The 144,179-nt window shown below is 36.5% G+C and overlaps 5 protein-coding genes across 10 annotated transcripts in view; 1 reads left to right on the top strand and 4 right to left on the bottom strand.

Annotated features, from left to right (window-relative positions):
* Positions 1 to 28,552, top strand: part of LOC126753162 (RYamide receptor) — a 361,468-nt gene extending 332,916 nt beyond the window's left edge. For 3 of the 5 annotated variants that reach the window (XM_050464402.1, XM_050464394.1, XM_050464409.1), the window contains 4 exons: positions 21,703 to 21,771; positions 21,925 to 22,229; positions 25,988 to 26,079; positions 27,511 to 28,552. In XM_050464402.1, coding sequence (XP_050320359.1) covers positions 21,703 to 21,771; positions 21,925 to 22,229; positions 25,988 to 26,079; positions 27,511 to 27,563 — 519 coding nt within the window. In that variant the 3' untranslated portion in view covers positions 27,564 to 28,552. The remainder of the gene's footprint in view (positions 1 to 21,702; positions 21,772 to 21,924; positions 22,230 to 25,987; positions 26,080 to 27,510) is intronic. The other 2 variants (XM_050464426.1, XM_050464418.1) reach the window with 2 other exon arrangements.
* A 12,839-nt stretch (positions 28,553 to 41,391) lies between these two features.
* LOC126753275 (odorant receptor 67d-like) lies at positions 41,392 to 42,909 on the bottom strand. Its single transcript, XM_050464607.1, has 4 exons — positions 42,113 to 42,909; positions 41,858 to 42,047; positions 41,639 to 41,794; positions 41,392 to 41,569 (listed from the first exon to the last, which is right to left on the bottom strand). Exons 1-4 carry the CDS (start codon positions 42,871 to 42,873, stop codon positions 41,516 to 41,518), a joined length of 1,161 nt encoding a protein of 386 aa, XP_050320564.1. The 5' UTR covers positions 42,874 to 42,909; the 3' UTR covers positions 41,392 to 41,515.
* Positions 42,910 to 47,729: 4,820 nt separating this feature from the next.
* Positions 47,730 to 76,826, bottom strand: LOC126753132 (neprilysin-4). 2 transcript variants are annotated; one of them, XM_050464337.1, is made up of 9 exons: positions 76,098 to 76,826; positions 57,596 to 57,725; positions 57,316 to 57,410; positions 56,681 to 57,251; positions 56,354 to 56,630; positions 53,163 to 53,991; positions 53,044 to 53,092; positions 48,319 to 48,517; positions 47,730 to 48,253 (listed from the first exon to the last, which is right to left on the bottom strand). In XM_050464337.1, exons 1-9 carry the CDS (start codon positions 76,174 to 76,176, stop codon positions 47,912 to 47,914), a joined length of 2,571 nt encoding a protein of 856 aa, XP_050320294.1. In that variant the 5' UTR covers positions 76,177 to 76,826; the 3' UTR covers positions 47,730 to 47,911. The 2 variants fall into 2 exon arrangements, with proteins under 2 accessions (XP_050320294.1, XP_050320302.1); XM_050464345.1 differs by lacking the exon at positions 57,596 to 57,725 and having other exon boundaries at positions 76,098 to 76,186.
* A 10,255-nt stretch (positions 76,827 to 87,081) lies between these two features.
* Positions 87,082 to 88,763, bottom strand: LOC126758770 (piggyBac transposable element-derived protein 3-like). Its single transcript, XM_050473153.1, has 2 exons — positions 88,333 to 88,763; positions 87,082 to 88,269 (listed from the first exon to the last, which is right to left on the bottom strand). Exon 2 carries the CDS (start codon positions 88,205 to 88,207, stop codon positions 87,146 to 87,148), a length of 1,062 nt encoding a protein of 353 aa, XP_050329110.1. The 5' UTR covers positions 88,208 to 88,269; positions 88,333 to 88,763; the 3' UTR covers positions 87,082 to 87,145.
* Positions 88,764 to 91,152: 2,389 nt separating this feature from the next.
* On the bottom strand, positions 91,153 to 122,705 carry LOC126759385 (uncharacterized). Its single transcript, XM_050474178.1, has 10 exons — positions 121,857 to 122,705; positions 101,218 to 101,295; positions 101,067 to 101,141; positions 100,672 to 100,867; positions 100,279 to 100,588; positions 100,054 to 100,217; positions 99,183 to 99,259; positions 92,839 to 92,932; positions 92,513 to 92,765; positions 91,153 to 91,593 (listed from the first exon to the last, which is right to left on the bottom strand). The coding sequence occupies exons 1-10, from the start codon at positions 121,923 to 121,925 to the stop codon at positions 91,413 to 91,415; spliced, it is 1,497 nt and encodes a 498-aa protein (XP_050330135.1). The 5' UTR covers positions 121,926 to 122,705; the 3' UTR covers positions 91,153 to 91,412.
* Positions 122,706 to 144,179: the final 21,474 nt, after the last annotated feature.

The following is a 144,179-nucleotide window of genomic DNA, read 5'->3' as shown; positions in this document are numbered from 1 at the left end:
GCACTTGTTCTGACTTAGACCATGATGACATTCAAACCAAGACCTGCAAATGTCATACACAGTGCATGTGGATTTTAGTCGCCTCTTACGACAGGCATGCCTTACCACGGGTATATTCGGTTTCCCCCCGAACCCAAAGTGGGGTCCGACCTGGGGGTCATCGACCGGAATCGATCTTCAGTAGTCGAAGTCGATTAAGAATCAATTTTTGACATTCGAAAAAATCGAGTTTACCATCCCTACTGGCAGCCATCGCGTGCACATATAATAACCTCCGCACAATAACCACCACTAAAAAAAAGATTTTTTTTCCATGTAATTTATATGGAAGACAGAAAATTTGAAATAGGCACCTCTTAATATTAATATTAAGAGCTCATCTTTTGAGTGACTTTCTTTTTCACATTTTCGAAAGTTTTTCGCCTGTTTTTCAGTTGAAAAAAAAGGTTGACTCAGAATCACACACCCTATTGTATATATTCAGACTAGTTTTCAGATATTGAGATATCGATCAGAAACTACTGCCATACAAATTATGCGATCCAAATGAAACGTTAGACAACGTGAGAATTTCTGATTAATTTGTTCAGATGTAAACATTATACCAGCAGTATATAAGTACATAGGTATTCAAAATTACCTATAAAAATCACACTTCATGCTGTGAAGGGTATTTTAGTTTTAGTTCTACACTATTAAAACTGGGTTTTTGGAATAGACTTAAGCTCATTCAGAGAAAAAATAAGGAAAAGTCACACGGAGCCATGTCTGATGAATTTGACGGTTGAAGCAACATTATAGCGTTGTTTTTAGCTGAGAATTTTTCTTTTAACAAACGAAAATCGCTAAGTTTAAAAACCCGATGTAATCTTAGCGGCTGCCACAGGAAAAGAAGGCAATAAACACAGCTGAAAAAGACAATCGGGCTCTCCAAATCAGTGAAATTTTAATTTCGAATTTTCGTTATTTTTCGAACTCATAATCTACTGAAACTTGCAAACTTGTGCACATCTAATTTCCGTAGCTTCTTCGAAGAGATTTTTGCAGTTCTATTCCATTGTAAGGGGACTCACATACATACAAGGTGCTTTCCAAACTAAACAGGAGTTTTTGAATATAGCGCCCCCTGTTGGCGCTATCTACATGTCTACTGGCGGGTTATCCTATCTTTAACGATTATCCAGTGAGAATTTCATGACATTTCATCTATTGGAAGAGAATTTATTTCGTTTTAAGTGTCAGTATGTTTGTGTTATCGGTGGGAAAATGAGTTTCGAACAAAGAGCCAAGATTGATTATACCCTGAACAGGGTATATTAAGTTTGTCACGAAGTTTGTAACACCCAGACGGAAGCGTCGGAGACCTTATAAAGTATATATACAAATGATCAGATCAGCTGAGTCGATTTAGACATGTCCGTCTGTCTGTCTGTTTGTATATATACGAACTAGACCCTCGGTTTTCAAGATATCGTTTTGAAATTTTGCAAACGTCATTTTTCTTCAAGAAGCTGCTCATTTATTGGAACTGCCGATATCGGACCACTATAACATATAGCTGCCATACAAACTGAATGATCGGAATCAAATGGCTTGTATGGAAACCTTTCGCATTTGACGTGGTATCTTCACGAAATTTGGCATGGATTACTGCTTAAGGTAATAATATAATCTCCGAAAAATTGTTCAGATCGGATTACCATAGCATATAGCTTCCATACAAACTGAACACATAGTTACTAAAAGAAATGCACCTGTGAAGGGTATATTAGCTTTGGTGCAGCCGAAATTAACAATTTAGCTTGTTTTGTCTTAAAATTGGTAAAACTTTTACCGAAACGTTTCAATTGATGAAACAAATTTATGGCAATGATTGCCTATCCCGTAGCAGAGTGCACGAGTGGTTTCAACGTTTTCAAAGTGGTCGTGAGGACATAAATGACGATCAACATGATCAAAATCCGTGATCACCGGAAATTCTATCAAAACTGTGCGCGAATTCATCAAAAATCAGCCGAAATCATTATTGAAATTCATGGAAATGGAATTGAAAATCTCCAAAACATCGATTTATCGCATTTTGACCAAACATTTGGGCTTACGAAAGGTGTGTGCACGGTTTGTTCCGCACAAATTGACTGACGACCAAAAATTGCTCGGAATCCAACATTCGAAGGACGATTATTTGACCAAAAATCACATTTTAACCATTTATTAAAGGAAAGCGTTATGCAGACGTAGAGGCTTGAAAAGGCTTCGCACCGGCATTCTGGCAGGAAATACCGGTCAACGAGCTAAAACACTCGTTCGACTTGCTTTTGGACCGTGCAAAAAGCTGTACTGAAGCAGAAGGAGACTATTTTGAATAAAATAAATTGATTTTGTCGAAAAAAACAATTTGTTCTGTTTTTTTAAGTCCTGTTTACTCTGGAACGCACCTTGTATCTTTACTCAATTAAATGGCTTGAGAGCGAGTTTGAAAAATGTGCCGCTGTTATTTTAAGATCTTCCTATAATTATTTGAAATGGTCACTTTTAATATTCTTAGTTCCCTTTCCATGGCTGATTACTTTGAAATGTTGTATACAGATAGAATTTTTTTATTCGCTGAATGTTAAAAGTTAGCTGGAGGGTTAACAGAAAGTTCGGTACTGAATTTTCCATGTTCAGTGTTCCGATATTGAAGGGAATTGTTGCTTGAAAAATTTAACTGATCTAAACTAATTTAGATGCTTACGGTATACATCTCACCCGATAAATTAGAATCGAAAAGCGATTGTAATAAGTTCTGACTCATTAAATCAGATTATATTTCTTAGAATATGGACTTCAACAGATACTGGCATATGAGATTTTATTTTAAAACAAAATGGAGGAAAGTGTCTGTGAACGAAAATATATGACGATGGGTTCGAATTTACACTCTTAACTAGTTGAATTCCCTTTCACAATTATTAAATAAGTTTCGTTCAATATTGGTTCAAAGAAAAATAACATATTATTTTGCGGTTAGTTATAATAAAGAACGATTGTAGGTAGAAATATCATTTCTTTTTCAAGTTTCGTGCAAAGAACTTTAAGAGGTTCTTACCGTATCATAACCGTATTTTAAATATGAGTGCTAATCTGAAGCGAAGCTGTAGAAATCATTACATACGTTAGTAAGCGAACGACTTGTAATGAGCGAAATTTAGCTTCAATGGCAACATCGATTCAGTACTCAACGGCTTTGCGATATTTAAGCGATGCGGTAACGTTGTAGCACTTACAACTTCACTTGCAATGATTACAATCACTTATTTTAATTGATGATGATTTGAACGGTCTGGTCACTGGATGTGGACAAATGACTTGATGAGCTGCGAACTCCCTGTAGGAAATTAACCTAACTGCTAATTCTCATTTCTCATACAATAATTTTTTGTTGCATTGTTATTTAATATATTTTTTGGTCAGGAAATGGATTTTGTTTGCGCAAGTTTTTGATGGAATAAGTGACTATATACCATATATTGATTTGACATTTGGTCAGGCAAGTGCTATCTACTACAAAGAAAAAAATTTTAGTTCTTTGAGACTGTATAAAAGAAAAATTTCTGTGGATTCTGAGGCTGAGTTAGGGATCGGTGTTTTTTTACTTAATTGCTAAGCATAGTTCTAATAATCATTTAATATGCTGACAGTTTTTATATAAGCGTTGTCTAGCAATTGAAAGCTTTGCTTGATGAAGCTATATACGTAGATAATAGAATCGAACAGACCCTAAAAAATATCAAAATGATTATCACTTTGAATTGCTGAAGCTGATAAGGTAATCCCAGAACTTGCTTTCGAAAAAATATGATTTTCTTGCTATAAACTCTGTCCTATATTTTTACCCCAAAAAAATGGAAAAATAATAAAATCAGCATGGCAACTTACTAACAAACCTTTAAAACTCCATAGCAACATATTTATATATTGTATATATATGTATATATTCAAATATTCAACTCCTTAAATGAAATCCCCACTGCTTCATTAGCTTTTAACTATCGGATAAACTTTTTTTTTCAAAACGAGCACTTGGTTCACCCTGTTTATTTACTGGATATTTTACCCATTAAATTAGGTTAGCTTTTAAACTGTTGAACTATTACGCATATTTGAGCGCTTGGATATCAAACGGTCACTTTGCTGTTTGCGTAAATCGGTGCTAAGCTATTTCAGTTAACATTTTCTTTTTCTTCCTGCATTTCTGCTGATGCCGTCACGTTGCATTACGTGGCAGAAATATCAACTTATCAATGAGCTGTGATATAAATTTCGCCTCTGAAGTACTAATAGAGTTTAATTATACACAAGTAGCAAATACGCTATACGCGCTCCTAATGTCCATGAGAATGAGTGAAAATTTACAACAGTTATAACAGCAGCAATCCAATGTATAAGCCACTGTAAAGTAAAATCTTTTTTTTTTTCTAGGTATTGGAAATTACTATTTTACTTGTCTCTAAGCCTCTAGAAAAAATTGAAATGGTTCAATATCCAGTCGAGTTTTATACGGTGCTAGGTTTACTCTTTTGTGACTGAGGAACAAATGAAATGGAAAGCACACACCTTTGGTTACATGTTGCGCACACACGCTACATGGCGTTTTCTGAGATTTCCACATCTTGTACCTTTTCTCCTGTAGGTTGGGCCAGCTGCCTTTGTGGCTGCCGGCATGAGATTTCCTGCAAATCAAAACTGCATTATTTGAGCTAAAAGGAAAGAGAAAAAAACCTGCAACCAAAGTAGCCACGGTTCAAGAGGTGAATCGCGCGCTGCAGCGGCATTCCACACGAGCGAAAACACAAATGACATTAGCTGCCTTTAGCCGCTGAAATTATGTTGCTGGCGGCAACACTCGCACCCGCCTGCATATTGGCTCGGCACAGGCTCGACTAAGCGCTGTTAGACACTCACTGCCTAGCTGCGGTGCCCGTCCGTTTGCCTGAATGCCTTCTTTCGTTTGTCGACTTCGGCGACCTCACGTTTAGCCTCACTTGACTTGAGACACAAGCCCGGAGCGAGGTGTGGGTTTGGTGTGATGCCACAAGTGTTTAGCCACCAACATTTATATAATCCATAAATATGGGTATTTGATTGCTGCAGGCAGTCGCTTCCTCCCGCTTTCGAATGCTAACCTCCATTGCTTGTCACTAAACAAATATTTTGTTGCAAAGAGCTCTCTTCCATTGCCGAGCGCATAGACAATGCATTTATATAAAGATATACCGTTATACTCGTCTGTTAGCATGGTGGCTCAATGCGCACGAGTCAACAGGCAACCACGTAGTCGGTCATATTATCGAATTAAGTTTGTTCGATTACCCAGCTCAGCTATCAACGGATGAGGCAACTAAATATTTCGTTTTGCAGCCGCAATCATTGGCAACCAACCAGTTAATCCTGCAATGAAGTTACTTTCACTTACCGAAAGTGATAATGCGCATCCATATATATCGTATAATATGTAATATTTATGTGATCAAAGAAATGCCGATTATAAAAATACTTTTCCTTAATTTGATATTGATATTTAATATTTCTCAAAAAGTCACAAATGGTATGTATAGTGTGTCCGTTAGGAGTATGTATAGGTATCATGAAATTTTATATGTGTATTCCTGACACCTTGAGGCATCGCTCTTGGGCAGAATGCAACAATTTGTGGCAATGGTCGCACATAAGATTCTCTTGTTCTTTACTGGAGTAGACACCGCTTACGTGATTATAGCCGATTTAACAACAATGCGCCATTCGTTCGTCCTTTTCACTGTTTGGTGCCAATTGGGCATTGCAAGCGTAGTAGCCAGGTCCTTTTTCACCTGGTCTTTCCAAAGGAGTGGAGGTCCTCCTCTACCCCTGCTTCCCTCGCCGAGTGCTGCTCTCAGAGCTGGAGTGTTTTCATTCATTCGGACGACATGACCTAGCCAGCGTAGTCGCTGTCTCTTAATTCGTTGAATCGTCAATGTCGTCGTATAACACGTACAGCTCATCGTTCCATTGCCGATATATGATATGATATTCGCCGTTGCCAATGCGCAAGGACCATAAATCTTCTGCAAAACTTTTCTCTAGAAAACTCGTAACGTCGACTCATTAGATGTTTTCATCGTCCAGGATAGTTTTAGTTAGTTTAGTTTCTTTTCTTTAGTTCTCAATTGTCTACTTAGTCCGAAGACTGTTGGCAAGAGTTATTCTGCGCTGGATTTCGAGGCTGACATTGTTGTTGGTATTAATACTGATTCCAAGTTAGACGAAATTATCTACAACTTCGAAGTTATGACTCTCAACAGTGACGTGGGAGCCAAGTCGCGAGTGTTACGACTATTTGTTTAATGGCAGAATTTCACTACAAGATCCATTTGCTGTGCTTCCTTATCAAATCTTGAATATTCTGAATAATAATAAATAGAGGAAATATCTTCACATATTCTTCGAGAGACTGTTTTAGGGTAGTAATCTGATAATTTTCGAATCTTGGCAACTCTATTGGACAATATAGTTTAATAAAAGGGTTGTAATAAAGATATATTATGAGTGATGATAATGAAGCCTTAGGGCATAAACCCAGTGTTCTACCGATTAAGAGATGATATATTTTCTAAGTTGATAGAAATTGGGAGCTGGAGGGGGAAAAATTGCGGTCACTTTGCAGTCATAATACCAGAATATGTCAAGGAGACTCACAACATTTTTCGAGAAAGACCAGAATGTTTTTATTCAGTAGAAATGCTTAATACTTTTAAAATCAACTATTTTTTGGTGGATCAAAAATAATCACCGTTCTAGCCAAAAGCGTATACTTAATTATACTTTAAAATGGGAGAAGCATTAAATTGTTTGAATGCAAAGAACTTTTTATGGGAACTTCAAACATTTATGTCTAGTCGTAAATGCACTGTGAATATTTTATGGTATAAAATATGAAAAAGGCAAATCACTTCTGACTCAAGTTTAATGCGTTTAGCGTGATTTTTACAAATTCAAGACTTCATTCGAAGCAAATAAAGAAAAAGACAATGGCTGAGCAGGAACCTTAAGAGAAGAAAATATTGACAGAGTGTGCCGCTGGTTGCATATACTTATCTAGACAAGAAGGTACATTAGGGTGAGCTAAAAACTAACCTATCACATACATGACTTAAAATGGGAAGAAGAAAATTGTTGCCAGAAAAATGTTTAGCTTATTTTTAAAAGGTATCAAATTCTATATATTTCACATACCATAAACTCATACTATAACGTGCATTCATTAAAAATGCCATAATATGTAGTTCGACCGTTCAGAATAAAAATGTTTATATTGCGGACTCTGGTAGAACATAAAGTTTCCCATAAATTTTCGCCAGACCTAAGCCTAGGACGACTACTAGCTGCTGGCAAATTTACGTATAGAACCTTCGGGTATAGTTCGGTGGGTAAAGGCAGTTTGGCAAGCACCGACTACTTGATCCCACGTTTCAATTGGGAAAGAAGGTTCAGAGTAAATATAGAAAAAGATCGTTGGCGAAAGGCATGTTAGCTGCGTGTATTTATGTATATATTTATTTATGTACACGAATGGCTCAAGAATGAAGGATGGAGTTGGTGCGGGGATAGCATACTTCAAGCATAGGTCTTTGCTATTGGGAAAGCCGTGAAGCTAGCCTCTCATACATCAGCAGGCAACTCCAGAGTTAAAAGCTACATAGACAGTCAAGCACCATTGGAGACAATAACTTCATTTCGCTTATCCGAAGTGACTTTGAAACCAGAGCCGCAGTTGAGAGTTTCGCCAGGAACAGGCTGCTTCACTTCTACCGAGTGCCAGGTCACAAAAGTATCAATGACAATGAGATAATGAATGAAATTGCCAAGAGTAATGTACAGCTGTCATCCGAAATAGTAATCGACATTGTTAAATACATGCACTGTCTTTACGACGATCTACACAGAGACAGAAAGGTCATAACGCATTAGAGTCACAAAGCAATAGATCAGAAATGCACAAAGCACCTACTCACGCTTAATAAAAGCGAATGTAGGAACATGATTGTTATATTCAGTGGTGACAATCTGAAGACGGCATACGCCTGCAAAATGGGCCTGACAGATCGAGATGACTGCAGAAAGTGTCAAGAACAAGTAATCTCTTGTGAACTTGTGCACTTGTCTTGCATGTCCTGGTATAAGACACTGGTAAAGTTATCGATAGTGAGGTCGCCGAACCATTGAAACGCGCGTTAAGCTCTCCATCTGTCATCTCTAAGGACCAAACCTGGTCTATCATACCAACCTAACCACTGTGGTTAGGAATTTTTCAATTAAAAATGTTCATATCTAACAGAAACTCATATTAAACTTCATTTTAGTCCACGAATTCTATAAGACACTATTTAAGGTTTATCCAAGGAAATAAAATTGATAGCCTTACCCTAATATACATACATATTTGAATATTTTATGCATTGATAGTTAAACGCATATAAACAAAATCACCAAAATAAAGGAGATCGAGTAAAAAATCTCCTAACCAATGTAAACGGAAAATGCTTAAAAATAAAGCATTTATTGGCAACAAAGTGAAGTTAAACATTACAGTTTGCACGCTCATGTTAATGACACCGTTAAGTGCACGTTAATGTGCAGCAGTTACCATTTTCGACAAGCTCATGATACTTTTACGTTTGATACGTACACAGGCATGTTAAAGAGCATATGTATGCATACAGCTTTAACCGAGAGTTAACGTTACTTTTGTTACTTTTATAACTGTTAAACAAATACAAAACACACAAAAGTTGCTAAATTGTGAGAAACGTGTGGAAAAGTACGGCCAAGTTAGCTGGCGTAGGGCGCTAAAAGTCAAAACAGAGTCAGCACGGAAATGACTGCTTTAAATCAGCAGTTGCTCTTGCAGACAACAACACAATGTAATATTTGCCTCATTTTTGTCTTTTCTGGAATTTCAGTTTTTCATTGACCATCGCGTTGTGCGGCCATTGGTGACTTTGACTTGGTTCAGTTACGAAATTTTACTGCAACTTTTGCAAATTTTAACGGTCCACATCCTCCAACACATCACGAAGCGCTTTGTTTTCCTTTTCCATGCCACTTCAACACATTTGCTTATCGCTTTGTTTGATTTTGCGGCGCTATTATTTGTATATGTTGCACGTATATATTCGCTTTCCGCATTTTATTGAAATTTTGCCACACATTTCGCCCATTAAATTCATTGCCTTTGGTCCAACACTTTGACCGTTGGCTTGACCCGCATCACTCACTTTGTTGGGCCAAAATGTGCGTGCCCATCGATAGCGTTGGGAATTTGTTCAAGCGCTCTTAACGAGTTCGAACAAAATGCTTTGACGTAGTCGAAATGCGCCTACAATCTGCGCAGAGATAAACATTCAACCATCACTCTGTTGCTATTGTGTTTATCGTCGCTTCTGGTGTTTCATTGAATGTGCACGTTACTGTTGGTGCACAAGGGCGGATCAGGATGGGTGTTCGAAAAGGGTGGCGTTGTTTTAAAATTTAATTTTCAGCATTTAAGTAATTTAATACATTTCTAGAGCGATAATAAAAATTGGAGGCGATTATCCGGTTTCCCTATAAGCAACCGGAATTGGTTTATATCCAGCTAAGCCATGTCGACTGGCGGCATTCTCAAAAGTATTTGGAGAAAGTTTTTAGGTACAGATAAATACTTGTAGTTTTATCGCATAAACTCATTACCAAGATCATGCATGTGGGTTGGTATTGTACTATAGTACACTGTTGGAATCGGAACTCTACTCTAGAAAAATATGAGACTTTTAAGAATCTTCGTATCCATTTAAATCATTTTCCATTAAATAACATTTTTCAAAGAGTATTGAGTATTTATAATAATTTGAAATAATACCGCTGAAATTACTAAGAGTTTTGGCTACAGTAAGTGAAATATCTTGCCGAAGCTAGACTTAGCATATTGTCAATCCATAACTTTGTCGCAACAAAGTTCCTTTGACTTTAAGATTTATTTCTCTCAGACTATAAGTGAAAGTGTTTCACAAGGCATAACATGTGGATACGATGAATCTAAAACTCCGCTTAATCAACTGAAAGTGTATTCTCGTAAAATAGTTTTATTCTCCTTACATCGATCAAAATTTTAATTAGGCATCAAGAGTACTTTGAACGTATGCTTGATTGGCATTTTGACCAATGTCTCAGCGAAGACTTCCTTACGGAGGGAATACTTGTATGTCACTAAGGTTACACCAACGTTAACTTTTTTACTATTAGTCTTTCCAATGGAGCTGTGAAAAAGAAAATCATTATCTATTATTATCATTTTTACAATGAATATGGTGTTAGAAAGCCAAGATTTCGTGCTAAAAAATTTCAAGACAGTGTTGTGAGTTCAGCGAGCTTGGTTGGAAGTTTCTAATGCATCCACTCTATATTATACTTTTACTGCCTAGATAAGTGCTTCAGAATAAGAGCATATTTGTGTCGGCGTATTATTATTTTTAAAATAACTGCAGTTACGACTGTTTTGTATCTGTTTTCAACTAGTTCGCAGCTGGTGTACTTCACCGAAGATTAACAATTACAAGTTGCTTGTACGGAAAAAATGCGTCGGCTGAGTAGTTGTGTATATGGTTCATCCTTTTTGCAAAGCTTTCGATAGCAATGAAGGGTAAATATTAATCTCGTCACACAAAACCATAAAGTGCATGCCAAGAGAGACATTCAAATATGTGAATGTATGTGTATGCTGTAGACTTGGTTCGTGCTTGTTGGTCTGGGACAGTAGCCATACATAAAGGGCAATCACGTTCGAGTGTAAAGGTTTTTTTGTAAATGAGGAAAACAAATGTTGCCAATAATTCATATCCATTCCTTTGGCAATTTCTGAAATTTTTATTGTGAATAGATAAAAGAAACACACTGCCATTGTATGTTTCATAAAATTTTATTATATTGAATATTTATGTTTTGGTAATTCAAATATATTAACTGTGGGAGATAAAATGTTATGCGTAATAAACTAATTTTACTTGCTTAGAGACATGTTTTTATCATTATTATCATCAGTATCAATAAATATCCCACTCTTACACATGCGTAATATTTATAGATTGCCATAAACGATATTTATGAATTTCAAAAAAATACTTTGCCTCAGCTTATTTTGCTGGAGAAATTAGATTTTGGTAATTAAAAGAATTTTGAGGCTTTGAACTGGTTTAGATTTGCAGTGGGACATATTTTTGCATTTCTCCTTTAAAATTTGTAGAAAACAAGAAAAAACAGCTGCACTGAAGCTGATATACTATACCCTTCATAGGTGCATTTCTTTTAGTAACTATGTGTTCACTTTATATGGAAGCTATAGTAATCCGATCTAAATAATTTTTTCGGAGATTATATTATTACCTTAAGCAGTAATCCATGTCAAATTTCGTGAAGATACCACGTCAAATGCAAAAGTTTTCCATACAAGAACTTTTTTCCGATCGTTCAGTTTGTATGGCAGCTATACGCTATAGTAAGCCGATCTGAACAATTTCTTCGGAGATTACATTGTTACCCTAAAAAATAACCTGTGCCAACTTTTGTGAAGTTACATTATCAAAAGTGAAAGTTTTCAATACAAGAACTTTTTTCCGATCGTTTGTATGGCAGCTATGTGTTAAAGTAGTCCGATATCGGCAGTTCCGACAAATGAGCAGCTTCTTGAAGAGAAAATGACGTTTACAAAATTTCAAAACGATATCTTAACAAGTAAGGAAGGGCTATGTTCGGGTGTCACCGAACATTTTATACTCTCGCATGATAATGTGATAATCGAGATTTCATTATCCGTCATTTACATATTTTTCAAATACCGTATTTGTGTAAAGTTTTAATCCGCTATCATCATTGGTTCGTAATGTATATGTATGTATATTATACAGAGAAGGCATCGGATGGAATTCAAAATAGCGTTATATTGGAAGAAGGCGTGGTTGTGAACCGATTTCACCCATATTTCTACATGTCATCAGGGTGTTAAGAAAATATTATATACCGAATTTCATTGAAATCGGTGGAGTACTTCCTGAGATATGGTTTTTGGTCCATAAGTGGGCGAGGCCACACCCATTTTCAATTTTTAAAAAAGCCTGGGTGTAGCTTCCTTCTGCAATTTCTTCCGTAAAATTTAGTGTTTCTGACGTTTTTTGTTAGTCCGTTAACGCACTTTTAGTGATTTTCAACATAACCTTTGTATGGGAGGTGGGCGTGGTTATTATCCGATTTCTTCCATTTTTGAACTGTATATGGAAATGCCTGAAGAAAACCACTGTGTAGAGTTTGGTTGACATTGTAGTAGTTTCCGAGATATGTACAAAAAAATTGCGTCAATTTCACTTTAATATCTTTATTTATGGCTTAGTTATGACACTTTATATGTTTTCGGTTTCCGCCATTTTGTGGGCAATCTTCGAACTAAATAAGCCAAGGAATACGTGTACCAAGTTTCATCATGATATCTCAATTTTACTCAAGTTAAAGAAATCTTTGATACGGACGGACGGACAGACGGACGGACGGGCAGACAATTTCGATCCCGATATCTGACTCTTTTAGTTTTAGGACTTACAAACAACCGTTATGTGAACACAACTATAATACTCTCCTTAGCAACATTGTTGCGAGAGTATAAAAACTGAGGGACTAGTTCGTATATATATACAGACGGACGGACAGACAGACAGACGGACATGGCTAAATCGACTCAGCTCAACATACTGATCATTTATATATACACTTTATAGGGTCTCCGACGCTTCCTTATGGGTGTTACAAACTTCTGACAAACTTAATATACCCTTATCAAAATGGCATATCAAGTGCTAATTGAGCCCGATAGGGCTGCACTCCTACCTAATATACCCTGTTCAGGGTATAAGAATTCAATTCTATAACATTAGTATTCAAGGTGTTCCCACAGCCTTGCACCCTTTCAATTGATTTGTGTATTTCTGATAACGATTAAAATCGAAAATCTACATTAAAACAGTGCGTATTTTGAAAAATTGCCTTTTAGCTTAAAAAAAAAACATGAAAATAAGCACTAGAATATATGGAACCAGGTATTTGTGCCTCTTGTATTGAGCCTATCTATAAAGTCCAGAACTCACGGTGAATATTATCCCGCTTAACAGACAGTTGAACTTCCATAACTCGAACTTCTGTAACTCGAAATTCTCCATAACTTAAGGGGGGAGCCTGCTTTAGAGGCTTTAAAAATTCGATTTTTTAGGAGTTTTTTAGGAGGGAAAGAAATAATTTAGGGTTTATTTTTTTTTTTGCTGCCTTTGGGAAGCAATTGCCCGATGCATCTCGCATGTGCATTTGTCGGAAGGCGGGCAGGATGCAGGTCGCAATTTCTGTCGGAAACAAAAAATTCAAAGAGATTCATATTTTTTGAAAATTTATCTTCTAGTTAAACTAAAAAAATTCCAAAAAAAATTGTAATTTAAAAAATGTGGTTTTTGACCAAAAAAGAAATTGATTTTAAGTTGTTGTTTTTTTTTTTTTTTGATTTTAAGTAAGAGATAATTTAATGCCAAAGATAATGAACTTTGCCCTAATTCCATACGACGTTTAGCTTTTTTTCTATCCTGCCCGCTAATTAAGAAAAATCGTATAAATGAAAAACCGAGAAATCGCACGTCAAAGTTTTCGCTTTCTGCCCAAGCGGTCATATACTTATCTGCTGGACGCTCGGTCACTATTTCCCTTCCAGCTTCGAAAATATTTCGAATTCCCATCTATAACTTTGGGGACATATTCTTTGATTATTTTTGAAGAGATTTTAGCAAAAAAAAATCGATTTTTTGAAACTTCTAAAGCAGGCTCCCCCCTTAAACTCTTGAATTGGCAATAGAAGTCAAATTTCATACAAATTTCCTTCCATCCTCGAAGTCTCTCTAACTCGAAGTTTTTTTGAAAATTATGTTGATTTGAGTTAGAGAAGTTCAACTGTATTTTGTACATTCGAAGGTTTCGACAATTCTTAATTAAATTTAATGTAAGCTGAATAGCAAGAAATAATTCTAATTCAAACTTCCAAGTTCATATAAACCTGAAATATGATACGTCTCATGTAAAACACAAAATCAAGCCAATATTAGATTTTATTGCGTATTTTACGTTTATTTTGAACAAATTATTTGCAACTATAATGAGTGCGATTTCCAATCTTTTTCTATGAGATATAACTACATATATATTTCAGTATGGTAAAAATTATCTACGCGATAGCATTTAAAGTGAAGGTCATTGCGAATATCGCAGCTAATCCAAAGCGCTGTACAAGCATAGACTTTTCTCAGTGCTTGAATATTCAGAAATTTACACCGAAATTTAATGTATGTAAGTATTGCCTTTTTGAAAAGTTATGGAAGTTGTAGACACCACGTTATTGTTCTACTTTTTATACCCAGCAAACAATAACTTAGTAAATGAAAAAAAAAAGATCGAAATTTACTATAACCGAGAAGTTGAGGAATTGGCGAGACACAAACTTAAAGAATTAACATAATTTTCAGTGTCATATTATAATATAGTATTACAAGCAACAAGGTCGATTCAATGTCTTTTTACTAACCGGATATACCAGTTATGCAAAACTTATCCGTGGTTCGAATTAATTTATATCATTATTATCAATATGATATAAGTATATAAACACACAAGCCACCTTTAAAATAACGAAACTGTAAATTACACGGTGCAACATATTGAGACAGCAAACACAAAAAGTTTGTTTAAGGGATGGGCACTCTGAGGAACTTGAAATTGCAGATGGGTGGAATCGCGTGTGTCGCGCCCACAAAATAAAAATTATCCTGCTTTACATATGTATAACGGAAATATCATTGAAATTGTCGAATGGAAACTTGGCATAGATAGTAAATTTAACTTGTTAACCCTTAGAAAGTGTTAACGTCTTATATATAATTGAATATGGGGATCTCTATACTTCCGACTGACTTTAATTAAAATATATCGATATGAGATATACTCCAATGACATTGAGTGAACGAGTTTCGAGACCACAATTCGGTAAAATGTTAAAATTGCGTTCATCGCAAATTAATAATGTTACTTGTATTTTTCTGACTAACATTTTTAATTGTATATCGGTCAAAGTCAATGCTATAGCTGTGTAATACGGAGAATCTGTTGCCTTAACACATTGGCTACTATTTCATGTTTTCGTACAACACATGAAAATTCGTGAGGAGCCACGTCGTAGGAAATTGTTCATTCAACGTTATCTGCTTTGCGACATGATATTGATAATGAATTTATTTGAATGTAATGAAATCAACTAAAAAGACTAACTTATTGTTGCGACCCACCACCTTTTGAGGTCTGAGAATGAGAAAGAGTCGCTGGGGGCCAGATCTGGAGAAACCGGTGTATGCGGAAGCAATTCAAAGCCAAGTTCATGAATTTTTGCCATCTTTTGCACTGACTTGTGGCACGGTGCATTGGCTTTGTGAAACAGCACTTTCTTTCTCTTTAAATGCGATTTCGTTCTTTAAATGGTCCAAAAATTATATGAAATAATCGCTGTTGATGGCCCTTCCTTAAAGGTAGGCAATAAAAATTGTTCCATGCACATTCCAAAATGCAGACGCCATGACCCTGCCAGCCGATTGTTGCGTTTGTCCTCGCTTTGGAGCGGGTTCATCGTGGGCAGTACACTCGAATGACTGTCGATTAGACTTCGGAACGAAATGATGAAACCACGTTTCATCTATTTTCATAAATCGACGCAAAAACTCCAACTTTACACATATACGCAAATATTCGTGGATGATATGATGTACACATTTGATTTGATTTCTTTAGAGTGTCTGCTATCTCGAAAAACTTCATTTTACGGTCACCCAGAATTATTTTGTCGACTTTTTTTTAATGTTTTCGTCGATAAAAAAAAACTGTTTTGAGCGTGCAAAGCATTCTCCGTCTTAGGTGCTCATTTCACCACGTCTGAACTGGAGCAGTGTCCGGAAACTCGTCATCAAACCAAGTTTTTGCTTGCACTGTTGTTTTCCCTTCAAAAAGCAATATTTTATAAACACGCGAAATTTCTTCTTATACATTTTTTCACAATAAAAGGTTGCTTCACAGAAAATTATATAATTCACAAACCAATGATTCGACAGCTGTCAAGTTTATACACGCGCCGTTTGAAGATTAGAAATCATATGAATTTAATTTAACATTTGGCGCATCTACATATGTGCCATCCCCTTAATAAGTAAACACGCAATCGAAGTTTAAATTACTCGATAGTTTTGTGCACATGCCTAGAGTACAGTTCAGAGAAAAATGTACTTTAATTAAACCAGAACATTCTAAGCTTGTCGCTAAATGTTTGCTGGGTAATATACATACACATATCGATAAATTTATTTGTATGTAACTTGTGCCTGCATAAAATTTACAGCTCTTCGTGCTAATCACAGCAACTTATTTATTTATTATTTGCATTCTTACTTTAATGAGATTTCGAGCATTAACGAAGTAGTAAAATTATTTATAGACTCGTTTCGTAATTTTTATGTGGCAAGTTGCGGTCAAATGAGTATATTAACTTGTGTTAAAAGCAGAGCTGCAATATCAAAGCCAATGTAGCGCAGCACACAATGAACAATAAATGCTTCTGTATACATATATGTACATACATACATATGTATGTATACGCAAACATCTGAAATGTAACAAAGTTTCGGCAATCACAATTCGCTCAGAATGGAATATATGTATGTATGTAATCCTATACATGATACCCTGGGTATATATGTATGTATGTACGTATGGGTACATCTGTACTCGTATGTCTCTACAATGATTGCAATATTTTTTGTAGCTCACAATGGCGCGTACAAAGTATAGTCATTAGTTTCGCAAATTTAATAAAGCGTACTCTCGACTTCAGAGGCTTCACATTATTTCTGAGTTTCACGATATATACGAAATATATGTATATACATATGAACACATATAGATTTAAGCATCGGCCGCGTATTAGTACATTTACGAATATTTTTCAGTTGTGCTTTTATTTCGAAATTATATTTTACTGCTCTCCCATCGCAGACAGTTTCGTGACCGCCTAACACTATAAAAGGTTGGCGAGAAATCGCGTAAACTCCTTTTTTACAGTTTTCCTAGTCATAAAAAAAGTAGTTGGTAAATTACTAGACATTAAGTGAGTTTTGTTTTAGCAATAGGGTTTACATAAAACCGAGTCGTAAACGCCAAATAATATGAATTGCCTTCCAAGTTGCAAATGGGTGTAATGTTTATAGTTTTTCTTTCCTTCGATCGACTTGTGCCTTGCTGAAATTTTACTTGTGCAAGAAAGCACATTGAAATATAGTATTATTATTTGAAAAGCGCAGTTTAGTTACAAGTATGCGGAAGTAGAATAGAGACCTATAACAAAATAATCAAATGCTTTGCGACAATTGACTGGAATTTTCCTTTTTGCTTTAAGTTCGCTGCTGTACAATCTATTAATTCGATGAAATTAAAAATAGAATTTTAGGGAGGGAAGTGTATATTTTTGTACTTGTTTTGAGAAATGTGTAACTGTATACTACTTGTATAATTTTATTTTTGATACATATTTCAACATTTATTTACAGCATAAAATAAATACGGTTTGGCTTATTTTACTAGATCTTTCGATTACTTCTTCTGGTTAACTATGACAGTTAATGTTGGTGAGTGCGCAGACGTTCAATCTTTTCTGGAGCATTGTTGTTCTGAGCCATAACTTGATTGGGTGCAAAGAGGAAAAGGATCGTTCAGCGTTAGCATTTTTGACTGGCGAAGTGCACAGTACGTGAAGAAGAGTATGAATTTTCGGATATACTATATATGCTTATCGCCAGTGCTGAGGGTTTTTAAGCAAAAAGCACGTGCGTTGTCGTAGTCACCTTCCATTGTTATGGCCAAAACGCTACTTCTGCTTTTAGCTTCGATTTTTGCAGTTATTTGTTTCCTGGCAAGATTTTCCCAAAACGTCTAATTATACATTCAATGAGTACAGTTAAATATATCTTTTTCTTCTAAGTTTAGGTCAAATCTTGGTAACAGCTGACTCAACTTTCTCTCGCAACAAATGGTGAAAAAAAATTTCAAACCCAATCGCATTATATGGTATGCTCCTCAGTCTAAGCATATTTGTTTAACTTATCTATAAAGAGAATTCTTTCATAAATAAATGATTTGCTTGCCACAGACGTTTCGTTACACGAGTGGAAGGTCCACCATGTAATTAATTTCAACAAAAACTAATTCGTGGTCTAATATGCAGTAGATGCGTTTTTCATAAAAAATTACATATATACATATGTATGTACTTTCCTTGTATTTTGTTTTGTTAAGCTTCTTATTTCCATTGCTGAAGGCTTATTATTCCTTCATAAACTTAACATCTGTTATAGTATGACATCACGTGGGAGAAATGGTTTGAAGTTTTGACAGCTATGACACAGTGTAAAATGTTCGTCATCCACATTTGTAAAGGTTTGGAAAATTTTAAATTTTTGCGTTAAGTTGAAATTTTATTATTGGAATAAAACATTGAGACAAGAAAGCACCCGGAAATTGTAATTAAATTCCCCGGATAAACGATATTTCAAAACAATTTATTTTGCTTTGTAGGACTGTCTTATATTCTTCTTCTTTACTGGCATAGATACCGCTTACGCGATTATAGCCGAGTTAACAACAGCGCGCCAGTCGTTTCTTGTTTTCGTAAGGTGGCGCCAATTGGAGATTCCAGCCAGGTCCTTCTCCACCTGGTCCTTCCAACGGAGTGGGAGTCTTTCTCTTCCTCTGCTTCTCCAGGCGGGTACAGCGTCGAATACTTTCAGAGCTGGAGTGTTTTCGTCCATTCGGACGACATAACCTAGCCCGCGTAGCCGCTGATTTTTAATTTGCTGAACTATGTCAATGACGTCTTATATCTCGTACAGCTCATAGTTCCATTGACTGCGGTATTCGCCGTGGCCAATGTGCAAAGTACCATAAATCTTCCGCAGAACCTTGCTCTCGAAAACTCGTAACTCCGACTCATCAGATGTTGTAATCTCGTTCATGCTTCTGTTTTGTTTGTTTCGCTACTTTGTCCAACCTGGAGAAAGCAGGACTAGGGGCGCGGTTGATATGATATCGATCTGATGGATCTTTTGGTATTGTCCAACGTCAGTTTACACAGCCGTATTAATTTTGCGGGGATACCAAATTCAGACATAGCGCCATAAAGGCAGCTTTAAAATCGACATGTAATATCCTTTAACTTAAATAATAATAATAACCAATTCGATATATTAATTTATTGGTTGTACTTTTTGAATTTTATTACCAAGTTTAGTATTGTTAGCAAAGGTATTATTTATCCGGTGCCACAGAGGCGTTACTGCACTTGAGCCCGCGATCATAAAAAGTTTCAGTTTACATTTTACTTGTTCACAATATTAATACTAAGATAAATCTAATAAACTAAAAAGAAATATATTTGAAATAAACTCAATCAAAGCTAAATTTAAACAAGTAAGGAAGGGCTAAGTTCGGGTGCAACCGCACATTTTATACTCTTGCAACTCGCAAGATTCAAAGACAGGGAAATACTTTAAGGTGCAAAACCAATCATATAGAGTAAAGTCAGAAGGATGTTCGAAAAACCTGATATTAATCAATTTTAGGCACAAAAATACACTTTTCGATTAAAAGTCAACTAAAGGTACCGAGGTCTAAATATTCGGTACCTAGGGGCTACAACAGCTTCCATTGGATTTAAATAATTTTTGGTCATAAGGTGGCACACGCCAAAGACATTATTCGCGCAAAGTTTTGTTTCGTCATTTAAAATGCTTCTTGATTTGTGTACTGGAAACTGAACGAATCAAGTGGAACTTAAAATTTTGTTATGTGAGAAGTAGGCATGATTGTTGTCCAATTTCGTCCGTTTTCACAAAATGACATAAGAATGTTAGAAGAATACCGCGTACTAAATTTTGTCGCAATCAGTAGGTCGGATCCTGAGATAAGGGATTTCTGTCAAAAGTGGGCGGGACCACACCCATTATCCAATTTTCATACCAGCTTCTATAAAGCTACTTTATACCATCTCGGTGGTAAAATTTAATGCCTCTGGCGTATTTAGTTATTGGTTTATCGTGATTTTAGTTGTCTTTGTATAGCAGTTGCTACAGAGTATTATAGTTTTGTTCACCTAACATTAGTACGTATCACCTAAAACTAAGCAAGTGAACGGGGTTATCCTCCGATTTCATCCATTGTCAGACTGTCGGAGACATGTCAAGCTGTCATGTTTTTTCGGTTCAGTATTGTTTTACATTTCATCGTGGGAAGACTTACGCCTGAACAACGTTTACGAATCGTTCAACTGTTTGTGGGTGTTTCGCGCGTTTCTCTCAACTTATGGTCAACATAATCGGCCTACTAAGCGTACTATTCGCGACACCATCACCCATCCTGAGACCCAGTATTCAGTATTGGATGGTATTCGACCGAATGGATCACTTCCTGCACGCAGTGAAGAAAATATAGCAACCGTACCTGAGAGTGAACACGAAAACCGTGCCGTCGGTTCTTATTTCTTCAAAAATGATGCCAGTTGAGAATGTAATCGTCATATTTATTGCCTGAAATTGAAGCTCGTGATCTCGCCGATATTTGTTTTCAGCAAGACGGCGCCATTTTACACACATCACATCACAATCAATGGATTTATTGAGAGAAAACTTCGATGAGCAAGTAATTTCACGTTTTGAGCCGGTTGATTGACCACCAAGATTGTGTGATATCACACCGTTTGTCTTTTTACTGTGGGGATATGTAAAATTTAAAAGTCTTTGCGGACAATCCCGTTTCGATTCAGGCCTTGGATCAAAACAGCACGCGTGTCTTTCGCCATCGAAAATTTGACTCAACGGATGGACCATCTGGGACGTAGCCGCGGCTAACATTTGATAGATTTAATTTTCAAAAAATAAGTGCCAAATAATGATCTTTCGAATGATAATAAACATTCCCCATTAAATTTGAAGTTTCTGTTTTTTCTTTGAAAAAGTAGGGAACCATTATTTAGTCTATTTAGTTTTGGTGATTCATAGAACCGATAGGCGAACAAACCTATTATACTCTGTAGCAACAAGTGGAGGACAAAAAGATGAATAAACATATATAAGGAAATATTAGATATTTTATTTTCTGCATAGCAATTTCTTTACTCTTGAACCTCCTTGTTTGCTCAATAACTCCTGAGGGAAATTGAGCGCCTTAATGGCAGCGTAAAAACGCAATCAAACCTGACATTTCATATGTAGGCAGTCATGCTGTCGTCAATTAATCATGAATTCTTTGTTGCCGCAATCGGGGGCTGCTGAATTGCGCTATTTCACCTGTTATTATATAAAATTTATTGTTACCGCAGCATGACGGCTTGGAAAATGATAAATAACATAAATTGTACATTACATTGACTTTTTGGAAATATATACATATATGCCTTTATGCAATTAATTCTAACTGCTAGCAACCACAGCTTATTACACGAGCGAATAATTAGCAAATATTCTGTTTTTTTTTTATTTGCAGATGATTAAGATGATGGTGATGGTTGTTATCGTCTTCACCATGTGTTGGCTGCCATTCAACGTGCTGGTGGTAAGTCTACAAGACGTGCGTAATTATCAAAATGTATATTTACATATATAGCATACTTCTCACAGCTTCTTAAATAGCGCTGAAATGTGCGCGATTCTAATAAGAAAAACGGCTACACTCTATACCGTTATTAAATATTGACTGTCTTTGCAGATTCTACTCAACGATGATGCCTTCAAAATCTGGGAGCCGTTGCCATACTTCTGGTTTGCATTCCACTGGCTGGCCATGTCGCATAGCTGCTACAATCCGATCATCTACTGCTATATGAATGCGCGTTTTCGCGGTGGTTTCCTGCAGATTATTTATCGTGTGCCAGGTTTGCGACGTTGTTGTTGCCTGCGTCGTTATTTGCAGAATCGTGGCGAACGAAATTACGATGCTACCGGTGAGATGACCTTCAAATTCAATGCTGGTAATGGTGGAGGTCTGTTGAGGAAACCTAAAATACGCATTAGGTGCCACCCGATTCTGGTCTTTTCTGTTCTTTACTGTCTTTCCTTAACTTTTCTTGCTGTACTCTTAACATTTTTTCTCATAATTGTTTGCCGTTTATTGTGGCTCTTTTTCGTTAGAAATTCATGGAAATTTAACATCACTTTTTGTCACCAGTGCCATGGCATGTTTTGTGTTTTTATCATCACTTTTTTCACATTGCTTTGGAATTTTATTTTTTCTATGTTTCCAGTGACGTTACTTGACGGCATGTTCAGAATTTTATAGCTGGTTATGTCGTTGCAGGCTTGGCATATTTGGTAAGCTTTTATAATTACTAATAGGTTTAGGGCTCGTGCGCGATAGATCGAAAAACACTCATGATAAACATTTTACTATGATTTACTTTGAAATGCCATAGATGTACATGGCAAAAAAAGTTGAATATTGGCCATTTTCGGAGTCTTCAATAATTTAGGTGATGCAGTTGACCAAATGTTTAGGGGTGCTATATTATTATTTAACTTAAGATTTTCGAACACGATGGAATCGACCGAAATTGGTTCAAAAAATATATACTATAATACTATGCAAAAGTAGAGCCAAATATTCATTAATCATATATTGTATTAGCTTTCTACATTAGCGACATGTTCATTCACCATATAATTTATCGCTTAAACTCATTCATGTTCTACTCACTATTCATTCATTTTTTTAAACCATTTTTATTTCTACAAAATAAAATACAAATACTCATGAGAATTCTTCCATACACATTTATTAAAATATTAATTTCTTTCTTTTACATTTTTTATTCACTGCATGCTTGACTCTGAGTCTGAAAAATTTATGCACATACACAAAAACACTTGCGCGTTTCAGAGAATAGTTCTATTGTTAGCAAATTTATTATTCGAGAATAATTTCTATTATCTGCTCAACATGTGGAAGAGAAATAATGGTTTTGATAAATTTGTAAATAACTTTTGCATTAGCTTTAATGGGTTTCATTGGCTACAGATAATTAAAAATGAAACCTTTTAACAAAATGAAGAGTGTTTAAATATGATTCAGCTTTTCTATTAAATTAAGCAATATCTTACTTATAAAAAGTGATCCATTTCGAGGTTTCCTATTTCTTTAAAGAAAAAGCACAGAAACTTCAAATTTTATGAGGAATTTTTATTATTATTCGAAAGAACATACTTTGGCATTTATTTTCTGAGGCTTGTCGCTTTCAAATGTTGGCCACGGCTACGTCTCAGATGGTCCATCCGTTGGATCCATTTTTCGATGACTTGTTCGATCATTTCGACTGGTAACTGGCGAATGTCATGCGTAATATTTTGCTCCAGGGCCTGAATCGAAGCGAGATTGTCCGCAGAGACTTTAGACTTTATATATCCTCACCGAAGTTTTCTCTCAATAAATCCATTGATTGATGTGATGTCTGGGATGTGGTGCCGTCTTGTTGAAACCAAATTTCGCAGAGATCACGAGATGCAGTAATAAATGCTGGATCTCAAGATGGGTGATGGTGTTGCGAAGAGCATGCACATTAGTCCGATTGTTGACCATAAGTGGAACGAAGCACAAAAAACACATTCTTTACAGAACGCGAATTTTACTAATAAAGTTGAACGAAGTTGTTCAGGCGTATGTCTTTCCATGATGAAATGCCAAACAATACCGAACAAAAATAACATGGCAGCTTGACACGACGATCTGTCAAAAAAAGATGATTGAAAAAAGCACCTCCTCTTGGACGAATCTTTAAGTTATAGAGAGTGATATATTAGGCACGAGATGTCCTAGAAGCAAATTTTCCCCTTATTTTTGCTCCATAAACTCCTTTTCAACTTATATTAGGTTGTCAAATATCTCCTTTCCGCTTTTTTTTCTTTTGAATTTCGCGGCTATGTAGCGCGCTCGTATCTGGCAATACTATCCATCTTTGAAAGGTCTAGACATAACCTACAAAACGACGCTATACAGATTAGTTTGGATATTGCGTTCAACAGTTATAGACGTGTAAACACGGAGTTAACTAACGTCGAATTTCGCGCTATTTTAAAGTTTTCCTTCGTTAAAGGCAAATCCTCTAGAAAACCTTCCGTGAGATTAATAGTGTTTTGGAGGATGGTACTCTATCACTTCGAACTGCGTAGGAATGGTTTCGACGATTCAGAGCGGGTGAAAATGACACCATAGATAAGCCAGCTGGCGGAAAACCTGTGACGACGAATACCGATCAAATCATGGAAAACATCGAGTTAGACCGGCATGTGGCATCTCGTGACATCACCCAGAATATGGGAGTTAGTCACCAAACCATTTTAAACCATCTGCATCAGGTTGGATACACAAAAAACTTGATGTTTGGGTGCCGCATGATTTGACGCAAAAAAAAACTTTCTGGACCGAATCAACACCTGCGATATGCTGCTGAAACGGAACGAACTTGACCCATTTTGGAAGCGGATGGTGACTGGCAAAGAAAAATGGATCACATACGACAGTATCAAGCGAAAACGGTGGTGGTCGAAGGCCGGTGAGTTGGGAATCATCCTCTATGAGCTGCTCCCATATGGACAGACACTTAGTTCTATCATCTACTGCGAACAACTGGACAGCTTGAATCAGGCGATCGACCAGAAGCGTCCAGAATTGGCCAACAGGAAGGGTGTAGTGTTCCACCAAGACAACGCCAGACCACACACTTCGTTGATGACTCGTCAGAAGCTACGGGAGCTCGGATGGGAGGTATTATCGCATCCAACTTATAGCCCGGACATAGCGCCAAGTGCTTACCACCTGTTCCTGTCCATGGCGAACGCCCTTATTGGTGTAAAGTTGAATTCAAAAGAGGCTTGTGAAAAGAGGCTGTCCAAGTTCTTCGCAAATAAGGAGGGGGCTTCTACTAGGGGCGTATTATGAAGTTGCCGTCTAGATGGAAGCAGATTATCGAACGAAACGGCGGATATTTCCGATATATCCGATCACTGTATCACTTTTTTAAAACATTGAATAAAGAGCAAAAAAGCGGAAGAACAATATAATATGTTCAGTTTTTGATGAGCCAAGAGGTTATAGACAAATCTGCCGACGTCTTTTAGGTACATACAACTTAGTCAAATTGGCGCTAGGATATAAAGAATGGAATTGCAAGGAATTTTCGATGCAGATCAAACGAAGAATATTTAGGCACATTATATTCAGTTGATTTTCTAAATTTATTTACAAACATTTTAATTTAAATTTGATTTGCTTTCGAAATCCTAACAGCCTTTTATACTCTTCAAACTTTATCAACTTTCAAAGCCTACTTAAAACTTAATTTCGACCTTGCGTTGGATATTTTTTTAAAACACAACCGAGAAGTATTTTTTTTTAGTTTTCCAGTTTTATGTATGTTTTTGGTTTATAATATCTTGATTCACAACAAATTTATTGCTCGATATTAAAAAATATTGGATTTTGCATGCTTGAGAAAGTTTTAAATCTTCTTAACAAATTTAAAAGATAATTAGCTTTTACAATGCTGCATGCTCCTCTTCCACTCCTTAACCTTTAATCTTCAAAATTATTATTAAATGGGAATTATAATATTAGTGATCTGTTACACCGCACACACGTTAGTTTGGGCATATATATGTGTGTGTATGGGTGTGAAATGCAAGTGGTTCAATTCGGTTGAGCAATTCGTTCCGCTCATCGTTTTAAATATTTATCGTAAATGATTTTCTAATATTTTTTTATTTTTTACCAACCAATATAGGCACGGACGACACATTCCACTTGCAGCGAGTAAACACATCAACTACCTACATAAGCACCCGGAAAAAACTACGAACGAATTCTATGCAAATGGTAAGTATCTAACCTCAGACTAAATCTAAACTAGGAACTTTACACCAAAATTGCACATCACACAAACAATTATCGTAGTAACCTTATCCAGCTACTCAGTGGATTTGGTGAAAAACCTAATTTTTTTCACCCCAATTGCTTTATATGTACTCCTCATTTGGATCCTATCTCATCTGGCAGAAGGTTGGTTATTCGCATATATTTCAGCGTCTCATCACCCTCCGTGCACCCTCTGCATTCCGCCGATTCCACTTCTCCCATTTTCTGAAGGTGAGATCTTAAGAGTTCCACCGTCAACACTACCTCAAAGTAACTTTGTGGTATGCCCTGTGTTACTAGCGTTCCGAAATATAAGGTATTCCTCTGCGATCCATTGCTTCAAACAACCTCTGCAGGTACTTAATGATCTAGGAAGGCTCAGGGGAATTGTGTTTCAAGCCACCTCTATGCGGGACAGCTCGACTGTCTTTTAATTTCCTTCAGTTCCTGTATATAATGTATGACTAGGTATTCAGCTGATATTGATGATAAACCTACTCAGAGACAAGTTATGGTCTTCTTGCATAACTTAACGCAGTGAAACTTAGCATTGGCGCTACAGATAAATTTAACGGCATCTTGTCTATCTTCTAGAAGGTTTATGGACATACTGGTTAGAGCATAAGGTCACTTCACTCCATCTGTTATGCCCACAATCTCGTCCTGAGCTACCTTCTGTGTATGGATTACCATAGTTCCGAAGCTACCTTTTCTTTGATCTGTCGGTGAGTATGTAGATTTCGCCGTTTGAACTGTCAACCACAGAACCATTAGTCCATTCTTCTCTATTAAAAAATGAAAGCGTTGTTTTTAATTCCTCATGGATCACATTTTCTCAGTCGCTATTAATCCCACTCCACTGAAGCGTTAAACGTTTAACGCAGCTTTTTCCGAAGTCGCCTAAGAAGTTTCACTTCAAAAATCTTATTTATTTCTGAGAAATTCCTCTTAAATTTGAATCTAAAAGCGAATATAGAAAAAGCATCTTGCAAACGTCTTCTTAAAATTATGCACAAAATATCGATTTTAAGTTATATATCGAAATATGGTCTCTGCCGGGTTTCCTACTGGGAATTATAAAATCACTCACGCTGCCTAAAAGTATGCAATAGCAAATTTGTTAGAAATAAAAGTAGCTGGGCGGCTCTAAAATAACTCGCAGGTAGTATAAGCAAAGTTTTTATTAGGAATTTCACAGCTGGCTTTGTATTTGACACATTTTACACACACGGCCACACACATTTACAATATGCAATATTTAACAACCACACACTTATCTAAACTAGTTGGTATCATAATAGTATTCTAAGTTTTCGCCAACGCATAACTTTTGACATGTTTTCGAAGTTTAAACGCACCACTTACATTTACCGTATTGTATTTTCATTGTAGAGTCAATTTTCATGTGCGGAGGCCACAGTGTTGCGGTAGTGCCAGCCCCATAGATGTAGCCAGTCGCATGTTGCCGCACCGCCCACGAGAGAGACGCTTCAGCCGCCCATTAATACAAGGCACTACGTGTGATGGAAATTTTGAATCAGAACACACACACACACACACACACACACACACATATATTCGTACATATACATATACGCACACGGAGTGGCTAAGCTCAGTCACAAATGCGTGGCAGGCAGTTTACCGGCATATGGAAAACTGTAAGCAGATTTACAATTTAATTTTGCAATTCAAAACACACACGTGCTTACAAATACATACAAACAAATGTGTGCTTTTGTAACATTAACATATTCAGCAAGCGTTTACATAGACAAACCTGACATCAGGAACAATTTTAGATAGTCCAAAAAAAAAAAACATTTCATGCGCAAAAACCGTTATCTAACATGAAAGCAAAGGCACAGCTTAGCTTTTAAGTTACTAGCGCTGCTATTACCGTTAAGCAGAAAATGAAATTTTACCAAAGGATATCCTAAAGGCGTTTGTGCTTTTCGTAAACCAAATCTAAACGCATTTACACACACTTAAGCATACTATATTTATGTAAGTTTGTTAAACGATATTAATATGAGTGTAAACGAGTATGTATTACGCTTTAAGGCTCTCTTCGATTTGCTTTTTTTCTGTTTGTTTCAAGGTTTACCAACAATTTTCAAACATATATTTTCTAGTCTTTTGAAAACCAAATTTAGATACATACATACATATGTTACCAACCCAAATAAGTGTGGTGTTGAAATGATAAGAAATAACTGTACTGTTGCTTACGTATATAAAACGAAATGTATGTAAATATATCCAATTATACTTACTTTTATAAGCAAATATGTATACGAACACTTATCGAAATCTAAATCTATGTAAATAATTAAGTGATGTATTAAATGTAAACGTAACCAAAGCATAAAATTATGAAGTAATGATTTAGTCAATTTTAAATATTACCTAATAAATGTAAAGTGAAACACAATTTATGAGTTTTATTTGAGGAAATATTCAGAGTAACCAGGCATGCAGATTTTTGGCATATTTTGTTTTTCTTATACAACATACATACATATTTACTAACAAAAGCGATGCAACGATTGTAGCTATGTTTCTACTTTCCGACAATTATTTTTTTGTATGGTCTCCTGCTTTAAAACTTGCCTTACCCTCCTCGTTTACCTATACTTAGTCGTTAAATTATTTCCTGCCAGGCTTTCTTTACGAGATCGGGCTGATGTGGAAACAATTCGATTTCTTTTGATCGATTTGTGACACAGTGAATTGTCTTGATGCAAGCTTCTTCAAAAAATACATATTTTTCGAGATTTTGACCTTCAACCATAACTATACTACAATGAGTATTATAGTAAGACTTTGTTCATAGTTTTAAATTCTTCACTTATTCTTCAAAAACTTCCTATTCAATGCAATACCCCTTGGCCCCAATACACTTGTGCCAATTTTTTTGCTATTCTCGAAATAGATGTTAAAGTCAATTTCCGAAATACTCTTCAATGCGCGTAGCCATTCACGTTTAATGTCTTCAATTGACTCAAAACGGTTTTCACGGAGCAGTTGTCGGTTGTTGCGGTACGATATTGGTGGAAAATTTGGCGAAAAGCTCACGAAAAATCAATGCTGTAAGCGATTCTGAATTAACGTGATGCAAAAACCACCGGCTCATAATACCGGCCTCTTTTTACAGTTTGGCCGGTCGGAAGGAATTCGGAATGCACCACACTTCGAAAATCGAAGAAAGCTGTCAACATTACCTTGATTTTTGACTTGCTTTGATGTGTTTTTTTCGGCTTCGGCTCACCTTTGCCACGTTATTCGGCAGATAGATCATCTGTTTCCAGGTCGTAAGCATAGATCTAAGACTCAACGCCAGTAATAATATGTTGTATGATATTTTTGTAGTCGGAAAGCATTTTTTCACGGACATTAATTCGACGCTGTGTTTCGAAAAAAGTTATTGATTTTAGAACCAATCGTGCTTTCACTTTTCTTAGGCCCAAATGTTCTTTCAATGTGGTTTTCACTGAACCTTTCGATAATCTAATTATGTAAGTAAGATCTCTGATTGTTAATCGCCTATAATTCAAGCACCAATTCCTTTGTTTAATTGACGTGTTGATCATCAGTTGATGGCCGTCCTAGACATGGTTCATCGGCAACCCGTTCTCGAACCTCTTTAAATAATTTTTATCAATTAAAAGCCCTTGCTTGCGACAAGCAATTATCACCCCAGGCTTTTTTCAACATTCTGAAAATTTGATTAAAAAAATATTTCGACGCATGGGTTTTCGCGAAAAATTTAAATTAAAAAGTTTCACCAAACGATTTATTTTCGTGAAAAAGTAATAGCAGTTTTTCGAAGTTAGCCTCTAAAAAGAAATATGCCTTCGAGTTTCAAAATTCATACCATCAAACGTGATTATTAGTTAAGTTCATTTATCGCTGATAGTCCAATTAGTGCTTTCACATTTGATATGGTTTGAACGAAAACTTTGAAGCGAAAGAGAAAGGAGAATATTTTCGTGACTAGCAATATTTTTATTTTTTTCGAATATCGAATATGGCCTCTCATAAAAAATGAACTGAAAATTTGTATTCACCACTGAAATAAAAATAAAATGGTATTAGGTTCATATTTTTCGCATTAGTAACGTAATACTACAGTTAACAATGATGTTTAAAATAAGCTTAATATCGAACTTCGAATACAAATATTTCGATTTTGGAAACTAATTTCGAAAAACGTACAAATTTTCTTTTTTACTTTTGGCTCAATCTCTCAAGAGAATAATGTTATACATAGTTCAATTCCAGTTCGGTGATGGTTTTTCGTTTCAAAAGAGCTGATGAAAATAACTTCATGCGTATTCCAAAATGTAGACGCCATAACCTGTGACATCTTCCTAAGAATTTATTAAATCAGCCAAAAAGTTAAGCTAGGTCTATACCCAATATAACTTTGTTCTTCCAGCAGATGTTTCTCCATTTTGAGCGATCAGTATGTGAGAAATATTGATAAATTTAGGTAAGTATGTTAAATTAATATAAATGCTCAATAGATTTCATAAGATTTCTTTTCCATTGATATTTCCATTGATATTTGAGATGTAATTATAAGAAGTAAAGAAAGCTGAGTTAGAGTTCAGTCAAGGAAGGCGAGGCAATACTTTCAGATTTTGGCGAAATTTTAGTGTTTCAGTTTACTGTAATGTCTTCGCTAAAATCGATCATGCAAACTCAACAAAATATTAATTTTAGGTTGATAGATCAAAAAGATCCAGACTTTTTATTCATACCTAATAATCGGTTTACAAATGTTGTAGATATTGATATAAAGTCAAGAGGTACCCGAACGCCTTGAAAGCTATGCTTGGACTTTGACCATTTGGAGACGAGAGTTCGCGAATGCAATATTTGCCCGAACTCTTTTCCAGTGAAGGTATTTGGATTTCAACTATTCTCCAAGTATGTAATATACATTACTTTAAGATTTGCATTTTTATGCGATTCGCTTAATCTACAGAGGTGCCTACGCTTTAAATTTCTCAACATTTTTACGCTTCGACGACAAATCATGTTCGAAACATTCTGTGTTAACGAAAGGAAAATACTTCTTTAGCATGATAAACTGATGATACTAGTAATATAAAAAAACTTTTGCTAAGAACTGCCCATCTTCTAATGATGGAAGTTTTGATGTTTCAAGCGCATTTTAAACGAATGGTCATTGAGGATCGTTTAAACATATTCTTAATTCTGTTTAATTTGAACTAAAATCTCTGATTTTAAGAGTTGGGGGTTTTTTACAATAAAACTAAATAAATATTATTATAAAACTAGCACAAATATCACCGAGCTGCTGGTTGAAGTAAAACTATTTCTAACAGAAGCTGAACATCTCTAACTTATTCAAGGTTTTCACGATCGGCGCCTCTTATATTCTCTAAGTTTTCCAAATCTCTAGATGTCTAAAGTTCAACAAAACATGAGCAATTCATTGTTAAACTTGTCTACTTGAACTTACGCTACTTTTCGAATACTTTCTATGTCATTATACTGAGAATAGCTACTTTAATTTACCTGTAATTATTCGTTTCGTACGTATTTTCTTATACGCATGTGTATAAATGCACATACATATGCATAGAATAAATTATAAGAAAAGTAATTTACGCTTTTCAAAGTTCGCACTCTTCTTCTTTGAAGTCAATGTTTGTCGACTTAGGTTTTAGGAACAACTTTTTTGTATCGAACTAGAAAAGGAAGGAGGTTTTAATACTACGATATGTACATACATATGTATATATACGCCTTCGGAAAGCGCATAGCGCGTAATAAGGATATGAAAAGTACTGCAGAATCACTTGGAAATTTCTCATATATTGTGCTCATATACAAACATAAGTGCCATTGTAAGTATGTACTTATGTGTTTATACATATGTGGACACGCGTACTCGCATCAAAAGTCAAAAGCTTTCAAAATTGTGGATAATTTTCAACAAGTTTCCACTTGAGTTAGCAAAGCCTAGCAATAGAAAGGACTATCGAGACATAAAGCTTACTTATAAATATATCAGAGCATCCAGACATATTTTATTAGGCACATACATACATATAATGATGCCATGCAGGAAAAAGCTGATTAATTTACAATATTCGTTTAACTGATTTTAAATATTTTCAACGAAATGACATTTTTTAATTCAATTGTTGCTGCGTTAATTCTATAAAGAAAAACGCCAGAGGCATAGATACAATTTTATAAAGGCGTTGCACTGCTTGCAAACCGAATATGAGGACCTCAGTGCCTTTGAATAACTATATGTGACCTGGTCTACGAAAAGGGAGCTAACGTGCGAAAACTAGTCGGCGACTCTGTGATATATTTTATGGAAAATCGGATTGTATATTTTTCAGTTAATAATGCGACCTGTCGCCAAAAATCGATAAATAGCATCAATACTTCGCTTATTCTTCGCAAATCCAATAGAAGTATTTCAGATTTCTGTTTGGCTTATCGCATATAGTATATTGGTCAATAAGTAGGATATCTTCGGAAAATTAAGTGAGCCTGTAAAATCTTGGGGTTTGGTGCTGAAAACAGGTGAAATTAGTCCAATTATTACCTCAGTTACATACCGTTACCTGAACTTTCATAAGTTCACAAGTTTCCAGAGTCCAATTGTCAATTTATTATGTTGAAGTACGATAGAATTTGCAGATGTATACATTGCTTCCTTTATCTGTAGCAGTCGCTAAAGTTAGACGTGTTTTTATGAGCTTCGTGATTTTCGTTTGTTAAAAGAAATAGATCAAATTCTCTGCTAAAAACAATGCTGCAACTATTCCCCATTGTCCATATTTATACCACATGGGTCCGTGTGACTTTTTCCTATTTCCAAATATAAAAAGAACCTTAAAGGGACATCGTTATACAAGATACTTGATGAAAGTCGCTGAAAGAGATCGATGCTATGTATATCAAAAATCAAGTTTGAAGAGTGTTCCGACGATGGGAAGAAGCGCTGCCATAATTGCATGATATCGAATGGGACATATTTTCAAGGCGACATTATTAATGTAAACAAATGAATAAATGTTTTTTTCTAAAATACGAAAATTCCCGGTATTTTTTAAACATACGTCTTAGTGAATTGTAATAAAAAAAAACTCAATTTCGAAATAGTTGAGTGATTTTCGTAATTTTAGTGAACTTTATGTCGACTTTATTCTTCAAATTGTGATTACCTTATAGAGATGAAATATATTGCGAGTATATGAAAATATTCGGTTAAATTCAAATTTAACCCTCCTTACATGTTCTAGTTACTTCATATCAATATTGCTACTCCCATGGAACTAGAATCAGAATCATTCACATGTGATACAGTTTTCTCCAGGGTAATTCAGTATACCCACACATCAGTTGTTTACACTCTCCAATGCTCACACACAAAAAGATTGAATGAATAAATAAAGCAAGTGCAGAGTAAAGATTAATGAAATGTGATATCGGCACTGTCGTGTGATGTGGGCTACACGAGTGCGAGTAATAAAAGCCCCTATTACGGGGTTTCAACCCATCTGCAATTTGGTTGAAATTCTGAAATCCAGTATTATGGTTTTCAACTCAACCGGTTACAAATAATTTAGTTGAAGTGCTGCTAAACTGCAACTTTTTTAGGTACTATTCTGTGCTAGTGGGGATGACTAGACTTGTAGTTAAATATTAATGACTTCATTTAGGTTAAATTTTAATAGAAAATTGATAAAATAATCTTATTAGAAAAACTTTTAATCAGCAATTATGTACAACTCAATTGAAAGGTGAAAAATATGTTGAACTCGCGTTGTAAAATCCTGATGCTGGGCGAAACAAACTACAATTTGGAAACATTAAAATATGATTAAGGAACCGTGGGAAGTGTTTCGAAAATAAAAAGTCCATATAATTACTAAACCCAAGAACATAATTTTTTGGTTAAAATAATTTAAACGTTTTGTCCTTCTTCAGTCATTGATGCTTTGTCCACAGCGCACAAAAACGGTGTCCATAATATTTATAAGCATGTATTAAACAACCATAGATATCGTAGGTTTCTACAGCCCGAAGTTATAATCAGTCAAAATGCATTCTTAGTTACCGGCAGGAAGGAAATGGAGAGTTTGTTGTAATGGGTTTTCCTCTCACATTGAGAAACTCAAAATAATTTCTCATTAAAACGAGAATAACTTACTTGGTGTTAGAAACTTCAAAAGGATTTGAGTAATCACGAAGGCATAAGAAGCACATCAGTTTAGGGGTAAAAATTGAGTGCCGCCAAGCATATTGATAAAATATAAATATATATGAAACAAAGAATTCACCGCATAAGATGTGTGTGAGGTATATTTCTCGCTCCATACGTCATGGAAATATTTTCTTACGATGCACACCTTAACCAAGGCAAAATATTTCTCAACGGGGCTCCAATAAGTGTGAGATGGGGAGCAAAGAGCACAAACCATTTCACAATCATTCTTGCGCAACTAAAGGGGCAATCCTTTCAAATCACTTTAAATATTCAAACTCATAGTGAATACAACGAATTGATTGTGAAGTGGATGGAACGTATCAAAGTAAATATGGTGGCGTGCCACATACATACATAAGCTTATTGTTGGTGTTGTAGAGTTTTAAACCAACACGTGCTTTAAATAGTAAGGACGATTAATTTCAGCAGAAATTTTCCATGCACCTTTATTGGATGCCAAAGAATAGATGATATCAAAAGTTTATCTGAAGCTAGCCGTTGTGCAAACAGACAGACAGATGGACAGATCCGACAGGTGAGATGTACGTAACCATATAGAGGGGCAATGCAAGACCACCTAACACAAAATTGTACACCACAGCCCTTAGATTCTGGGATGGAATCAAGTTTATAACATTTCAGAATATCAGGGGATTCAATTGGAGCCAATAATATTTACAAAAGACGATTTAATTTAGTTTATTCAATATGAAAACGCAACAAAGCATTTTTCCCATTTTAGATATCGCTGTAGTACTGGGTCCGGCACTCGAAGTGTAACCAATTAAAAAAGGCAAAAATTCGGTTTGGAAAATTATTTTTGTTTAGTTTAGAGTACAAAATGTGAGAAAATAATCATAAATTCAGGACCAATTCACGATGAAAACAATTGGAGAGCGCCCATCTGCGGTGACAGCGGCCCAAACAATTATTTGTGGCGGGTGCCGCCTCCTGATGGCCAACCGATGACTTAGATTCTCGTATGAACGGTCGGTCAAGTAAACCATATCTTTTTGAGAGTTTACGAATTGCTGAATTGAAAATTTTTTTCTTCAGAAAATACAATGTTCGGAATTTGACCGCTTTCGGCCAAGCGAAGAAACTGCTTCGCTCTCTCAAGTCTTACTTGCTGCTTCGGTATGAGATCATGGGCCTTTTGGAACTTTTAAGACTTGACCTTGAGCTCATTTTTATACTCTCGCAACAAAGTTGCTAAGGAGAGTATTATAGTTTTGTTCACATAACGGTTGTTTGTAAGTAAGAATTGAGATATCATGATGAAACTTGGTACACGTATTTCTTGGCTCCATGAGAAGGTTAAGTTCGAAGATGGGCAAAATCGGCTCACTGCCTCGCCCACAAAATGGCGGAAACCGAAAACTTATAAAGTGTCATAACTAAGCCATAAACAAAGATATTAAAGTGAAATTTGGCACAAGGATCGCATTAGGGAGGGGCATATTTGGACCTAAATTTTTTTGGAAAAGTTTGCGTGGCCCCGCCCCCTACTAAGTTTTTTGTACATATCTCGGAAACTACTACAGCTATGTCAAGCAAACTCTACAGAGTCGTTTCCTTCAGGCATTTCTATATATACTTCAAAAATGGAAGAAATCGATAATAACCACGCCCACCTCCCATACAAAGGTTATGTTGAAAATCACTAAAAGTGCGTTAACCGCCTAACAAAAAACGTCAGAAACACTAAATTTTACGGAAGAAATGGCAGAGGGAAGCTGCATCCAGGTTTTTTTTTTTTTTAAATTGAAAATGGGTGTGGCGCCGCCCACTTATGGACCAAAAACCATATCTCAGGAGCTACTAGACCGATTTCAATGAAATTCGGTATATAATATTTTCTTAACACCCTGATGACATGTACGAAATATGGGTGAAATCAATTCACAACCACGCCTTCTTCCAATATAACGCTATTTTGAATTCCATCTGATGCCTTCTCTGTATAATATACATACATATACATACATTACGAACCAATGATGATAGCGGATTAAAACTTTACACAAATACGGTATTTGAAAAATATGTAAATGACGGATAATGAAATCTCGATTATCACTTTATCATGCGAGAGTATAAAATGTTCGGTGACACCCGAACTTAGCCCTTCCTTACTTGTTCAATATGCAATATGTCGGATGCTGCGGTCGGATATTTTCAGTTATTTAGCCATTTGATTGGCACTTCGTCGTGGACTTCACTCAAGTCGCTTCTTCACTTTCCGAACCATCTCACGTGACGTTTCAGGCTTTTGCGATGCTACCAGTATCATTGTAACGAGTGATGGTGCGATAAACAAAAACTTTATTCACATTAAAGTGTTTGAGCTCACGAACAATTGCTGGCTGCGATTTTCCAGCTAAATATAAAGCAATCACACTATTACGATTGAATTCCATCGCTGATCACTTTTTTTCCAGTGCGACAGCTGCGCGAACGGTCTGAAGTTGAAACGTCCACAATTTTTAGTAAATTTTCAAAACAATTTAACAAAATGCAGCTAGTTTGATAACTTTTGTTTTTTTCGACCGTAGTTCAGTGTACTGAAAATATCTTCTAGAAGAGAAATCTGTTTTTTAGGTTTCATTCACAGAGAATTTAAGAATCACTGTATGCAAAGCTACTATAAGCAAAAAATATTATGACTTTTGTTCATAATTTTGAAAGTCTTAATTTATTCTTCAAATTCTTTGTAGTTCCTCTCAAAAAAATCTCCCTTTGCAACTTTTTTCCCAATCCTCGAAACAGTTGTTAAAGTCTGAATAATTGTTAACCCAATTTATCGGGGAATACAAACCACTGTATTTAAATGTTTCGACATGCACTTACACTCCCGTGAGCAATTAAAAGGAAAAAAGGTGTATTTATTAAGAGTAGAATCTATCTGTAATTGTTCTTTATTTTGTCCAATATTACATAAAATTATGGTTTGATTTAGTTAATATCCAATTTGTTGGATCGCTGTAAGTCGGCGCGGGCGGAAGGCTCTCGATCGGAGTCAAAGGTAGTGTTGACGCGGCGCAGTATCGAATCGAAAGTTGATGTGCGATGAGTATTATGGCGAATGCTAATGTGCGAACCAAGTATGTTGACATGCGACGAGTGTATGGCGAAAAGTTCAAAGTACAAATACGTCAGTGTATCATTTTCAATTTCGCCAATATTCCGATTCCCCTCCAGCTGATCGAGTATAATAAAAACATGCACATGCGAATAAACAGATGTGCGAAGCGGTATAACAACCGAATCAGCTGTCCAGACGATGTTATTGCAAACGCGCGGGATGAGTCGCAAAACGAAAAGTGATAAAATGGAATGTTGAATGTTTCCCGTTTTCCATCCTTTTTGAGGAGTTTATTGGTGTATAGGCATGGAGAGTTGTGTTGTTGGGTTCTCAGCTGTGATGAACTAAGCTGCCTTATTAGGGTGCGCCTGTTATTACGGGTAGAGTGGGTGGAAGTTTAACTCATTTAAACAAAGTCAGTTTCTAGAATAGCCTTCAATGCATTTATCGATTCATGTATGTATAATGTTTTCAGTTGACTCCAAACGGCTTCCCCGGAGCGATCGTTTGAGTTTGTTGAATAGCCAGAAGTTACACGATGCTAATTCAGGCAAATACGGTGATTACGGTACAATATTGGTTGAAAATTTAACTCACAAAGAATCAGTATGCAACGGTGCACTATCGTAGTGCAAAAACCAAGAGTTGTCCATAATTCGGAATTTCTTTAGTATTCCTTCTTGACAGTTTGCCCGGTCGGAAGGAATTCGGTGTGCATGATACCTCGATAATCGAAGAAAACTGTCAACATAACCTTGATTTTTTACCTGCTTTGTCGTGGCTTTTACGGCTTTAACGACATGCGGCCAATTAAGCGTCCGTTACTGGGTCGTAAGCATAGATCCTAATACCATCGCCAGTATAATACGTTTCTTGAAATCCTGGTGGTTGTGTCACAGACGTGCTTTCACGATCATTCAAAATATTTTCCTCTCATCCCTACGGTCTTCCTACGATGCCAGTAAGATCTTTGACTGTTCATCGTCGATTTTCAAGCACCAATTCCTATATATTATTGACGTGTTGATCATCAGGTAATGTTGATGTCCGTCTTGGACGTGGTTTGTTGTCAACGCGTCCTAAACACTAATGATTATTTTGATATGATATTTGGCATAGGAAGGAGTCATGTGTAAAAGTTCACGGAAGTGAGGAAAGTTCTCTGATCGCCATTCACTTGCTAGTGGCCAGAAGCGATTCTTTTACACATGGCTCAAGCAGCTCACTACTTCCGGTCTTTGACCAAGTATCCTCTGGGTAGCCTAAGAGCATCCGTTCGAAGGCGAGCTAAAGTGAGAAGGCGAAACATCCCCTGCATAGGGTTGTGCGCTGGGTTTGGGACCCGCCACGTAAAAAGCTCACCCCAATGAAAAACCAACAGCAGCCTCGGATGAGAGACCCCCCTTTTGATGACGACCATGGCAAACGAAATAAGGACTACGAATTAAGGGCATGCACCCGGAATGTCCGGTCCCTTAATTGGGAAGGTGCCGCTGCCCAGCTGGTTGAAGTCCTCGTAAAAACAAAGGCTGACATCACCACCGTCCAAGAAATGCGATGGAAGGGACAAGGACAGAGACGAGTAGGTCATTGTGACATTTACTACAGTGGCCATATAAAGGAGCGCAAGTTTGGTGTAGGATTCGTGGTAGGAGAGAGACTCCGTCACCGAGTACTATCATTCACTGCGGTGAATGAACGTCTAGCCACAATCCGCATCAAAGCGAGGTTCTTCAACATATCGCTGATCTGCGCCCACGCCCCGACGGAAGAGAAGGACGATGTGACCAAAGATGCCTTCTATGAGTGCTTGGAGCGCGCTTATGAAGGCTGCCCCCGCCACGATGTCAAAATCGTGCTTGGCGACTTTAACGCCAGGGTGGGCAAAGAAGGTATATTTGGCACTATGGTCGGTAAATTCAGCCTCCACGACGAAACATTCCCAAATTGACTTCGCCGGGGCCCGAAATATGGTTATCTGTAGTACTAGATTCCAGCATAAGAAGATTCATCAAGCTACCTGGCTGTCTCCGGATCGAAAAACTACCTACCATATCGATCATGTTGTGATAGACGGAAGACACGTCTCCAGCGTTTTAGATGTGCGTGCGCTCCGAGGTCCTAACATCGACTCGGACCACTATCTTGATGCAGCTAAGATTCGCACCCGTCTCTGTGAAGAAGAAAGAGGCCGAAATGCGTGAGTACGAAGAGCTTGATAAGCTGGCCGACAGGGGTAATGACAGAAGGTTTCAAGACCGGAGCATACTCTTGTAGAACCCCCAAAGGTGATCTAGTCACTGATGCCCAGAGCATACTTAAATTATGGAGGGAACACTTCTCCAGCCTGCTGAATGGCAGTGAACGCACAACACCAGGAGAAGAAGAACCCAATTCCCCAATCGATGACGATGGAGCAGGCGTTCCATTACCCGACCATGAAGAAGTTCGAATAGCAATTACCCGCCTGAAGAACAACAAAGCGGCAGGGGCCGACGGATTGCCGGCCGAGCTATTCGAACACGGCGGCGAAGAACTGATAAGGAGCATGCATCAGCTTCTTTGTAAAATATGGTCGGACGAAAGCATGCCCAACGATTGGAATTTAAGTGTGCTATGCCCAATTCACAAAAAGGAAGATCCCACAATCTGCGCCAATTACCGTGGGATAAGCCTCCTCAACATCGCATATAAGGTTCTATAGAGCGTATTGTGTGAAAGATTAAAGCCCACCGTCAACAAACTGATTGGACCTTATCAGTGTGGCTTCAGAACTGGAAAATCAACAACCGACCAGATATTCACCATGCGCCAAATCTTGGAAAAGACCCGTGAAAGAAGAATCGACATACACCACCTCTTCGTCGATTTCAAAGCTGCTTTCGACAGCACGAAAAGGAGCTGCCTTTATGCCGCGATGTCTGAATTTGGTATCCCCGCAAAACTGATACGGCTGTGTAAGCTGACGTTGAGCAACACCAAAAGCTCCGTCAGAATCGGGAAGGACCTCTCCGAGCCGTTCGATACCAAACGAGGTTTCAGACAAGGCGACTCCCTATCGTGCGACTTCTTCAACCTGCTTCTGGAGGAAATAGTTCGAGCTGCAGAACTGAAGAGAGAAGGTACCATCTTCTATAAGAGTGTACATCTGCTGGCGTATGCCGACGATATTGATATCATCGGCCTCAACACCCGCGCCGTTAGTTCTGCTTTCTCTAGGCTAGACAAGGAAGCACAGAAAATGGGTCTGGCAGTGAACGAGGGCAAGACGAAATATCTCCTGTCATCAAACAAACAGTCGTCGCACTCGCAACTTGGCACTCACGTCACTGTTGACAGTCATAACTTTGAAGTTGTAGATAATTTCGTCTATCTTGGAACCAGCGTAAACACCACCAACAACGTCGGCCTAGAAATCCAACGCAGAATAACTCTTGCCAACAGGTGCTACTTCGGACTGAGTAGGCAATTGAGAAGCAAAGTCCTCTCTCGACGAACAAAAACCAAACTCTATAAGTCACTCATAATTCCCGTCCTGCTATATGGTGCAGAGGCTTGGACGATGACAACAACTGATGAGTCGACATTGCGAGTTTTCGAGAGAAAAGTTCTGCGAAGGATTTATGGTCCTTTGCGCGTTGGCCACGGCGAATATCGCATTTGATGGAACGATGAGCTGTACGATGACATTGACATAGTTCTGCGAATTAAAAGACAGCGGCTACGCTGGCTAGGTCATGTTGTCCGAATGGACGAAAACACTCCAGCTCTGAAAGTATTCGACGCTGTACCCGCCGGGGGAAGTAGAGGAAGAGGAAGACCTCCACTCCGTTGGAAGGACCAGGTGGAGAAGGACCTGGCTACGCTTGGAATATCCAATTGGCGCCACGTAGCGAAAAGAAGAAACGACTGGCGTGCTGTTGTTAACTCGGCTATAATCGCGTAAGCGGTGTCTGCGCCAATTAAGAAGAAGATTTGAGAAACTGTACTTTCAAATGAATCATTATTTACTTTGCGATTTTAATGCTGCTTTCAGTGGTTTAGCTTCACTCGTTGAACTGCATGACCATCATAACTAAACTGTAGATTGAGCGTGTGATCTAAAAACACAGCCAAAATTTTATATTATACTTGTGTATGTATATATTTTATTTCGTAGTCAAATTTACCTTAAGCGCAGTATTTACTGACAACGGCTCAATACCCGCTATGGTTATAATGCGTGGCACTTGTGACTCCATAAGCATTAAGCTTACTGTCTTCTGATCGCTAACATCCAGATCGTACCAGTTGATATCGTAAATTCCATCGCAAAATTGATCATTCTGTAAAAACACAACTGAAAATGGCAAATATTTTTGTTATGTTTACAATTTCTATATATTTACGCATATTTCCACACGCGTGCCCAGAATACTATACATATATAACCAAACGAAACAGACGAATATGTAGGGATAAGCATTAGGCCAGTATTTCAGCATAATTATAAGCAATGTGGTCAAGATGCCCAATATGGTGCATAATATGTGCGCGGTAATGGTCCAGAAGAAAATCTGGTTGCATTTATCGTTGAAGCTAAACACCAAATAAATACTTATAATTTCTTATACAAATTATTTAAGTTTGAAGAAAACACTCACTCCAAGTAGTATTGATGCCAACTAGCAATGTCATTAACCATTGCCTTTATACGTGTATCCTGCTTATTCTCGTGCAATACTTCATGCAGATCTTCGACTTTAAGTGCGAAAATATCGTAGAAGAATATCGAGTGTGATAGAAATAGAAAGACGTATAAGTCGGCACCGTACAAAGTGAACGCCGCTACGAAAATACACAGTATATTATAACCAATCGTAATGAAATAGCCATGATCTGTGTCCAAATCGACATACGGCATCTGACACATAATTATTAGATGTCTTTCACCCCTGAATATGTATAAGAAGACGGGCGTAACCAGTGCTAGCACAGCAGACACGAAATATACTAAGCCACCAATGATGAAAATATTCTTCATACTCTGGTTCCATTCAAATAATTTCATCTCATATTTTGTTCCCAAGGCTTGGTATTTCTTGTAAATTTTCACAAGGTCCATTGCCAGTTCACGATATAATTTTGGGTACAAGAGTAGGGACATTATTTTGATCACGCCTTGAGTGGCGCAACTGATCGGTGAAAATACATCCAAGAGCACCGTCCAATCAGTTTTCACATCTTTCCAGACCGTATATATTGAGATTGTAAAATTCCAAGCGATCGCCACCAAAACAAAACCGATGACATAATTAAATTTAAAATTCTCATCGATAACGTCTATGCCGACTAAGCTGGAGCTTAGCCGAATTATTTTGAGCAATTTACAAAAATTGTCTGAAGGTCGCGTTTTAGTTTGCATATTGCAATCAATTTTCGAAAGTGAAATATCTGCGACGTCCAATATTCTTGAAACTAAAGTGTTTACTAAATAATTTGCCGAATAAAAAGGTGTGACTAACACTGCATTGGTCACATTCCCACGCCTGTCTTTCAGCATTTCTCGACGTGCTAATTGAGTCATTAACACTTCATAGTTGCAAATTAATTGCAAAGAATATTTATTAATTGCGAATTTAAAAGAAAATTGTAGAGAAAATATTATTTGTAAATGTGTGTATATGACAATCAGAAATGGGACTGCCAGGTATTTCCGTAGCCTAGTCGAGCCGAGCCGAGCCAAGACGTTTTACTGAAGCTAAATTATATATGTACATATAGTACATTTTAGTATCCAGAGCTAATACTTGAAAGACATCGATTGATCTGTACTGTTGTCTATACTGTTGTAGAGGAGCTATTGGCAAAAGATGCGGTCTTTAAATAAAAGTTTAGATTTATAATATTCAGCCAATTATGTTTTATAAGGTCTCGGTGTGTTTTAGGGCCTCGGAAAAAGCTACACTTGCTAAGGAACTTGAGATGAGAGTTGGCGGAGCTTCTCGGTATCGTATTACATATGGATAAGATTAGTATGGGTTCTTAATTACAGGTTACTGCAAAGCTGAATATCCCAACAGAAGCAATGGCTTTTATCATCGGTCTGGGTCTGGCCGAAACTCTCACGTCGTCAAACAAACAGTCGTTGACAGGTCATAACTTTGAAGTTGTAGATTGTTTCGTCTATCTTGGAAACAGCATAAACACCACCAACAATGTCAGGCTGGAAATCCAACGCCGAATAACTCTTGCCAACAAGTGCTACTTCGGACTGAGTAGGCAATTGAGAAGCAAAGTCCTCTCTCGACGAACAAAAACCAAACTCTATAAGTCACTCATAATTCCCGTCCTGCTATATGGTGCAGAGGCTTGGATGATGACATCAACTGAGTCGACGATGAAAGTTTTCGAGAGAAAAGTTCTTCGAAAGATTTATGGTCCTATGCGCATTGGCCGCGGCGAATATCGCATTCGATGGAACGATGAGCTGTACGAGCTTTACGACGACATCGACATAGTTCAGCGAATTAAAAGACAGCGGCTACGCTGGCTAGGTCATGTTGTTCGGATGGACGAAAACACTCCAGCTCTGAAAGTATTCGACGCTGTACCCGCCGGCGGAAGCAGAGGAAGAAGAAGACCTCCACTCCGTTGGAAGGAGCAGGTGGAGAAGGACCTGGCTACGCTTGGAATATCCAATTGGCGCCACGTAGCGAAAAGAAGAAACGACTGGCGCGCTGTTGTTAACTCGGCTATAATCGCGTAAGCGGTGTCTACGCCAATTAAAAAGAAGATTTGGCACAAGTGGCACTGACAGTCATACCAACATAGGAAAAGAATATTTCGACGAATGTCTTTTCAAAATTTATATTAAAAAGTCTTAATTATAAAATTTCAAAAGTACTGATTTAGTAATCGATTTTTTTTTTTTAATTCCAAAAATTGGCCCTCTCACTTCTCATGCATCTTATAAGCATGAGGTTGCTTGCGCAATTTAAGGTTAAGCTACTGAAGGAGAGATTTGTTCAATACGAGGAATCAATTCCTCACATTTTCTGTAATTATTTTGCGAAGTACATGCATATGCATGTCTACGAAAATTCTGGTTTTGGAACCAATTGCACTTCTTCTCAGTTTCGACTCAGTTACAACTCAATAGGAGTTTTTCCAAACTCTTTCTATTGGTTTTCACCTCCCAATATGACCTAATTATATCTACATAAGTATATCTTTAATAATTTCTCCAATTTTCTTAAAACTCGGCTCGTCACTTTGCTAAGAGGATTGCAAGAAATTGTGCTATTAATTTTTAAATAAAGCGCAATCGGCGAACTCTCTTTAGGATGCAAATGGAAATTAATTAGTCTCGGAAGTTTTTACACTAAGGAATATGTATATATAACAATATAAATGGAGATTAATTGAAAAAGGAAAAACACGAAAAAACGTATTTTCGAATAGAAGCTATAATTCCCTTCACAAATACAAAAGATTCCATAATTAATATCATGTTTGTCGATCAGTTTTAATGGCAGTTATACAAGGTCTGTCGCAAAAGAAACAGAACTTTTTAAATATAACTGTTTCTGGTGGCGCCAACAATTGGTGGGAATATGAACTAAAAAGTTTGATCTCTTGGTGACATTTCGTAAAAATTTTAAGACACTTGAATAACTACAATCGATGTTATCGATAAAAAAGTGACAGCAGCTTTTGGTCATCGGTCGTAAAATGCAAAGAGCAAATATTAAATTTAGTTTTAAACTTGGGAAAACGTTTACTGAAACATTTCAAATTATGAAAAAAGTTAATGATGATCAGTGTCTGTCCCGTAGTATTGTGCATGAGTGATTTAAGCGATTCCAAGAAGGTCGTGGGGACCTTTGTGACGATCAGAAGTCGGTCGTCTTCAGAAGTCAAAAATAAAGACAATGCTGATTTGTTTTTACGATTCCGAGGGTATTGTACACCGAGAGCTCGTCCCACCGGGCCAGACGATTAATGTTCTGTTTTACCTTGGTGTTATGAAGCGTCTTTTGTTACGCATTCGTCGTGCTCGACCACAATACCGTGAGGCAGGGTTCTGGCGCTTGTTGCACGACAATGCGCCGTGTCATCGGTCGACGCTTGTCACTGATTTTTTTACAAAAAACTCCATATTAACCATTAATCACTCACCTTACTCACCTGATCTGGCACCCTGTGATTTTTACCTATTTGGAAAACTTCATTTGCCCATGAAAGGACACTGGTTTCAGGACATTTCAGCTATCCAAAAGGTGACGACCGATATTCTCAAGAGCATTCCGAAAAATTACCTTAAACATTCATTTGAAATGCTAATTGACCGGGCTAAACGCTGTATCGAAGCACAAGGAAACTACTTTGAATAAAAAAATATAACTTTTGAAAAATATTAACATTTTGTTGTTTTTTTTTAACAGTCCTGTTTTTTTTTGCGACAGACCTAATATACTCTCTTCCGGGTATAATTATGGTAGAAAAAGTGAGTAGCTCGTAAAAACTTAAAGACGATTAGTCTCTTTTAGTATCATTATACCCTCAACAGGGTATATTAAGTTTGTCATGAAGTTTGTAACACCCAGAAGGAAGCGTCGGAGACCCCATAAAGTATATATATAAATAATCAGTATGTTGAGCTGAGTCGATTTAGCCATGTCCGTCTGTCTGTCTGTCCGTCTGTATATATACGAACTAGTCCCTCAGTTTTTTAAGATATCGTTTTGAAATTTTGCAAACGTCATTTCTCTTCAAGAAGCTGCTCATTTGTTGGAACTGCCGATATCGGACCACTATAACATTAGCTGCCATACAAACTGAACGATCGGAATCTTCTTGTATGGAAAACTTTCACATTTGAAATGATATATTCACGAATTTTGGTACAGATTATTTTCTAAAGCAACAATATAATATCCGAAGAAATTATTCAGATCGGCTTACTATAGCATATAGCTGCCATACAAACCGAACGATCGGAATCAAGGGCTTGTATGGAAAATTTTCGCATTTGACGTGATATCTTCACGAAATTTGACATGGATTACTGCTTAAGGTAATAACATAATCTCCGAAAAAATTGTTCAGATCGGATTACTATAGCATATAGCTTCCATATAAACTGAACATATAGTTACTAAAAGAAATGCAGCTGTGAAGGGTATATTAGCTTCGTTGCAGCCGAAGTTAACATTTTTTCTTGTTTTGAGTATGAAAGGGTTCAATTCGTATTTTCTTAAGCCATGCTCAAGCAAAGGAGAAGATTTCAAGCTAAATACTGTATTAAAAATGCGAAAAATGCCATTAGCCACACGATCTTTTGCAACCCTTTGCGATTGTCTTTTTTGCTGAGTAATTGTTGTGATGATTTTCAGTATAACATCTGTTACCAATGCGCACTTAGTGTCGTAGTTTTATTCATATTAATGTACAAAAATTATTGAATCAACCAAAATTGTACTGAGCTTGTCAAATAGAACTTTAGTTTAAATACTTTACAATATTATATATAGTATTATAAGAAGAATCAACAACTTATTCGAGTGAAAAATCTTTTTATTTTATTTACAATGTTTTTTATAAAATATGCAATGTTAGTACTCATACAATCATTATATTATAATTAATATTAATATACGAAATTGCTGACATAACTGTTGATTCAGTACAAGTTATTATAAGCCATATAAGTCGCTTTCGATTCACCATTTCAATGCTCGCTATTTTAGAGCGCTGCTCTCTCTTCAAAAAGTTGAGAGGGGAAATCAACAACAACGTTAGCAAATTGTATTGAAACAAGAGAGTACCTCATTAGCGTTGTATAACTGCTAGCTTCAACGCTATTAAGTTTTCTTTTAAGGTACAAATATTTATTCCATTGATTTTAAAAACTTAAAACTTGAAATGAATTATTATAGAGGATTAAAGACATGAACAGTACTCGAATTAAGGAATTACTCAAATGTTTTTGGTGTGAGAAGCATGCCTCCATCAAAGAAAGAAACATAACAGGCAGAAAATATGCGAGCGCAAGGCTACAACGCAAATGCCCCTTGGTATCAATGGTTCTCAAATCGAAAACAGCTTTAGTATTTATATTAAAAAAGGAACGGAATTATTCACAATTACGTAGATTTTAAAGCGAACATATTTACAAGCAATCACATATGAGAGTGTTATAAAGCTTATTATAAATATTTGTATAAAAATCACCTCAATTCACAAATCACCTCCAGATACAACAATGCAAAGGATATCGCCTTTCATTGATATTGATATCACTAGTACTAAAAAAGTGTAAATTTGAGCAAACACCTATTACTTATAAATTTACATATACGTATGTATGTATTAAATATCTCTATTTAATTACGTATTATTTGATTATATTTCCCATACTAAATATGATGAATGCATCGCAATGTATCCGTTAGCCACACTCACCAGAGACGACACTTCTCTTTCGGATTCATGGCTGCGCCCCGCTTACACTTGAAAGTTTGCGCAAACTCTTCAGAATTGGAGAGTACACCCTTTAAACGTATCTTTCCGGGACAATGCGAGTCTTCGAGCGCATAACGGGAAGCCGCCGGCGTATACGTTTCACACCACAGATTTCCGAATGAAATGAAAAACAGCTGTTCGTTCGTGTATTTCTCCAAGCCAGGCAATTTCAGCCGTTCAGCGCCGTTTTCTTTCACAAACATACGATAAGCGTGAAAGGCCTCACGCATGCCACCGTTATCGGCAATATTTTCACCCAATGTTAGCTCACCGTCGATCTGGAAAATATTTTCAAGGCTGAATTAGATACAGATCTACATATATACGTACGTATTTGACTCACATATTCTTCCACATCTGGCAGATAGTAGTGACTATATTGCTCTACAAAGCATTCGGTGCGATTGACATATTCTTTGATCGTCTCATTCGACCACCATTGCAGCATGTTGCCATTCTTGTCGAACATTCGTCCACTGTCGTCAAATCCATGCGTCAGTTCGTGCCCCAAAATTGTGCCGACGGAGCCATAATTCAGCGCTCTAATTTTATCAAAGTGAGTATTGAAAATAATGTTCTAAAGGAAATACCTTTACTTTGGTGCCCTGTGCCGGTGCTTACAGAAATTATCTAGTGCAGTAAGTGGTATGTAAAAGAGCATCTAGTCAAAACAAATAAGCCGGTAACCCATGTGAAACCATTTTTTCAAAGATTATAACATCCTTAAAGTACAAATTTGTATGAATAAGGGAAAACTGATGACATTTGTAAATCTTGAAAGCATCTTGGAATAATGTTCTCCAATAATTAAAATTAATAAATTATCCGAATTTCACTCTTTCTATGAACCCTCTGCGATTTTTTGCGTTCTTGCTTGAAACTGTTTCAATTAAAACGGTAATAATGTTATGAGAGGAACTGTAATAGCACTGGTGAGCGCTAAAAAACTTCATCACGGAACGGTAAGTAATTTACATGTTTCCCTTTTAATTTACTTTATTTTTTTATATAAAACTAAAGCAATATGAAAATAAATCCCTCAGGTCTCTCTTCATATGATTTACATTTTTTTAATAGCAAAGAGAAGAGTTCTTATCCACTTTTAATTAAGTCAGTTTTTCTTAATTCTCGACGTTTTTGGCAACCTGATGATCTTTTTACTCTCGCAACAATGTTGCTCCGAGTATTATAGTTTTGTTCACATAACGGTTGTTTGTAATGTCCTAAAACTAAAAGAGTCAGATATAGGGTTATAGTGATCAGGGCGACGATATTGAGATATCATGATGAAACTTGGTACACGTATTCTTTGGCTCCATAAGAAGCCAAAGTGGAATGAAGATGGGCAAAATCAGTACTGTGACGCCCACAAAATGGCGGAAACCGAAAACCTATAAAGTGTCATAACTAAGCCATAAAAAAGATATTAAAGTGAAATTTGGCACAAAGGATCGCATGTTTTGGAAAAGTGGGCGTGGCCCCGCCCCTACTAAGTTTTTTGCACGTATCTCGGAAACTAATATAGCTATGTCAACCAAGGTCTACAGAGTCGTTTTCTTCAGGTATTTCCATATACAGTTCAAAAATGGAAAAAATCGGATAATAACCACGCCCACCTCCCATACAAAGGTTATGTTCAAAATCACTAAAAGTGCCTTAACCGACTAACAAAAACGTCAGAAACACTAAATGCCTTTGGAAAAATGGCAGAAGGAAGTTGCCAAGTCTTTTTTAAAATAAAATAGGGAACTATCCAAAACCATATCTCAGGAGTTACTAGACCGATTTCATGAACTATATAATATTTTCTTAACACCCTGATGACATGTACCAAATATGGGTGAAATCGGTTCACAACCACGCCTTCTTCCAATATAACGCTATTTTGAATTCCCTCTGATGCCTTCTCTGTATAATACGAGTATATACATTAGGAACCAATGATGATAGCGGAATAAATCTTTACAAAAATACGGTATTTGAAAAATATGTAAATGACGTATTATGAAATCCCTCGTTGCTTTACCAGCGAGAGTGGCAAAAATCAATTCACACCTAACTTAGCCCACAGTTACTTTTTCTTTAACTTTTTAATTCAAGGGAAGAAATCTTGCTTTATAGACCGGAAACCGATAAGAGTTTTTAGTAAGATAACTACATGCATGTAGTGTATCAATGCATAGGGAATTTCCAAACTGTCTGTTTTCATTTCAATTTAACGCTACCTTACTTATTTTAATTTAATGAGACTTGACCTACGACGTATGGGTTTGAGTGTGCAAGGACACTTGCCTGCATAAATGTTTGACAAATGTAAAAGGGCTATTGAACTTTGATTATACGACGCTAGTGTTACATATGACAGTAATTTGAGAAATTTTATGTTTGAGACATTCTATTTTGGATATGAGGCGTCGGTTTAGACCTACATACATATATATATATCCAATAATTGTCGGTCTCTTCTTAAAATTGGAGTCTGGTCGACAGTATTTGTATCACTAGGGTCTTTTTTGCTCATTTTTCATAAATCCTTTAAAAAAAGGTTTCCTTGAACTTTGAACTGTTTTGATAGCTTTCTGATGAATAAAGAAAAACAATAGAAGCAGAACTGATCGCGCTTACCTACCGCGATGTAATCAGATGGCTACTTCATATTGAATTGAGAGTGTGCAGTTTCTTTCGGTATAGTCCTTATATTCATTAAAAGTTTCAAACAGTAAATTTTCCAAATGAGAAGGTAGATAAAAAACTAGAGGCTCGAAGAAGTTCGTAAAAATGTATGGCGTGTTAAATATTATTATGAAAACTGTTAACTCAAGAATCAGTTAATTAATAGTCTTGCGGTATTTTCGCTAGTTGTCGCTGAAAGCGCGTAGTTCTAGTTTTATTCGTCGCATCGGGTCATCCTATACCTTTATGAAAAGCTCATTTCACGCGCTAACACGTGTTTGATTGATTGTCGTTTCTTTTAAGTCGTTCGTGAGTTATAGCGTCGCAAACATGGAGCAAAATAAAGAAAAATACGGCATATTTTACAGTACTACTACGATAAAGGCAAAAATGCATCTCAAGCCTCCAATAAAATTTGTGCAGTTTTTGGACCCGATACAGTTCCCATTTCCACCGCACAACGATGGTTTCATCGCTTTCGTTCTGGTGTAGAGGTGGTCGAAGATGCGCCACGCTCCGGAAGGCCTGTCGTCGAAAATTGCGATAAAATCGCTGAATTTTTCGAAAGAGACCGGCATAGTAGCAGCCGTAGCATCGGTCAAGAGCTGGGCATGAGTCATCAAAAATTCATTTCAATTTCAAAAAAAAAACTTCAATAAAAATACCGCAAGACTTTTTTGACAACCCATTATTATAAATTATGTATCGATTATGCTCAATTTTGATGCCAGCTTCATTTATCTTCGGGCTTATTACATATGTAAGTATCTAGATTAACTTGTCTAGTGTCAGGGTTATTTACAAAAACAACAGAACTTGAGGTGGTCAGGTTTAGAATGCAATGGCGAGAGTTAAGGCGAAATCATACATGAATCCATTCAAAGCCTGGTGACTGTCTGTCTGTTCGTCCGTCCGTCCGTTCAGGCTGTAACTTGAGTAAAAATCAAGATATCTAGACGAAACTTGGAATGCGCGTTCCCTGACAAAAACAAAACAGTACGAGTTCGTAGATCGGCGTAATCGGATCTCTGCCACGTCCACAAACGCCATTCCACACCGCAAACATATAAAGTGCCATAACTAAGGAATAAATATAAAACTCTAAATTGGCACGGAGAATCGCGGGATTAAGGGGAGCTAAAAATTCGAAAAACTTGCGTGTATTCTCGCCCTTTAATAAATTTAGTGTACGTATTTTTTAAGCCCTTTAAGCTACAATAATTAAATTCACCTAACGCAAATATTAGTGGACAAAATCGGTCTACAGCCACGACTATTTTCAATATAACACAATTTTAAATTCCATCTGCTTCCTTTCTTTACTACAAATCGGTTGAATCGGGTTAATACATCCCATAGCACCCATATAGCTAATATACTATAAAGATTGTCGAACTTCCGGGTGACTTTACATATACCGCGTATATCGGCCTACATGCGAGTTATCTCAATAAAATAGAGAGGGCGTTTTCATATAATTCTGCGTAGAAGTTAAGGTGTTCGATGTGACATCTCCCTTATACTAGCTACCAAATCTGAACGAGTTATAAGTGAGGCATATGCAGTTGTTATCCGAGTCGACTCAATTTCACATCACACCGTATACAGGTAAGTCTATTGAAATCATGTTAATCTGATCTGAGAAGAATTGTTAAATCCCTAAAATACTTTTGAATGACCATACACTATAAGCAGCTTTAAGAGATTGTAAAATTATCAACAAAGATCATGAGATTTGAGCTCTTATAATTTTTTTCCATATTGCATCGTTCAGATTCATCCGGACGAAAATATCACAGCCCAATCAAAATATCAAAGTGGGAATAACACTTGGCTTGCTTTATTTTGAGCTCACCTACACAGTCACAGTGCAATTATGAAAATTCTTATTTCATATAAATTTTGTGATTCCTAACAACTCTATAAAAGAAAATTGTAAATTATTCAAAAAATGATATTTATTAATTAAATGTTGATTGATTCAGATTGAAATTAGTTTTAGGAATTCAGAGAAAATTGAGTTTATAAACCGTTTGCAGAGAGAAAAATATTTCGCAACAAAAATATCTGAAATATAATTTGTGCTGCAGTCAAAGCATAAAGTTCCTTTAGATGTGTGTGTAAGGAATACATACATACTTGGATATATACAACATAAATAATATAACACATACATAAGTTACCTTTCGAATTTACTTGTTGGTGTATTTCTTTATATTAAATGTGCTACTGAAGACAGCCTCAAACATATAAACAAATTTCGGTGCAGTGCACACGCAGTAAACTAATAAAAAAAAAAATACAATGAAATGCAAAACCAAATTCAAAAGTGTAAATTGCACAGATTTGAAGTGCCAATTGAAGCAGCAAACGTGCCATTGTAATATTTACTCACTCCATGCCGAGGTCGTAGAAAGGATACTGCAGTATGGCAATGGGTATAGCTGCAGAAAGAAAACAACAAAATAAATTGCACCATATTCAGATAACGGTAAACCACAATAATACACGCACTTATCGTGTTCGATTGGAAAGTGTGAAAGGCGTTGACATTCGATGGTGCCGTTGCCCAACCGAACGGTTCTGGTCTGTAGAGATTGTCCAATTTATCCTGCATCTCCCAGCGCAGCACGCCAATCATGTTCTCCAAGTGTGTACTTGCATTCACCTGCACGCCCGCATAGTGTGCATTCAGCGCCGTTGCATTGCGCAACCAATCCGGAAAGCCAATGAAACTTTTCATGGATGCCGACTTCTGTAGTGTCTCATGTTTGGTCTCCTCATCCATCCAAGAGGTGCGGCGCACTAGCATATCGAAAGCATGTCTGATATCATTTAACATACGCTCCACCTTCGGCAGTTTGTAGCGCACGAAGTAATCATCAGCCAGCACGTAGCTCACAGCCATGCCCATCAGGCTATTAACGCCATGTACGCAATACAGGGAACGCGGTGAACTGCCTTCGGTGCCCACAATTAGACGCATATATTCAGAGTGTAGCAGCCGCATCTCGCTGGTGGTGTGCAATACCAATTCCTCGACGACACTTAGCCAGATGTAGAACTCGATATGTGTTGGCGGCGCGTCTGCCAGATACTCAACGAGGCTTTGCAAATAGACGATATCCGCATTGCTGGTTATGATAGTCAACTCGCTAAGGTTAAAGTTTTTTGAATGGTTGGCATCCTCCATCATCACCTGCAAGTATAACTCCCAGTTGAGTATTGTTTTCGGGGCAATTAGCTTGTTGGTGCGATTTTGTAAATCCGCGACGGATACGTAAACGAGGTCCTCAATGGGGTTTGTCAGAGTTTTCGTCAAGTTTTCAGCATCATCTTTCAACTGGAAATAAACGGTAAACTTATTGTTAAAGAAGACTGCCAAATAACGGGCTTTTCAATAGGGACGCTACAAAAGTAGACCGATACGGACAGCAAATGACGCCATATTTTTTCCGCTCTTTTGACATTTCTCTTCTCGTAAGTCTAAGTCTTCCAACAACGAATCGAAATTATTAAAATTTACTACCGAAATTCGGAGTCAGTGGCCTCAACTTTAAGAGCGCTACGTCCAATTTATGGTCGCCATAATCGTCCTGTCATTGAGACAAAGAAGTAGCCGTAGTGTCGAGAATATTGCTGCCGCATCAATTGAGGAAGACCCAAATCAGTCTCTCACACGTCGTTCTCAAGCGTTGGGGATCTCTGTGATGTCGTTGTGACGAATTTACCGAAAATATCTTGACCAACATCTTTAAAAAATCAAAATGACGCAAAAACTGAAGTCGATTGACTACCAGAATAGTCGTATGTTCGTGAATTGGTCTAAGCAACAACTTGAAAATGATCCGAATTTTCATCGAAAAATCAATCTTCAGCGATGAGGCTCATTTTTGGCTGAATGGCTTTGTCAATAAGCAAAATATGCGTTATTGGTCAGGCGGCAATGCACACGTACTCCATGAGTCATCATTGCATTCCGATTACGGTTTCATGTGGTTTATGGGCCGTCGGCGTCATTGGGCCGTACTTCTTCCCTAATGATCAATATCGGCATGTTACTGTGAATGGGAATCGCTACCGTTCAATGATAACCGAATATTTTTGGCCCGAATTGGATGATATTGGCTTGGACAATATGTGGTTCTAACAAGGCGGTGCCACATGCCACACAGCGAAGGTCACAATCGATTTATTAAAAACCAAGTTCGGTGAACGTGTTATCTCACGAAATGGATCAGTCAATTAACCGCATTGGTCGTGCGATTTGACGCCGTTAGACTATTTCTTGTGGGGCTACGTAAATCTATGCCCACATATCAAACGTAAATTTCAGCAGAATCGGCTGATTTATGCTTGAAAACCGTCGAAAATTGGGTTCAGCGTATGGACTTCTTCAAGCGTGTCCATGGTAGTCATACCAAAGAAATCGAGTTCCATACATAACGGCATCGAATGTAGTTTTACAGGTATAAAGAATTTCATTCAGATCCCCAATCGTTTTTGTTTTATTTAAAATTCTAGCGCTATTATTGAAAAACCCGTTAGTTGAACAAAAAAAATGCTTGATATTATTTGACACATTGAGTTTAAAGCGGAACATTTGACGGAATTTAGAAAAATTATTTTCAAGTCCAAACTCAAAATCCGTTGAACTATGTATGGTAATAATTTAATTCTTATTCCAAGCCGCGAACCTCTTTTGTGAACTTATAATTAATTAATTAATTTTCTGATCATTTAAAGATAACTTGTAAGTTTCTTATATTTCAGCGGCTGCTGTTGGTGGATGGAGCTATGAGTAGAAGTCACGCAAGTGAGGAAAGCTGTCTGAGCGAAATTCACTTGGAATTGGCCATAAACGATTCCTTTATATATAGCTCAAACAGCTCACGACTACTGGTCCTAAACCAAGGACCAAAAACATCCGTTTGAAGGCTAAAACTAAAGTGAGAAGTCGAAACATCCCTCCCCAGGGTTGTGCGCTGGGTTAAGCTTATGTTTTACTAAAGGCAAAGCTCTCAGAATGGTTAGTCACTGCTTCGAAAGTTGTAATAGTCAGGAAGCCGGAGTCTAGACCACCAGAACGAATACAAAACGTGTGAGAAATTCGGAAATTCCTACTTCAAGATCACTCCGATACTTAGCATTTCCCGATCTTTTAACAAACTTTGTATCTAATGGCATAATTAGTAGCAACATTGGCAAGCTTTTTAGCGCACTATACAAACCCCGGATATAATATTTTAGGCTTAAGTAGGGTTTCATGCAGCGTATTGGTTCTAATCATTTTATCCGTTTCGATCGAATCAATTACCGGTTCGATTTTCGTTGTAATCATTGAAGTCGAATTGAAAATAAATTTCTTGATTAAGTAGAACTGCTTAACGATTAAATCAAACACATTGCATGGCCAATAGATGGTGCTAATTCTGAAATCATTGAAACCGCAAAATCGAGTATATTCGTCGAAATATATCCACCCGACACCTCACCAGGCAATCGAAGCTAATATATGTAGATACTGCAGTATCCTCTACTTCACACTTGAAATACACACCAAACAAAATGTTTCTACTTGATGAAAAAAGTACTACTTAATGACCTTATGATTTTCGATCGAAAATGCTTTCCGTATCGATTTCAGTGTGATTTTAAAAATGACCTATTGTACATACATACATATATAGTATAACAATACCCACTCTGTACAATTTTTTCGCGAACTTCACAGCCTGTAGAGCCATCTCGCCTATCGAGTCTTCGAGGGGCTCGACTTCCACATCAGGATTTAAGTACAGCACATATAATTCAACCATTTTCTTGATATATGCCACATAAGTCAACAATCCTGAGGAAGTATGCTTCTGGGACTCTTCTATATCATCCTCCAACTCGTCGCTGTCTTCATCATCCTCCTCGTGGTTGGCTATTGTTTTCCGCTTGATTTTATTCAACAACTTGTGCATGTCGTCTTTGTTGCTATAAAATTCTCAAATTAATAAAAATATAACTATTTTTGCAGCACTTACAAAGGCAATGAAGAATCTGTTTCGGGCGTGCCCAAAGCTATGCGATTTATTGTGCGATTTACCGGATCGGGGAATATGTCGAATCCCACTACTAAATCCATGCCTAAGTTCTTTTTAATCAGCACTAAACTGCGCAACCAATTAAATTTCGATTCTTCGCTGTACTTCCGTATCACCTCCTCCGGCAGTGTAACATTGAAGCCGCTCGGCAAAAGTGGTAACTCAAACTTCCGCAGAAAATATATCAGCGGCTCTAGCTCTCGCTTATCCAATAAATCCGTATTCATGCACGCGCGATACATTATTTTCGTCTTCCCCACAGCGGCGGGTTCCTCCTCGCTAATATTCGTTTGCAGGAAGGAACGTAGCATGCGCATAATTTTCGCTTGTCGCTCCCGAAACCAGTCGTTTGATGTGGCCGAATCGGGTTTGGGATGATCGTCCGCCCAACGGCCACAGGTAAATTTATAAAAGTCCTCACAAGGATCAGTCTCTTCGTCCATTGAGTAAATGAGGCCAGCCGCTGTGCGGAGACACTCGTTGCTTCGACACACTTCAGGTTCTGCGCGGCCTTCAGGAGAGCGAGAAAGAGAGAAAGTTATTATCAGAGTTTCTTTGCACTACATTATACTTACGTCTTATACATACGACTATTATAGCTATGATTAAAATGATTATCAAAAGTATGAGCAAACCGATCAAGGTCTTCTGGTAATATTTCCGTCGAAACCTGTAAATAACAGCAATCAAAAATAAATTTATGTTGATCATTCACATTTCGGACTGTAATTAATTAAAATGAAGTTGTCAAAACAATTAAAATGCAATCAATTTCCCACCCACGGCAAGGTGTGGTCAATAAAAACCATAGTAAATAATTTACATATTCTGTCCACCTAATTTCGTTATACTTACTTTGATTGTACGCCGACGAAGGTAGCGTCGCAAGGCGGACGTTTGCCTAACGCGGTGGTGGAGCCATTGGCACCTGGTAAATAGGATGTATCGTCTGCAGCTGAGTCGGTGCTGCGTATACTAAGGTTACCTGCAATGCAGATAATTATATTTAAATGCAAAGAAATACTGTTGTGGAAAAATTCCATAAATTAGTTGTTCAGGCATGAATTGGATATCGTTGTGCTCTTACAGGGTCCGGCAGTGTTACCAATTAAAAAACCATAAATTCGGTTTGGAAAATTATTTTTATTTATTTTAAAGTACAAAATGTGTGAAAATCATCATAAATTCAGGACCAATTCACTTTTGCTCGATATGACCACCTTTTGCCCTAACTATGGCCTTGAGATGGTCAAAAAACGAATCGCAAGTTGCCCGAATGTGACTTGCCGGTTATTTGGCCCACTCACAGACAATGGCTTTCTTCAGCAGCTCGAGACTGATCTATTTTTTAATTCGGACCTTGCTCTCCAAAATGGCCTAGAGAGAATAATCCATTGGATTCGCATCTGGTAAATTCGAGAGCCATTTTGTGGTCGTAATGAAGTTCCGAAAATTGTTTTTCAGCCATTCTTGGTTCACTCGCGCTTTGTGAGACGGTGCTGAGTCTTGTTGAAACGTCCATGGATTGCGACCGAAATGTTTGTTTGCCCACGGCTTCAAAGCAGCCTCCAGAACACTTTCCCGATAATATGTCGCATTTACTTTGACGCCAGGCTCGATGAAAACAATTGGAGAGCGCCCATTTGCGGTGACAGCGGCCCAAACAATTATTTGTGGCGGGTGCTGCCTCCTGGTGGCCAACCGATGACTTAGATTCTCGTATGAACGGTCGGTCAAGTAAACCCTATCTTTTGAGAGTTTACGAAAATTTTTTTTTGGTCAGAAAACACAATGTTCGGAATTTGACCGCTTTCGGCCAAGCGAAGCAACCGCTTCGCTCTCTCAAGTCTTACTTGTTGCTGCTTCGGTGTGAGATCATGGGCCTTTTGGAACTTGTAAGGCTTGACCTTGAGCTCATTTTTCAATATGCGTCGGATGCTGCAGTCGGATGTTTTCAGTTCTTTAGCCATTTGATTGTCAGCTCGTCGCGGTTTTCGCTCAACTCGCTTCTTCACATTCCGCACCATCTCACGAGACGTTGCAGTCTTTTGATGATCACTTCCATGGCGTTTTGCAATGCTACCAGTATCATTGTAACGAGTGATGGTGCGATAAACAAAAACTTTATTCACATTAAGGTGTTTGAGCTCACGAACAATTGCTGGCTGTGATTTTCCTGCTAAATATATAGCAATCACACTATTACGTTTGAATTCCATCGGTGATCATTATGATCATTCACTTTTGGAAAACGCTTTTGTACACTTGTGAATAATACTCCGAACTATCATTCAGCAAATTTTTAATCAGTTGATTCCAGTGCGACAGCTGCGCGAACGGTCTGAAATTGGTTACATTTCGAGTGCCGGACCCTGTATTTAACGCAACAACACTTCATATTAAAATGCTTCTTTAATGTTGGTTTTCAGTTTTGGTAATAGAAAATAGTCACTGGGTGATAGATCATACGAATACGGAGACTGGTTGCTGAGAGAAATCTATTTTTCTTATAAAAAGCTATATTATTATTTGTATACATATGTTTATTGACCCGATTTTATCCATTTTTGGTATAATGTGAAAGTAGATGTTTGAAAATCCGTTTATTTAGTATATGTGGACTAGGTGAAGTATTGCCCCGATTTCATCCATATTAGCCAGAGGATACGCTTTTCTTAAAAATATATTTCTTCAGAATTTCATTAAAATTTTTTACATATTGACCGATAGATGCGGTATAAAGTCAACCGGAGTTTTGAAAATATTTATAGTACGAGTATATTAGGTATATGAAGACTAAGGAAATCAGTGACCCGATTTTACACATTTTTGGCACTAATGCATGCTGCCACCATAAAAATATTACCCCAGAATTTCAATATGAGAACTCACAGGTTTATCAATGTTCGCTAAGAAGTCAGCCATATGTACTTAGGTGCAAAAATTTGGTTTAACGGGCTTTCAAAAGTTATAGTTCGATTTTAACAATCTTCGGGCGTAAAATGATATTTCGAGGGCTCTGTTTGTGAAAAGTTTTAATCCGATACCTATTTCGCCAATCTGCAATGCGAATCTATAGTTGACTTTTGTATGGGATGTACAATTAAATTTAGAGAGAATCCTTCTTTTAGTCTCCATTTACCTAATATGAAGATTTTCGAACCTCCGGGTGACTTTACACCATATTGTTGGTGATTTTTTGTGAAGTACCTTAACGAAATCCAGGGTACATTTTTTTAGTATGTGCCGTGATAATAGTCCTGCCTTCCATAGTGAAACAGAAAATTTGTTTTTTTTTTATTCAACATTCCTACGAGGGTGATACTCTGATTATAGCGACCCCCAACTTTTCGATACCATTTTTATGGTACGATTTGTCTTTTGCTTCAAAACAGGCCTCAGTTTCTGCGATCATGGAAATAGTCCCAATTAATTGATTTTTGCTAACATTTCCACTGATTTGTGACACGGTGCATTGTTTTGGTACAACAACATTTCCTTATTCTTCAGAGCGGCCATTTTTTAGCGATTTCGTCCTTCAAACGATCCAGTAACGCTATGTAATAGTCGCTGTGGATAATTCTTTCTTTCAACGATCCAACAACGCTGTGCAATAGAAGCTGTTGGTGATAAAAATTTGGATAAAAATTCTTCCATGCGCATCCCAAAATACAAACGACATAACCTTATTAGCCGACTGTTGCGTTTTCCGCGTTTTGGAGCGTATCGATCGTATACAGTGCACTTATATTAGACTGCGGAGTGAAATGATGGAGCCACGCTTCATCCATTATCACAAATCGACACAAAAAGTCGGGTATATTACGCTTGAACATCTCCAAAACTGCACCGAATCATCAATTCGTCGTTGTTTTCGGTCAAAGTGAGCTCACGCAGCACGCATCTTGCGTAAAACTTTCTAATACCCAAATATTCATGTATGATATCATATACGCATTCAGTTGATATCTTTGGAATCTATCTGAAATAACTTCATTTTGCAGTCAATCAAAATAATTCTTGTAGTTGTCTACGGCGATCATTTCACCACGGCTAAACTTAGCAAACCAATCCTTGGTAGTTGATTTTCTCGGACCAGTGTCCGAAACCTCATCATCAATTTTCTTTAAGTTTTTTTTTACCAATGTTTGATTGCAAATTATTAGTTTCTTTCGTATTTCAAATTGCATATTTTCAACAGCTAGAATTATGCACGTCAATCACTATCGTTAACCTCAATATCACAGGGTAATACCCTTAATAATGTTGCAGTCCGATTTTGTTTAAGATAGCTACTACAAATTATTTTTAAACTCATTAATTGGATTGTGGCAATGTAATTTAACACATAGCCACTGCTACATCCGCAGTAAATCAAATATCGAATGCAGGGTTATCATGTTTTTTAATTTTTAAAGAAATATATTCAAAAAATCAGTTATGGTACGGTCATAAAGGTCATTTCAATTACTAACCTATGTACTACAGCCCAAGTTCTATAAATAATATGTGTTTTAACTGTTGCTTGGTGGAAAATAGAAAATAATTCGAGCTGCAGAACACAATCTCTTATAGGAAATTACAGCTACTGGCGTACGCCGATGATATTGACATGGTTAGCCTCAACATACGCGCCGTGACTTCTGCTTTCTCTAGACTGGATAAGGAAGCGAAGCAGATGGATCTCTAGTGAACGAGGCAAGACGAAATATCTCGTATCATCAAACTAACAGTCGTCGCACTCGCAACTACATAGGCTCCCACCTCACTGATGACAGTCGTAACTTCGAAGTATTAGATAATTTCGTCTATCTTGGAACCAGCATCAACCAATCAACGCAGAATAACTCTTGCCAAACTCTATAAGTCACTCATTATTCCCGTCCTGCTATAAGTTAACACAATATTTTATGAACTACTACATAAATTCCATTCCCACATTATATGCTGGAAACATCCAAACCGTTTGCATACTTTGGAGTCCTATTACAACCAAAAGTGCAACTGCGCTAAACGCGCAGCCGCAAAATTCTTAAGTGAGCGAAACACGCGCAAACCCTTTTAGCTGACCAAGCATCTTTGGTCACGTAGGCCGGCTTAAGATAGGTTAGATTATAAACTTTAAAGTTAAGTGTAGTCAGTCTTTTTAAGTTACTAGACTCGACAGGCACATAGTGCCGCTAAAAAAACATAAATAATTTTAAGATAATAAAATAGGCACATAGTGCCGACCTAATAAAATTAATTAATAAATAAACCTCCGTCTCGTTAATTTATATGGAGCAGAGGCATGGACGATGACAACATCTGATGAGTCGGCGTTACGGGTTCTGCGGAAGATTAATGATGCTTTGCGCATTGGCTACGGCGAATACCCCATTCGATGGAACAACAAGCTTTATGAGATATACGACGACATTGACATATTTCAGCGAATTAAGGGGTCAGTAGGGTAATCTTTTCTCAATTTTTTTTTTTTGCATTTTCTGTTCCTTTATACCCTTAGAATTAATGCAGAAACCCACTTTACCGTGGGAAGGTTTCGAAAAAGGCCCAAAAATAATAATACCGCTCTACGCTCGGAGCGCTCGAAGTGCACACCTCGAACTTTAAGCGCGTTTTTCTCAAAGAACACTTATCTAAACTGGCGGACATGATTCCGGTCGAACTACCCAACCGATTTGCTTAATTTTTTTTTTTAATGTTCACAAAATGCCTGGCTATCGTCCCTACTAGATTCATAATTTTTTATAATTTATTGACAATTTGATGACAAAATTTGTGTAAAAAAACATGGGGAAAAATTAAAAAAAAAAACGTCCGGCAGTGAAAAAACGCATCTCATTCACCCAGCCATTTCTCCGACAGATGTCATCAAAAAATTCCAAAAAAATTTGTTTATACACTCGACGATATAACTCATGACATTTGAAAAAACTTCGTCAAAAAAAAACCGGCCAGAAACTACTGACGCCTTAACTGTCGCGTCGAAAACGACGCAAAAGCAATACATTTTTTAATTTTTACGAAAAGAGGCGGCAAGATGTCAACTGAATTTCTCGACTTTGTTAATAACATTATTTTGCTTTGTTTAAACTGTTTTTCGTTCCACAAGTTTTTTTTTTTTGTGGATTGTGTTAAAAAAATTACGTTCGCTACCCTCCTGCGTCGCTGTCGACGCATATGAGAAAACATCTCTTTTTTGGCGGGAAACTGTTTGTTTCGCGAGTTATTGGGTTTTTTGCAAGTGATGAAGTAATTTGTGATTAATTTATACATAAAAGAGATGTAAAAGAAAAAATTCAATATGTGCCAACCAAATTATTTGTCAAGTGAAGAAATAGGAGTTTTTCTAAATGAAAGTGAAGCAGAAGATAATTGCAGTTTTTCTGATGCTAGTGATGAAGTGTACGAGCCAGAAGGGTCAAAAGCGAATGAAAGTGATAACTCTTCAAGTGATAGTGATTCTGGTGGTGAGGATTATATTCCAACAACTGGTGCTAACGATAGTCATGGTTACACTGCAAATACCGATCCATTGTACGTATCAAAGGATGGTACAATATGGCAGCCAGAACCATTTCAGCCGCAAAGTGTTATTTAGGAATGAGAATGTTATCAGTCTTTCGCCTGGCGTCACTCGATTTGCAAAAGCCCGTGTCAACGACATAAAAGATGCTTTTCTCCTATTTTTGCCTCCACATCTAGAAAACATAATTCTAAAGCATACAAATGCATTTGACAAAGCTAAGTATGGCGACGAATTCATGCGAATTGGTTCCAGTCTTTTGCAAGCTAATATCGGTATATTGATTTTAGCTGGTGTATATAGGTAAAGTAGCGCTGCGTATTTAGGAACCCATTATAGAAAAATTTTATGTATATTTTTAGATTAAAAAACGAGTCAACGGTTGATTTGTTCGATGCAGATACTCTGTCGTCCCATATTTAGGGTTAATATGCCGAAAAAGACGTTTGAAAATATCAATCAAGTAATTCGATTTGATGATACCATCAGCCGGAGGCAAAAAACATGTGACGATAAATTTGCACCGATCCGAGATGTTTTTGAAAAATGGTCGAATTCATTAGCTGATTATTACAACCCTCATGAATGAGTTACCGTAGATGAACAGCTGCTGGGTTTTAGGGGTCGATGCAAATTTCGTCAATATATGCCTTCGAAATCAGAGAAATGAGGAATTAAGTTTTGGTTGTGCGTCTGTTCTGAGGGTTGCTATATTTGGAAAATTCAGCCCTACTTGGGTAAACCAGTCGGTGCAAGCTCATGTGAAAAAAATCAGGGTCAACGTGTTGTTTTGGATTTGATTCGTGGGTTGAAGGGACACAACGTGACAATGGATAATTTTTTTTCGTCATATAGTCTCGGCCAGGAATTGTTAACAAAAGGTGTCACGATGGTGGGAACTATGAGGAAAAATAAGAGATCTATTCCGCCAAATCTTCTCAAATGCAAAAAACTACCTTTGTACCATTCAACGTTTGCATTCACAAGCAACACAACGCTTGTTTCATATGTTGGTTGAAAAAATAAGTGTACAATTTTACAAAGCACTTTGCATAACTCTAAAGAAACCGAGCCCGGAGTTAAAAAGCTACCAACAATTATAAATTATTATAACAAAACTATGGGTTTGTTATAGATGAGTTCCGATTTACTTGTTTATATTCGTCTATTTGCTTGTTTCATTCAAAATAGGCGGTGTCGATACGGTTGATAATATGCTTTCCTGCCACAGTTGCAGGAGGAAAACTAATAGATGGCCGATGACTGTGTTTGCTAATATAATTGGCATATCGGCTTTGAATGCGTTAATCTTTTTCAAGGAAATTAATCCTAACATGCAGACTACACAAAAACCACAATAAGAAAGAACTTTCTACAGGAGCTAGGATTATCACTTGCTAGACCATTTATGACATGTAGAACTGGAAAGCCGAGGTCAAGTTCATCCGCGAATTTGCTCGATATGGCATCTTCACCAAATGCATCGAAAAGATCAAAATGCGTTCCTCCACAAATTAAAGGAAGGCAAAGATGTGCGATGTGTTTGGAAAGTAATTTTGCTTCAAAAAATAACATGCATACTACAATTTGTTGCTTTTGTTCAAAAGGTACATGCAAGAACATACACAACCGAAACGTATGCGTCAGGTGCATAAAAAATAAGTTAATTTAAGTTTGGAAAAAAATTAAAACAGTATTTTCTCGGTTAAGCAAATTAAAACGACAAAAATAATGTTGGTTTTCGCCGTCCATATTTTCAATTTTCCACTAAAAACAATGGGAAGTACATATGCGTCGAAAACGACAACGGGTAGACAATATAAGTTATTTTTAGGAGCAGATGAAGGTTAAAAGACAGCGGCTACGCAGGCTAGGTCAGGTTGTTCGAATGGACGAAAACACTCCAGCTCTGAAACAACTGGCGCGCTGTTGTTAAGTCGGCTATAACCGGGACAGGGAGTACGGAATATTTCGTATTACTGTATTGGGGTCAAAATAAGAAAAAATTTCGGCGAAATTATAGCACAAATGAGCTGCTTCTTGGCGAGAAAATGTCATGTGCAAAATTCCAAATCGCAAAAACTGGCGGAATAGTTCTCATATATACAGATTGACGGATATGACTCAGCTCGTCACGCTGATATTTTTTATACAATATACAGCATTTGACTTTTCTTTCAGAATGTTACAAAGTTCGTGATAAACTTAAGTTCGCGGTATAAAATCATGTCCACTTAATTTAATTAAGATAAAGTTAACGGGAAAATTGAAAACTATTTGCTGGCTACATTGGTTTTCCGGCAAAGTTTGAAGCTAAGTATTTACTTATGCCCGAGAACTTGTTGTCACTCCATTTTATTAAGATAACTCACAATTTCACTGATACATTCGACAGATCGTTTTCTATAGTGCATAAGATTAGAGTTATTGAAGAACCAATTTCATCCAATTTGCATTAAACTATATTACACATAAGATTAGCCTTTTAATTTTAGCAACTGATCTTACATATTTACGGATATATACGGTATAGTAGATGACTTTTTAGTTTCATTAACATAGCTCAAGTATTGACTAACATTTTTGGTGAAAAGTAAACCATAGACACTGGGGTCCTCATCAGCACCTGTAAAGCTATATTCCAATGTTGGCCATTTTTGGCAAGGATATAAGCCTTCTTTCATTTAGAATATAGTTATGTATATTGAAAGTGATAGATTCTGACCGAGTTGAAAATATTTTGAAATGGAAAGTTAATGCAGTTGAAGTCCGTTTTCTCCCGTTTGCAAACAAAAACATACTCGTAATGATACAAATATAATATTTTGCACTAAATTCGGTTAAAATTTAAAGCACAGTTGCTTCAAATATAAAATTTCACCTGAAAGTGTGCAGTACTACGCCACTTCTCAAAACCAATCCCTAAGCAAAGCTAAGAATTCGGTTGATCCTGCTTACCCATTTTTATACTATTTCCTACAAATTAGCTTTGATTAACTTTATGAGTTTTTGATATATGGTATGTATGTATGTATATATATCTCATCTGGTAGGAAGTACATGCGCACTTTTCATAAAAATTGTAAACCATGAATTTCTATGGTCCTATTCTGCCAATTTACAACCTCACTTTCCTCTGAGTGTCTAATTTTTATCAAAACATCAAACGTAATTTTTTATTGGAGCTATCGCTTGGATAGACCGAAAGAAAGGCATCCTCATTTCAACTTGTCTTGTAATCCTGATCATTTCGATACATAAAAGTATGTATCTACCTGGATTAGAGTTGTTTTATACTTGGTGCAACATGTTGCGATAATATTAATCCGTCGGCTCTACTGCATGGAGGAAAAAATCAATAATAATAAATCAGCTAACTTTTATGTATTTATAATTCGTGCATATAAATATAGGTATACATACAAGAATGTGCATAAAAATAAAACTATTAATTGCTTTTGACATGATTTTCACACCAGGAACCAACACAATTCGCTTCCTAGGCAATTTGCTCTGTGCTTCCGTCCATTTAAATGCAATAAATATAAAACACATGCGTGTCTTTGTGTAGTTATGAAATCACAGTAAATTTGTAATGCTAAACAAACCCATATACTTGTATGTGTACATAATGGAAGAGAATGACGAATGGCTAATGACCATTAGCGTAGGACATGTCACAGGCCTTTCATTGTCTCTCGGACATAGTGTCCGCACAAAGTGCCCAAACAACGGCACAGTTATGAAGGGAAGCGAAATGGTTACCAAAACAGGAGGTAGTGGGTAGAACCGTTAAATGATTGCTTGTATCTATCTTGATAAAATCGAAGCACAACATTTGCTGTCATTAAATAGTTGCGCTGTTTACATGAATCGCTCGATTGCAACTGTGTCAACGCCTGCTACCATGACCGCTGCATAAATATAAACGTACGTTGATATACACGTGTATGAATATACAATTCGTTGAAATGTGCTGTCCGCTCCTCTTTACTTCATTGGTATGCGTAGGCATTTGCGTTTACCGCTCTGGGACACTGTCAACAGTCCGGCGCATTAGAGGCTTTTACGACTTGATCCGTCGGCTATGAATATGACAGGACATTAAGTCCATATACCAATACGAGTGCAAATGTTTTTGTCAAAAGCACAATGTCCTGTGGCTTGAAAGGCTACAGTGCCAAGCATTAAAATGTGAGTATTGGACAGATAAGAGCACCAAATTTGAATTTTTAAAATTTTAGTATATCCAAATGTAAATGTGTTCCTAAAACCTGCAAGAAAATAACAAAGCCCATAGTTCAACTTCTCATGAAAAAAGGTTTTTTATGTTTAAGAATTATAAACTCTAATAACTAATATTTAATAATTATATTTATCTAAAATATTGCCCTAAATTTTGAAGTTGATCAGAGTAAAAGTTTCGTAAATACAGCCTTGAGAACTTGTGCGTTCGAGGCCAGCTAGGCTAAGTGCGCCGTCTTTAAACGCGTTTTTCTCGAAACTGTGTTTTTGAAGTCGGTTGGCAAGGCTTTTCGAGAACTACTCAACCGATCTTCATGATATTTTTCACAGGTCAGGTCGGAGATACAATTCTTAAAAACTTGGTGTCACCGGGAATGGCGTTACAATGATGGAGTATAAAATATTTTTTTCCAAATTTTCAGAATTTATTTGTTAATAGTGTATGTTTGTAACTTTAAAAATTTCTAATAAAATATTTCATATTTTATATGAAACAAAATTGTTGAAAAAATGCTGGTTTTTACCCGAGGAAAGAAACCCATGTAACCCCTTAATGAACGATTTTGCGTTTCCCTCTTACGAGCTCTAATTGTAGCATTGTACGAGTAGCATTGTAATATTAATATTTTATAAAAAAAAAAAAAAACAATTTAATATAAAAATATTTCCAGAAGTAGTAGTCGTAGTTTGTTGTACCAGACCAAGTACAAAGATGGAATTCACATACCTCATTTTTATGTATAAAGCTGAAAATTACCAAATATCTGAGATATCTTACCTATTGACCGATATATACGGTATAAAGGATTGGGGGTAATATTGGCACGATTTTATCCTTTTTTGTCTTCACATCAGAAAAACACGATCTTTGAGTTGTATTAAGATATCTAACAGATTGACCGAACAAGGAACATGTCCATGAAGATTTCAAATTTTTTAGGTTAGGTGCTAAAAGCCATTATACTCTGTAGCAACATGTTGCGAGAGTTTACTCATATGAACCGTAACAAATATAAATCAATACCAACGAATTAAAGTTGCCCATTTATTGCTCGCCACTGCATTAGTCGCTCGTGTAGGCATTTATCATATATAGTTTTAAGTTCATTGCTCCGTGCTTAAAGCTTAGCGTGCTTAACATTATTTTCTATTAATTGAATGTGTTTTTTATTTAATAATTATTGTTTTATTTCTCATAAATTGTGTATACCACGTGCATTTACATATATTAATGTATACATATGTTTAGTAGATATGTGTACATACGAGCATCCATTTTTTTGCCTTGAAATTATTTATGTGCATAATTTCTAAACTTAAATTCCCTTAAAACAGAATACCAATTTGATATTCCCGGAATACATTTCATCAAATATTTAGTTGGCAATAAATTAATTTGAAATTTGTGCAACAAATAATTTACATAACGTATTTTACTATGGAGTCCATAAGTGAAATTGCTTACCCAATTAAGGGCACATGTATTTGTGAGTCAATACTGGATATTTTATTCTTGGAAAGCTATTGCTGGATATGTTTGCTTTCGAATTTGTTAGTTCCCCACTTCCCTACATAGCCTGTTTGAGCACTGTCGGCTTAGCAAAATATGTGGAAAGTCCTTAGATTTTGTATTGCAGCTATTTTATATTCGCCAAAAACTTGAACATTAGTGAACTGTAGACGGATAGTAATATAGCTTATATATATAGAATTGTACTTCATGGTCCCTAAGTCTCTACGATTACTGAATATAATATGCATTCTTTACTAGCACCATTGGGAACGTGACATCGAATTCCAAGTATTTTTCAATATTTATTTTGTCGCCATCTAAATAATTCCCACTAGATATAATATAGGATGGAGTCATGTGTAGAAGCTCACGCAAGTGAGGAAAGTTCTCTGATCGCCATTCACTTGGGAGTGGCCAGAAACGATTCTTTTACATATGACTCAAGCAGCTTCACGACTTCCGGTCTTTGACCAAGTATCCTCTGGGTAGCCTAAGAACATTCGTTTGAAGGCGAGCTAAAGTGAGAAGACGAAATATCCCCTACATAGGGTTGTTTTCTGGGTTTGGGACCCGCCACGTAAAAAACAGTGTCAATGAAAACTAAACGACAGCCAAGGATGAGAGACCGCCCTTTTGATGACGACCATGGCAAACGAAATAAGGACTACGATTCGAGGGCATGCACCTGGAATGTCCGGTCCCTTAATTGGCAAGGTGCCGCTGCCCAGCTGGTTGATGTCCTCGTGAAAATAAAGGGTGACATCACCGCGAGACATAAAGAATACTTAAATTATGGAGGGAAAACTTCTCCAGCCTGCTGAATGGCAGTGGACGCACAACGCCAGGAGAAGGCGAACCCGATTCCGCAATCGATGACAATGGAGCAGACGTTCCATTATCCGACCATGAAGAAGTTCGAATAGCAATTACCCGCCTGAAGAACAACAAAGCGGCAGGGGCCGACGGATTGCCGGCCGAGCTATTCGAACACGGCGGCGAAGAACTGATAAGGAGCATGCATCAGCTTCTTTGTAAAATATGGTCGGACGAAAGCATGCCCAACGATTGGAATTTAAGTGTGCTCTGCCCAATCCACAAAAAGGAAGATCTCACAATCTGCGCCAACTACCGTGGGATAAGCCTCCTCAACATCGTATATAAGGTTCTATAGAGCATATTGTGTGAGAGATTAAAGCCCACCGTCAACAAACTGATTGAACCTTATCAGTGTGGCTTCAGACCTGGAAAATCAACAACCGACCAGATATTCACCATGCGCCAAATCTTGGAAAAGACCCGTGAAAGAAGAATCGACATACACCACCTCTTCGTCGATTTCAAAGCTGCTTTCGACAGCACGAAAAGGAGCTGCCTTTATGCCGCGATGTCTGAATTTGGTATCCCCGCAAAACTAATACGGCTGTGTAAACTGACGTTGAGTAACACGAAAAGCTCCTTCAGAATCGGGAAGGACCTCTCCGAGCCGTTCGATACCAAACGAGGTTTCAGACAAGGGGATTCCCTATCGGGCGATTTCTTCAACCTACTTCTGGAGAAAATAGTTCGAGCTTGCGAACTAAATAGAGAAGGTACCATCTTCTATAAGAGTGTACAGCTGCTGGCGTATGCCGATGATATTGATATCATTGGCCTCATCAACCGCGCCGTTGGTTCTGATTTCTCCAGGCTGGACAAGGAAGCAAATGAAATGGGTCTGGCAGTGAACGAGGGCAAGACGAAATATCTCCTGTCATCAAACAAACAGTCGTCGCACTCGCAACTTGGCACTCACGTCACTGTTGACAGTCATAACTTTGAAGTCGTAGATAATTTCGTCTATCTTGGAACCAGCGTAAACACCACCAACAACGTCAGCCTAGAAATCCAACGCAGGATAACTCTTGCCAACAAGTGCTACTTTGGACTAAGTAGGCGATTGAGAAGCAAAGTCCTCTCTCGACGAACAAAAACCAAACTCTATAAGTCACTCATAATTCCCGTCCTGCTATATGGTGCAGAGGCTTGGACGATGACAACAACTGATGAGTCGACATTGCGAGTTTTCGAGAGAAAAGTTCTGCGAAGGATTTATGGTCCTTTGCGCGTTGGCCACGGCGAATATCGCATTCGATGGAACGATGAGCTGTACGAGATGTACGATGACATTGACATAGTTCAGCGAATTAAAAGACAGCGCCTACGCTGGCTAGGTCATGTTGTCCGAATGGATGAAAACACTCCAGCTCTAAAAGTATTCGACGCAGTACCCGCCGGGGGAAGTAGAGGAAGAGGAAGACTTCACTCCGTTGGAAGGATCAGGTGGAGAAGGACCTGGCTACGCTTGGAATATCCAATTGGCGCCACGTAGCAAAAAGAAAAAGCGACTGGCGCGCTGTTGTTAACTCGGCTATAATCGCGTAAGCGGTGTCTACGCCAATTAAGAAGAAGAAGAAGATATAACACACTTATGCCAACGATTTTGCTAGTCCTTCGAATCACTTATCATAAGCACTTTTTGGGATGGCCTTCAGCTCCTTCAGCGAACTTCGATCGACTAAAAGCGGATTCCACGGAACGGCAATTTCTGTTTGGAGAACAAGAAAAAAACACACCGGCCCAAGTCTAGGGAATATGGTGGTTGGTCGGTGTATTTTTTGTGCTTTTGGCTTTGAATTCCTAATTCCTATAACCTAACGGTTGTACGTATTACCCAAAACTAAGCAAGATACGGTTATATATATAAATGATCAGGATGTCGAGAAAAGTTGAAATCTGTTTGACAGTATTTCTGTCCCTCCGTCCGTGCAAGCTGTAACTTCAGTAAAAATTTAGATACCTTTATGAACTTTGGTATGAGAGTTCTTTAGTACAAATTCGTATCGCATTAGCAAGGTGCACCTGTGGGAAAAATATTTGAAAAGTGGTTGTGGCCCCGCCCTCTAATAAGTTTAATGTACATATCTCCTAAACAACTATATCTACAACAACCAAATGTGCTGAGTACAAATCTTATAAGAACTTCTACCGACAGTGTGATGGAATAGATGAAATCGCAAGATAACCTCGCTTACTCCCCATATAACGGTACTGTTAAAAACTTCTAAAACAGCAATAAATTAGTAACTAAATACGCAAACAACGTTAAATTTTACACCATCCACTTTTTGGTGAAATCCCATATCTTGGGCCCCGACCGACCGATTTCGATTTTCGAACATCCAGAGGACTTTATACTGTAGATATCGCCCAATAATGCATTTATCTCCTACATACATAAATATTACCAGTATTCTCAAACATCCGGCTGACTTTGGTCCCTTTTATTGGTGATTCTATGTCTAGTACTTTTATGCAACCCAGGGAAGATGTTTTATGTGGCACGATAATAGTTAATAGGTCGATATTAACCCTCTGTCATATACTACTTTTAATGATTTTCGTTTTTCTTATGTCGAATTTGTCGGTCAGGGTATTAGTTATATGGCGTATATGTATATATACATTTCATTAATTCCGATCCTCTGGTTGACATTTTTCAACTTAAAGTATATCCCTGGCTTTGATTCTTGTCACTTCCAAGAGTATAAAATGCTCGATTGTACTCAAACATAGCTCTTCCTTACTTGTTTGAAATATCATTTACTCAGGGAATTTTGATCATTGTGTTCGTTATCGATAGAAATCATAACATTATTTAGAAAATTATTATTATTACATCATCCGTTTTCTCTTTTTAAATTGCTTTTCTGGTGAGCACTGTATTTACTGAAAATTCTGAAGCAGATTCAGTAGGATGTCATTGCTCTATATGAATACTATTTCCTCAGCCAGCAACAATACCCGCCAAAGTTTGAAGATCTATAACAAACAAGTGATGATTCTCTTTAGATGTATGGTTTTCAATGAAGCAATGCTTTTTTCGGGGAGTTCACCTTTTTGATAACTGTCGCTTGATTTAGACTCAGTTTAATCCGTTTCATAATGAGCAGACTTACTACGGAAGAAAATTTGGGGAATGGGCCCAAAGCCCCACGGCGAAGCTCATTTGTTGTTGAATGAGTATGTTCATAAACAAATTCGACACATTTGGAGTTATGATAATTAACAAACCATTGTTGAGACACCGTTAAATCCTCAAAAAGTCACTATTTGGTCTGAACTATGGGCAGAAGCAATCCTTGGTTCAATTTTTTCAAAAATAAAGCCCACAAAAATGTTACAGTCAATGGGGAACGCAATACATAGAGCCACGATTAATGTCGTTTCCGTGCCAGAACTGGATGATGTCGATGGTGCTCGCGTCGTGGGCTTGTGACCCACCATTAAGGATTTTTTGAGCATGCGACATTAGCAAGGAAAAAATAAAGACGGAAAGGTAATCCAGGTGGCTAAAAATGTAAAGTGCTAATGCGTTGTTTTAGTTTCGTCGATTCCGTTACTGTAATTTGTCAAAGGTGTAACACGATCAGCAGGCAAATTGACGGAAATATTAATAACAATTAAAGAAAAGCTAAGTTCGGGTGCAATCGAACATTATACTCTTGCATTACAAGAATCAAACTCAGGGAAACAGCAATTATTAATCAATGACAATGCAATGAGAGAAAAACATAATAATAATAATTGTGGCAGTAATATACTTTCAAATAAAAAAAAACAAATATCAAATAAATATTATATTGTCAACTTCAAATCAAAATCAGAAAGATAAACTGTAATTATTATACACACTACTACTCTGCAGCAGCAGCAGTAGCGAAACACCATCTGACTGATAAGAAATAAATATTCGCGCCACAAGCGAAGATTTTTGCACGAATTGTACATTTTGCAATGTTATGACATACATAAATACTACTTTTGGCATTTTCGAAGTGATTACAATTATTTAACTCGGAAAAATATTGAAAAGATTTTCAACAGTTAGCACGTTTTCTAATGAAGTTTAGCGGAAATTTTAAATAAATTGTTTTTTATTTTTAAAAGTTTTGCATAACTGTATTATGTAAGGGTGAAAAAGCCACTGGCTAATAGAGAAAAAATAAACTGAACAAGTAAGAAAGGGCTAAATTCGGGTACAACCGAATATTTTATACTCTTGCAACTATCAAGAATAAAAGCGAGAGAAGAACTACCTCAAAGTGTAAAACGTCAATCAGAGGATCGCAATCTAAGCAAATTTATATATACTATAACTCATACACTGACCCCGAATATGTCGTTATGTTTGAAAAACGAAAATCATTATATGTAGTATATGGGAGTTGGGGTAGGTCCGGATCCGATTTTATCTTTTAACTATGTGTTATCATGCCACATACCAAAAAAAATGTTCTCTGGGTTTTGTTAAAGTATATCATATACAATCACCAATCATATGGAGTAAAGTCAGCTGGATGTTCGAAAATCCTGATATTAGTTATATGGGGTCCACTTTTGGTTCAATTTTTATCTATTTTATGCACAAAGGTACACTGCTATTAGTAAAACACGTTCTGTAATTTTTATTGTGCTAACTCCAATATTGGCTGATATATGCGGTATAAAGATACCCGGAATTTCCAAAACCTGTATAACAGGTAAATGGAGTTGAGGAAAGTATTGACCCTATACAACCTGTTTTCGATAAACAGAGATATTATTATTATTATTTAAGTTGTATGTCCCATAAATTGACCGATATTTGAGGTAAAAAGTCAACTATAGGTACTGGGGTCCACATATTCGGTACCCATTTTTTGTTGGATTTGGACAATTCTTTTTCATTAATTGGCTTACTCTAAGTGCATTATTTGTGATAAGTTTTACTCTGTTATATTAAATGCTTTTTGAATTTTATGCTGGAAAATGAAAGAATCAAACGGCATTTAAAAAGTTTTGACATAGGAAGTACGCGTGGTTATAGTCCGATTTCGCCCATTTTCATCCTATGACAGAGAAATATGAGAAAAATGCCACTTACTAAGTTTAGACGAAATCGGTCGGTAGAGTTCCAAACTATATGATTTCACCAAAAAGTTGATGGTGCCACGTCTAGTTTTCACACCGGCTCCCATAAAGCCTTCTCCAAGATAAATATATATATTTAAGTTTTATATCTTAGTTTAAAAACGCTCTTTCGATTTATCTCCAAGCAACCATTGCACAAGAACCGTTTGGAACAAATAAAATATAGCTGGATACAAAAAGAAGCTCAATGATTGGGTGCTACCCGAGTTAACTCAAACTTCATTGACCGAATTCCCATCGAATAGTTGCTGAATCGCAAGAAAATCAATCCATTTCCGAAACAGAGCTTTAGCGTTGACGAAATGTGGATCACTTTTGACAACAGCAAGCGAAATAGTCGTGATCCAATGGCTAACGCAAATCGTGATCAAGCAAGGATCGATGCTCAGAAAATTTTATTGTTTTTGGTGGGCGTCTACTATGAGCTACGGTCAAATACGGAACCTGTACTGACGACAATTGGACAGTTTAAAGAAAGCATTGAGTCCCAAGCTGCAGTATTTGGGTAATAGGAGGAATATTGTTCTATCCGTACAAAGCCAGGCCTCACATATCGATAGTGACTGACCGGAATATCCGCCAAGCTTAGTTGGAAGGTTTCTATGCTTAACAGTTTGGACCTTTTAGCAAGGAACGCGTGTGCTAACTTTTGCCAATAGGGACGAGGGTTATTATGAGAGTGACAATATGAAATTACTTTTAAAATGGCAATATGTTGTCCAACAACCCAAATCGAATCAGTCTAACTATGCTAGATAAATCTTTCAAGTTAATGCAAAAGTAGTGGATTTATTTTTACTTGATAATATAAAATTATATGATTCCGAACATAAGGTTTAAATTTTATTGTGAAAAGGTATGACCAATAAACGCAGCATTTTTTCTAGTAAGTTTTGAGGATCTATACTGTTCTTACGAGCTAACATAATGACGGCTTTCTTAGAAGAAAAGAAGGTTTACAAAATCGTTTTTAACGCTGGGTTTTACATTTAATGAATTTTGACTTGACTTGAGGAGCTCTATACTTTGCCGTTTTGGCGAGCCTAAATCAATTAGCTTACCTGTTGCTGGCCGCGCATTATTTCGCACGAACCCGTTGTTTGTTGTCCAAATGTGGTGATTCTGATACGTCGCGTCCATATCGTAGGCCCAAGGTGCATATCCGAGTCAAAGTATCACAGATGCAAGAAAATAACAATAACACACTTACTTTTCTTGCATTTAACACATACCGCCCATTGGCCAAATGTAATACTAAGGCCTTGCCGAAACACTTAATAATTCCGACGCTAAATTCGATTATACGCCATTGGCACGCACCTTAGCACGAAAGTGAAAGCACCGACGCAAGCAGACGGAAAATCGAGTACAACGCGGGCTACCAAATATTTTACAAGGCTAAAAAGCCTAAACACGTAATAAACACATCAGTTCATTGTTGATCCAAGGCAGACGGCGTGTGCTGGCGAAATCATAAAGTCAGCATTTTTTTACACTTTAATTCTCGCTTTTTCATAGTATTCCTTAACACCGTTTAAGATTTGTAATTAAAGAGACACATTAAAATATTATATTTATTGATTTTCCCATTTATATAGGCCACAAAGTCATTTGTTTACTTCTGCTTTCGACTGTGCCGTTAGTAAACGAAAGCGCTAGACAGTAGACACCAGAGCTGGTAGACAAGCTTGCTGACAATCAGCAACGTACTAAAATACCTGAATACGTTTGGCTAGACAGTCTGCAATTGAACAGATTCACCGAGAGTCCTGGCAACGCGCCGAGCCCTACGAGTGCCGGCGCGAATTTAAGCGAAGCACCAGTCGGCGTGGCGTATTTATGAACAACAACTGTCACTACGGTGAGCGTGGTGGTGCTAATGACGTTGTGTTGGGTGCGGTAGTCGCGGCACACGTTCAACACCTGCGTCTAACTCTGAGAAGGAGGTATTTGGACTGGAACGCATACAGTCCACCCACCTCAATAGATGTCTTTTGCATTGAGTGGGGTGAAAAAGAAAGCAAATCAGTTCATTCATTATTCCATATCTGCTAGCTGGCAAGTAAATGTGACCGGTAATCATGATAATTACAAGCAAATGTAAACAAACGCTTGCACATTGTACATAAAAAGCAAATATGACGTCTATATGTGCTCGCATATGAGCCAAAATATTTTTATTCACGAGGACAGTTTGATAAGTGAACTGTTTTCTGGGAAACGTTTTTGGAATGTATTTGGAGCTTATGGGGCTACGGGGGTTTACTCGGGTGAAAAATTGCTTTTTTTCAACAATTTTTTTCTCATATAAAAAATGAAATATTTTATTAGAAATTTTTATTGTTACAAACATAAGTATACTATTAATAAAGGCAATTCTGAAATTTTTGGAAAAAAAATTTAAGCTCGGCAAATGCGAGGATATTTCTGGTGACCTCTCGGAAAAAAGATGCGCCAGCCTTGACACGATAACTCCTTACAGGATCATCTAAAGGGAAAAAATACGTGGTTTAGTTAAAACCTTAACTTAGAACTTGGAAAAAGGAAACAAATTGAAAATTGATCTTTTGGCAACATTTTTATAAAAAATGAAAATTTCGCGACGCTTTTTGTTTTTGAATAATTGTAATCGAAAAAAATCCTTCAAGTCTTTAGGAATTGTATCTTAACGATATGTGTCAAATTTCATGAAGTTCAGATGAATAGTTCTCGAGAAAACCAACCGACTTCAAAAACACAGTTTCGAAAAAAACGCCTTTAAAGACGGCGCACTTAGCTTAGCTAGCCTCGAGCGCACAAGTTCTCAAGGCTGTATCTCCGAAACTATTACTCGGATCAACTTGAAAATTTAGGATAATATTCTAGAGGTGTTGTAGAGTTTAATAAAATAATAAAAAAATCGAGATTTTTAAACTCGTAAGCCCATGTAACCCTTTAATTTGTCTCTGATTCCGCTTTTTTCGTTTTAGAGTAGTATATCTGCTACGTTCACTGGAATCGAGGCAAAATTAGTAAAATTAAGTTAAAAAATAAAAATTATTGGATGTATCGTTTCTATCCGAAATATATATATATATAGTATATCACCTAGGTGAAAATCTTTATCTGGGGCATGTACAGATGTACAGATACACGTACAAAAAGATGAGGCTCTCGGTCAAACCTCCAGCGTATCCAGTATCTGCTTGGTGTAAACTCCGAATATAATTCGTGTAATTATATATGTTACCTGGTCTACGAAAAGGGAGCTAACGAGCGAAAACTAGTTTTCTGGGAAACAGCTGTTAAAATAAACAAATCGTTTCGTCATTTCTCGTTACCTCATTAACTATTTTTGACACCCAAGCCTCGTTTCCGTAGACCAGGTCACACCTATAGTATTAGGTACATATATAGCATATAGTTGTGTGGTTAAGAAAATAAGTATCAACCAAAAAGTGACTTAGACGTAACACTTGCGTTCACTATTCAAAGAAGGATTGAAAAATTGTTTTTCTGGTTTTATATCAAACATTAAGCAAATGATAAAAATCTATTCTATGGTAAAATATTTTGAATTTATTTTACGCACACCCTAATATTTTCGGACATAATTTATTTAATACTGATGATTCGTCATTTCTTGTTGCATAGATAATCATCACTGCTTAGAATGTACCAGCTAACTAGGGTTTCATACAACCAATACTTGGCCCTATAAATATAACTAAATATACATATATATGGTATATATATGCATTAGGGTATTTTTTTGTTCTTTATTGAACTAGTAATTTTTTTCAATCCCATCATGAAATTTCTTTGGAAATACTCTAAAAAAATTCCCTGAAAATTTGAGCCCTTAATATTAACATTAAGGACTGGACCATGGCGTACAGTGAAATCCGATTATAAAATAAATTATTTCATAAACTAGGCGGAACATATCGAGCATTATATGTACTATATATTACTGTAAAGGGCGTGTTTTTATACTCTTGCAACATATTGCTAGAATATTGCTACAGAGTGTAATAGTTTCTAAAACTTATCGAAATAGATATACGGTTATAAAGGGTGATCCATTTCGAGGTTTCTAAATTTTTGGGGGAATGTTTAGTATCATTTGAAAGAACATTCTTTGGCCTTTTTTTACGATTATGACTTTCAAATGTTGTCGATGAGTAGTTCGAACATTTCGACTGGTAACTGTCGAATGAAACGAATGATGTTTTGCTCCAAGACCTGAATCGAAACGGGATTGTCCGTACAGACTTAAGATTTTACATATCTCCATAGGCAAATTTCTAACGGTGTGATTTCACACGATCTTGGTGGCCAATCCACTTCGCCAAAATGTGAAATTATTTGCTCACCGAAGTGTTCTTGTTGAAACCAAATGTCGTCGAGGTCACGAACTTCAATTTTAGTCATCAAACAACTAACCACCCCAAACCGTTGCTTCTTCTGGATAAAATGGAAACTCTTAAATATCTTCAGGTTGCTCTTCGTCCCAAATGCGGCAATTTTGCTTGCTTACATAGCGGGCCTGAAAACGTGGGAGCTTTTTGGAAGTTTTCAAGAGCCCGTAGATCGAGGCGATGTCGCTTGGGAAGGTAGAGTGGCTTTGGTTTTTGCACAAGCTGTATTTTGTACGCTTTAAATTTAAGATCTCTCCATGCGCCTCTTTGTTCCATGCGTCAGTCTGAGTTGCTGCGAACGGCGCCGAATCGGCTCTCCACGGTTTTTGTGTACGTCCTCAGCAATGATTACTGAGGTACTGAATATGTGGAGCCAGTATTATTATTATTGACTTTTTACCGAAAACATCAGTCAATATATAACATACTTGTATATAATGGAAATTCAAAGAGAATCTTTTCCTGATAATAGTAGTAAGTCTGAAGAACAACTGGCGCGCTGTTGTTAACTCGGCTATAATCGCGTAAGCGGTGTCTACGCCAATTAAGAAGAAGAAGTAGTAAGTCTGCGTGCTATAAATGAATTGAATCAGGTTGATCGAAGCCACGATATATCTGATAAAAAGATTGTCGAACTTCCGGGTAACTTTATACCGCATAAATTGGCCAATATGAGTTAGCTAACTATAATTGAGATACCATGTTTTTCTTATAAAGGGCATCTTTGGGCTCACAATGAATTACAGCGGGTGGAAACTCATCCTAGTCCCTATATAACTACATAACAAGCCTTATGTACATGAAGGTACTTCCCTGGTTTTAATCCTTGTCAGTTGCAAGAGTATGAAATGTTCGGTTATACCCGAACTTAGCTCTTTCTTACTTGTTTATACAAGTGTTTTTTAGAATTCAAAAATGTCGAAAATTTGGCTTTATGATACAGATAATTGCTTGCCATTATGTTTTTAAAACGATTTCGGGAAGAATTGACCGCAGCGGCTGACTAGGAAAAACACATGAGGTTTTTAGAGTTAGGATGTAATGTCGTATTAACAAAGGCCATTAAATCAAAAGTGAGTTTAATCGCTTAACAAAATTTTGTGCTTAAAATCGTTTGGCTACATTTACAAAAGGTGCGATGTGGCTGAAGGTCGTCCGTCTTCAATTCTTATTCGAATAGCACTTTGTATACCCGCAAAGAAAAATTACTAAAATTAACGTGGTGCGAAACTAACCAGGTTGCTCAATTATCCGTCTTTGCTGGGTAATTATGTCGGTCGAATATTGGATTCACGAACCGAACCATTATTTCAGTAATAAATTTGCACGTTTTGCAAACCTTGTTTCGGAGTAAGTCTGTTCATTATGAAATGGCAAACCAAACTGAGTATAAATACAGAAAGTATCAAAAACAAACATATCCGAAAAAAGTTCTGTCTTGTTAAAAATCACACGTCTAAAAAACATCCGTTATCAGAGCTGCAAAATAATCGATGAAACTATCGATGGTATAGATAGTTTTATTTTTATCTCGTTATCGAGACTTTGTTTTGACTATCGATAGTTTTTGACTTAACTAGACTTTCTAACAATTTTAATAAAGTTGCAAAACTTCACTTAATAAAGCCACATAATAATATAGCCTGACAATACCAAATGTGAAGTCTAATTTTGGATAACATCCCAGCAATTCACTGCTACGGAAACTCCAATACATTGAAAGAATTAACGCGGAAAGTAACTCATGTAACTCATAAGGCCAATGCGTACGAAACGGATAAATTATATCACTTACAAAAGAGTTTCAGTTAAAATTGCCATTTCTCTTACAGAAATCTCTGATAGCGCTGTTGGGTAGTTAAACTGAGATTCAACAAATAGATGACTTTTAGGGATAGTAGCTTCAAAATCACCAGCCTCACAAACCTACGAGTGGAACAAATCCTTCAAAGGCTTTCTGGACGACATTCGACCTCTTCAGGTGTTGAAAATATTAAAAAGGTGAAGAATATGGTACTTGAAAATCGTAAGGCAAGTATTAGAGAGGTAACAAAAGAGCTCGACATCTCTCGCGATTCCGTTCGAATGATTTTGGTGGATATTTGGGGTATGAAACGCGTCCTTCTCGACTCGTCCCGATAAAGCTTAATTTTTTTTACATGCTTGTTCGTGCGAATTCTGATCCCACGTTCATGGCGAGCGTTATAGCTGCCTATGAGACATGGGTTTATGAGTTTGACATGCAAGCAAGTCAACAATCATCGGAATGAAACCCTTTTCAGTCGATCGAAAAGTTACAACAACATTCGTTGAAGAAGCTGAAAGCCATCCCAAAAAGTGGTTATAAAAATGGGTCGGGGTTTAGAAAAATCGTTGGCATAAGTGTATTACATACATCTGGTGAGAACACTTACTTTGAAGCCAAGAAAATCAATATTGATGGATTATTAAATATTTTTAGTTTTGGTTACAATTTCCAGTTATTTTTTTTTTGTTGCAATGTATACTCACTCTTTCGTACACTCAGAGCCATTAGTCTGCCTACAGTGCATATAAATGAAGACTTAGAACGTCAACAAATTACTATTTTAAACAAATACAAGAGGATTATTGAGGTATAAAGTACTCAGCCGAAATATGTTTTAAGTATTTCTTGATTTGCTATTACATAAGTAAATGTATAAAAAATTTACCTTTTTATAACTCGATAGCATTTTTTTAACTCTCGAAACTATTGAATGATCCGACTATCGATATTTTTGCAGCTCTACCCGTTACTGTACGAAACATTTTAGCGTAATTCAACTAGTTGTGTGTTGATTGAAAAAGTCACACATGCCTAGGAGGAGATAAGCATACGGGTTTGTATTCTTATTTACTTGCGTATGTAAATGGGAAAAAATTATCAAATTTATTTTGCCGTATATCTATTTTCTTTATTGATTTACTTGCCACCCTTAAAAATTCCTTGAACTTAGAAGAGCACTCAAATCGATTGACAAAGTGGGAAGTAATAAAAATAATGAAAACCTCGTAGAAGCGAATATAAAGCATGTGAGAGTTCAACTCACATGTGCCGTTATTTTAAGAATTACTTCACATAGGAAATTATTATTTATTAATGAGCTGAGAAAATTAGTGAGTGGCAATGAACTATAAAATCAACATTTCTTAAAGGACAACGGCAATTGTCATAATCTAATTGATCATATAGGAAATTCCGGTGTGGATCTATAGAAATATGCAGACATCCGCACGAACAGGCAAGTGAAAAATAAGTCGAATAAATAAGTTAACTCAAGGATATTTTCAAAGAAGTGTATTTTTGTCATGCCTTGGCCTAGCATACACTACATACATTTACATAAGCCACTGTGAGAAGAGGTATAGACATATTAATTTACAAAGTTTAAACTAACTCTAAATTTTAATTAAATGCTTTGAAGATAAAATAAAAACAAATAAAATACTTTGGTCATATAAAGCTTCGTTAAATACATTTTTCGCAAAATTTCGTTGTTTTTCTGTTCCCTAAACTTAAGACTCCTCGAACACACTCCAAACATCTTAAACTACCCACTTCTTACGCTTGACTGTGGTTGTCAAATTAGGCTCAGTTTTTTTACTTTTTAATTCAAGGGAAGAAATCTTGCTTTATAGACCGGAAACCGATAAGAGTTTTTAGTAAGATAACTACATGCATGTAGTGTATCAATGCATAGGGAATTTCCAAACTATTTTGTTCATTCGAATTTAACACTACCTTACTTATTTTAATTTAATGAGACTTGACCTACGACGTATGGGTTTGAGTGTGCAAGGACACTTGCCTGCATAAATGTTTGACAATTGTAAAAGGGCTATTGAACTTTGATTATACGACGCTAGTGTTACATATGACAGTAATTTGAGAAATTTTATGTTTGAGACAGTCTATTTTGGGATGAGTTCCCTTAAGGATGTTCTGTCGTTATTATAATTTCAAAAGCCCTTTCGGTCATAATTACAGTCAATTAGTTCTACAGAATTAGTGATAAGTAAAATTTATGTTGGAATAATGCTATTGAATTGTTTCCTCCAACGATTTCAATGAAAAGTTAACGACAACACTAATACAAATCGACCTACTCTCTTGATATTTATCAATAGTCACCAAAATTGTTCTTATTAGTTCGAAAAAATATTAATTGTTACAACAATCAGTCAATTCTGAACTATTTATGTATGAATTCGAAAACCACGCGTGCTTTCGAAAGTGAAGAATTTCGGGTGCAATTAACATATAGACTTATTAAACGATCTTTGCTTAACTGTTCTTCAATACATTGAACAAAACAAACAATCAAGGTGACCTTATTCGCGAAATTCTTTGCAAACACTGGACGCCAACAATTTTTCAAACTAACGGATCCAAGATTTTAATTACGACATAAATTTTTCTTGCTACAGTGTATAATAGTCTCGTTCAAATAACGGTTGTTTGTATCACCTAAAACTAATCGAGAAAGATACCCTACTATGGGCATAAAATACAAGATATCTTCCAAAGTAAACAGAACTTTTGAATCTAGCGCCGCCTGGTGGCGCCATCTATATGTCGACGGTGCGTTAGAATCTGCGATCTTTACCAATTGTCCAGTGAGAATTTCATGACATTTCAGCAACTGATATGAGCTTCGTCATCATTAAAGAGGTCAAAAAGGACAAAAACTTCCTTTACAATATTTTGACTGGTGACGAAACGTGGTGTTTCCAATATGATCCCGAAACGATACGCCAGAGTGCTGAATGGAAGGCACCGGACGTGAAATCAAAAGTGAAGACAATGCTGATTTGTTTTTATGATTCCAAGTTAATGCGGTATTCTACCTTGGAGTTTTGAAGATGAAAGTTGGCGTTTGTTGCACGATAATATGCTGTCTCATCGAGCGATTATTTGACGAAAAATCCCATTTTAACCATTAATCACTCCCCGTTTTCAACTGATATGGCACCGTGCGACTTCTTCCTTTCGGAAAAATGCATTTGCCCATGAAAGAAAAGCGTTATGCAGACGTAGAGGCCATTCAAATGGCTTGCACCGGCATACTGGCGACGATACCGGCCAACGAGCTAAAACCCTCGTTCGACATGCTTTTGGAGCATGCAAAAAGCTGTATTGAAGCAGAAGGAGACTATTTTCAATAAAATAAATTGATTTTGCCGAAAAAACCATTTGTTCTGTTTTTTTTTTTTTTAAGTAGTAAAGTGTATACTTTGGCATGCAGCTTGTAGCTGCAGATTTCTTCTGTCACCTACATATATTTTTTTGCTATGAGGATTTTTGTTAGAAAAAAAAACAGCGATAGATGTATTATTTTATATTATTTTATTAACGAAGGTACTCTTTAAATGTTACTGTCAATGTTTTTCGGCGTTATTTTGTTTTTGGAGTATCCCTTAACAATGTACAGCAGTAATCGGCAAGCAAACTGGCACTCCACTTGCCTTGGTGTCGTTTCTTCATAGCAGAAATGTCTTGGTGGAACCGTTCTCCATGTTCGTCACTTACGGAAAAAATCCAGATGGGAGTCCAGAACGTGAATTTTAAGGGACATGTTGCACCCCATTTTTTTACAGGCAGTAAGTAATTCAGTCACAATATCTTTGTAATTGTAGCATTCACATTTCCAAGAAAAAAAAAACTCCAGGCTCGAATTTCAGTATCATTGAAGATTTCCTCAAATGTTTTATCTTTCATTAGTGATCTTATTTGCGAACCCACAAATATGCCCTCCTTAATTTTTGCTTCACTGACTCCTGGAAATTTTTGTTTCACATACAAGAACCCTCTTCCATTTCTGTCCATTGCCTTAACAAAATTCTTCATTAAACCCAATTTAATATGCAAAGGGGGTAGTAATACTTTTTGGTCCCGAAGAGAGAGCCTGATGTACTGGTCACTGCTTCTGTACATAATGACAGTCTCTTTCATGGATGTCCCATTCGCAAAGAAAGCAACATTATTTCGTATATCTAAGTTGTGTTCCAAGAAGAAGGCCTATTACTTTTAGATCTCCACATATTGCCCAACCATAGTACTCATGATAACGGATGTGCTCTAAAAGAACTCTCATATTCTTATAAGATTCCTTCATATGAACCGCATGAGCTAAGGGCACAGATGGATATTTGTTACCGTTATGAATAGATGCCAATCACGTGGAACATGTTTCTGTCCTAGTCCGTTGAACTAAAAGTTAACTTCTGAACAGTATACTAGATCCCCTTCTTGAAAAAAGAAATTTGTGAGGTATTTCTACCTTTTTCTGTTAAAAGTAAAATTTACATCACTTTGGAGAAGGTTCCAACCTTTTAGTCTGGATGCTAAAGGCTCAGACTGCAATTTTGAAAGGCTTAGATCTCAAACTAAGCCATTAAGCTCAACCTGTGAAATTAGATGCGGCACTGTAGAACATCCTGGTAAATGAAATAAAAAATCGGTTGTCTTTTCCTTTGCGGTTTTTATAATATCACTTGAAGAGCTAGTCGATTCTAGTTCTTCATCGAGACTCCAAGATTCTGGTGCTTTTGGACGGTAAATTACAGTACTTAACTGTATGTTTAGACTTCAATCCAATACCTTTAATATTCGTGATGCAAAAATAACAGTCTGTAACATGGTCTTTAGGTTCTCTCTAAACCATTGGCACTGCAAAGGCTATTTTACGATTTGAATCTTTTAACCAAGCTGTTAACAATGTTACACAAGTTTTACAACAGATATGAGGGGCCCATGCTTTGTCTTGGTCCCCAACTTTAACACCAAAATACAGTTCGTAAGCTTTTAGCACAAGCGGAGTAAATTTACGTTTTTGCGATTTAAAAGCTAGTTCTCCGCACATATAACAGAAGCTGTTGGCACTATTTACGCACTACCTAGGCATTGAACCTAAAAATCTTAAACACAGTAATTTCAACAACGTAGAAGAATGAGAATTCAAAAACATTTTGCTATCCGAACATAGAACACGCAACCGATTAGGGCACCGTTAGTCTACTGGTAAATTTTGTAAAATAAAATGATCGTAAAATACACTGTTTACTTCACACAAGCAGGCAGAACCGGTCTAAACGCGATAAATCCCTGATCGTATGAAAATATGAGATAATGCAATATGATGAAATTTGATGTTTGTATTATAAAATCTAAAGCCGCAGGTTACAGAATATTTGTGAGTGATAGAAACATTCTGTTTTCAGATTTGACTTCAGGGTATCAATCTGCATTAAAACACCTAAGAATTTTCATGTCACAAATTATGTGTATGTACATACAAATTATTTAACCCAGCAGGGACGATAACTATTTTTTTTAGTAGGAAGATGAAATTTTGAGGGCTTGTTAATGTTGTTAGAATGTATTAAAAAAATTAATTTTTGTGGTCATACTTTATCAGATAACGGTACAATGACCTGTGACCATATGGTAACGCTAGGACCTACAGGGTACAGGTTTACATTTACCTTAAAATTGTAATGTGCTATAAGAAAATAAGTTAATTAAGCCAAGTAATGTGAATAAAATAATGAACTTTATTGAAATAGTTAAAAAAACATATTTGTTTTTGGTTTTCGTTGTCGCAACACTTTTACAAGTTTCACCTAAGCAGCGACGTCTATTTATGATTGGTTCAATAAAATGATCAGTGTGATCAAAGCGGATGTTTCTATATATGTACGCCATCGTGCAGCCGGGGTCGTTTCGGGCGAGGTTGAACCGGCGGTTCGCCGTAATGTTTGCAATAAAATACTGCGATTTCACGTCTAAACTCTAATTGCGAAAGCTTCTTCGAACTCTGTTGAAGGTGCCAAGCATTGGATACTGCAACGTCAATAAGCCAAGTAAATATTGAAGACCACCACATCTTTCCCCGGTATGCTATTCGGTAAATATTTACGTTTTGATCGAGCCTATCAACACCGCACATGTATTTATTATACTCCGTTATCACGCATGGACGTGGAATGGCGATCTTTTTCCCAGCTTTTTTGCAGTATCGCGAAGCTGATGAAATTGGCGAGCTACCGTAACAAGTTGAAGCGGCACACACAACTGAGTTATCAACCCACTTAGTCAGCTTTATTCCAATATTTTCTATTGTAGCAGTTTCGAATGAACCTCTATTAAACTTTTTCATTGCCACTTTTGTTTTCAAAGGGCAGCTGGAAGGAATACGATTTTCTCTTACCGTTCCTGTTCCAGTGTACCCCATCGTCTTCAGATAAGTCAGTAATGGAAAACTTGTAAAAAGGTTGTCGAAATAGAAAGAAAATGGTAAACTCCTTGTGTTTTCGTCAAAATCATTTATCATGTTTATGAGAGGTGCTGCACACTTTCCAAAGCACTGTTCGTATTCCGTGTTTGAACGTGGATTTCTTCCTTGGTATATGTCGAAATTGACTAGGTATCCGGACGGAGTGCATAAAGACCAAACTTTGTAGCCGAAACGGATAGGTTTGCCTTTTAGAAACTGCTTGCATCCGTATCGACCGTAGTACGCAATCATACTCTCATCGAAAGACAGTTGTTGGCATGGATGGAAGTGCTTCAACATATTGGCCTTTAAATGGTCTGTCATAGGTCTCAACTTCCAAAATTTTTCATTATCATTAGGCGCAACCAGGTTAGGTTCAAAATGTAAGCACCTACAAACTTCTTTAAAATGGTCTCGACGCATGGCTTGTACAATTAGTTCGTTGCGTAAGTCCTCTGAGCTGTTCCAATACATATTCACATTAGCAGCGGTGTTGTAGCCGGTTATTAAAAGTATACCAATGAATGTGCGCAATTCTGTAAAAATGTAAATATGTATTAAAAGTCAAGAGGAAAAAGTGTATAAAGTTACTAACTCACCACGAATATTGATATTCAACACAGGTTTTTCAAATTTCTTTGTGGCATGCAATGATGAACATTGCACGATATGCTCTAATAAGCGTCATCAAAAAAAATTCAAACAACTCGCGAAGCTGCAAGCCACGACAAACATTGTAGTTTGCTTCGGGAAATAAAGGCATTGGATCATTTCTACAATCCTTCGACAAAGTAAACACAGTGTCCTTATTTGCTAACGGGTTTTTTCTTCTTCTACTACTCCTTCTACTCTTCTTAACCTATATCTATACAGGCGCTATGGGAATATTTTCATCTGATAGCTGTCATTGTTTTCCTTCTGTACTTTCCTAGGTGGTCTGTGCGCTTATGGACTGTGGGCAGGTTGATTTCACATACTCGTAAAACTGCTGTTCTACATTATGAGATCCATCACCTAATAGATCCGCTAGAGCTGCTTCAATATTTCCCTCAACGTCACATGAGTCCACCATTGAAGCAGAATCTACATGCGCACCATTTTTAAGCACAAGATCACACCCTTCGTTCAATTGATTTCAACACACATTGTCAATAATTCCACCGTCATCTTCGTTAGCATCGTCTTCGCCACTTAGTTCCCCATCTTCATTAGGTGGCTCAATATAAATTCAGTCTATTTGTCGGCCAAATGATGTGTCATCGTCGTCTAACTCATCCAAATAGTCTGCAATATCTTTTAGCGTGAATCTTCTACAACAAAATGGCGAATTATCCAAATTTTTCTCAAAATTAATATCGAATCAGTGGAACACTTGATTTGAAACTCATTTGCAAACCTGTACCCTGTAGGTCCTGACGTGACCATATGGTAACACATTTATTAAATCATCAAAAAATAAGACAAAAAGTGCATAAATCTTTAAAACTAATTACTGAGAGTGAAATGTGGTAATTTGACTTCAGATTTTTGTGATTATTTATGGAATATATTTAAAAATAAATACATAGCAATGAAACTTACTTTCTCCCAGATGCCATTTTGTAACTTTTTGCTACGTAAATAAAAATGCACTTCTGAACGGCCTCTCACAAAAAATTGCGTTTAACAACTGAACAGCAATCGTTGCGAATTTCAAATTTGGAGCTTTAAGCTTCTAATAAAAGCTTTGGTTTCTAGTGGGAAAACTTGAACGCCACAAACAGACGTTTTTTTCAAATTCAAGTTCTGTGTTACCACACGGTAACGTCAGTCTCTCCTGGGTTAAATAGACTTGACGCCATCAACATCAACTGATAATCAACACTTCAATAAAAAAAGAGATCTGGTGCTTGAAAATCAACGATTAACAGTCAGAGATCTTACTGACATCGTTGGAATATCGGAAGGATCCGTGAAAACCTTTTTGCAAAATCACTTCGGCTTAAGTAAACTGAAAGCACGATTGATTCCAAAATCTCTAAAATTTTTCGAAAACAGATCATCGCAAACGTCTGTGACATAATGCTTTTCGGCAACCGGGATATCTTGGAACCTATTATAACTGGCAATGAATATTCAATCGGCCGAATATTGTGGCAAAAATGAGCCGAACTCGAAAAAATCAAAAAACCCAGATTATATTGACAATTTTCTTTGATTTTCGAAGTGTACTACGGGTTCCTTCCAACTGGCCAAACTGTCAACAAGGAGTACTATTTGAATGTGACCCACAACTATGGGTTTTTGCACCACGATAATGCACCGTTACATACTGCAATGATTCTTCGTAAGTTTTTCCTCAAAATTTTCCACCAATATCGAGACATATTCGCCTGATTTATCTTCGTGTAACTTCTGGCTGAGGAAACTAAAATGTCTGCTCCGGAGAAACCGGTTTGAATCAATTGAAGACATTAAACGTGTATCGCTATGCGCATTGAAGACTATTCCGGAAATTTTCCCTGCGGGTACGGGGGACCCCCTCAGAATTCGGGGGGGAAGCCGAATATACCCGCGGTAAGGCATGCCTGTCGTAAGAGGCGACTAAGATCCTGGCCACCAGTCCAGAGCAGTATGGAAGCTCAACTGGTCGTAGCTTCGGCTACAAGGTCATACCAAAGACTTTAACCTGGTACCACGGGGAGCAGTAGCCCTGGAGTTCGCTCCAGTCTGCTCATTGGGTTTGGCCCTTTGTGGAGATTCGTGGTGGCTGTGGTTAAAACCCAAATCGCGGGAAGAACTCACTTTGTCAGTCGAATGTGGAGTTGCATTGCAACCGTGTGCCGGACCCAAAGTACGGCAGAGGTTTTAGATGGGCCTTGAGCCCTACCAAGGTGGTTAGTATGTCCATGCCACACTGCCAATTGGTACTGAAAATGTTTACCCACTTTTCAGGGCGCTGATCGACGCATTGTTTTGTGATCCGTTGTGCTTTTGAGCACCGTGGAGTTAAGCTGTCGACAGCAGGATCCCACGTTAAACACAATCAGACGTTATTCCGGAAATTGACTTTAACAACTATTTCGAGGATTGGAAAAAGTTTGGCACAGTTTTATTGTGGCCAAAGGGGATTACTTTGAGGAGACGACAGAGATTTTGAAGTATAAATTAAGAATTTTAAAATTATGAACAGAGTCTTACTACTTTTTGGTCATAACAGTATTTCATTTGAAAGTTATACTAATATAATTTGAGCTGACACCAAGTAAAATACTATATAGCAATGAAACTATAACTTAATAAAATATCAAATTTTGTTGTAATCCATTTACAATTTCGTAATTTTATAGTATAATGAATTTTTACCATAAACGTGAAAATTTTCGTTTGCACCCATGCTTACCCCTTCTTACATGTTCTGTAAATAGATTTAAACTAAATTCGTTTTACAGCTGACGTGATATATTATAAAAATATATATAAATATTACAACTTTATAATTGATTCGTATTTGCTTTTGTTTGTACCAGAAAACTAAAACTACCCCACAATGATATATGTACTTATAAAATGAGTATACGATATTTACACAAAATTAGTTTTTTTCGATTATATATGTATGTATAGAAAGTTAATCAAAATCATAAACCGTTGTCAATTCCAAAGTCCACAGAAGTGTATATCATTTTCAATATAGACTTCATTGCTTTCCCAAACTCAATTTTAATACGCATTTGCATGAATGTGGTAATTTTATGTGTTCCTCCTTCAATTCGCCATTCACGAGTGCTACCATCGGCCGATAGGTGAAGCGCTGGACGCAACTTGTGCTATAGCCCACTGGGAAAGCTTCATCAAATTTGCATTTTTCACCGTCTTCACTGCAAAATAAATTTGAATTTTAACAAATATAATAATAGCTTCGGGTATTATGACTTTATTGCTAATTAATAGCTTAGCTTTAAGTTTCTATGAATTTTAAAACTCTTAAAATTTAGCGGTAAACGTAATTGGGAAACATTATTTTCAATACCAGTTACTTTTTGTACGTAATCAAAACCAATCGAAGGTGGAGAGACTTTATTGCTGCTTCCGTTTTGTATTGGAATGTAACTAGTTAGGCCGATGTTCAATTCTACTCACCCTAAACCCTCTTTTCCTTTAATGTTTTGTCAAGGAGTTCAGATGATATTATTATCAAACCTAGTAAGAAAATTTCTACACCACACTCAAGAGGTAGAGGGTCTTTAAGCTGCAACTCTTTTTGGTTCTGACAGTTTCCTTGGTTTATATTTGTTCTATTCGCCAGTCTTCAAGTTCAGTTCTTCTGACAATTTTATTTCTATTAAATTTCGAAAGCCTAGGCAGACCAATAGTTTTCGAAAGCAAAGGAACTTCTTCATTGAATAATGAGAATATAGAGTATTAGTATAAGTATCTCCATATTTGATTTTAATAAAGAACCAAGCTAATTTTCGCAAATTTACGGTAAAGAGCCTCACAGCGGAGATCACCTGATGTTTGCATACGCGTAAACGGTGCTCTGAACCCTAATCATGACTGGAAAAATAACTGTGTTCACTAACAAGCTGATAATTGGTCCAGATATGTTATAACCATAAAAAGCTTAGCACACTTAATACCTTCATAAATAAATTCGAAATCTCCACACCTGAAATCATGAACATTTTTTTGTAGGGCTGTGTTATACATATAAGTAAATGCTACCATTTTACCATTTTAGTCAAACAAATTTTGCCGCACGAGTTCCTTCAAAGTTTAGTCTAAATCTTGACTTACACACACTGCTCCACATAAATTCCTTGCTTATTTTCCGCAGTTTGTAAGATCGTTAGCCACTCTGAATCCTTGGACATTGCCCTATGCGGATATATTAACTTCCTTACAGAACGACACATCTCTATTTCATCCGCATCAGTAAAATGCGCCGAACTCTCTTGCTCTATATAGTCTTCTTTGAATTTGAACTGCGCCAATTTTTCCGAACTGATGTTATCCAATTTAGTTTGTTCTAAACTATTGATAGTGCCACCTAAAAGTTTGAATACATATTTATTGTAATTAGTGTGTTAAAATTACGAAAGAATTATATTTTTATAAATTACTATCGGTTTTGTTGGCTACTTCCACTTCGGTATTATTGTTCGATTCATTGCTGTTGTTGTTTGGTGGAATCGCAACTGTCCCTAAGAGTTTCACCTGAAAGCAAGCATTTACCGGTTATATTTTATTGTTTTTGTGGTGCGTATTTCATTTCCCCTTATTAAAGTTTACTCTTAACAAATAAAATGTGTTTTCAATATAATGGCCAAGTAATAATTAAAATAAAATGTATCTAACATATATAAAATTGCATTTATATAAGAGCTCTATTAAAGAATTATTGGATTAATAATATTCGGTTTGCAGTATCCGGATATCGTAGGTCGTCGACTATTCGATAACCGTCCTTTGTCGACTATTCACAGAGTAAACGTTCAGCTTCTACTAATTTTTTCTACGAATGTACCTATATAAGTTTTTAGAAAATTTACAGACGAGCAGTTACAAGTTGCCGCTGCCCAGCTTGTTGGTGTACTCATTTGAGCAAAACCTGAGATCAAAGCCGCCCAAGAAATGGGATGGACGGGGCAAGGTCAGAGGTGAGCAGTTCCTTTTGACATTTACATATAAAGGAGCGCTGATTCACTTTTCTGGGGCCCAAAATATGGTTACTAAACTACCTGGCTGTTTCCGGATCGATAAGCCACCAACCAGATCGATCATGTTGGGATAGACGGTAGACATGTCTCTAGTGCTTTAGACATGCGTATGGTCCAATCTCCTAGCACTGACTCCACAAGCCAAGATACGCAAACGCCTTTGTACAACCAAAAGCGCACGTCAACAAATACAAGGAACGTTCGATTCGATAAGCTGCAAACACAACAGACAGCCGAACGATTTTCTACTCGACTGCTCTTTGAGAGCACTCATCAGCAACTCGGTATAACGGGATTGTGTGACGGAGTTTCCAGCTCCTTACGTATAGCTGCAAACAAAACCATTGGTTTTCGGAAAAGACAAAATCAGCTGGTACGACGAGGAGTGCCGTGCCGCACAGGAGAGAAAACAGACTGTCTACGTCGCAACGCTACAATCCACCATAATACGTGCGGGATGGGACAGATATCGAGAGTTGAAGAGGGAAGCGAGACGCATTTGCAGACAAAAAAAGAGAGAGGCCAAAACGCGTTAGTAAGAAGAGCTTGACTTGGTGATCTACTGACTGATGCCCAGAGCATACTAAAATTATGGAAGGACAACTTCTCTAGCCAGCTGAATGGCAGTGAAATCGATAACGATAGAGCGGATGTTCGATTTTCCGACCATTAAGATGTTCGAATAGTAATCACTCGTCTGAAAGACAACAAAGCGGCGGGCGCCGATGGATATGGCGTTAAAGAACTGATAAGGAACATACCCCGACGATTGCAATTTAAGTGTGCTCTGTTCAATCTACAAAAAGGGCAACCCCAACATCGCGTATAAGGTTTTAACGCGCGTATTGTGTGAAAGATTAAAGCCCACCACCAACAAACTGATTGGACCGTATCAGTATGAGTTCAGGGCTGGAAAGTATTTGCATTCGCGACTTGGCTCCCACGTCCCTGTTGATAGTCATAACTTCGAAGTCGTGGAATATTCCGTCTATCTTGGAACCTCAAAATTCAACTCAGAATAACTCTTACCAACAGGTACTCCTTCATACTGAGTAGGCAATTGAGAGTAAACGAATAAAGACCAAACTCTATAAGTCACTCATTATTCCCGTCCTGTTATGTAGTGCAGAGGCACGGATGATGACATCATCTGATTCGGCGGAAGATTTATGGTTCTTTGCGCGTTGGCCACGGCGAATATCGCATTCTATGGAACGATGAGGTGTATGAGATATACGACACACTGACATAATTGAGCGAATTGAAGGACAGGTGGAAAACTACCTGGCTCCATTTGGTATCTCCAATTGGCGCCGAACTACGAGAAGGAAGAACGATTGACATGCTGTTGTAAACTGAGCGGATTTTCAAATAATCGGTTTTCAGGTTATATTAAAAACTTGTATGTTTTCTATACTGATATATTTCTTTTTATTTTTTTATGAACAACATTTCATGGATATGATAAATGAGAGTCGATACTAAAATCAGGCAGACTAAAAAGTTAGTAATATACCTATGAGAGGGTCTCTTATGAAATAAATTAGTTATTGGTGTTAGACTCAACCATCAAGAAAGTTCGAAATTCAGGATTCTAGACTAGAATACACACTTAAGTATGTCACACTCAGCTTACCGAAAACAATTCATAATACAACTCATTCTTAGAAAAAATATGAATGTATCTCCTCAAACGAAAAAGTTTTCCATAAAATAAGTTAACTCCGATCGTTCAGTTTGTATGACAGCTGTATGCTATAGTAATCCGATCTGATCAATTTCTTCGTATTTTGCACCTACGTTTTAGATAATAATCCATGCCAAATTTGGTGAAGATATCTCATCAAAGCTTCCTATACAAGCGGTGGGTTCCGATCGTTCAATTTGTATGGCAGCTGTATGCAATATAGGTCCGATAACTGCAGTTCCTACCATTGAACAGCTTCTTGGGGAGAAAATATCGTTTGCAAAATTGCTTATTGACTTCTCAAGTCAGTTGGAGCATTGGATCCCTACATTTGGTATATTTCGTCCGGGAGAAGGCCTAAGCATATAACTTTTACTTTTAGCATTAAACTAAAACATGCATGCAAAAATATTTCTACTCAATTTTATTAAGATAACTCAAAATTTTGCCGATATATTCGATCTAGTCTCCACTCGAATAATGCTAATTATTGTGTGTAATATACTTATGTATGTGGACTGGCGTAATTTGTGGATGCATTACACCCATTTTCGACACTAAACTATGTACATATATAATATATAATACGAGGGGCGTTCCAAAGTAAACAGAACTTAAAAAAAAAAACAGAACAAATGTTTTTTTTCGGAAAAATCAATTTATTTTATTCAAAATAGTCTCCTTCTGCTTCAATACAGCTTTTTGCACGCTCCAAAAGCATGTCGAACCAGTGTTTTAGCTCGTTTACCGGTAAGGCCGCCAGAATGCCGGTGCAAGCCTTTTGAATGGCCTCTACGTCTGCATAACGCTTTTCTTTAATGGGCAAATGCATTTTTGCGAAAAGGAAGAGTCGCACGGTGGCATATCAAGTGAATACGGAGAGTGGTTAATGGTAAAAATGTGATTTTTGGTCAAATAATCGTCCTTCGAATGTTGGATTCTGAGCAATTTTTGTTCGTCAGTCAATTTGTACGGAACAAACCGTGCACACACCTTTCGTAAGCCCAAATGTTCGGTCAAAATGCGATAAATCGATGTTTTGAAGATGTTCAATTCCATTTCCAAGAATTTCAATGATGATTTCGGCTGATTTTTGATGAATTCACGCACATTTTCGATGGAATATCCGGTGATCACGGATTTTAATTGGCCCACATGTTCGTCGTCATTTATGTCCTCACGACCCCTTTGAAAACGTTGAAACCATTCGTGCACTCTGCTACGGAATAGGCAATCATCGCCATAAACTTGTTTCATCAATTGAAACGTTTCGGTAAAAGTTTTACCAATTTCAAAACTAAATGTTTACCTTGTTCAAAGCTCATTTTTGCACCGATAACACAAACATACTGACACTTAAAACGCAATAACTTCACTTCCAATCGATGAAATATCATGAAATTGGACAATCGATAAAGATAGCAGATTCTGACACACCAGTCGAAATATAGATGGCGCCATCAGATTAAAAAAGTTCTGTTTACTTTGGAACGCATCTTGAATAAAAGTATTCAATATCACTTCTCATTTTAATCTTGCTATTATTATACATATTTATATATCTTGCTATACTATTATACTATTACATGGCTGGAAGTGGATGTAGTTTAGTTTGCCGACGATTTGTGGGCGTAGCAGTGGTCCGATTACGCCCACTTACAAACACGAAATTTTTTTTGTACTAAGGAACCCACATATCAAGTTTCATCGAGATATCTCAATTTTAACTCAAGTTATAGCTTGTACGGACGCAAGGACAGACAGACAGTCTACCGGATTTCAACTTTTCTCGTCATCCTGATCATTTATATACATATATATATATTACCCTATATCTATCTCGATTAGTTTAGTGAACAAAATTATAATACTCTGTAGCAACTGGTTGCAAGAATATAATAATAATTGTTCTCCAACGCTCGTGCGCTTTTGTCATTTATGGTCGTAATAATCAACCAGCTGTGCTCGCTATTCATCGAATTGTTGAAAGCTTCGAGCTTAAGTTTTCTTTACATAATGTAAAAGTGCCAATAAGATAAAGAACCGCTCGAAGTAATGAAAATATTGCTGCCGTTCAGGCAAAAGTTGCTGAAGACACCAATTTGTTGACTCCCAGTCGTTATCAAGAACTGCGACTGTTTCAAAACACAATCATCCATAAAATTTTTCTCACTCAAAAACAGAAGCCACTGGACTACCGTAAACGTGGTGAACTTGCTGATTTTGTCTTGGAACTACTTGAAAACGATAACGATTTTTTTAAGAAAATCATCTTCTCCGATGAGGCTCACCTTCATCCGAGTAGTGCGGTAAATAAACAAAGCTGTTGATTCTGGTGCGAAGAAAATCTACAAAATTATTCATTAACAATCATCACGAACATTCACCTAAATTGTCAGTTTGGTGTGTATTTGGCCCGTACTGTTTTCGCAATAAAGCTGGTGCCACCGTTACTGTCAATGGCGAGCGGTACAGATCGATTATAACCAGCTTTTTATGGCTGCAATTGGAAGTAATTGATCTTGACAACACCTGATTCCAACAAGACGGGGCTACGTGCCACACGGTAGGTGTAATAACCGAATTATTGCGGAAAAAGCTTGAAAACTTGATTATTTCAAGAAATTGTGACATTGAATGACTTCTAAGAAGTTGTGGTTTAACACCATTGTACTATTTCTTATGGGGTTATTTGAAGTCATTGGTCTTTAGCAATAAATCAGACTATATTTTAGCTTTGTAGTCAATACTGAACGAGTTATTCATGACATATGACTTGATTTAGTGGAACAAGTTCCCGGAAATTGGTTTTATAGAATTCGTTCCTGCAAAAAAGTTGCAGAGGCCATTCGAATGATGTTATATTCAGAACTTAATTGTGTGGGTTGTACATACTTTGCATTAAAAAAAAAAAATCATTTCATTTCTTTATTATTTAGTGTGTTTTTTTCTTAAGAATTTAAAACACTCTTATTGGAAAACCCAATTAAATGTCATAAAAAAAGCAAGACTATGTATATCTCTATACAAGCCCATTGGCAAAACTTTGTCAGACTTTTTAGCGCGATGGTGGATGATCCCGTTAATTTGCAGTTTAGTTACAGCATTTAATAAATTTTCGCATATTGTAGGATTGCCACTTGTTTTTGTACACCAAGTATCATCGCGATATCCCAAATTTCATTCATGTCATCGCTTGCATGAATAGAAAAACATCCGGAATTCAACTTGTCTCGTCATCCTGATAATTTGTATATACACAAATCAATATCTACCCAATCAGCTTTAGGTGTTATAGAAAACCGAATAATACTAACAAAACTATTAGATTCATGTGCAGCATATTGCGAGCGTGTAAAAATTTATCCAAGGAATTTTTGGTGATAAAAAAAAATTTTGGCATAGTGAACTTTTAATTTATTTTTTAAACTATTCAATATTTATTGAAAAGCGATTTTTCATGTGGTGCACGATATCTATTTTAGAAATTATTCGATGTCGTAATATTAAAAGTAAAAAAAATATTAGCTTTCTTCGATTCGCCAAGCATTGGAGAGGAACCAATCGAACAACTCCCTGCAAAGATAGCGTGTATAGAAATGATGGATCGAAGAAAGCTATTGTAAGATAATACCGAAGAATGTCAAGAAATTTGTTTTCTACATATTTGAGCACGAGTATTTCATTAATATAATTATAAAACTGATAAAATTGAAAATTTAATGTGGTCTACAGAAAAAGTATTCAAGAACAGCAATATTTTTTTAAAGACTTAAGGTAAGTTAATGTGCAATATTTACTAATACTATTATGGACAAAAAATGGAAAGACATTGCTCATAATTTTAACCATTTTTCATGACATCCTGGTAACCAGAAAGCATTGTTTCACAGACGTTAACGCGAAAAAAAATGGAATGATTTTGGAACCACTCATGCCTTCACTTTTCTTAGGGCAAATGTTCTTTCAAAATGGTTTTAACTGATCCTTCCGATATTTCAACAATGCCAGTAAGATCTTTGACTGTTAATCGTCGATTCTCAAACACTAATCCCTTTACTTTATTGATGTGTTGATAATCAGTTGATGTTGATGGTCGTCCTGGACGTAGTTCGTCGTCAACGTGTTCTGATCCCTCTTTGAGTAAGTTGAGCCAATCAAAACCACTTGCACAATTATCACTGAAGACCTTTTTCAACTTTCTGAACGTCTCGAACCAGAAACTTGATTCCGCATATAAAATTGAATGGAACTTCTTTGTTGAATAACTTCGCTCATCGTAAGAATCGCCGAGTGCCCTTCATGTAATTCAGAAAAGCAAGCGAATACTAAACACTAATGATTATTTTCATGTGACTTTTGGCACCCAAAACCCAAAAAAAAATATTTCGGTGAATGGGTTTTCGCTTGAAATTTAAATTAAAAAGTCTTGCTATTTTTTGCCCACAGTATTATCTTGATTATTAATTGTCTCAGTGCTCTTTATGCAATACATATTATAAAAGTTGTTTGTTTGTGGTTAAGAGAAATTTAAAAATTTATTTACAATATACATTGTATATGTTAAAATATAAAAATGTTCACAAAAGTTGTCGTTTTGTTTTTTTTTCAATGAAAATAAAATATAAAAGTAATAATAAATGCCTATGAGCTATAAAATATAATATTGAAGTGCATCATTTTGTCGCTATACAATTTTTTCGTTCCTACTTACAAACTTATGTAATTTACAATAGTTTAATAGTTATTGGCACTGTGAAATATATTTTACGTATTCTAAATTCGCCTGGGAAAACATAAAGCCCGCTTAAATAGCGTTAACAAATTCCAGTGCTCATATAGCCATGTGCAACGCTCTGAACTGAGCCTTCAAATACATGTTGTATATGTATGTGTGTATGCATTGCAGAGCTTTTACACTCAATTTTGACTGTAACGCAACACACATTTGCAGCAGCTGGGCATTTTTACTTGTTCCTCACGCAGCTTGCCGTCGACCGACACAACCATAGTTCTATAGATGTAATTCTGCTTACAACGCGATGTGTAGAATTTCGGCAGCAACTCCTGAAATCGGCAGGGCTTCTCCTCTTCGCTGTAGTTGAACAAAAGAGTTACGATAAGTTATGTCTAGAATTTGCGTTATGTAGGCTTACTCGCACTGTTCCACTAAAATACCCTGCTTGTGGTTCTCGTGTTGCACGACCAACAGCCATTTGGATTCCATCGTTTCCGCGGATTTCGGATATATTAAATGCGATCTGCTGCTGCAATAGTACTCCTCCTGCGGGTCCGAGTTCATACGTTGCGTTATGTCTGGCGGTGGCACGACATCGTCTTTGAAATATGATTTGAATTTCTCAAAATTGTCCTCATCAATTTTATCCAACCGCGAAGACTCCAAATAATTTGGCACGTCCAAACAATAGGGTTTCCCCTTCAGTCTTTCTCTGCAGAGATACCCATCTGTAAGCAATGACCCATTCATTATGAAACGTTGATCTTTTCTTAAGCTATATGAAGGAATAATTATATTAATTGCTAATTACCATCGGAAAAGATAATCGCGTCATTGTCGCGATTGTTGTGTTGTGTATTTTGGTTATTATTGTAGTTGTTATTGGTGGGTGTACCTGCAGTTGTCGTCTGGAAAATGAGAAAATCGTTAAAAATCACGTTCAGTTTGCCGTCGGGTGATCTTTGCACTTTAAACATAACATCTGTTTGTGCCGATTGCGATGTGTCCTATATGAAATGTATTGAAAACGAGAAACAAACAGAAAGCGAAAGGAAAAGTGGTAAGATAGTAAGTGTAAGCGAGAGGAAGCTTTATACTAGTTCATAGGAGAAAGGCAAGTGAAAAAGCATGTGAAGAAAGTGTGTGTGTGTGTTTAGAGAAGCAAATTGCATGTGTCTTAAAAGCATTAAGCCTTGTGGGACTTACGTTGAAAAGTACAAGTCCCGTATCACTACCAATTTTAAAAATTCGATCCAAGTTCGCTTCGAAATCTTTTGTTACCTGCAGAGTTTTGAAAATTATAAAGTATTTCGTTTAAGTAATTCAAAAGTTCAATTGAATTGATTCTTCAGCTAACCTTCTTAGCTTCATTGGGCGAGCGTTTTTGTCGATTTGCGCGATATTCGTAAGTATAGCCAGCAATTGGGCTAACTATCTGAAAGAGTTAGACATGTGCGTCGGTTAGAAAACACTGCATAATTTTGAATATTTTTTTTTTTAATTGTAACAGTTAATATACCAATTAATAACAAATGCATACAAAGACAAAATATTGTAGTTTTTAGTTATTTACTTTTTAAAATTATTAGGTTTTACAAAACATTTAAGTGTTCTACTGTATTCGAGTGATCGAGGCTCCACACCACATTTCTTATATAATTAACTATTTAACTGGATATCGTGTAGGTTTAGCAAAAAACAGAAATTGTTCTTTGTCCTTTTCAAGTAGTGTAACTGGTAAAATCGCTAAATTTTTTCGAAAAACTGCGTTGCGTTAACGTGCGTAAAGCACTGCTTCCCGACTACTAGGATGTTGTGAAACGTATATTACTGGCGATGACTCAGATGATCAATCGGCCGAGTATTGTGGCAACGGTAAGCCGAAGCAAAAAAGACCTCGTAAAATTAGGTCAAAAAGCAAGGTTATGCTGACAGTTTTCTTCGATTATCGAATTGTAGTGCACTCCGAATCCGGCCAAACTGTCAAAAAGGAATACTATTGGAGCATTATGCGTCGTTTGCGCGAAGCCTTTCGTAAAAAGAGACCGGAATTATTAGCCGACAACTCTTGGTTTTTGCACCAAACCAAATTTTCACCCAATATCGTGCCTGAACCATCGTGTTTGCCTAATTCACTAAACTCAAACGACCGCTCCGGGGAAACTATCTTGAGTCCATTGAAGGCATTAAACTTGAATCGCTACGCGCACTGAAGTCTATTTAAGAAATTGACTGTTTCGAGAAAACGAAAAAGCTTTGGCAGAGGTGTATTGGGCCTAGAGGGATTACATAGATTTTGAAGAATAAATTAAAAATTTTAAAATTATAAACAAAGTCTTACTATTTTTTACTCTTAGCAGTATGTGCCTGAATCGCGTTCCAGATTTATGTAGTTAAGCGAGAGGACGAAAAAAAATTGCTCTAAAGCAGTAGTTATTAAGCAATTCGGTCCGTTGGTAAGTTTTCTCGAGACCTACTCAACCGCTCTTCATGAAATTTTACACAGGTCTTTGAGATACAATTCTTAAAGACTTGGACGAGAGGTTTTTTTCGAATACAACTATTTGAAAAAAAATATGTTGCGAAATCACTGAAATTTTAATTTATTTTTGGAAAAATGTCTGCCAAAAATCTAATTTTAAATTTTTTTCCCTCGTCCAAGTTCGAAGTTACGGTTTTAACTAAAAAACGCATTTTTTCACTTTATGTGATCCTGTAAGGAGTTAGTTTTTCAACGCGGGTGTGCATCTTTTATCCGAGGGATCTCCAGAAATGGCGTCGCAATGGGCCGAGTTTAAAATATTTTTTCCCAAAAATTTCAGAATTTTTTTTGTTAGTAGAGTACATTTGTAGCAATAACAAATTCTAATAAAATATCTCATTTTTTATATAAGTAAAAAAGTTGAAAAAGGCGGTTTTTTACCCGCAGAAAAGCACGTACATAACCCCTTAAGAAGGCCTTAAGAACTAAAAGTGCCTTCTCCAACCATACCATTTACCCAGGACAATAGTTCCTTAAATTAGCGAGATCATTGAAGGCATGCCTCGTTCTGAACGACTTTCGACTTCTTCAACTGATAAAAATATTAAAAAAGTGAAGAAGTGCTAGAAAATCATCAGGGGAGTGTTAGTGAGATGGTAAGAGAGCTCGACATCTCTCGCGAGTCCGTTCGAATGATTTTTGTGGATATTTTGGGTATTAAACTCGACTCGTCCCGGTAAAGCTGAATGTTTTTCAAAAAGAGTACCGTAAGCAGGTCTCTAAGGGCATGCTTGATTGTTTGCTTCCATATTCAAGAACAGCATTATAACTGCCGATGAGACATGGGTTTATGAGTTGGATATGTACATAACTCAACAATCATCGGAAAGGAGAGAAAACACAAGACGAAACCGAAAAAAACACGTGAAAGTCTATTCGTAGTTTTGTGTCAATAAGGAGCTCTATTTGGCCGTATTAAGACATTTTTGTGGGAATACAGGGGTTGTCCGGAAAGTCATAGAAGTGAATTTCTTCCGCCGCGACTGTACTTCGGAGCATGCGCGCACCAACTGGATTCGGTAGAGGGCGTTCCTAGCTAACGAACGGCTGGTCAGTTATCTCCGAGCATCTGGAGAGTCAGGACAAACATTTTCGCGCGACGTGTTTCTGTGAGTGGTGCAAGCCGAAACTGCAGTTTTCGTTAGAGCAGAGGTACGATATTAAATTCTGTGAGACGATTGATATGATCAAGCAGGCTTACCCAGATGTCGCTTTAGCAAGAAGTGGTGTGTTTCGGTGGCACCAGGCCTTTTTGGAAGGCCGGGAAGAGATCGCTGATGAAGACCGGAAGATTGAGCAAATCCGAAGTGAAAACGATGCTCTTTGTATTTTTTGACATCAAAGACATCGTAAACATGAATTTGTTCCTCCTAGACAAACCGTCAACGCCTAGTTTTACATGGAGGTATTCAAGAGACTCAAACGAAGAGTCAATCGGGTCCGATAAAAAATCGGTGCCGATTGGAAGTTGCACCACGACAACGCCCCGTCTTACACCACCTTTCTTGTAAACAGCTATCAAACCAAGGCTCCCCGGACTTTTTTATGTTTCCTTGCTGAAAAGGCCGATGAAAGGGGATTCCAAACAGCATGCACCTCGACTCTCAAGAATATGCCGGAGAACGCCTTCCGTCAAGCCTACAGTGATTGGAAATCGCGCTGGCAGCACTGCATCGACGGAGAACGAGCCAATTTTGAAAGTTTTTAAAGAATTGTAACGATTGATTCAATAATTTTTTTTAAATCGACTCAGTCCTATTACTTTCCGGAAAAAACCCCTGTATCCGTCGAAAACGGCCGGAATTGTGGAAAAACAATTCATGGATTCTACAGGATGATAATGCACCATGGCATCGAGGAACGATTGTGACCAAGCCAAAAACGCAATGAATACTAACGATCAACAACCGTATTTGAATTTTTTCTTGTTCCCCAAACTGAAATTACTGCTCCGTGGAACCTTTTTTCGGTCGAACGAAGAGTTAAACCAAAGTTCGCTGAAGGAGCTCAAGGCCATCACAAAAACTGCTTATGAAAAGAGTTCCGACGACTGAAAAAAAAAAACGTTGGCATAAGTGTATTACATCTGATAGGGATTACTTTGAAGACGACAAAATAAATATTGATTAATAGTTAAAAATTTTGTGTTATATTCGCAATTTCCAGATACTTGTTTTTCTTAATAATAACACTAGTTTACAGTATTGGACTTTTTGACTGTTGCCGCGAATTCTGCGATTGATATTTTTCACTTATTACTTGTTTTTGTCAAATCTACCCTCAAAAATTTTTGAGCAGCTCGAGTTACTTTGTTTTTGATTTTTATCATTTAAGCATATATATTAATCGAAAACAGACGTATTTTACTGTGTTAATATTAGTTTCTCAACATTTTTGCGTCATGAGTAGTTCAAGAAGACGTTGTTTAAATAAACCAGATCATTTTTGCTACATATGCGGAGAATATGTATTTAAAAATTGTAGAAAAGTTATATCAGAGTTGGTGAAAAATACCTATGTTGAGTATTTTGGGGTGCTCTTGGATAAAAATAAGAATTCGTGGGCTCCCAATTGTGTTTGTAAATCTTGTGTGGAATATTTAAGATTATGGAAAAGTGGTGGAAGAAGTGCCTTTAAATTTTGACACCGACTATTTGGCGAGAACCACGAAATCACATCGTAGACTGTTATTTTTGTAGTGTGAACATAAACGGTTTAAACACTAGAAATCGACCTAAATGGTAGTACCCAAGTACTAGTTGTGTTCCACGTCCAGTGCAGCGTTCACCTAACTCTTCAGAGCCTAAAAATATATCTGAACCATAAGAGCAAGACATTGAAGGACCAAGCTCATCACAAAATGATGCTGATTTTGAAGGTGTGTCTAATGAGCCAAAACGCTTTTCCCAAAATGAGTTGAATGATCTTGTAAGAGACTTAAATCTTTCTAAACAAGCTTCAGAATTGTTAGCATCAAGACTAAAAGAAAAGAACTTGCTATCCTCGGATACTGAAATAAGTTTTTATCGTGAAAGAGATGCAGAATTACGGCGTTATTTTTCCGATGAAAACGGCATTACCTTTTGTTCAGATATCAAAAACTTGTTGATAAAAATGAGCTTGAAGCGATACGAACCAAACGACTGGCGTTTATTCATTGACAGCTCAAAACGTACTAAAACAGGAATATTGTAATATTTCGCTAGTCTTGAACAAAATAAAATACAATGACCAAGAGTGGCAAATTTGTGTCGATTTAAAAATGGTCAACATTCTTCTCGGTCAACAAAGTGGTTATTCCAAGTTTCCCTGTTTTATATGTCTTTGGGACAGTAGAGCTAAACAAGAGCATTGGGTAAGAAAAAACTGGCCATTGAAAGAAAAAATGGAGCTTGGAAAGCGCAATATAGTCCACAATTCATTAGTAGCTCGTAACAAAATTATCCTTTCACCATTACATATAAAACTGGGCATCATGAAACAGTTTGTAAAATCACTAGATAAAGATGGGAACTGCTTTTCTTACATTTGCCAAAAATTTCCTCAGCTCACTATGGAAAAGTTTAAAGCCGGAATTTTTGATGACCCCCAAATTAGACAACTTACGAAAGATACTCAATTTAGAAATTCTATGACTGCGTCAGAAATAAAGGCTTGGACAGCATTCGTATCTGTGATGCAGAATTTTCTCGGAAATAAAAAATCTGAAAATTGTATTGAACTTGTAGAAGACCTTCTGCTACAATTAAAAAATATGGGATGCAATATGAGTATAAAACTCCACTTCCTCCATAGTCACCTAGAGAGGTTTCCGGAAAATTTAGGAGATATGAGCGAAGAGCAGTGAGAGCGTATGCATCAAGACTTACGCGTCATGGAAGAGCGCTATGAGAGTTTCTGGGATACAAATATGATATCTGACTATTGTCGGTCTCTAATACGTCATTTTCCCAAGTCTGCACATCGGAGAAGAGCTTTAAAACGAAGTTTTTCAGAACTTAATTATTAGTTATTTTTCTTAATAAAATTATTCTTAATAAATACATGTTTTTTTCTGTGTAATACCTACATAGCTGAAACTCTGAAACTAGAGCTGATAAAAATATTTAAATTATATTTTTGGAAATAGCATATTATATGTAGTCAGCAACAGCTAAAATTTCTTCGGCAACAAATGTACTGTAAACTAGTGTAATCACTTTAAATGCACAAGATAAACCAAATCCAGTATATAGTATTCACCATATGTATGTAGTGGAACACCGATATTACTAAGTACATGAAGTTTAATAGTCTGCTCATAAATATTATAACGATAGTATTACCCGCACTAAAAACTATGTTGGGTATAAAGCCGATTGAAATAGAGTTGAGTAAAGGGTACCTATCCACATTGAGCATATTATTCAGAACATAATTTGTTGAAAACATTTCATATTTGGAATGAATATGAAATTAGGGAAGGTGTAGGCCGATTCTATCCGTTTTTATTAACATAGCTTATATATTAACTCAACAATATTTACAACTCAGGACATATTTGAAAATAAAAGAAAATTGTATTTCAAAGAACTTTAAAAATCAAAGGCATCGCTTAGGTTCCCCTCGTACTGCACAATAAGCTCACATGGTGGGGCATAAGCTGTCGAATGCAATATGTCAAAAAATCATTATGTAGGAAAAAAAAGTGACTGGGATATTAGTCGCTCTATAAGAATCTGGTGATTTACGTCTAGGAGTTTTGGAAATTACAAAGTAACAGCGTTCAAAACTTAATTGATTCCCTTTCAAATTTAATTCAAAGATAATTAAGCAGTAAGCATCAAGAAACCACCTGCGGCTTCAACGCATATTATCTTCCGCACAACGAACAACAAACAAATGAAACCAATTCGAACAGCTGATCGCTGAATTCATAAGTGGGCGAATATAATGTAGCTTAATGGGCCGTCACACACTTTTGTGACTGGATTGTACCGTAGCTGAAACGCATAATAATTACTGTTCAACTCATAACCGGCTTAATAGGCTTTGAGAAGCACTAATGTTAAGCTCTTACTCATAGCGAGTATTGTGGTCTCAATCAAACCACGGAGCAGACTTAAAACAATACTTCAGCTCGGCTCTATATCGAAAATATTTCATTACTCATGACTTTTGTGAGCACACATTTTATCGGTACATGCAGTAATAAACAAATGCTGGTGCATAAAAGAGTGAACAATTAGTCCTACGCTCTTGAGTGGCTTAAATGAGCACTGAGTGTGAAATCACCAGAATATTCGAGTGTATTACGAAAGCAGTTAATGTGAATGGGAAGAATAAAAATTATATATTTTACAATATTTATTACTTGGTGCTGAGCAATTAAAAACGCCAAAATTTTAGCAAAATGCGTTTTTTAAATCAGTTTTAAGCGTAAAACTCAAAAGGCAAAATATATGTAAACTAACTTCTCGGAATTTCAGATACTTATATTATTACATGATCACCCTAATTGATGAAGGTTGAATACTACTTTATTACAATATAATTAATATACATATGTATGTATACTGATGCTGTATGAGCGCATCTTTTTACAGAGTTGTAGGCCTTCGTATTTCCTACTACCGCGACTACTTTCGGAAAAGCAGAAATAGCCCGCACTGGTCGACTGTAAAAGGTATATACAGACAGCTTCTTGGGTATATGTAAAATCATTGCTAATGACTCACTATAGGCGTTTTTATATGCGACTTGCTGCGTTCATTCATTATTTTGGTTTATTTCGTCAGCGTGACTGCATTTTGAACAGTTCGAACAGATTTTGCGGTTTTCACTGTCAGCAAGATTTTAACCGCATGCACACTTGTAGGCTATTTAATGGGACATTAAAGCACTTTATTGATACTTACATAGGACATGCAGACATTTGTGTAAATGTAAGAATGAGAATATAAACATCAGAGTGAATAAATAAATAAATAAGGACATGAAGTCACTTATGAATCGGCAATGAATTTTGCAGTAAATCAGTTTCTGCACTAAATTAATGAAACGTCAAGAAATACGTAGCAGTTTGTAAAAACTAATAAATAAATGCCGGTCCTTACGAATTAGGTTTCAAACATACATACACACATGCCGATGTATGTATGTATTTTAACAGTGGCGGCTTTTTCTCTTGAAATATGTTGAGCGTAATATGTCCTTCTAACGAACTGAAACCATTTACATTTTCTGAGGAAGAACTAAACTACTTTATTGGAAGAACTAGTACTGGGCAAGTTATGGTTCCAGCTAGTTCAGGTTAAATATTGATAGCCAATTTTAACATTTTACAGTTTTTACAGGCAAAATTGTCAGTTTAGAAAATCTGTACCAAAACAAAATATTAGTTCATTGCTATGTACTATTAAAGTTTATAGTTTCCCCTTAAAGTCAATATAATGCAAAGCATTCTTTAGGCCTTTAGTGCCAAGTACTAAGAGGAAAGGTTGATTAGAAGAGGTATATAGCATGAACTCGTCCTCGGCAGCCAAATGTTTGAAACGTAATTAACAAACCAGTAACAGCTCAATTGAAAAGCACCTGTGATGATACATAGATGGCGCTAGTAGAATTGAATCCATCTTTTGTTAGTCTTAACCTTCAGAATGCGCCTGTATAAATTTACTGTCCGGCCATTAATTTATGAATTATATCATTTTGAGTGAAGCTACTTTTGTTATTATGAAAAAAATTGTTTCAAAAAAATTTCGCGTGTGGATAAAATATAGCTTTTTGAAGGGAAAAAATACAGTTGAAGCAAAAACTTGGCTTCATGGCTAGTTTCCGGACTCTGCCGGAGGAAAAAAAATTGAATTGCCTCCGTATACACCGTATTCTCCAGATCTGATCCCCAGCGACTATTTCTTGTTCTCAGACCTCAAAAGTGTCAAATAGTTAGAGGGACGCTATAATCAGTATATCACTTTTGAATTGAACTATGTGTTTTAATATGATAGGCCGTGATCTTTCAATTGACCTGTTATATATAGATATTTATACAAAACTTAGAGTATATATTTGAATATGAAAGAAACTGAAATAAACTTTGAAAAATACTAGTTTACACAGAAAATATGTGAACAGAAACTAACTAATCTAAACTGGATATACTGGTGCCAATCCATTGTCCATAATGGCATTTGATTGTGCAGAAAAAAGTATCAGCCTACTAAAATGTTAGGACTTGTGGTTCAGTTCGCACTCAATATAAGGTGGTTTAAAACTAGTTATTTTCACTACAGGGTATACTCGTACGCATTACATACATATAAATTTATTCTTTCATTTCTTTGCCACAAATATTTGTGGTTTTGCAAAGCCATCCGTTTGCGGTCATCTCAATCACGGTCAATGAATTTCAAAATTAATCGGGGTGACGTGAATAAGCGCGATGTGAAAAAGAAAGTACACGCAATTGACAATTTTCGATTTATCCCAATGGAATTGGTAATGTGTGCTGTATAAATTTTACAGGTGAGTGTACAACTAAATTTAGCATTATTATAACACAAGTCGAAAAGTACGAAAAAAAACTGAAAAATAACTGTCGTTAGTAAAAAGTCTGTGTATTGAAAATCAAACATGATTAGTGGAAATTTAATTTCACGACAATCGTAAAAAGAAAACTACAATTTCTGGTGAAAAAGTCCCTTTTCGCCTACACAAAAGTGTGATCAATTACACGATGCTCATGTCATGAGGATTCCACATACATTGTAATTATTGCTATTAATAATAAACAATTTTCATTACAGCAGGTCCAAAGAACAATAATAATAAGAAGAGAAGAGAAGCAAAATAAAATCAAACTGTAAATTCATTGAAATGCTTTCATTAAAATGCATTGTATTTCTGCTAAAATAATGTGTTTGTGTGCCCGTAATTAACTTTCGTGGAATCAGCATTTTACGAACTCTCAGCTTACAAGATATTATCAGCGTCAAAATCGGTTTCAAACAATCAACTTTTTATTACACTTACTTAACATATGTACATTGCATCTGAGTAGGCATTAAGATGGGTCGGTTTTAAAGGAAGTACTAACGACATTTCCTGTGAAACACAATGTAGTCGAAATTGTTATGATTAAACATTTGAAATAAAATGTTTATATCAGAAGGTATATGCCGGAATTAGAGAATAAATCAAATATTAAGATATCAAATATAAATCAAATATATGCAGAAAGCATAATAATATCAATAGTTTCCACAACAAATTATTATTGACGGCCTTTACGAAATTCGTCTTGGAATGATCTATTATCTCGATTGAATTCACATTACCAGCCATCACTGCTTGTTATTGTTGTAGCGGCATAATTCTGCCGAGTTGACTGTCTTTGGCAGGATAAAAATTCGGCTCCGTTCCGATTACGTAGACCCCACTGTCGTGGGAACGATCCTTGATGGAGCTTCATCGTCAAAAATTTAATTAAGTTCATCTATGCACTATTGTAAAAATAATCGCGTTAAAATGTTCGCGATTTAGTTTCATTTTTGGCCGAGATGAATATTTTAAAATACTGTAAACAACATAAATAGAGCTCATATGTCAAAACTTTGCTAAAAAGATTGTTTGCAGCTTAAATCCCCGTTCAAAATCGTTTGAAGCCAATACAAAGTATCAAGTTTAGCCACATATATCTAGAAAATAGTGTTGGTTTCCATTTTAACTCCCGTTTTGAGAAAAATACTAATGCAATTGCCCATATTCGAGAGATATTGCTAGTACTTGTATATCCTTAATATACCCTGAACAGGGTATAATAAGTTTGTCACGAAGTTTGTAACACCCAGAGGGTGTCGGAGATCCTATAAAGTATATATATAAAATGTTGAGCTGAGTCGATTTAGCCATGTATGTCGGTCTGTCTGTCCGTCTGTCAAACTGACGGTCGGAATCAAGCTCTTATATGTAAAACTTTCACATCTGAAATTTGATATAGATTATTTTCTAAGGCAACAATGTAATCTCCGAAGAAATTGTTCAGATCGGGTTATTAAGGCATATAGCTGCCATACAAACTGAACACATAGTTACTAAAAGAAATACACTTGTGAAGGGTATATTAGCTTCGGTGCAGCCGAAGTTAACGCGTTTTTTTGTTTTTATTAATTTCTTCAGTACAATCAGCTATAATCGAAGAGAATATCTTCTATCAAATATGCACATGCCCTTCTCTCATAGCTGTGAAACCGGATTATGAGTAAGGTTACCTCTTTAGGATTTTGGTAAAACCCTGGGCTGGTGGTTGCGGAATTCTGACACCTGAGTATGATGGGTTGACACTCATCAGTAATGGCTGACGGACTAATGTCACAATCGCCCCTGTCTCCTTAAAACCTTGACAGGTCTCTGATTGGTAGGTGTACAAGTAAATTGACACCACTTCTTTTTTGCGCTAGTAGGCTCTGAAAGTATAGTCTCATAAGAGTGTGCGTCAACCCTCGTCTTGTCCTCCTTTCTGAGACAAATTTCTGACCATTAAAGGCGACTGCCTTTCCGGGGCCGGATAGCGCTTCTGAGTAGGGACCCCTTTGCATGAACAGTATTAAAAAGGACAAATGTTGACGGAAAGAGGAGTGAAGGGATGTCGAAACCGACACCCAGATCTGTCCCAAGTGGGAGTGTAGGAGTTTTTATATCAGGCGACTCTACGAGTAATAGGATGGGATATGCCAGTAGAAAACCGCCAGTAACCGAAAAGGGTAGAGCCTTCATTTGCGGCGGAATCGCCAGCACTAACAAAAGAACCTCTGCTAAACTCATAAAAGCCTCCACATGAGGCAGAAGCAAGACAGCGATAGATAGGAACCTGAAGGCAAACCACCGCTTGGCGGCCAAAAACATGGAACACTATGATGATAAGCATGCTGGTCAGGTGTCTGAGCAGCACACTAATGTAATTGAGTGGGCCAAGAAGGTGCTGAGCGAGAGCGAAGACGTTAGCGCAAGGGATGCAACTGAAACCAAACCAGCGGTCAAGGGACAAAGGTCGCATTACGGCGGATTTAGTTTGAGTTTATTCTTCATACATCTGGACCTATCACAGAGCAAGAGTAACGTTAGATTTCAGACAGATTCTCAGAAAAAACCACCACTGAGTATAGTTCATAATGGTATTTAAGATACGTTTATTTTGTAAAAGGTAATTATTTCGCAGAAAAATCTTATTGCTACAACAGTTGCAATACTTTTGTTTCGATATATACCTAGTGAAACTTATTTGCAGAAAATTGTATCGAAACAATTAGTACCTGAAGTACCTTTGTAATCAAATAACTTATAAAAAGGTGTTTTGAGTTTAATGGAAATTATTCTTGTTTGAGTATGTATATTGACCCCATGGAAGGTGGCGTGTATAATTTCAAACTTTATTTAAAAACTACTCTAAGGTTTCGGATAGCTTATTCATTACAAAAACGACCCATTATAATGCCAATTACATGCAGTCTAAACAACAACAATTAACACGAGGAAATAGTGGATTTTCCAGTTTGTTCTTGGCTGTTTATGAAGTTAGAAATTAGCAAAACAAAGAGTATGAAACTAATTTATTAGCGCAGAATGCAATGCAATTAAATTAAAGCGTATTATTAGCAGCAACAATTGACATTTTCGCATGAGAAAATACCTTCAGCGACAATTTTACTGGATAATTGTTTAGAAATAGTTTGTGATCATGTGGTCACATGCTTTTTCAAAGCTGGTCAAGTTATTTTTCATTTCTACAAAACGAAATACACAATGTAAGTTCTACATATATAAATATGGTAATTAAATTGAATAGCAGAAGCGCATCTGTTTATACTATGAATATACAAATATGTATGTATAAGACATATAATTTAAATGCATTTGTAGTTCACCGCGATTTGACCCATCCGTTGAATATTTGTTTAGAACGTTCACATTAGCTCGCTTTGAAACGCTCATTAAAATATAATGAATATAAATGAAGAGCCACCTATGCCATAGGCTGTGAGTGCCGACTCAAAAGGTCCACATTTGAATGATTAAATGGGTGAACTGAAGTGAATGCACGCACACTACAAGTTAAGCGTAAACTCTTGTTAATATTAATATTACATAAATAACACAGCTCTAAACGAAAATGTTCTTGAACTTGATAGCTTTGATAATTTTGACACTTTCAGTTGTCGAGATTACGAATTGATTCATGAAAGTATTGAATACGAAGGCTGCTATATATATTCTGGCCTAGGGCAACACTAAGTGTTGCCAGGTGCAATCTGACATTTCCATTGGAAAGTTTGACATTTTTAGCATAACATCACTCAGAACGTTTTGTCATTTAATCGTGAATTGTTTTATTTACAGGGAATTGAAAAGTTGATCTCGGCCAAAAAATGGAATTAACTCGTGAACATTTTCGTGCGATCATTTTTCACAACTTTCGACGTGGATTATCACGACAAGAGTGCATCGATGAACTCAAATCTTTGTATGGCTATGAAGCACCATCCTATAGCACTGTGAAAAACTGGTACAACGAATTCAATCGTGGCCGACGCTCGCTCAAAGACGAATTCCGTGAAGGTCGTCCAAAAACAGCCGTTGTGCCAGAAAACATCAATGCCGTACGTGAACTGATAATGCAAGACATACCTTCAGATAGAGGCATGCCTATGCATTTCTCCCACCAGCATACATTCGATATTGCATGAACACCTGGCCGTAAAATAGGTTTGTTCTCGTTGGATCCCGCACAATTTGACAATCGCTCAAAAAAAGGCTCGTGTGGATTGGTGTAAAGAAATGCTGAAAAAATACGATCGCGGTGCTTCAAAAGACGTTTATAAGATCGTCACAGGTGACGAATCATGGATCTATGCGTAAGAGCCCGAAACAAAACAGCAATCGGCAAAAAAAAAACCATTTTCGTTGATAAATATGCCTATTTACATTATTAGGCCAGAAATATATACAGCAACCTACGTATGCAGGGCCAAAAAGAGGAAACCCGGGCCCAGGGTATGGAGTCCCTCTCCATACCCTCCAAATTTCACTAAATTTCTTCACACTTACTACTTTATTGCTTGAGAAAAATAAGTCTAATACGAATTAGTGTTTTAATGCTCTCATCACACCTATGTATATTAAATTTGCTTTCGTGCTTGATGTTGTGTAGAACAAATTTGTATTGTAGGATTTTGCAAACCAAAATACATAGACTTTCACATAATACCGAAATAGCGGGTGATCCAAGTAGAGGCACTGTTTTTTACATATCACGTTTGAGTCGTGTCAAGCTGTCATGTTATTTTTGTTCAGTATTATTGAAGAATTGAAGCTGCTCGGCACTCCCTAGCTACATCGCTTCGGTCTATGGGCCTTGAAAAGTTCTAACGTTTTCGAGCCAAATTTTTTTCAGCTATGAGAACCATTTCTGGCTGAATGGGTATATGAATAAGTAAAATTGCCGCATTTGAAACAAAGAACAACCTTTTCATTCAGAAAAAACAACGGTTTGGTATAGTTTATGGGTCGGTGGAAGCATCGGTCCATATTTCCTGACAAATGATGCCGGTGAGAACGTTTGACGGACAGCTATCGCGCTATGATAACCGACTATTTGATATCTGAAATTGAAGCTCGTGCTCTCGACGATAATTGGTTTCAAACAGACGTCGCCTCTTTCCACTCATCACATCAATCAATGGATTTATTGAGCAGATAATTTCACGTTTTGAGCCGGTCGATTGACCACTAAGATCGTGTGATATCACACCGTTATACTTTTTCCTGTGGGGATATGTAAAGTGTGAAGTCTATGCGGACAATCCCGCTTCGATTGAGGCCTTATGGCAAAACATCACGCGTGTCATTCGCCAGTTACCTGTCGAAATGCTCGAACGAGTCATCGAAAATTTGACTCAACGGATGGACTATCCAACTTCTTGTCTAATTCCACCTCTAGGCCTCGTGTAGCTAGTCCTGACATGCTGCCCACTGAATTTTTTATGCTTGATAAAGCACCAAACGAACGTTCACCACTTGAAACAAAAACCGGTAAAGTGCAAAATATTCTCAAAGCTATGCCAATATTCCTAATATTGATTGTCTCAAATACGGCAATTAATAAAATATACTGTTATCAAGGTTATAACTGTATAGGAAAATGAAGCTTGGAAAAGGTTTGTTTTGATTGAGGAAAATTTTCTCGATAGCCAAAATGACCAAATTATGAAAAATATCCAGACAAACTTCAAGACTCTAAGAGCAAATATGAGTATCAAACTAACGCCGATGCGCATCCATCCGTTTAAATTTTCGGATAAATCAATATAATATGAAGAACAAAAACAGCCTTTCCAGCACGATAGAAAACTTAATGACTGTAAACTAGCAAATTATAAAATAAACTCTGAAAAAAAGTTTTTATTACAGTATAATATATGTTTTCGATATTTATCCCTGTTTATAAAGATTTGCAAACAAACGAGAGCAAAACCTACGCAACATTTTTGTTTAATGTTGAATACTAAATAGTGGTAATATGGTAAAGAACAGCTTTGCTTATTTAAAGCAGCTAAAAAAGGTTCTCTGCAAGTTATAATTGCCATGTTCGTCAGAAGAAACAAATATTTTTCTTTCTAACAAACATGAGTTCTAAGTAAATGGAAAAATAATAATAATATGTAGCAACAATTGAATAAATAGAGTACCAAATGAAAAAAATGGAGCGGAGTGGAGTGTATATACAAATATTTGCATCCCCTTTTATGAACGTCGAACCTTAAAACTGTTTGAGTTGAGGCAAAGTTTAAGTGGCTAAGAAAGTCAGGGAAGTAAATAAAACTGTGTGCAAATTTTTTCTAATTTTATATTAGTGTGAGAGCTGTACATGCGGATATTGAAGTTGTTTCTTTAAGTGCGAAAGTAGAATTTAGAATAGTGCTGGAATCATCATGTTGACATCAGATAGATGGTAGAGCATCTCAAGTTCTTGTACTGTTTTGCATTCGCAAAATAGACCCTTGCCAACGAAGCTGACGACCCTGCAGTCATCAAACGCATCATTACATGACGAAACTTGGGTAGATGATTATAATATTTAAGGCAAATAAGGAATACTACTTGGTCATTTTGAGGCTTCAACTTGAGAAAATTCGTGGGCAGATAATTCATAGATTTTTCACCACTTTGATGCCGCGTCATATTCTAGCAAGATTCTAACCGATTTTTTGATCAAAGACGAAACCAGAGTCATCATTCAGTCACCATAGACGCCTTTTATGGATTCTTGAGATTTGTTTCTGTTTTAAGAACTAAGAAATCCGATTCGAAAAAACATTTCATTGAACCAATTAAAAGTCATTCGTTGAAGGCAATCAGCCGAGGCTTATGACAAGTGCATAGAAAATAGGGGCATACTTGTATTGACTCAAAAGAAGTTATTTGGAAGACTTTATTCGCATTTTTATTTAACTAACAGATACTTTGTATGTTTTAAGCACTAAGCTTGATCTAAGTAATCTTATGTCATCAAATTATTAATAGCACATCATTCCAGCAGAGCTGTCGAACCACATAAAGATTTTCCAGAACAAAAACGCTTAAATTACTAAATGATTTTGTTCACACTTTATTTTGAAACGCACTTTAAATCGAAGACAACAACAACATATTAGAAACCTAAACATTTAAGTGCTGTTAGTTGGAAAATTTGATTGAAATTGTTTTTCCGCAAACAGTCACAAATCTTTAACAGAAAAGTAAGTATTGTATATCTACCATTAACTTAATATTTAGCGGAAAACCTGAAGACACGAAACTCATAGAAGAAGCGCAGACAAACAATTGACAATATAAATGTTTGTGTGAACCTAAGTAAATATTATGTAACGTATACATATTTGTGCACCGCCTTGCAAGGAAGGCGTAGCTTCGAAAAAGCTTATTGACTAAGCGACCAGAGCGCGATGAGCCAATATTTTAAGTCAAGCTCATAAACGTTGAAAATAATTTATTGTGCAGCCGTTTGTAAAAAGAAATTGCGACTTGAACATTTCACGTTTGAGATAATTTGCAAATGCAAAGTTTGCATAACTGTAAACTGAAATTCATTGCGGTGGCAATTAACACATTACATCAAGCAACCGAACGTTTGACTTTGTAGAAATACTAGCCCTGAGTGTGGGTGATTTAAGCTATAATGAGATTTTAAATATAGAAGCCAAGCTGATACTCGCAATGTCTGTTAGTAAAAATGCGATACAAATTCGAACGCGAATTCTGAAAATGCAAGTGATTTAGTTTGAAACACTAATCGCTAAAGATTTGTTCTTGGAAATTAATAAATATGCACGAAAGTCATGCAGGTGAAAAGCATATGTGTATGTACTTTTCATTGATTTAAGAGATAGTTTCGCTTTTCGCGGATGTACTGAATTAACTAGAAAAATATTGGTTATTATTAAATATTATATATGTACATACATATATACTAGAGAGGCTGAAAAATTAGTAATACTTCTCCGAAAGTATGCTACTAACCTACAAAATATACTATACATAATAAAAGTTGTAAATTTTGAACAATTGAATTAAGACTCTGAGGTTGTAGAAATAGTAATTATTTGGGTATATAAAATTGCGTAAAAAGTCTGCGGCCTACGGCTCATACCGGAGGCAATGTACCATGACTATTTTTTAAAGACAAAATTACTTCGAATGACTTCCATTTTTATTGTATTCTCCAGATCTGACACTATCCTCACCTGCTGTCCTCAGACCTCCGACAAAAAACGGGTGATCCAAATATAGATACTTTTTCAATAATCTTTTTTTGATAGAACACACGTGAGTCGTGTCAAGCTGTCATGTTATTTTTGTTCAGTATTGTTTGGCATATTATCATGGAAAGGCTTATGCCTGAACAACGTTTAAAAATCGTTCAACTTTATTATGAAAATTCAAGTTCTGTAAATAATATGTTTCGCGCTCTTCACCCAACTTGGTCAACATAATCGGCCTACTAAGCGTACTATTTGCGACAACATCTGCTATCTTGAGACCCAGCATTCATTTTTGGTTAATATAAAGCAGTCAAAAAAGTCTTTTCGTATTTTTAATAAAACTTCAACTTATTTTTTTTTTTAATTATAATGAACTTTAACGAACCAAATTAAATATTTTGGCCGACCACTTTTTGCAATTTTTCCGCTAGAGACGTTATTCCATCAGTGTTAAACTTTTCTGGTTTCTAGGCGAAAAACTGCGACAAATGATTTTCACAGGCTTCGTTTGAAGCCAACTTTACTCTATTAAGGGAGTTCTGCATTGACCGAAACAAATGGTAATCCGACGGTTCAAGGTCAGGACTCTATGGTGGATGAATCAAAACTTCCCAGCCAAGCTCTCCCGTTTGTACTGAGTCATCAAAGGAGTGTATGGTCTAGCGTTGTCCTGACGGAAGACGAAGCCATTTCAGCTGATCAGTTCTGGTCGTTTTTTTCGATTGCTTGCTTCAATCTCTTCAGTTGTTGACAGTTACATGTTGAATCCATCGTTCGATCAGGCTGGGGCACATTATTTTCGTATTTGATCCACTGTTCGTCTCCTGTTACCATTTGTTTCAAAAATGGTTCGATTTCATTTCAATTCAGCAAAGAAAAATTTAATTTGGTCCATGAAATTTTTCACAGACAATTCATGTGGGACCCAAACATCGAGCTCCTTTTTGTAGCCAGCCTTTTTTAAATGGTTCGAAATGATGATGAATGTTAAGTTCCTTAGCTATGTCATGGCTGCTTATGTGACGGTCCTGGTCAATCTGTTCCATAATTATATCGATTTTTTCAAAGATAGGTCGACCAGAGCGAGATGCATCTTTCACATCGAAACTTCCAGAACAGAAGCGCGCGAAACATTGTTGTGCTACACGAACTCACTACACAGAATCGTCTCCCTAAACTTCACAAATTACATTGATGGTTTGGGTGGCATTCTTTCCTTTTTTATATAAAAATTTTAAATTTTTTTTTGGTTAAATGACACAATGTGATTGGTAGCATTGGAGATATACTATTGCAGCGGCATCTATTGACAAAATACGAATAAACTTTTTTGACTAACCAATATTCGACTGAATTGAACACGTCAAGCACGCAGTGAAGAGAATATAGCTGTCGTAGCTGAGAGTATACACGAAGACCGTGGAGAGTCGATTCGGCGCTGTTCGCAGCAACAGGACGGATGTATGGAACGACTTGGCGCATTTTGCGTCAAAATCCACAATTTAAAGCGTAAAAAATAAAGTGAGCCGGTGGAATCATCGGTCCATAATTTCTGCCGGTGAAAACGTAACCGTCAAGCGCCATGATAACCGACTATTTGATGCCTGAAATTAAAGCTCGTGATCTCGGCGACATTTCATTTTAACAAAACGGCGCCAGTTCACACACATCGCACCAATCAATGGATTCATTGAGAGAACACTTTGGTGAGCAGATAATTTCAATTTTTGGGCGGGCGATTGGCTACCAAGATCGAGATTAAACTTTTTCCTGTAGGGATATGTAAAGTCTGTTATTGTTATTTCGAATGGTAATAAACATTCCCCATTCAATTTGAAGTTTCTGTGTTTTTTCTATAAAAAAGTAGAGAACCTCGAAATGGATCTCCCTGTAGAAATAATTATTTGGGTATACAAAGTTCCGTGCAAAGTCTGCGGCCCAAGGCTGTGCCAGAGGCAATGTACTTAGTCTCAAATCATAGAGAAAAAATACAAAATTACTTCTTATCACCTCCGTCTTTATTGTATTTTTCGGATCTGACACAGGCCTATTTCCAACCAAAAAATTAATTATTTTACAAATTTAATTTCGTAAAGTTCCAAGATCGCCATAAACGAATTTAGGGGATAGGCCAATTCAGAATTTTCAATATATGGACTGTTTTTTTTTTTTCTAAATTATTTTTTTTTAAATGCTATGCAGCTTTTGGCACACTTGCTATTTTTGTTTATAAATGCAACTTGATAAGGCTATTTAGGTTCAGAATACAAATTCAATATATAAAAGCTAAATAGGCACAGATAATATGCATCTGTATGTTTTTATGAGTGATTATAAATTTAATTGTTTGAAAATTAAGTATATATACTCTCGCAACATAGTGATACAGAGTAAAATAGTTCACCTTAAACTAATCGAGATAGATAAGGAGGCTTATAGCACATATTTCACAAAGTACCAAACTCGATTAGAGGAGCACATCTTCGCGCACTGTCAAAATAGGAGAAATCAGATAATAATCACTCTCCATTTAACAGTAATGCTAAAAATTAGTAAAGGTGCGATAACTCATTAAATAAATACGTCACAGATATTAAATTTTACAGCCGAGATGGTGGAGAAGGGTCACAATTGGACAATGTATGTGGCGCCGCCCACGTTTAAGTGAAATCCTCTACCTCAGGAACTAATCGGCTAATTTCCAAAAAAAATTTGGTGCATAACATTACATTGTGAAGTTGGGTAGCAAAAGTTGCAACAGTCCGGATCTTCCCTTCACACCAATATATGCAATTTATATATTGATTTCCATCATATTTTAAACCTCTTATGATGATCAAATTTGGATTGTGGATTTAGTAACCATAATGTGGTTTAGCGCTGAATGCGAGTGAAATTTCTCCGAACTACATATTCCTAATATACCTACATATGTATATCACAGATCACCCTGTCGACTGTCAAATATATGCAAGCTAGTCCCTCGGTGTTTGAGATAACGATTTGTAAGTCTTTCTCTTCCAAAGAAGCTACTTAGTTTTCGGAACCGTCGATATCAGACCTCTATTAAATATAGCGACCATAAACACTGACCGATCAAAATAAAGTTCTTGTATTGTAAACCTTTTCAATTGACGAAATATTTTCATGAATTTCGGCAAGGTTTACATAAGGCTATACGATCTCCGAATATATTATTCTTATTGGACCACTACAGATTACAGCTGTTATTCGAATTGATTACCGGTATAGTCGAAGTTATAAGTATTATTGCTCATATAACTATAAATGATGACTGCGAATGATAACACAGATCTGTGTTGTGCTGTTCAAGGAAAATTTCCTGAGCTTTGTGAATGAAGTTGATGTTCTGTAGACCAATGAGTCAGACTTAAATAAAGACAGGCAACACAAAAATTCAAAGTTAGAATATGCAAAAGCGACTGATAACATTTCATGAAATTGCAAGATGTTACTCAATTTTTTTAGCTAAGTTCTGAAATAATAACCACATATATGCACTCAGTTCCATAATTAGCATATTAACTCCGTACACCACACATATATACACACATATTAGTAATATAGCAAAAGGAGTTAATAAAAGCGATGTAAAGTAAAACAGCTTGTGCTGATTCACATTGTTGTAACACTCACCAGAAACAAATAAGTGAAGAACAAAAGCGGCAAAGCCGGCCGCGAGCACCAAGAAGTTGTGTGGGACATTTTTAGACTTCTGAATCAGCGCAGTACGCTTTGTCACAGCAATAAATTAGGCAGAGTATTCAAGACACAAGGCACACTTGGTGCACAGCACAAAAACGGATTTTATATTTTTGATTTTTTTTTTTACAAATTTGGCACACTTTATAGAATTTCCCAGAAGCTTGAGTATGCCGTGTACACGAACTGTTTAAGCTGCGCGCTTTTATCACATCCGCGACATCAACACGTGCGTCGTGTGCGCCCAAGCGAAAACTTAAATCCACACTTGGACTGGTATTTCCACTGGATATTCGTTTGTTTGTACACGCTTCGGTGTCGTCTACAAATAACCGAAGCCCGAAAAACACGCTATATTGCTTCCTACTTTAACTAAATTTAAGTGTTTTTATTTCGTTTGCTGCTCTTCACTACACTTTTTCATAAATTTTTTGTTTTTTTGTTGTCTGCTTATTAAATTATCGGCTTATTATTATTTTGCTTTTATTTTATTTGTTTTTCACTTTTGCTTTGTAAATCGGCAGCGTGATCCGTTGTTGTTTGCTTTGCACGCTAATCGTTGGGCACTGATCGAGCTCCGTTCGCCGAGCGTTGCTTGTTCAACCGTCACAGCTGTGGCCACGACTGATAGTGAGTAGACCGTGGACGCCACAACAAAGCTTCGACCGAGCTTCCGAGTTTCAAGTCCAACGCTGATTGCTGGCTTTTGTTATTCTTCTCGATTGCGGAGACTATCGCACGCAATCAAAGCGACAGCAGCTTCAAATTGTACTTAAGCGCTCTCTAAACACCGTCGCTACGGTGCGCGCTCTTTACCTTGCAATGCCGCCGAACGGCTGATTGGTCTCTACACTAACCAAATGACAGCTGATCGCCGGAAAGGTGAGAGGTGCGTTAAATGTTTGTTTGTTTAGTTTTCGTTTTACTCAGCTCTTCTATATTTAACTTTACCTATACAGTAATGTGTACCTCTCACTAAACACTTGCTGAGACCTGCTCATTTAGTCATGGTTGCCTAACTATTTTTAGCATCCGCACAATCCGTTTTGCACTCAGATAAAGCTAAAATTACTTTAATAATTACAAAGAATTGAGATCTCTATTTACATATAATTCGTTAGGTCTTACTACTATATTTGGCGTAAACAGAGAACAATGAATGTAGAACTCGCATGATCAGAATCAGTTGCAGAGATCTTGGAAATTTCCGCATTGCATTCCATGAAACACATTAGATCGCGTCAAGTGATGCCTTAATTCAGTTATTTTGGTGAAGTAGGTCAATATCCATTCAATCCTAAAATTAATTAATGTAATTTGAGAAATGTGTAACGAATAATTCGGTTAGTTGGAGTCAAGATTATTAAACTGACAAAAGTAGCCCACAACAGTAATTTGATATTACGCCTCCTTATTACTTTGATCTAAATACCAGAAAAACGTTTGATTTGTAGATTTGTGATTCGAGAAGTGTAACCTTTTTAAATTTATTAAAACTAGATATAATTTCGAAATATTTAATACGCTATTATTAATTTTCATATTCCAAAAATGTTCGAAGACTACTCAAATCTGGTTCCGCTCGAATTTAGACTACCATTGCTTTTTGGATTATCAGCAAAAATTCTGGGAATTACCCTAACTGATTAATAACTATCGGTATGTGCAATAGAGGAAGGGAACCTTTGAACTTGAATCTCTTTGAATTTTTGAATCAGATTTAGTGAGAGCTCCCATATTGCGTATTTAAAAATAGCTTTTTGTAAACATATGTATGAATGCATATTAGAAACAATGACAGCGATTTAATCTTAATAATCTTTCTGCTTTGGATGTTTACATCAGTGTTCCAAAATTTAAAGTTTCGTACACAACACACGTTTACAAAGTCGTTGCTTCTCATAATATCAAAACTTCCTTTGGAAACCTTGAACCCTATTTTTATACATAATATACGAGTTAACACTGTTTCTCCCTAAATTTATTAACAATTTTATTTTACAATGAAAAAGTAACCGAATTTTTGCCAAAAAATATCGGTTTTTCTTTCATAGTGTTTCCAAAAAGTGAAAATTTTAAATTATCTAATCATATAACTTTGATTTTTTTTATTTCTGAGTATTCAAGATCAAGTTATGAAGGGCTCGGTGATTCAACTTTTGACTTATGAGACGATCCAGAACAATATAAAAATTAAACATAATATTATTTAAAAGTCATGCACCATAGGTTTTTAAAAATAAGATTTGCACTGTTTAATAAAAGCAAAATTATGAAAATGGGTCGTGTTTTACACGAATTAACCGCACTCCCCTTAACAGAACTCACTTAGCTTTTCACAAAACTGAATATCGAGAGGAAGAAATTGCAGCTATAATTTTTTGTACACCGTCAGAAAATAAAGATTGTTTTCTTCAGGTATTTCCATATACAGTTCAGCTAATATAAAACTCATAAAACTAAGAAAAAGTTGATATTTTGAATGAGAGTTTTACGAATGAAAGTATATGGTGTTTTTGATGTCAAAATAAGATAAGACAAAGTGAGGTAAAATAACAAATATTTAAAACTAAAAGCTATTCATTGTAGTTTGGGACATAAAAAGGAAAGTTTACTACTTAATATATAAAACACAAATAAATATTTAAAATATCGTGTACATTTTGAGGTTTTGTAAAAATGGTGTTAATACAAACGTTGTAAATTTTCTACCTATTTAATATTTCGTTTTTACCTTCCTTGTTTTAAGGGGCACATGGGTTTCTTCGGGTAAAAAAACAGTCTTTTCAACAATTTTTTGTCATATAAAAAATTAAATATTTTATTAGAACTTTTTATTTCTAGAAACATATGTACACTATTTATAAAGAAATTCCGAAATTTCTTGAAGAAATATTTTAAACGTGCGGCGTCATTTCCGTTGACTCTTCGGTAAAAAGATGCGCCAGCGTTGACATGATAACTCCTTTCAGGATCATCTAAGGTGAAAAAGTACGTGGTTTAGTTAGAACCATAACTTAGAACGTGGACGAAGGAAAAAAAATCTGCAAATTGGACTTTGTAAAAATGAAAATTTCGCGTAATTTCTTTTTAATAGTTGTAATAAGAAAAAAATCCTTTAGGTCTTTAAGAATTGTATCTCAAAGATCTGTGCAAAATTTCATGAAGATCGGTTGAGTAGGTCTCGAAAAATTTTGCCAACCGACATCAAAAGCACAGTTTCGCGAAAAACACATTTAAAGACCGTGCACTAGCCTAGCTAGCCGCGAGCGCACAAGTTCTCAAGATTGTATCTCCGAAACTATTAATCGGATCAACTTGAAAGTTTGAGACAATATTCTACAGGCATTGTAAAATTTAATATGGCAATAAATAATTCGATTTTTTGAAATCCGTAAACCAAGAGGTTACCCTTGGTGAGTTTCGTCCTACTATAATTTTTTTATTCCGAAAAATTATTTACCCTGCTCTGAACAGTTAAATGTTTTATTATTTTATATGACATAATGTTTGCATATTTATTGCTAGTGAGTGTTAAGAATAATTCTTAGAAAATCGAGCAGCATTAAAACTTCATAGAAGCAACCCAATAAGCAAGAGAATTATGGAACTAAGAGTTTAGCTGCCGGAACAATTAAATACCTTAAAATTCGAAAAGAAAGATTTAAATTACATGTGTATATACAGATACTCATATATTGGTTCGTATATCTTTTTTGACAAAAAAGGTGGCATATTCTATATTAAAATTTTTTATTTATTTATAATTGTATATTTATTTTTTGATTTGTTATTATTTGTGACTAGAGACTGTGTTAGAAATAATAACTGTTCTCAAACTGATACTTTGTTTCAAAATGTCTGAAATAGCGACAGAAACCTCTTACTGAATTAGAATATTAATATGCAAATAGGATTCGCTATCGAAGATTCTTCATAATAATTAACATTTAAGAAGAAAGCATTCGAAACCTTAACAAAAGTGCAAACTAGGTATGTTTAAATCTATAAAAATGTTGTTGTATTCTACAGGTTTCTCTTAAAGTAAATTTGACGAAAAGTCAAAAATATGTTTGTCACACGAACTATGTGATGATTTTTGTTCATGTCAGTGTATCATCATTAACAAATATGTAATAATTGAATTTCAATCACATCTAGTTGTTTTGTGACAGCTGCATATTCATTTCACACCATATACGAGTATTTCTTTAATAATTTATTTAATATGACCGCACAATTGTTTTCATTCGGTGAAGTTACATCATACATTCATATATACTACGTTTGTTACATCGAACATAGATTTAACTTTTAAATTTTCAGCGTCGTAATCTCGCGTCATTAATTCAAGAGTACTTTTTAGACTAATTTGGATTTCTTTTTAGGAATCACTTGGTTCCACATAAATGTTGTGTAACATCTGTGAGACTGCTAATAGGTTGCACTAAACAAAAACCTAGACATAAGCCATTTGCCTTCTAATGATTGGGTCCGAACCAAAGGATTATGTAATTGATTTCTATTTTCGTTTGACTCAAACAACAGGCATAGCAAACAAGTACCAACTCCCTACCCAAAATCCAAATTTGTTTCCGGCTAACAAACCCTTCCTACATAGTGCCGAACTGCCTGTGCCAAAGCCTCCAAATCGATTTGTACGCAGTCATCCAAATTTGGTCTTTTATCATGGAAAGACTTACGACCGAACAATGCTTATAAATCGTTCAACTTTATTGCGAAAATTCATATTCTGTAAAGAATGTGCCTACTGAGCGTACTATTCACAACACCATCACCGATCTTGAGGCCCAGCATTCATTATTGAATAATATTCGACTGAATAGACCACGTCCAGCTCGCAGTGAAGAAAATATTGCAACTGTAGCTAAGCGTGTACGCGGAGATCGTGGAGAGTTGACTCGGCAGTAATTCGTATGGTTGAGATTTATTGAGGTTTGGATTTATTAAGAAAACACTTCGGAGAGCAGATAATTTCACGTTTTGGGCCGGTCGATTGACCACCAAGATCTTGTGATATCACACCGTTAGTCTTTTTGCTACGGGGATATGTAAAGTCTGAAGCTTATGTCGACAATCCCACTTCGATACCTTGGAGCAAAATATTACGTGTGTGATTCGCCAGTTCCCAGGCGAAACGCTCGACTCAACGGATGGAACATCTAAGACGTGGCCGCGGACTACATTTGAAAGAGATAATCTTCAAAAAATAAATACCAAAGAATGTACTACAAGGTGCGTTTCAAAGTAAACAGGACTTAAAAAAAGACTTTATCAGCAAAACCAATTTATTTTATCCTTTTGCTTCAATACAGCTTTTTGCACGGTCCAAAAGCATGTCGAACGAGTGTTTTAGCTTGTTGACCGGTATGGTAGCCAGTATGCCGGTGCAAGCCTTTTGAATGCCCTCTACGTCTGCATAACGCTTTCCTTTCATGGGAAAATGCATTTTTTCGAAAAGGAAGAAGTCACACGGTGCCATATCAGGTGTAGTATACGGGGAGTGGTTAATGGTTAAAATGTGATTTTTGGTCAAATAATCGTCCTTCGAATGTCGGATTCCGAGCAATTTTCGGTCGTCAGTCAATTTGTGCGGAACAAACCAAACCAAGTCCAAATGTTCTGTCAAAATGCGATAAATCGATGTTTTGGAGATATCCAATTCCACTTCCATGAATTTCAATGATGATTTCGGCTGAGTTTTGACGAATTAACGCACAGTTTCGATGGAATATCCGGTGATCATGGATCTTGATTGGCCTATATGTTGATCGTCATTTGTGTCCTCAGGACCACTTTGAAAACGTTGAAACCACTCGTGCACTCTGCTTCGGGATAGGCAATCAACGCCATAAACTTGTTTCATCAATTAAAACGTTTCGGTAAAAGTTTTACCAATTTTTAAACAAAATTTAATGTTGGCTCTTTGTTCGAGGCTCATTCTCGCACCGATAACACCAACATACTGATACTTAAAACGCAATAACTTCACTTCCAATCTATGAAATGTCATGTTTTCAATGGAAAATCGATAAAGATAGCAGATTCTAAAATATCAGTCGGCTTATAAATGGCGCCACTTTTTCCCAACACTGTAACTATACCGCTATTTATTACTATGCTTCATGTTCTGTTTGATTTGTTATGAATGTCTCTTCGTCGTCCGTCCATCTTCTAACAAAGTTGTCGCAATACATGGCAATGCATCTACTAGGTTCACGTGGTGTGTTCAAAACAAACCGCTCTTTTCACTCACAACAATAAGTATAATTCACATACATACATATGTGTATAAACAAAAATTACTCTACCTAGCAGTAGTTGTAATGCAATTTATTTTATTTTATTATTATTATTATTTTTTAAGTAAAAAAATATTCAAATAATTCTTACGTCGATATTGAACAAATGCTAATGATTTTAAATATAATTTTTATATACATGTATGGTATGAATTGTTATGACTTTTTACATAAAACAATATGATTTTCAGCGAAATCGGTTCTGCCGTTCTTGAATTATAGATAAATATGTACTATACATCTATTGCATCCTTGTACTTTTTAAGAAAATAAATATTTTGATATCACAAGAAAACCTCAAGTTTAATTTTTTTTTAGACACATATTATTGTTTAGTAACGCCCTAGTACAATCAAAATTTTATATGATTTTTCATGTGACAAAAACGTTAAAATATTGTTGAGTAGCGGTTTTAGTTGTTCTTTTGAATCACTACATAAAACTTAATAATTGAAGCCTACTTTTAGGCTTAGTTTTGAAGCTTCACTTAATTCAACGCCAATAACCGAAGTACATGAGCTTTCAAGTTAAGCTTAAAAATGTGTTTTGCATTAGTGCTTTTTAACCCTTGTGCGAACTTAAGGCCAATTTCAACCAATACAACAGCTACACGTATGTTTGTTTATGTGAAAACTGGAAATACTATTTCGCATTTCAAAAATGCAAACTGTCCTACTACAAACATTTTCAAATTCCCCACAAAGCCATACGAATAGTAAAAATTGTATTTTGCTAAGTTGGTAGGACTGTCCTTAATGACCAAGCCCAATATGAGCGCGATCCGTCAACCAGTTTGTTTACAGCAGCTGCTTAAGTCGATACACCTCAGTAGTGCGTTGCGATTTTGACAAAGGATAAAAATATCGCACAAAGATATTGTCTCAAATTTTGTATTTCGTTTACGGAATCGTAGCGAATGTTCGAAAATTACTGTCGAGAGACGCTTAAGACATACCTTCTTCTGGACGGCCTTCGACCTCTTCAACTGAAAGTGAAAGAATATGTGAAGAATATGGTGCTTGAAAATATTCAGACAAGTGTTAGAGAGATTGCAAGTGAACATCTCTCGTGAGTTCGTTTTGGTGAATATTTTGGGTATGGGACGCGTTCTTGCGTTCTTTTTCAAACAGAGTAAACAGGTCTTTTTGGACATGCTTTATCGTTCGAATTCCAATCCCACATTCAGGGAGAGCAATATAACTGCCGATGAGACATGCAAACTAGTCAACAACTAGTCAACTAGTCGAAAAAAACGTGCCGAAATGAAAAAAACTAGGCCAAAGCCGCTCAAGACTCAAGATGATCCGTCGCATCAAGCCACGATTGTGACCGAAATAAAAGCCAAAAACGTAATGAATACCATCGATCAACCGCATTTGTCTTCGTGTTTTCTTGTTTCCCAAACTGAAATTGCCGCTCCGTGGAACCAGTTTTCAGTCGATCAAGGAGATAAAACAAAATTAGCTGAAGGCCAAAAAGTGATATGAAAAGTGGTTCAAGGAATAAAATAAACGTTGGCATACGTTTATTACATCTGGTGGCGATTACTTTAAAGGCGACAAAATAAGTATATATGAATATATAAACATTTTTCGTTTTATTTACAATGTATAAACAAAAATAATTTCCAAATATAATGTTTTAAAAGAGTAGCCAGTTTTTTAAACAATTGTATTAAATAAAATGTGTAAACTATATAAATACAACTTAAGGGGCCTTAAAAAGGTTTTTTTTCAGAGACAATCCTTAGAAGAGCTATCTTTTGTACTAAAAACAAAACTTGTAATGTATGTATGTGTTAACTAGAAGGTGTTTAAGAAAACTTACAATTGAAAAAATTTTTCAGAAAAGTAATTTAAAGTTCAAGTAATATATTCAAACGATTTTTTTTAATATAAAAAGCTCAGAAAAGTTAAGACGCACAAGAGTTAAGTATGCGGAAAAGTCAAGCAGCCTTCAGTCGCCATACGGAACCTCAAAAAGGTAAGTTCTTCTTAATTTTTTCAAGACTTTTTTCAATTTCTAATGTCATTTAACTTCTGACATATCGTTTGTGTTTACATACATATGTAGTGCTGTACACATGGGTACTCCAAAACAAAAATAACAAAATGTAACAGAATTTACCGTTAGTCACCGATAAATGTAAGAGTTTACAAAACTTATATGAAGGCGTTTTGGCTAATAGATTAGCCATGGATTTTCATGTTTCTGAAGCTTCAACTTCAAAAATAAAAAAAAACAAAGAAAATATTTACACAGCAGTGTCAGGTACATGTGACGAAATCAAGAGAAAAACTTCACATTATCATAAATACGTGGGTTTGAAAAATCAGCTGTACAAGTGGTCCTTAAACCAACCAGACACTGTCCAATAAGAAATCCCATTTCGAAAGCTAAAGCAAATCATCTTTTTGGACAAATTTATCCAAATAGAACTCCAAATAATTTTAGTCAAGGCTGGTTTTCAAAATTCGAGCGTCGGTATGAAATAGGGTGGGTCGATACCGGACTTTTATCGATTCGGGATTTCTAATAGTGCGGAAAAGTTGCCTTAGTACTTCCTGATTCCAATGCAACTTTTTGTTTTGAGATCGGATTGCATCTTCAACCCCAACTCCGGCCTTGAAATTTCGGAAATTCGCCTAAAATCGTGAAGTTGTCTACCTAGCGCCTGAAATACGCATCTCATGGCAAAATGTATAAAACAAAAGTTATTTGTCACGTCATTTGCTACCGAAATGGTATATGTGATCATGGTCGTTCCCGAGATACGAGCGAAAATGCGGCGCGCCACAGCGCAAGGTGAAAATTGTTGCAGCTCTCAACTAACCTGTATTGGTCACCCAGAACCCACCGCGTGGAGGTGCTGCTCTTCGGGTTCCTCCCAAGCCCAACCCAACCAACCAACCATACGTCAGGCTTATTTTAGTCTGAATCTGTGTCAAATTTATTGATAAAATCAGATTTTGTACTAAACTTTGGCACTTGTTGCCTAGATTTCAGTGTAGACCGTATAAAACGATCACGAGATTGGGGGCCAATAACTTTAGAAGATGCCTCTGTCACCAGTTTGACGGTTCTCTCGACTGCCACGGTGTAAGAGGGGAATTCACTAAATTTCCATATCTCTGCAGTGTCTCCCGACAGCCCTTTTATGAGTTCTTCGTTTGAACAAAGAACTGGTGGAACAGTCAAGGTAATTATCTTTCAGTTAATCATATCGTAATAATTATTAGCTTTGAAATTCAGCTTTGGCACTTTATTACATCTAACCCTTCCTTTTACAGTGTCAGACTCTGCTTCTCTGGCTGCCAGAAGACGGTCAAGGGCCAACTTTCTGACTTCTATCCGTTCGTCAGTCATCATACTAAGGAGAATGTTTTCTGGAAAAGCAAAGAAAGCATTCTGTTGAATGGATGAATCGACAACCTTGCGCAGTTTAGCAGGTAAGTATCTCGACCTTTGAATTGCAGCATAGAGATGGCGCGAGCCATCTTTGATTGAACTGTTGAATCTTATTGAGAACCACAAAGGTGAGTAAACTGTAAGTATGTACTTGACCAAAATCTTTATTTCCTTTGTTGGTTTGTCAGTAGAAATGTATAATCTCAGAATTCTATTTGCACAGGTGAGCCAGCGAGATTTGCACATGTTACCTGGATGCATCGACGCTAAATCTGAGGAACATTGACCGGATATAACAGCTTCTGATATTTTATAGAGATAAGCTTGGTCTGTGTTAAGTTGGGTCGGATTAATAACCTCAGAAGGTAATTGGCAGGATGGAAAACTTACAAATTTGAGAACAGGCAACTTCTCACAATCAGGGAGCAGTTTACCTACGTCGCCAGAGAATGTATTTGAACTCTTTGAGACACCATCTATGTGTTCGAAAAGAGCACGAAATGGAAGTTCGTTGAAATGTAGAAGACAAACAACCCACTGTAATGGCCTACCTATTCTTTCTTCTAGTTTTCGAATGATTCCACCTTTCCAACCTGTGTTCGTGTTGGTGCCATCAGCACCGACAACTTCTAGATGTTGCACATCAACTGAATTGTCTTGTAAATGTTGCTATAAAGCTTGCGCCTCATCCTCAGCTGACCCGGAAGGAGAGGTGACGTGGCCAAAGTAATGACAACCAGGTTCCGCTATAAGAGAAATATGTTCCTCTTTGACAGTGTCGCGGTATTACTGTTCACCTTCGCTGACTTGTGTAAGTGTATTGTCTTTGCGGTCGTCAAAATACAGCCCATATACGGAGTCAATACTTTCGGTGTTTTGGAGCTTAACTCAAACACTTTTTTTTGCCCGACTAATCTTGTATTTGTCAGTGATAAAGCTCGCCTGATCCTCTGTTATCACACCTGCTTTTTTGGCATCCAGAAAAACAGATGAAACAATCAATGCCACTGCTCTATCACTTACTGCAAATCTTTGGGCAGCTAAAGCAGTGTGCTCTAATACTAGTCTGTTTTGTTTGATTTTAGAGGATGGAAGAGAAAATTCATCATCAGCATCGTTTTTGGAAGAATCCATGTGCGACGCACCTACATTGTTGTCGTCTGTATGAGAGTCTGGCTGATCTGAATGGTCACGTGTTCTAGCTGATACTTTTCTGGTAAGTGTTGATGTTGAATGACGTTTTGAAAGCTTTTCTTTACGTTCATTTTTCTTTGTAATCTTTTTTGTTTCAGGTAGATCAACACTTCCAATGCGACCAATTCTTCTGGTTCTCTGGTCCAAGAGAAATGGATGTTCATAGATAGGAACTTTCCTTTCCTTTGGACAAGTGCAAGAAGAAAAATAAATGCATTTGCAAGCAGCGATGTCAAATAATTTTCCGGCAGAAGAGACAAAGTCGCATTTGTTTAAGAATCAGAAATTTCTTATGGTATGTGGTGAGCATTTCCACAACTCTGGTGTGTGAAAATATCGGAATAGATGACTTTTTGAAAGTATTTTCAACCTTTTTTGCAACTATTTCTGTAACCTCTTTACTCCTAGGTTCATAGTTGTCGCCTCGGATTCGCCCTATACGAAATCTTTCAAACTGATAACACAAAAGAACATCCTGGTAAGTAGGTAACTGGGACTCAGAGAGATTTTACGGATATATGCCAAACACAGGCCATTTCTGTCTAAATTTAAATTTAGATACAGACATTTTGAGTTCTGTGTTCTGTTGAGAGAATATAAGTGATAGCACTCGGCGAAATCAACGTCAACGAAGTGTGGCCGCAAGCCGATTTTCACCTTGCGCTGTGGCGCGCCGCACTTTCGCTCGTATCTCGGGAACGGTTCGTCCTACGGCCATACGTGACAAATAACTTTTGTTTTATACATTTTGCCATGAGATGCGTATTTCAGGCGCTAGGTAGAGAATTTCACGATTTTAGGCGAATTTCCGAAATTTCAAGGCCGGAGTTGGGGTTGAAGATACAATCCGATCTCTTCATTGGAATCAGGAAGTACTAAGGCAACTTTTCTGCACTATTAGAAATCCCGAATCGAAAAAAGTCCGGAATCGACCCACCCTAGTATGGAATGCAAATACATAAGGAGAGAGTTACATTGATTGCATTCTCTCAGTTGAAGATATTACTGCATGGAATGCCGGCTTGATTGATGAGAATGAAAAGGACGCAGACACGGCTGAAGATAATGCCAATGTTTCCGAAGCTCCAGAGTTTGTACCTTACAATGAAGCAATATGCGCTATAAATAGGCTTACTGAATGAAATAAGTACAATACAAAGTTCTCTAACAAAGATATTTCAGAACTTCTCGAACTACGATCGGACAACGTAAAATCGTATTCGGAGAAAAGGCTCCCTCTGAATAACGTTACTGATTACTTCAGCGTTACAAATACCGTATGAAGGTATATATTTTTATCACATATATAAACAAATGCACTATATATAACACAAAGATGAAATTTTAAGACAATAAAAAAAGTTCATACGTATAATATTCGTATTCACATTAAAAAAATAAATATATAATGTTTAAATACACGAATAATCACTTGCGTGTTTCATACCACGGCAAAGTTAAGAATTCGAAAAAGTTAAGCATCCTAAAAACAAACTACTTAACTTTACGCAGCCTCTACTGTATTACAATTTTTCTGATACGCTGACTGACTCTTGTGAGATATATGTACATATTTAATAATGTGATATATTCGTCTTTTATATTGTTATTATTTCAATAATATTATAAAACCAATAAAGAAGGGCTATGCTTGTGTGTTACCGAGCATTTTTTACTCTCGCAACTTGCAAAGGACAAAGGCAAAGAAAATATTGAAACTGCTGAAAGCATTTGTATTAAAGGATGCGTCGGAATTCAATATGCTTTATCCAAACAACTGTAATGGTCTAAATCAATTCGATCAAAAAAATCTGACACACATACCCTAAAATTATAGATTCATTTAATCTGCTAAAACATTTGCGATATTGACCGATATATGCAATACAAATTCAACTGGAAATTTGAAGCACGCATACTATTAGCGAGAGCTGCTTTCTCTGTTACCTTAGATATCTCAAGTATTGTTGTGCAAGAATCAGTCGCAAATTCGAAAATCACACAGCTCTACAAAAACAAAATGTTTTTTGTTGTCTTGGATATCTTAGCAAATGTTGATAGTTTAAAATGTCCAGATTAGGGATTTATTCATGATGGTACAGAATGTGCTCTTGCTTTAAAGATAATTGCATATCTAATATTTTGATAATTATCGGCTTGTTAGTAAATAAATTTTGTTGCGTTGGACATGGTGGGATATTGTTTTAGTTGCATTTGTAGAAAATTTCTGAACTTGGTATGGAAAAGCTGAGGAGTTGAATAATTGATACAGCATTCACTGAAAAATACAGATTTTATCAAAGTTATGCTGTTCTGGAAAATGATTGAAAAAGTTTTCAGTTGATAGTTGAAAATTTCATAGGTAACCATTGAGTACCAAATACTGAAGAAATTGTGCAATATATGCAAGCAAACTGTCAGACCCTAGGAGCAAATATTGAGTTTCACTATCTCCGTAATTATCTGCATATATTTGGGCATAATTTTGTTAGTTGTAGGGAAGAACAGAGGGAACGGTTCAACCAGCAACTAGAAGTTATGAAAAAAGTGTATCAAGGTTGTTGAGATAGTCGTTTGATGGTCATTAAAAAACGATTTTCGACTGAAAAATTGAAAAAACTCATAAAAGGGGTTTTGTTGAAATATAACACATGTCTTCAACATATTTCTCTCTGTTTTTTAACTATATCCGTTTTTTCAAAACAAAGTTATACAATATACAAATATTTTTTGGTTTCATATTTACTGATTTTTTAATTTTAATTGAAATAACGATATAAAAATAAACGAGATGAAATCATACAAAACTATAGTTTCATAAATTGTGAGAACAAATATTTCCAAAGTCTATCTTATATTTGGGGCAACGAAATCATTGTAGACCAGTTTTATAATATATGTATAGGTAAAAGGGCGACTATTGCAGATATTTACTCCTATTTATCTTGTTTTGGTCAAAGGGCACAATATTATTGAGGAAAGATTATTCCTAAATTTCAATGATATATCTTAGAGTTTTACCGATCTTTTCGGTAAAAAAATCAACCTGCAATGTGTAATACTGAAGTCAGTTCATGTATTGAATAGAAAAATTTCACAAAACCAAACGATGTGGGTCAAGTTTTGAGAATCTTTCCAGTACTTCTTCTGCAGTGACTTCAACGTCATTATGCGTGTGCAGCAAAGCCAGGCCGATCAATCTGTCTTGAAGCATGTTCGTTCTCAGCCACGTTTTCATGCGACGAAATGTCGAAAAAGAGTGTTCAGAGCTCGCATTCGTCACAGGAAGTGTGCAAAATATGTAAATAAAACTATGAATTATGGGGTTTAGGTCTACATCGCAGTTCTTCAACGTTTCCATTGCAGTAGTCGGTAACTTGTTGTTTTTTGACTTTTGCTTCTGCCACCAATGGCACTGCTAGTGATCAAGTTCAACTTTGAGCTTCAACTGTCGCACGACGTTGTCATTATCCAAAAGGCCTTTGAATCTATCTGACAAGCAGTCAATAAGATTTTCCATTTCTTTTACACTGAGACCCTGTAGTATTCTTCGCAAGTTCTCACGCACAATTTTCACATTTTGCTTGTCGGCCGCAGATTTTTGGTTTTTCTTCGTCAACTTTCAGTTCTGCCGCCAATAAATCGAAAATGTTCCTCAATTTTTTGCCTTCAATTTCGGAACGTTACAAGTAGCGTATCTATCATATTTGATGCCTTTGCCAAACGCTTTTTCAGTCCTCGAAACACTTTTCATAAGCACCATTTAAATGATCTTCAGCTCCTTCAGCGAATTTTATTTTACCTCTTCAATCGGCTGAAAATGTTTTCCATGGAGAAACAATTTCTGTTTGGGAGAATGATGGTACTTGCGTTTTTTGTTTTAAATTGGATCATCATCGTGCTCGTTTTGAAAAAAAAAAAAATTATTCGCTTTATTGGAACGAGTCGAACTAGAGTGCGTTTCATACCCAAAATATCCACCCAAATCATTCGAACGGACTAGCGAGGGCTTTTTGCCGTCCCACTTACACTTGCTTGACGATTTTCAAGCCATATCCTTTTCTTTTTTAATACTTTCATCAGGTGAAGAGGTCGAAGGTCGTCCAGAACGAAGCATGTCTTCAAGGATCTCTCGACCCTCTTTGATGGCTTTGTACCCCTCGTAGGCTCGTGTTGTTGAAAAAACAATATCACCGTAACCCTTTTCCAACATTCGGAATGATTCCGCACACGAAATTTGGTTAGAAATACAAAATTTTTGAACAATTCCTTCTTCGATATTTTTATCCATTGTAAAAATCGCAAAGCACTATTGAGGACTTAAGCAGCTGCTGTAAACAAACTGTTTTACCGATCGTGCTCATATTTAGTATAGTGATTAAGGACAGGTTAAAAACAGAAAAATATATTTTTTAATTAGCACAGTTTATACCGAATACATTAATTATCTTAATAAATTTGTGCATACATCTCAATATAATGTATCTCAACCTGTTAAGTAATAACGCGAAGGGTTCGGTTATAAAAATTGTACTCAGCTCTGGTTGCCCAGAGCTCCTTTATTTATAAAATTCCTTATCCTAATTCATGTATGCACCACATGCAGAGTGCATACACATATCTTAATACTAATCTACTGTACATACGGAAGAATATCTTAAGCATAAATAACGGCATATACGTTTTTCTTATCCTTTAATAGTTTAGCAGGCTTATCTTCGCCAGTGTTGAGGCAGTACAAAGTAAATACATAAACAAACGCATAGAGATACATACATACATTTATATGCAATACGTATGCACTCAACAATTAACAAACAAAGATATTTACTTACGATAACATATTGACCTAAGATATGCATTTAGGCAATTGAATACAAATGTGCATGTGCACTTGGAAACAACCCCACACCATGTAGCATTGCAATGGGTATTTGTACATACATATTTATATTTAGGACTATGTTTTTATATTTTAGCGATAATGCATATAAATATTTGAAATATGATATCTGTTTCTACACAGATTTACAAAAATATCTCATTTACAATTGTAGCCGTTAAGAACTGTTCAGAAATCTGAACACAACCAAATTAAAGAATGATATAGTTATCTGTTATTATTTTGGTTTTTAGTTTTAAAAACAATGCTAGCACCCAGACTGATTTTAATGCAAATATGTCGAACCTAAGATACTCTGGTAGTAATAAAAATAAACAAGCGTGTGTAATCCATTCACAGTTTCGTCGGATAATGAATTTTAAATTCACTTCCAACAATTTTTTATACAAATATGCCAAATAATACGATTCGATAATATAAATAAGTTAGCCATTCTCTAATTGCTTTGTTTCATATGCCACGAGTTCTTAGAATCACAGTCGTCCAAAGAGGCTCTCTTGAAAAAGTTGGCTTGAAAATTTAACCCAGTAGCTGCCACCTTTAACCGAAATGACACAATATTTTTTTTAAACACTCAAATACATGTGTAGAAAAGCATTTCGAGAAAAGTCGATTCCTTTTTATTATTTCTCAGAAAAAATTGCTAAAAATAGATTTTGCTGTAGAACTCGGAATTGCTCTAACCCCTTAAAGTCATAAGTGATATTCCTTTGTAACAAAGTAAAGTGAAAAAAGTTTGTCTTTTACAACTCTGCCCTTGACTGAATTAAAATAGTGAACCAAATAAAACAAAATAAAATTTAATTGAAAACAGACACAAATTCAACACTTCATTAAACCGACCACAAATGAGAATGGCTGAAATGAGAAATTGAGCAATTAATGTAATTTGTCAAATAAAATTTAGTAGAGAGCAAGTAGTAAAGAAGACCCAAAAAGTAAAACTAAATGATATAGTTGGAAAAAAATGTTTTAACTACTTTTGATATGAAAATAAAACCAATATAATTGGCGACACGCAAACATTCACAAAATGACGAACCGCAAAAAACACAAAGCGACACGTAAAATGACATAATTAAATGTGCTTGATAGATACATTAAACACACCGATATACATATATTTATGCGAGCACTAAACAAGTGTGTAACTATGAAAATAAGTAGGTAATTAAATTACTACTCACACACACACATACATGTGTGAGTTAAAAATTTGGCAAAAGTCTTAATGGCCAACTGCCATGGCTAAAGTAATAAACGTTGAACCAAAACAGTAGCCAACAAATGGGTGGTCATAAAAGATTCCTAAAAGTTTAATGAAATAAAAATAGTAACAAATATGGGAGCAAAGCGGGCGGCCAGCGCATAAACGAAGCTAATAGTTAGTATTTAGAAATAAAAAAGTGCAAAGTGGCAAATGTCAGACCGGCGAATGGACAAATGGACAAGTACACGACATAGGCCTAATTAGTCAACACTTTTATGTGCTTTTACACTGAAATTACTAAGCTGGGTTAGACAGAAATATATTAAAAATGATCGCAGTATAGGGTTGAACAAACCAGTTAAGAAAGATGCAGGTGTGAAGCTGTTTGGCAAAAAGCTGAATTGCCTTTCAGAGTTGCCAGCGCATTTCAAATGTCCATAGTAAGACACATTCCAAAGCCATTGAATTACAATAAATGCTACTTGCACGAAAGCGATGGCCAAGATTGACAAATGATTGGTTAATAGCTAAAAGCAGCTATCAAAAACCAAAAACAAAAACATCGAAAAATTGCATGACGCATGACACATAGTCGTGTCGCTTGGCCTTCGCTGAAATGCAGTTGAGCTCCTATGAGTTCATAGTGGTTTAGTGCATGAAAAGTAGGTAGCAAATGATAAACATTAACTGAGCTGTCAAGTTTATTTCACGGTGGTTAGAACGAAATGGAAGTAATTTCTAGTCGAAGTCGCTCATACGCAGTGGATCACAACTGATATGTGTTTGTAGAAGCTGCAAGGGAAATAGTTGTTATGCGAAATGTTTCATAATTACCTTTACACTATGTAATTAATGTGTCAATAATTTTAAAACACGTTAGCAATTTTAATATTTGAGTGTCTTAATTGGTTATATAGAGTTAGAATTTTCAAAAAATCATTTTTTTATGTTATTATTTTAATGTAGTTACATATGTATATAGAAGAATCATTTTTTATGTTATTTTCTTAATAATTTCATATCGTTCCGATGAATATTTTCGAAGTTACACGCAAATTTGAAAAGGCGTTTTGGAGTATATATGTATGTGTACAAATTTTTAGATCAACAAATTTAAAAGTTTTTTCAGAAAAAATCTGGAAAATTCGCTTTTTTCGGACTTCAAACTGTATATGACCCTTTAATTTATTATGTATGTCAAAGAAAGTCGGTTGATACGTGAGGTAGCGGGAACAATCGAAAGTTCTTTAGAAAAACGAGAATTCACCATAGCGGCATTCATTGACATGGAAGGTGCATTCAATAAAGCATGTACGGCTGCACCGTTATCTGCTATGGCTTCTTAGCCATTTTACAATGGGCAAGGTATAAAAATCACTTACCAGATCACTTGTGGCAACTCGCAGGGAGGCAACCTATCCCACTTGTTGTAGGCCACTTTGATCAACGAATTATTACTTCTCCGTGACAGGGTGAACTTCAAGATTGTCTGCTACGCGGACGATCTCGCTATTCCCTATCACGTCACTTAGAAAAGGTCTTTGAGATCTCCATCGGCTTGGCGAAGGGCCACGGGCTAACTGGTAATACGGAGAAAACAAAAATATATCTATCTACAAGAAAGACGGAAAATTTGCAATTCACTACACCTCATTAAGTGGTAGAACTATTTCACTCTCGGTGTTATCCTATGTAGATGAAAAACTAAGCGTGAGCGAACACATAGAGAGCAGGCTTTCCAAGTTACTTAAAATCTGGAACTCCTACGGAAAAACCATTGCCCAAAGCGTTGTTTACGACCCGCAAATGGTCTATTGGCTTTATGCAGGTGTTATCCGCCCCATACTTACATATGGTGCAGTGGTGTGGTAAATGGCAATGACGAAAAAGTGCCGGATTAAACTCCCGGAACCAATACAACGGGCTTTTTTGAAGGGAATTGCTTGCACAGTGAATACTACTTCAGCGAGAGCTCTGGAGGTTATCCTTGATTCCTTGATATCAAGCCAATACACATTCAAGTGAGCTTTAAGGCTACGCTTACGGCCGGCCGGCTTATGATTTTAGGCCACTGGAGTCAGGCTAGCCGTCACTAGAGGCATGGCATCATACCCGACCTTGTTAATGGACTCAGGTTAAGTTGGCAATTCGACCGAGTAAAGAAGACCCACGAGGAATCAAACACATCGTTTTCAGCCCCAAGTAGAGGAGATGGTTCTGTGATGGACAGTTCTAACGGCGAAATCTACGTATTCACTGACGGATCAAAGGGTGAAACAGGAGCAGGAACGGGTTTTTTTTTGTATGTAATCCATACGCGAAATGCATTTTAAACTAAATTACAACAATTCGATCTGTCAGGCCGAAATTGTGTGCAAAATAGACGGTGAGCTTCTGCTCTAAGCAAAAAGTCTATAAACAATCTAGTGAACATCCAAACGGCATTTAAGACCATCCGAAGTGCTAATACAAAGTCTCATTGCGGTAAGTTGTGGAAGAATGCACTAATAGACTTTTAGCAGAAAACACAATTAATATTGAGTAGTCGAAAAAGTCTTTTCGTATTTCTAATCAAAATTCAACTTATTTTTTTAATAAATAATCAAAGATGTACCATTTTGGTCGACAACTTTTTGCCATTTGCGCCCGCTGGTGGAGCCATCTATATGTCGACGGATGCGTTAAAATCTTATCTTTATCGATTGTCCAGTGAGAATTTCATGACATTTCATTGATTGGAAGTGAAGTTATTGCGTTTTAAGTGTCGGTATGTTTGTGTTATCGGTGCGAAAATGAGCTTCGAACAAAGAGCCAACATTAAATTTTGTTTTGAAAATTGGTAAAACTTTTACCGAAACATTTCAATTGATGAAACAAGTTTATGGCGATGATTGCCTATCCCGTAGCAGAGTGCACGAGTGGTTTCAACGTTCTCAAAGTGGTCCTTAGGGCACAAATGACGATCAACATATGGGCCAATCAAGATCCGTGATCACCGGAAATTCTATCGAAACTGTGCGTGAATTCATCAAAACTCAGCCGAAATCATCATTGAAATTCGTGGAAATGGAATTGAACATCTCCAAAACATCGATTTATCGCATTTTGACAGAACATTTGGGCTTACGAAAGGTGTGTGCACGGTTTGTTCCACACAAATTGACTGACGACCAAAAATTGCTCAGAATCCAACATTTGAAGGACGATTATTTGACCAAAAATCACATTTTAACCATTAACCACTCTCCGTATTCACCTGATATGGCACCGTGCGACTTCTTTCTTTTCGGAAAAATGCATTTGCCCATGAAAGGAAAGCGTTATGCAGACGTAGAGGCCATTCAAAAGGCTTGCACCGGCATTCTGGCGGCCATACCGGCCAACGAGCTAAAACACTCGTTCGACATGCTTTTGGACCGTGCAAAAAACTGTATTGAAGCAAAAGGAGACTATTTTGAATAAAATAAATTGATTTTTCCGAAAAACCATTTGTTCTGTTTTTTAAGTCCTGTTTACTTTGGGACGCACCTTGTATAGCGAAATTCTTCATTATTTTCACTCATTTTTGAACAGCTGTAACTTTTTTTCAACTTCTCCGAATTTTAATTTTTTTTGGTAAATGAAGCTTAAAATTTCACCTTTCTGACACTATACAGGTATGGTGTGACACAATGTGATTGGTAGCACTGGAGATATACGACTACAACGACAACTATTGACAAAATACGAAAATACTTTTTCGACTACCCAATATTTCTGTCTAATTTTCCATCCAATTCTTCGACGTGTGGATTTATGAAACCTCGAAGAAGGTGAAACTCCTTACTGATTGTAGGCATTTAATCGAAAATTTTCGGAAACTTAATCGAACATGGTTGTTAAAATCGCGTCTTTAACCTTAAGCTAATAATTAATAAGAGAAATGCTAATAGTAGACAAGATATCCAATCATAAATGTTTATGTTTCTCAGAATACAAAAATATATATGATATCATTCAGAGGATATACGCACGTTAAACTGAAAACAATATTCATTCAAATCGTTATTAATTATTTTTATTTTTCAGCAGTGTAACTAACATTTGTAGTATCTAAAATGAAGAAACAGTGACTTACATTCTAATTCTTCAAGGCATCTAGTAAAAACTGCATTCAGCTTAGAACATCTTCCATCTACTTGTATAGTGAGTAGGTTTGTCATCGCGGGGAAACAGGTTGTTGACAGCGACTCTTACAGCGGGGAGATGTTTGGATATTGTTGTTGTTCTCGTCATGCTTGTAATTTTAGTTGTAATTTACATACAAGTGTACATTTGTATAAAGTATGTCAAAAATTCGCGCAAATTTGTGTGTATGAGATTACGCATATGGTAATGCGTACGTACGCTGTAAAGTAACATGCGACAAATGGACGAGCAAAATAATATAAAATATATATAGTAAAATAAAATAAATTTTAAAAACCACAAGTTTCAGATTTCCGTTGGCTTCAGTTCTGATAAAAAATTTCAAGTCCGATAGATGTTTTTCAATTATTTTCAAATATTTGATATTTATTTACTATGTAGGATCTCTATTTGAATGCTGTAAAATGTTCACTTTTCATCATTCCTTTTAAACTTTACCTGCAGCTTCCGATTGGCCACTAGATATGAATTTATATCTAATTTTTGGGTAAATTAATTGAAACAAAATCCTCATTTATCTTAAAAGTTCCATTAATTGTTTATTACATCATTATGTGTATATGTACACATATTAGATCTACAACTAGTATATTCGTAACTTTTCAAAATTTTAACGTTTGTTTAAGAAAATAAATATTATTCACAATATTTCCCAAATAAACAAAGTAAGCGCCAGCTTGACAGCAAAGCCAGACCAATTTTTGATACCCTGTTCTGATGTCAACCGTTTTCTAAGAAGGGGATCTGCATCAACCGAAACAAATGGTAGTTGAAATTGATAACGTCTCTGCTATAAGACTGATAAGGCTAAACTTGCCATCCGCTGTTTTCCCTATAGTTTTGACCGGTCTTATAACATTAAGCCGACAGTTCTCCGTATGGAAAAATTTTGCTACGTCTCTGGTCGCAAATTTCGGAGTTTTTCGGGAATCGCACATTTCAATACATATGATGAGTTGTTATCGGTAGCGTTCTTAATTAATGGGTACACCCAGTTTTATAAGCTCATAATACAGCACTCCCTTTTGGTC

Source organism: Bactrocera neohumeralis, chromosome 2, assembly GCF_024586455.1.
Source record: "Bactrocera neohumeralis isolate Rockhampton chromosome 2, APGP_CSIRO_Bneo_wtdbg2-racon-allhic-juicebox.fasta_v2, whole genome shotgun sequence".
NCBI classification, from domain to species: domain Eukaryota; kingdom Metazoa; phylum Arthropoda; class Insecta; order Diptera; family Tephritidae; genus Bactrocera; species Bactrocera neohumeralis.
Note: the sequence above shows the minus strand (reverse complement) of the source record. Positions and strands in the feature narration are given on the sequence as shown.

What these genes read in the sequence shown, in the direction of transcription:
- LOC126753275 (XM_050464607.1), bottom strand. Translation starts at nt 42,873, where the DNA reads ATGCAAACTAAAACGCGACCTTCAGACAATTTTTGTAAATTGCTCAAA. An exon ending in TGGCATCAATACTACTTGGA is followed by an intron (nt 42,048 to 42,112) that starts GTGAGTGTTTTC and finishes TTTGGTGTTTAG; the next exon opens with CTTCAACGATAAATGCAACC. An exon ending in GCACGCGTGTGGAAATATGC is followed by an intron (nt 41,795 to 41,857) that starts GTAAATATATAG and finishes GTGTTTTTACAG; the next exon opens with AATGATCAATTTTGCGATGG.
- LOC126753132 (XM_050464337.1), bottom strand. Translation starts at nt 76,176, where the DNA reads ATGGACGCGACGTATCAGAATCACCACATTTGGACAACAAACAACGGG. An exon ending in ACAGATTCTTCATTGCCTTT is followed by an intron (nt 56,631 to 56,680) that starts GTAAGTGCTGCA and finishes AGAATTTTATAG; the next exon opens with CAACAAAGACGACATGCACA. An exon ending in TTCTACGACCTCGGCATGGA is followed by an intron (nt 48,518 to 53,043) that starts GTGAGTAAATAT and finishes TGATAAAATTAG; the next exon opens with AGCGCTGAATTATGGCTCCG.
- LOC126758770 (XM_050473153.1), bottom strand. Translation starts at nt 88,207, where the DNA reads ATGTATTGGAACAGCTCAGAGGACTTACGCAACGAACTAATTGTACAA.
- LOC126759385 (XM_050474178.1), bottom strand. Translation starts at nt 121,925, where the DNA reads ATGTCCCACACAACTTCTTGGTGCTCGCGGCCGGCTTTGCCGCTTTTG. An exon ending in CGCGATTATCTTTTCCGATG is followed by an intron (nt 100,589 to 100,671) that starts GTAATTAGCAAT and finishes CATTGCTTACAG; the next exon opens with ATGGGTATCTCTGCAGAGAA. An exon ending in ATTATCAACACATCAATAAA is followed by an intron (nt 92,933 to 99,182) that starts GTAAAGGGATTA and finishes GCTTGCTTTCAG; the next exon opens with GTGAAACTCTTAGGGACAGT.